Source organism: Mesoplodon bidens (assembly GCF_964165515.1).
Source record: "Mesoplodon bidens genome assembly, chromosome: 11".
NCBI classification, from domain to species: domain Eukaryota; kingdom Metazoa; phylum Chordata; class Mammalia; order Artiodactyla; family Ziphiidae; genus Mesoplodon; species Mesoplodon bidens.
The window spans coordinates 53799728-53943906 of record NC_138167.1 but is presented as its reverse complement, the minus strand read 5'-3'; the positions used below and the strand labels follow the sequence as shown (position 1 = coordinate 53943906).

At 38.1% G+C, this 144179-nt stretch overlaps 2 protein-coding genes across 4 annotated transcripts in view; both read right to left on the bottom strand.

Annotated features, from left to right (window-relative positions):
- Positions 1-46871: 46871 nt before the first annotated feature.
- On the bottom strand, positions 46872-98905 carry GXYLT1 (glucoside xylosyltransferase 1). 2 transcript variants are annotated; one of them, XM_081249037.1, is made up of 8 exons: positions 98560-98905; positions 84582-84674; positions 74791-74962; positions 69381-69506; positions 66184-66435; positions 60188-60311; positions 59801-59973; positions 46872-52504 (listed from the first exon to the last, which is right to left on the bottom strand). In XM_081249037.1, the coding sequence occupies exons 1-8, from the start codon at positions 98778-98780 to the stop codon at positions 52343-52345; spliced, it is 1323 nt and encodes a 440-aa protein (XP_081105163.1). In that variant the 5' UTR covers positions 98781-98905; the 3' UTR covers positions 46872-52342. The 2 variants fall into 2 exon arrangements, with proteins under 2 accessions (XP_081105163.1, XP_081105164.1); XM_081249038.1 differs by lacking the exon at positions 84582-84674 and having other exon boundaries at positions 98560-98904.
- A 10434-nt stretch (positions 98906-109339) lies between these two features.
- YAF2 (YY1 associated factor 2) overlaps positions 109340-144179 on the bottom strand; it is a 66068-nt gene continuing 31228 nt past the window's right edge. For both annotated transcript variants that reach the window (XM_081248364.1, XM_081248365.1), the window contains 2 exons: positions 110911-111063; positions 109340-110120 (listed from right to left, as the gene is read on the bottom strand). In XM_081248364.1, the coding sequence (XP_081104490.1) occupies positions 109883-110120; positions 110911-111063 (391 nt within the window). In that variant the 3' untranslated portion in view covers positions 109340-109882. The remainder of the gene's footprint in view (positions 110121-110910; positions 111064-144179) is intronic.

The following is a 144179-nucleotide window of genomic DNA, read 5'->3' as shown; positions in this document are numbered from 1 at the left end:
AAAAACAAGAAAAATAGTGACTAACAACCTCGATTTAAACTAAGGCAGTGGAAGAGAAGTAGCCAGAGCTCACATAGGGAAGCCTGAGAAACTGTTGCTCGTGGCCATCAACACCGGCAGGGGGAGCTCTAGAGAAACCTGCCAAGTCATCACATGTGGCCCCCTGACTTTCTGTGAATAATGGCTCTTGCTTTCACTTTCAAAATCGCAATGCAAGTTTCTCTCTTGCCCAACTCTCGCTATACAGGGAAAGGGTTTCTGAGAAATGTAGTTCCAGCTTTACATGGTGCCTAGTTGGGAATGGACAATCTACTACAGGGAACTTCACTCTTTCCTCCACCAAAACCTTTAGCATTGGACACAGTTGGCTGCTTCCTTCTTTTCAAACTACTTTCTTCCCTTGGGTTCTGAAATGTCACTTTCTCTTGGATCACATTTTACCTAGTTTCTATTTCTCAGTCTTTTTTGATGCTTCCTCTTCATCTCCCAGAGATCAGTCCCGGGACCTCCTTGCTGATCTCATCTGGTCTTATGACTTTATATAATATCTGTGTACGGATGACTCCCCAATATACATCTCCAGCTCAGATGGCCCAATACTCTTGACTCATGTATCCAAGTGCCCTCTTCTCTGCTCACATGTCTAGTAGCCCAAACCAAACTCTTGATTACTCCCAAGAAAAAGTTCTCCCTCAGCCTCCCGCATCTCAATAAATAACAACACCATTTGCTCATATCAACAGTCATTTTTTTTATTTTTGTCTCATCCCAAAGCCAATGCATCACCAAACCCTATCAGCTCTATGCTCAAGATATGTCAAGAATCTGTCCACATCTCATCACCTCTACCTCTGTAACCCTGTGCAAGTTCCCATCTGGATTTCTGCAATGGTCTCCTAATCTACCCCACCCCAAGTCTATTCCCAGTACAATAGGCAGAGGCATCCACCTAAAACATACAACATACATTAGATCACATCATTTCTCTGCTCAGAATTCTACAATGACTCCATTTTATTTGTTATCACAAAGGTTTGCCCTGACCACCTTATATAAAACAACAACCCCATCAGCACACCCCTTAGTGTCTATCACCATCTAACTACTATGTATTTATGTAGTAGTCTATTTCCCTGCTGTGGACTGTGCTGCATCTCTCTAAGGTTCCTATGTGAAGCCCTAAGCCCCAATGTGATGATGTACGGAGACAGGTCCTTTGAGAGGTAATCAGGGTTAGATGAGGTCATGAGAATGAGGTCCTCATGATAGGATTAATGCTCTTATAAGAGACACCAGAGAGCTTGCTTCCTCTTTCTCTGCCATGTGAGGACAAGCTAGAAGGCAGCCATCTGCAAAGCAGAAAGAAGGCTTCACCAGGAACTGAATCTGCCCACACCTTGATTTTGAACTTCCTAGCCTCCAGAACGATGAGAAAATAAACTTCTGTTGTTGAAACCACCCAGTCTGTGGTATACTATTATGGCATCCTGAGATTAGAACAATCTACTCTCCCCAACTAGATTATAAGATTCATAAGGAACCAGATTTTGTTTGTTCACTGCTGTATCCCCAGCACCTAGTTGCCACTCGACATACGGTGTATTTGTGCAATGAAATGACTGAATGAATGAGTTGCCCAATATCTTAGCTAAAATGTGGCAGAGCTTGAACTAACTCAGATGCTAGCTGATAAAAACACAGTGAAGGGGCTTCCCTGGTGGCACAGTGGTTGAGAGTCCGCCTGCCGATGCAGGGGACACGGGTTCATGCCCCGGTCCGGGAAGATCCCACATGCCGCGGAGCGGCTGGGCCTGTGAGCCATGGCTGCTGAGCCTGCGCGTCCAGAGACTGTGCTCCACAGCAGGAGAGGCCACAAGAGTGAGAGGCCTGCATACTGAAAAAAAAAAAAACCACAATGAAGTATACGTTTTCTATCTTAATTGTGTGAATCTAATTTGAAAATGATAATACAAGCAACACATCATGAATATTCTAGTACATTCAGAAAATAAAAATATTAATTCTTCCTCTCAGCCTTTCTCCTATATGAAAGACGTGGTCATCCACTTGGGAAAACCTCACAGCATATCTATCCCAACACAAACTTCATCCAGTAAACAGCATGTGGGGATTCAGAGAGCATAGCATTAAACTCTACTCCCCATTCAAACCACAGAAATATGTTTATTTCTTGAAAGCTTTTGCAGAGCTGACTCCCAGTACAAGGGCCAGCCAGCATCCATGAGGTCCTGACTTTAAAACGATGGCATAGCTTTGTTAATTCCCCAAGACAGAGTACATTTGTTAAAGAGACATAATTCACAATGTGATTTAGCTTCTGATAGTAATTCATCTGATTCCACTAACACAGAAAGCTCAAAACCATTCAGACTTCTTTCCTTGAGACTACTGAAAATAAGATTCCTTTCAAAGCAGTAAGTAGTAATTGTCCCTGAAAATAAAGGCCAAATGGGCCAGAAATGAGAAGCAGGGTGTAAATTCTGAGTTTGGGCCCACCAGAGCCAATTACTGTAACAGGGACAATCTTGGTGTCTTTATTTGGATGCTTGAGGTAGCCTGTTTACTGCACGGTAAATGAATTGATGTGTTCTCTATGTGTAATTGAGGAGAAACCTGTTGGATCACAAATTCATCCAGTAATTGCCTAGGATTCCTATGAGAGTGCTTACATAATTTCCTTTGTATGTGTTTTCCAAAAGGACATACGTCTCCTATCCAGTGTTCTCTAAACCACAAATATACCCCATTGATTTTCTTGGTCTACAGTGTGTTGATTTTCAGCCCATCGTGTATAAGGTAAAAGGAAACAATAGTTGTATATAGAAAATATTGATCTGCAACCATTGATTCAAGGCCCCATGGTATCAAAAGATTAGTTACTTTTAAGAGAAGTACTAAAGGTGACTTTCAGCTACTTTTTATTGACTAACACAGGCCAGATAAATCCTTCTATTCAAAGCCATAGACTCTTCTCCAGAAGCCATAATGAATAGACTATTTTACTCTCTTGCTTGAGATCTGAATAACACTGTGAATGTATTTTCCAAATACATATAAACATGTGCTGCACTATTACCAAATAGCTCACAATATTTAAACTTAACTATAATAGTAAATAATACATTTAGTATTTACTGTGTCCCAGGAATTGTTCCAAGTGATTTACATATATTTATTTATTTAGTGTTCACAATACCACAATACCACAATACCACAATACCAATATCATTCCCATTTTACAGAGGAGTAAACTGAAACATAGAAAGATTAAGTAACTGGTCCAAAGTCACACAGCTAGTAAGTAGCAGAGCCAGGCTTTGAACTCAAGTAGCCTGGCTCTAGAAGTTATACTTTTAAGCACTACACAATGGTACCACTCAAATTTTAAGGAAAATATGAGAAAATTCATGGGTCAAAGCTGCAAATAAAAATTATCCAAATACCATCCATTATTATGCATCTGAAGAAGGTGAAAAAGAAAAGGTAATTTGCTGTCTTTTTGATGATAGCCATTCTGACAGGTGTGAGGTGATATCTCTGTGGTTCTGATTTGCATTTCCCTGATATTTAGTGATGTTGAGCATTTTTTTGTGTGCCTGTTGGCCATCTGCATGTCTTCTTCGGAAAGATGCCTAGTCACATCCTCTGTCCATATTTTAATTGGGTTGTTTGGTCTTTCAATATTGAGTTGTATGAGTTCTTCGTGTATTTTGGATATTGACCCCTTATCAAGTATATTGTTTGCAAATATTTTCTCCCACACAGTAGGTGGCCTTCTCATTTTGTTAGTGGTTTCTTTCACTGTGCAAAAACTTTTTTATTTTGATGTAGTCCCATTTGTTTATTTTTGTTTTTGTTTCCTTTGCTTGAGGAGACATATCCAAAAAATATTGCTAACACCAGTGTCAAAGAGCTTACTGCCTGTTTTCTTCTAGGGGTTTTATGGTTTCAGATCTTACATTTAAGTCTCTAAGCCATTTTGAGTTTATTTTTGTACATGGTGTGAGAAAGTAGCCACACCATGTTTGATTGTTTTGCATGTAGCTGCCCATTTTTCCCAATACCATTTATTGAAGAGGCTGTCTTTTCCCCACTGTATATTCTTGGCCCCTTTGTTGTAGATTAATTGACCATATAAGCATGGGTTTATTTCTGGGCTCTATTCTGTTCCATTGATTTATGTGTCTGTTTTTGCGCCAGTACCATATTGTTTTGATTACTGTAGTTTTGTAGTTCAGTTTGAAATCAGGGAGTGTGACACTTCCTGTTTCGTACTTCTTTCTAAAGATTATTTTGGCTATTCAGGGTCTTCTGTGCTTCCATACACATTTTAAAATTATTTCTTCTAGTCTGTGAAAAATGTCATTGGTATTTTGATAAGGATTGCATTGACTCTGTGTATTGCCTTGGGAAAAGGGAACCCTCATGCACCGTTGGTGGGAATGTAAATTGGTACAGCCACTATGGAAAACAGTATAGATGTCGCTCAAAAACTTAAAAGTGTAACTACCACATGATCCAACCATTCCACTTCTGGGTATTTCTCTAAGGAAAGAAAAAGCACTAATTTGAAAACATATATGAACCCCATGTTCATTACAAAATTATTTACAATGGCCAGGATATGGGAGCAACCTAAATGTCCACTGATAGATGAATGGGTAAAGAAGATGTGATAAATATAGGTATAGATATAGAATGGAATATTACTTTAAAAGAATGAAATCTTGCCATTTGTGACAACATGGATGGACCTAGAGTGTATTATGCTAAGTGAAATAAGTCAGACAGAGAAAGGCATATAACATATGATTTCACTTATATGTGGAATCCGAAAAACAAAACAAATAAACAAACTAAATGCAGAGTCATACAAACAGAGAACAAACCAGAGGGAAGGAGGGTGGAGGGATAAAAAAAAAAAAGGTAACTATGGGAGGTAATGAATGCTAATTAGCTTGATTGTGATGAGCATTTCACAATGTATATTTATATGAAACCATCATGTTGAACACCTTAAATATATACAATTTTTGTCAATTATACCTCAATAAAGCTGAAAAAAAATTTTTTAAACGAAATATAACTTTTTTAAAATTTAAGTACTTTTTCTGGTTTATCTTCAAAAAAACAATTTAGAGAATACTGAAAATTATGTTATCCCATAGCTTAATAAAATACTCAGGCAAGATTTCTTATCATCATTTATAATTTTTAAATCCTCTAGGCATATAATCTAAAGATACACAAATAAAAACCACAATGAGATACCACTTCTCACCCATTAGGATGGCTATCATCAAAAAACAAACAAACAAACAAAAAAAAAAACAGAAAATAACAAGTGTTGGTGAAGATGTGGAAAAATCAGAACACTTGATAGCGGGAATGTAAATAGTGCAGCTGCTACGGAAAACAAGACAGGGTTTCCTTTAAAAATTAAACGTAGAATTACCATATGATCTAGCAAAGCCACTTCTGCGTATATACAAGAACAAATTAAAAACAGGGATCTGAACAGACATTCATACACCCATATTCAAAGCAACATTATTCACAATAGCCTAAAAGTGGAAGCAACCTAAGTATTCACTAATAGGTGATTAGATAAACAAAATGTCATATATACATATAATGGGAATATTATTCCGCTTTAAAAAAGGAGGATATTCTGACACATGTTCAACATGGATGAACATTGAAGACATTGTACTAAGTGAAATATGCCAATCACAAAAGAACAAATACTGCATAATTCCACATATATGAGGTACCTAGAGTAGTCAAACTCTTAGAGACAGAAAGTGTAATGATGGTTAACAGATGCTGGGGTAAGGGGGAAATGGGAAGTTACTGTCCAAGGGCATACAGTTTCCATTTAAGAAGATGAAAAATGTTCTAAAGATGGATGGTGGTGATAGTCACACAAGAATGTGAATATATTTCATTCTACCAAACCGTACACTTAAAAATGGTTAAATTTTATGTTAAGTATATTTTACCACAATAAAAAAAGACCACATGTGTTCATTTGTGCATGCATGTAAATAGATAATAGAGAGATGATAGAGCCTCTCTTTTTTTTTTTTTTTTTTTTTTTTTTTTTTTTTTGCTGTACGCGGGCCTCTCACTGCTGTGGCCTCTCCCGTTGCGGAGCACAGGCTCCGGACACACAGGCTCCGCGGCCATGGCTCGCGGGCCCAGCCGCTGCGCGGCATGTGGGATCTTCCGGGATAGGGGCACGAACCCGTGTCCCCTGCATCGGCAGGCGGACTCTCAACCACTGCGCCACCAGGGAAGCCCGAGCCTCTCTTTTTTATACTAATTGAAGCTGTGAACACTGTTCTGAACCTTCTTTTCTTCTCATAACAACATATCTTAGAGAGAATTCAATATCAGCACATTCTTTTAAATGGCTGGTTGATATTCTATAGTACAGGATACTATAATTTATCTAAGCTACCTGTTATCAATGGTCATTTAATTATCTACAGTCTTTCGTTACAATATACAGTGCTACAACAGCAACATAAAATCCTCTAGAATAGAAAGTACACAATAGAGCTTGTATTAGTCAGGATAGACTAGGTAAAATGGTGTTAAAAAAACAAACCCTTTACTAAACTCTCCAATTCTCTTAATACAGCAAGAGTTTGTTTCTTACTCATGTGACACAGCCTGCAGGAATCAGCAAGGGCTTCTGCTCCACAGAGTTCCACCATCTTCTTCATCATCCAGAAAACATAGCCTCCCTCCTTGATCACTGGGGTTCCTACAGTCTCAGCCCAGAGGTAAACTCATATCTCATTAGCCAGAACTAGTATTTTCTCCCTCTCAACTGAAAAGAGGCTGAAAAAATGTAGGAGAATAAAATAATCTATTTCAGTAACTCTTTCATACTTCAATCACACAAATAGAAATAATTTCCTCACTAAGGTAAATCCAAAGTTTGCAAATTATTTATGGAAGGCTTTTTAAACTCTCAAGTGATTATATTTCATTCAACAAGTATTTATGTCACTCCTACCATATGCTGAGTGCAGGAACATGGTAGGCACTTAATAAATATTTGCTGAATAAGCAAATAAATGATCCCTAATTGTGTTAGTAATTGCTACCATTTCTCCCAGAACAATCCAACTACTAGAAATGGATAGGAAAAGAATAAGAAGTGACTTCTGTCTTCTCACCTAGTCACTTGACCAGAGCCCAAATTAACTAAACTTCCTATTTGAGGGCAAACCTCCTCATCAGGAGGAGAACCAGGAATCTGACTAAGCGCTAAGCTACAATTCAGCTATGGTTATTGCCCAATTCAAAATTCTCATTGTTTCAAGGTCAATCCATGAGCCATGGTTGACACTTAAAACATTTCAGCTTACACCTCACATTTGCATTCTGCACAAACATTATGCACAGGTAGAAGAAGAGGATTCAGCTTAATCCAATAGCTAATTAGCAACACCTGCACCAAGGAACTATTAGCATCTTGCTATTAGGTTACTGTTTGCATTACAGGATAAGTGATTATGCCTGTCAAATTATGACAGGACTGACTTGTCTCACTTTTTAGTTCATGTATAAATTTAAATGCCATTTTTTTAATGTCCCACAAAATGTTTAGATATGACATTGCTCTTTGTTTTTTTTTTTGGGGGGGGTACGCGGGCCTCTCACTGTTGTGGCCTCTCCCGTTGCAGAGCACAGGCTCCGGACGCGCAGGCTCAGCGGCCATGGCTCACGGGCCCAGCCGCTCCACGGCATGTGGGATCTTCCCGGACCGGGGCACGAACCCGTGTCCCCTGCATTGGCAGGCGGACTCTCAACCCACTGCGCCACCAGGGAAGCCCAATATTGCTCTTTTTGAATTGCAGTTACAGATTTCAGTTGTCAATGACAGATTTACAATTAAATTCCTAGAAAACTTAAAAGTTGTATTTACGGGCTTCCCTGGTGGCACAGTGGTTGAGAGTCTGCCTGCCAAGGCAGTGGATGCGGGTTCGTGCCCTGGTCCGGGAAGATCCCACATGCCGCGGAGCGGCTGGGCCCGTGAGCCATAGCTGCTGAGCCTGCACGTCCAGAGCCTGTGCTCCGCAGCGGGAGAGGCCACGGTAGTGAGAGGCCCGCGTACCGCAAAAAAAAAAAAAAAAAAGTTGTATTTACATGAATAAGCATATTCTTTAAATTATTAGTATCAGAGTATCTCCTCTACTCAGTCTACATGTTCTCCCTAAGGCTCTAGTGCCTAGATATAAACTCTAAAGGTAGTAACATGAGTTAATTCTCAAAATTTTATGCCTATGCCTAAAAGAACACCCAGCATATGTAGGTACTCAATGTATATTTGTTGAATTAGTTAATTCAGCTTCTGCATCTATGTTGATGACTCTCAGATCTCCACTCCTAACCACTCTCTAAGCTTCCGGCTTCAATTCACTTACAAAATATATTTCAGTATTTCACAATTCTACAGACAGTATATGCTCTACTCTGATAACCATTTAATTATTTTCTAGGTTTACAGTCATTCAGCTCAAGATTAAGAATTCACAGTATCCCCTGTCCACATGTGAGCAAAATCTTTTTTCCTCTAGAGAGAGGAGTGGTCAAGATGGTGGAGTAGGACAACCCTGAGTTCACCTCATTCCACAGGCAAACCACAAGTGCAGTTATTTACAGAGCAATTATCCATGAAAGTGACTGAAAACTAGCAGAAAAGACCTACAGCTAAGAACAACAACAAGACAGGCAGACGGGGCAGAGATGCAATACAGTTAAGACCCACACCCAGACAGGCAACCCACAAATGGGAGGATAATTATAATTACAAAGGTTCTCCCCAGGCAGCAAGGGGTCTGAGCCCCACATTGGCTCCCAAGGCCAGGGGTCCTGCATCAGAAAGATAGACCCCCAGAATATTTGTTTTTGAAAGCCAGTGGGACTTACTTTCAAGAGAGCCAGAGTGCTGTGGGAAATAGACTCCACTCTTAAAGGGCACACACAAAATCTCACACACTCTGAGACCCAGGGCAGAAGCAGTAAACTGAGATGGGCCTGGATCAGACCCACCTGATAATCTTGGAGAGCCTCCTAGAGAGGCAAATGCAATTGAAACTCATCCTGGAGACATAGACCCTGGCAGCAGCCATTTTTGGAAGCTCATCCCACCACAAAGACACTGGTACTGGTAATCCTCCCTCTAGCTTATTAGTGCTTGGACCTGGCCCCACCCTATAGCCAGTCAGCATCAGCCCTGGGATGCCCTAGGCCAGGTCCCTACTCACCAGCAGGCTAACTGTCATAAGACCCCCTGAGCACCCAGCCAACCTGGGAACCGGCCCAGCCCACCAGAGGGCCCAGGACCTAGCCCCATCCACCAATGAGCTTGCACTTGCCCCAGGATGCCCAGGGGCCCCCATAGCTAGCTATTAGATTAGCCCCCCCACCAACAGGCCAACACCAGCCCCTGGACCACCACACCTCACAGACAATCAAGTCAAGACCCAGATTACCCACCAGCAGGCTGTCACCACTCATAGTGGATACCCAGGACCCTGGCCATGCCCAAGGAAGTACAGAGAGTCCCAAACAGAATCAACCCAAAGAGGACCATACCAATACACACTGTAATTAAAATGGCAAAAATTAAAGATAAAGAGAGAATACTAAAAGCCACAAGGGAAAATCAACAAGTTATGTGCAAGGGAATTCCCTTGAGGCTATCTGCTGACTTTTCAGCAGAAACTCTGCAGGGAGTGGTATGATACAAAGTGATGAAAGGGAAAAAAAGAAAAAAAAAAAGCCAACAACCAAGCATACTCTACACACAAGGCTTTCAGTGAGATTTGATAGAGAGATAAAAGTTAAAAGAGTTCAGCACCATTAAACCAGCTAAACAAGAAATAAGGTAAAAGTACTCGAAGTGGAAAAGAAAAGGCCAAAACTAGAAATATGAAAAGCACAAAAGGAAAAATCCCATTGGTAAAGGCAAATATACAGTAAAGGTAGTAAATCAACCACTTATAAAGCTAATAGGAAGGTTAAGACAAAAGTAGTGAAATCACCTATATCAACAATAAGGAAAAGGATGTACAGAATAAAAGGATATAAAATATGATATCACAAACAATAAACATGGAGAGGGGGAATAACACTGCAGAATTGTTAAAATGCATTTGAACTTAAGAGATCAGCAACCTAAAATAATCATGTGTATGTACCTATAGATTGCTATATGTAAACTTCATGGAAACCACAAACCAAAAATCCATAATAGATACACACACAAAAAAAAGAGAAAGGAATCCAAACATAACACAAAAGGCAGTCATCAAGTCACAAGGGAAGAGAGCAAAAGAAGAAGAAGAAAGGAACAAAAAAGAACCACAGGGGGCTTCCCTGGTGGCGCAGTGGTTGAGAGTCCACCTGCCAACACGGGGGACACGGGTTCGTGCCCCGGTCCGGGAGGATCCCACATGCCGCAGAGCAACTAAACCCATGTGCCACAACTACTGAGCCTGTGCTCTAGAGCCCATGAGCCACAACTACTGAGCCCACATGCTGCAACTACTGAAGCCTGTGCACCTAGAGTCTGTGCTCCGCAACAAGAGAAGCCACCACAATGAGAATCCTGCACGCTGCAATGAAGAGTAGCCCCTGCTCACTGCAACTAGAGAGAGCCCGCACACAGCAACGAAGACCCAACGCAGCCAAAAATTTAAAAATTAAAAAAAAAAAGACATAGAGTGGCTGAATGGACACAAAGACAAGACCCATATATATGCTGTCTACAAGACACTAATTTCAGATCTAAAACACATATCTGAAAGTGAAGGAATGGAAAAATATATTCCATGCAAATGGAAATGAAAAGAAAGCCAAGGTAGCAATACTTATATCAGACAAAATAAACTTTAAAACAAAGACTTTAGCAAGATACAATGAAGGATATTACATAATGATCAAGGCATCAATCCAAGAAAATATAACAATTCAAAATAAATATGCACCCAACATAGGAAGTACCTAAATACAGAAAGCAAATATTAACAGACATAAAGGGAGAAATTGACAGTAACATGGTAGTAGTAAGGGACTTTAACACCCTACTTACATCAAAGGACAGATCATCCAGACAGATAATCAGTAAGGAAACACTGTTCTTAAACAATACATAAGATCAGATAGATTTAATAGATTATATAGAGAACATTCCAGCCAAAAGCAGCACAATACACATTCTTTTCAAGTGTACATGGAACATTTTCCAGGAGAGATCACATGCGAGGCCACAAAACAGGTTTTAGTAAGTTCAAGAAAATTGAAATCATATCAAGCATCATTGCTGACCATACGCTATGAGAATAGAAATCAAGTACAAGAAAAAAAATGCAAAACCTACAAACACATTGAGGCTAAACAATATGTTACTAATAACAAATGGGTCACTGAAGAAATTAAAGAGGAATTAAAAAAAATACCTGGAGATGAATAAAAATTAAAACCTAATGATCCAAAATCTATGGGATAAGGCAAAAGCAGTTCTAAGATGAAAGCTTATAGCTAGACAAGCCTATCTCAGAAACAGGAAAAATCTCAAATAAACAACCTAACCTTACACCTAAAGAAACTAGAAAAGGAACACACAAAACCCAAAGTAGAAGAAAAGAAACCATAAATATCAGAGAAGAAATAAATAAAATAGAGACTAAAAACAACAACAAAAGAAAAGATCAATGAAACTTAGAGCTAGTTCTTCAAAAAGATAAACAAAATTGTTAAACCTTTAGCCAAACTCATCAAGAAAACAAGGAGAGGGGGCTAAAATAAATAAAATCTGAAATAAAAAATGTTACATCTGACAACACAGAAATACTGAGGATCATTAAGAGATTACTATGAAGAATTATATACCAATAAAATGGACAACCTAGAAAAAATGGACAAATTCCTAGAAATGTACAATCTCCCAAGACTGAACAAGGAAAAAACAGAAAGTATAAACAGACCAATTACCAGTAATAAAATTGAATCAGTAATTTTTTTAAAAAACTCAAAAAACAGAAGTCTGGAACCAAGATGGTCAAACAGGTGAATTCTACCAAACATTTAGAGAAGAGTTAACACCTGTCCTTCTTAAACAATTCTGAACAACTGCAGAGGAAAGAATGCTTCCAAACTCATTTTACAAGGCCAGCATCACCCTGATAACAAATTAGACAAAGATGTCATGACCAAAAAAATTACATGCCAATAACACTGATGAAAATAGATACAAAAATTCTCAACAAAATATTAGCAAATCAAATTCAACAATACATTAAAAGGATCATACATCATGATCAAGTGGGACTTTTCCCAGGGATCCAAGGATGGTTCAATATCCACAAATCAATCAATGTGATGCACCACATTAACGAATTAAAGAATAAAAATCATAAGATCATCTCCATCAATACAGAAAAAGCTCTTGACAAAATTCAACATCTATTTACAATAAAAACTTCAACAAAGTGGGTATAGAAGGAACATACTTCAACATAATAAAAGCCACATATGACAAGCTCACAGCTGACATCATACTCAATGGTGAAAAGCTGAAAGCATTTTCTCTAAGATCAGGAACAAGACAAAGATGCCCACTCTCATCACTTTTATTCAACATAGTATTGGAAGTCCTAGCCACAAAAATCAGACAACAAAAAGAAATAAAAGGAATCCAAATTGGAAAGGAAAAATTAAAACTGTCACTGTTTGCAGATGACATGATATTATGCAAAGAAAATCCTAAAGACGCGACCAAAAAATTACTAGAACTCATCAATGAATTTTGTAAAGTTGCAGAACACAAAATTAATATGCAGAAATCTGTTGAATTCCTATACACTAACAACCAACTACCTGAAAGAGAAATTAACAATCCAATTCACAATCACATCAAAAAGAATAAAATATCTGGGAATAAATCTAAGGAGGTAAAAGACTTTTATATGGAAAACTATAGACACTGATGAAAGAAATTGAAGGTGACACAAACAAATGGAAAGACATACTGTGCACATGGATTGGAAGAATTAACATTGTTAAAGTGCCCATTCTACCCAAGGCAATCCACAGATTCAATGCAATCCCTATCAAGATACCGATAGCATTTTTCACAGATCTAGAACAAATAATTCTTAAATTTGTATGGAAACACAAAAGACTTCGAATAGCAAAAACAATCTTAAAAAAGAAGTATGGAACAGGAGGTATTACACTCCCTGATTTCAAACTATACTGCAAAGCTACAGTAATCAAAATAGTATGCTACTGGCACAAAAACAGACACATAGATCAATTGAACCAAGAAGCAAACCCACATTTATATGAGCAATTAATCTATGACAAAGGAGCAAGAATATACACTGAAGAAAAGATAGCTTCTTCAATAAACAGTATTGGGAAACTGGACACCTACATCCAAAAGAATCTAACTGGACCACTTTCTCACAGCATATACAAAAATAAACTCAAAATGGATTAAAGACTTCCATGTAAGACTGAAACCATAAAACTCCTAGAAGAGTATGCTCTTCTAGGCAACATACTCTTTGATGTCAGTCTTAGCAATATTTTTTTTTTGGATCTCTCCTCAGGCAAGGGACACAAAAGCAAAAACAAGTAAGTGGAACTACATCAAACTAAACAGCTATTGCACAGAGAAGGAAATAATCAACAAAACCAAAAAACTGCCTACTGAATGGGAGAACACATTTGCAAATGATATATCTGACAAGGGGTTAATATCCAAAATATACAACATCAAAAAAGCAAACAACTCAATTAAAAAATGATCAGAGGACCTGAATAGACATTTTTCCAGAGAAGACATACAGCTGGCCAGCAAACACATGAAAATATTCTCACCGTCACTCATTATCAGGGAAATGCAAATCAAAACCATAATGATGTATCACCTCACACCTGTCAGATGGCTATTATCAAAAAGACAACAAATAACAAGTGTTTGCAAGGATGTGAAGAAAAGGGAACCCTCTTGCACTACTGGTGGGAATGTCAATTGGTACAGTTGCTATGGAAAACAGTATAGAGTTTCCTCAAAAAATTAAAAATAGAACTACCATATGAGGGGGAATTAGATGAAGGTAGTCAAAAGGTACAAACTTCCAGTTATAAGATAAATGAGTACTAAGGATGTAAAGTACAACATAATAAAGACAATTAACACTCACAATATTATAATGAAAGTTGTTGAGAGTAAATCCGAAGAGTTCTCATCACAAGGAAAAAGTATATTTTTTTGCTATTTCTTTAATATTATATCTATATGAGATGATAGATGTTCACTAGACTTATTGTGGTAATTATTTCAGGATGTAAGTCAGATCTTTATGCTGTACACCTTAAACTTATATAGTACTGTATGTCAATTATATCTCAATAAAACTGGAAAAAACAATCTTTCTTGCTCTAGTCCTGGAAATGGGCTTTAGAGTTAGAGTCTTAAGCTGGGACCACAAAGGGGGTTTTAGAAATCCAAGAACCTTATAATATTCACACAAAATTTGTGTTTCGTGGGTTTCTCTCTCTCTCTCGGTGTAGGAGTGGGGTTGTTGCAGGACTGTATTTGTGGTGTTGGCATGTTGGTGATCCCAGTTGCAGCAGAACATGTTTGCAGTGGCCATGTAATGGCAGTGGGGGTAGTTCGAGGTCCATGTTCATGGTGTCCATGCTGGGTTGGTGGTGGTTGCTACAGGACCATGTGGGCAGTCAAGACCAGCTACGTAATTCACAGGGCCTAGTGCAAAGCGCAAATGTGGAGACCAGTGTTCAAAAATGATTCAGCAATCCAAGGCGGTGATAATAGAGCCTTAAGCCAAGTGTGAGCCCTTCTGAACATGGCACCCTGTGCAACTGCTCAGCTTGCAGACCTAGGAGGCAGGCCCTATTAGCAGTGTCAACAAGGTGCAGATGATGGTTGCTATGGGTCCACGTTTGTAATGTCAACAAGTACTGATGCTTGTTGCTGTAGGACAAAGTTAGTGGGGTGTTTGTGTTTGACGATGCACAGCCAAGCTCCTCATGACACTGCCCGCCATGTTCAACTATTTCCAGGTGCCAGATCAGCTAGGAATCCTCACTCACCTATATTTGATAAATGCAGGTTTACTGGGTTTTGCTGTTAAAATTGCAGGAGGTGCTCAGCAGGTAGCTCCCCTTTCTTGTTTATATTTTTATAAACAAAACAAGGGTTTTGTTGCCGTTGTTGTCATTTTTTAATTTATTTGGTTGCACCGGGTCTTAGTTGCAGCAGGTGGGCTCCTAAGTTGAGGCTCACAGTCTCCTTAGTTGTGGCTCTCCAGCTCCTTAGTTGCAGCACATGGACTCCTTAGTTGCAGCAGGCGGGCTCCTTAGTTGTGGCATGAGAAGTCTTAGCTGCAGCATGCATGTGGGATCTAGTTCCCTGATCAGGGATCGAACCTGGGCTCCCTGCATTGGGAGCACGGGGTCCTATCCACTGCGCCACCAGGGAAGTACCTCCCCTTTCTTGTTATACCTTCAGGAAGGCCAGGTGGATGCTGGGCAGACACACCATGGCAATATTACCTGGGATTGACCAGGTCTTGTTCCAACGGGAGACTGGCCTTCTCATCCTGTGTGTGGGCTCCTTATGGAAGAGCTGGGAGCTGCTGAAGGAAGACTTCCTTTTGGCACTGACCCAAGGCAGAGATCCTGGCTCAGAACTGCTTCTCTACCTTCACCCTGATGAAGCTGTGGCACTTCTCTTCACTGGGCGGGGCAGCCTAGGGTTCAGACACATGCAGCACCCCCTTCTCATGGACTACAGAGTTAATGCCATCACTTTCTGCTCTACAACTTCTAGTAGGGGTGCTTGGCCCTGGCTCCACCCACCTCCAAGCCCAGTAGACACTGGGTCCTGGAAGGGAGGAGGCTTTTTCTCCTTTTCCTTAAACACATACACACACATACACACAAATAGAAGAAAATAAACACATTTTACCCACTTCCAAAAAAAAAAAATAGGGTGGCAGCAGTGGCTTCAACAACACTAAATTCCAGAAATAGCAGTGCAAACTGCATCTTCTAGTGCTTCACAGAAGTATAGCAACGGACTTCTCACCAGACACTTCTGTAAGGGTGGGTTTGGACATTTCTTCCTGGTTGCCTAGTCTCATTCCCAATTCTACAGCTCTCCCAGAGGTTCTGTGAGCTACCAATGTTGTAAAAACATAAAGTCTCCTTTCTATTTCAAAATCGGATTAATTTCTGTAGCTTATAACAGAGAACACCAACAGATATGTGACTTATGTGCATTTACTGGGAAGCGGGCAATGGCTTTCATCAGATTCTCAGAGAGGTTCTCTGCTTTAGAATCAAACCTAACTGAATTCCAGTGTCAACTCTGTCCCTTTGTTGCTTCATGTCCTACTTCCCTCTTATATAAAAAAGGTTTAATAAAATCTACTTCACAGTATTTTCTGAGGAATAAGCAATAATTCAAGGGGGAAGTATCTGGCATACATGTACTTCATCAAGGTTAATTCCCTTTCTCTAGACTCCTTTAAACTATAAATAAAACTTAAGTTTCATTTTAAGAAATGGGGTTGTAAGGTAGAGTTAAAAAACAAAGATCAGTGATAACACAAACATACTTAATATTTGTTTTAAAAAATCAGGTATTCTAAATCTATTAAAGATGTTTTGAAAATACAAATAAAATCTACAGAAAACTGAGATGAGATTAAAATATTCTATAAACAATACAGGGAAAGATCAACAAAAAACTGGGCATAAGAATTAAATACCATTATAGTTCAAGATCAACACAAATGTTTCATTTCTGGGACTGATAGGTCAGGTGAAGTCCATATGCATAATATCACTGAATTTCAGAATGGCATTTGATAGAGTTTCATTAGATTTGGTGATGACCTTGTTAGACATGAGATAAGACCTGTGCTGGCAGTGACTCCGTGTGGTGGCTTCGTAACTGGTTGAATGACCAGAGTCTAAAACACAGATTATGGATTGAGGGAGCAGGGTTTAATGAGGCACATCATAGGGCAACTTCCTTGGTTGTATACATATGCTTCTTATTACTTTGGTGAGGCCAGTTGAATCAAGAAATACATAGTAAAAGCCTACTATATGCCATGCATTGTACTAGGCACTGAATATACAATGGTGAAAAAATATATATTCCTGCATTCAGGATCTTACAGGTTGGTGAGGAAAAGAAGTCAAGGATGTGACCATTATAATGTAGTTTGATAAGTGCTAGGATTAACATAAATACAGAGTACTATAGGAGCTCAGAAGTGGGCCAGTAATAAACAAAGTCCTAAAAAATGTGATGTCTCAGTCAAGCCTTGAAGAATAAAAGTTAGCAGAGGAAAAAAGAAGTATCACAAAACAGTATGTGCAATCACAAAACAGTGTGTGCAATCACAAAACAGTGTGTGCAACAGTATGTGCAAAGTATCACAAAACAGTATGTGCAACAGAATGTCTCAATTCACTCAAATTGAGATAAAGCATGATCTGTTCCAAGAATTATATTTCTGGTTGTATGTATGGAGCAGGGTATATGATGGTGGGGGTGATGAGAGATGAGACTGGAGGTGACATAAAAGAGTGTTAGGGGATCATTAGATAATATAAGAAGAATCCATGGAGATTCTGGTAAGCCAAAATGATAAGCTAAATACAACAAGAAATTTAAGAGGGATAAATGCAAGTTTCAAAGTCTAACTACTCTAGGATGGGTGGAAATGTTTAAGAGCATGAGAAAAAGGCACAGGGATTTTAGGTGACTACAAGATTAATATGATTTAAATGAGTGAGAAGGTAACCCATAGAAGAAACCTCTTCAAAACCCTAAAAGGAAGAAGTCAGAATCTGAATTTATGGTGTGATACTTGCCTCACCATAATTCAAATTTTGTGTCATTGTATTTGCCTTCAAATGTCTAAAGGGATTTTGACATGGAAGAAGGGTCAGACTTGTTCTCTGAGGCCTCAGAGGACAGACCTGGCATGAGGAAATTATGTTACTGAACTCAGGTTTGGCTGCTCACCACTCAAATGCAAACGGTCGAGGGGCAAGTGTCAGTAGAAAGGAAAGTTGCTTCATTTACTTTATTCATAAAAGCCAGCAATCTGAGGAGAAGGTGGACTCTTGGCCAAAAACCAACTCCAAAGTTTCTGCTCAGCCATGGCAATTTTTTAAAGGAAAAGGGGGAAACAATCTCAGTTAATCATTAAGGTAAGAGATTAGATTGTTTGTCATTTTTCCATTGTGTGCAGACCCACTGACTTCTCCTGATTCCTTTGGATGCTGTCTTGCCCACCTGGTCCACCTGCAACTGGCTGTTCTCTGGCCCCTGTCATCTGCCTGCAAATTTGCTATACTGGGGGTAGAGAGTCAGTCATTCTTTAACTACTTAATTCTTCATTCCTACTCCTTTTAATCCAGGAAAGGAGTCAACAGGTTAGGCAAGGCAGGAGTTAGGTTAAATGTTACCTAGTGATCTCATTTTTATGATTAAGGTCTGAGGAAAACAGAGACGAACAAACAGAAAAGGGGCAAAAAAGCCACTTCCAAATCCCCACTGTCAGACATCATTCCATTTCTATGAGACTAGGGGCAAAGGCACATCTGCTGTAACTGCTTCATGCTGAGAGAGGGCATCAAATTCTTAGAGTGAAAAATGTCGACATGGGTCTGTAGCATCTCTTTGCTGACGGTTTTAATTGCCTGCTTATATACATGGGCAGAGCAAGATACAACTATTCTTACGCAACATAGATGACTATGAGCAATAGTGTTAATCCCATTCTTGCATCAGACACTGAGTCTGTGACTCCATTGTCCTAATCATTAACTGCTTGAGCCTGCTCTTTTGTGATTCTGGGAGGCCTGGGAGACTTCAGCTTTTCTACAAATGAGAGGCAGGGGACATAGAGGGGCCTTTGTTCTTGGGGGTAGGGGGCGCTGCAGGGTTCTGCTCAGTTCCAGTTAGAGGAGAGCACATGTTCACTCAAGAGAAGAAAAAGTTTCCGCCTAAGCCGTCAAAACCAGAATGGGCTGACTGGTGCGGTGGGGATAATTGTGTTGAAACATGTTCAAGCAGAGGCTCATCCAAGATCATTTAGGTGGATGTCTCCAAAGACCTTCATCCAGGACTGACCAGGTGTAGAAGGAGCGGGGACGATAAAAAATGAAGAAGAGATGTCCCTGCCTTCAATCTAATATCGTGCTTGACATAAAGAGTTGCATGGTAATTAGTAAGGCATGTTAAAATCATACTGTCACTCAAAACTGTCCTATTTTGGAAAGATTCTTTCCCCTAAATATTAGCTTTTACAACTCCTTGTGTATTTTTTTAAAAACTATATTGCCAAAATATTTGGTATTTCATTTTTTTGTAATTAAAATAGCATTGATTTATGACCTAACATAAGCAAACACACTCTGACTCTAAAGACTAAAAACCTGTTCTCTATGCATGCCACCATCCAATAATCAAGGCTCCATGCTCCCTGTAAAATGGACTCAGACTTTGCCTCCAGCTATACAATATAGAATCCTGTAGACAACATTTTTAAATGTGCCATTAAAAGTATAAGAACGTTTTCCAGACCCTACAGAAAACTACTCTTTCAGACAATGGGAATCACTTTTTTCATAGCACAAAACTGAAAAAGGCACTATAAGTCAGAAACTTTATACTCAGAGAGCTCATGTATTCATTTATTTCAAATTCCATCTGAGAATGAACCACAGCAGCGGTGACCTACAATTTGCTACAGACTGATTTAGCCTAAAAATACCCAAAATAGCCTTTCTACTCAGCACACAGTATCTACACATCAATTCTGAGAATCTAATCTTTGCTGCATACTTTCTCCAGGTATGGATATTCTTTGTGATATTCACTTGACTTTGATCACCAATTTGATAGTTTAGCCTCTACTGCAGAAAATGTTCTCCAGTTTAAATACCTCGTCTTAAATCTATTACAGAAAACTGTAATAGATAAGTCAAAGCAAGGCACTTTAATCTATTTTAGAATTTTTAGAGAAATTTAAGAATAAGACATTTTCAACTTGCTACTTTTCATGGGTTTTTTAGAAATAATAATAAACGGATTTTTATAATGGACTCAGTAAAAACAATAGTTTGCCAATCTTCTCCTTTATATCAGGGACTAAGAAAAGTAGGAGAGGGAAGAAATAAAGCACAATGGTTTTTAATATTTCTCTTGCATGAGGTAAGAACTCAAAATATCTTCCAAAATAAATGTTACCTACTTTTCAGAAATGGTACAAAAATTGGCACAATGTATGATCAATAGGGCCTGGAAGTTTTACTCTGTTATGCTGATTCTATGAAATTTCTTTAATTCTGTACAATATAAATCATCTAACAGTATTAAAATTAAATGTAATTTGAAATTAATGATGTAAAGAATTTATTTCAGTTATCGTTTAATCAAACCATTTTCATAATTTAGCTAGTCACCTTGGCTTCCCAGAAACTAATGAAAGAAATAGCTTCCCAGTGGCAGGGGGGATGGATTTTGGCATCTGATCTTTTATTACAAATCAATCTCTGACTACCTCTATAAACTTGGACAAGTCACTTCACTTCCCTGGTCACAGGTCCTTATCTGAAAATAGGTACATATTACCTATGTGCCTATCACCATTGCTGTCACTGGCTATGGATTGGAGGTTCCAGTGAATCAAACTGGCTTTGATTAATTTGCTAGAGTGGCTCGCAGAACTCAGAGAAACATTTTACTTGCTATATTAACAACTTATTATAAAAAGGTATAACTCAGGAACAGCCAAATAGGAGATGCATAGGGCAAAGTATGCAGAAAGGGCCCAGAGCTTCCATGCCCTTTCCAGGCACGTCACTCTTTCTGAATCTCCAGGAGTTCACCAACCTGTCCTTTTGGGTTTTTATGGAGGCCTATTACATAGGAATGCTTGACTAAATCATTGGCCATTGGTGATGGATTCAACCTCCAGACTCTCTACTGTCCCAGGAGGTCAGGTTGTAGGACTGAAAGTTCCAACCCTCTAATCACCTGGCTTATTCTCCTGGCAACCAGCTCCTCCAATTAGGTGGGGTCCAAAAGTCACCTAATTAACATAACAAGAGACACCTTAATAGCTCTCATCACTTAGGAAATTCCAAGAGCTTTAGGAGCTCAACTGGGTGAAGACCAAATATGTATTTCTTATTACAAGTCAATATCATAGCACTATGCAGGGTATATGCAAGGGGTGGACACAGAAAGTAACAGATAGGGTCTTATTTATACGATATGTTCATAATTACAGTAAAGATGACAAGAAAATGGGATCACAAATATAAAACACTTGGCACATAAAAGGCATTCAATAAATATTATTACATTGCTTCAGAACAAGATATGGAAAAAATTTTGAAATACAAGTAGGTAGGATTTGAAATTTAAAGGAAGAGCAGGCTACATATTTTCAAATTCTTTCCTATAAGATACTTAGAAAAACTGGATCAAATATAATAGTCATTCTTTCCAATGCATAGCTGAATTCATTAAAAAAAAAAAAAAAAGGTATGGAAAATTCCCAAGGGCCAAGTCTAAAAAGCAAGTTGTAACCCATAGTTGTAGGCTGACACTGAAAGTACAGTTGGCTTTAAAGCAGTTGACAGTTCCCATTTACTAAATGCTTGGGTTTTAAGGGCAACCTCGAGACAGGAAACAAGACCTTGAACTTGCAAAAGATAGGGATTTGGAGCTGAAGTCCCAGTGCTCACCCTCACTGAAAAAGAAGGCTAGAAAAAGCCTGTCTGCCTATCAGCAAAGAGGAAACACAAAGAGATTTGTCTGTCTTGGCACAGACTTAGGGTGTTTAAAAATAAAAATATCCTCTGAGATTCATAACTACAGGTTATAAATCTGCATTGGGGATTAAAATTCAGCCTCCAAGTGGTTTGGGAAACCCCAAACAGTAAATTAACATATAAAGTTCTGGTAAACATGATAATCACAATCCAAAATTACAAAACACACCAGCCATAAGGAAAAATTAGCTGAGATAAGAGATTAGGCCCTCAAGAACTTCAGCTATTGGAAATATCAGATAGAGAATATAAAATTAGAATGCACAAAAGAAGCATATAGTGACCCCAAAGTAAAAATCTGGAAAAGATTACACTGATAATGGGGTAGAATACACACAAAAACTTAATTAGAAATACAAATTAAGCTGAAAAATTATAGGGGGAATGGGTGACTGTAAAATACAATGGAATTGTCTGGAGCGTGTCTGAAATTTAAGCAGAGTCCCAAACTGTCTCTAATAAAATAAAATTCATATATCACAAATTTTTTAAAGTTTCAGGACTGAAAAATAAACTGTTGAAATAGTCTCTTCTTCAGTGAAACAAAGATTCCTGTGAATATAATATAATGTAATATAATAGGATGCCTGAGGACATCTTAGGCTTTCATTAGAACCACCTTATTTAGAAATGAAACAGCTATTCATTTTACAATTTTGATCAAAGATAATTTTGACCAAGAACCGCTGTTAGAAAAGGCGCTTTGCAAAATTGGTATCTTGTTATGTAAGCCCAGGGTTGATCAGGAGTGTGCGAAAGAACAGATGTAAAAAATGTGGGTGTGTTCGGCTTCCCTGGTGGCGCAGTAGTTGAGAGTCCGCCTGCTGATGCAGGGGACACGGGTTCGTGCCCCGGTCCGGGAGGATCCCACGTGCCGCAGAGCGACTGGGCCTGTGAGCCATGGCCGCTGAGCCTGCGCATCCGGAGCCTGTGCTCCACAACGGGAGAGGCCACAACAGTGAGAGACCCGCGTACCGCAAAAAAAAAAAAAAAAAAAAAAAATGTGGATGTGTACAAATCAGGACACTGTTGTTTCGCTCCCCACTTTGTATCTGCTGAGAAAGTAGTCTTGCATATCTGCCCCCAGGCTGGCATGAGCAGAGGAAGGGGAAGAAGCAGGACAGAGGAAGCACAAGTGGAGCCAGCACTTGGGCTCCATCATATGAATAACATGACTTTTCTGTGTGGCTGTGTGAAAGTGCTTGGGCTGGAATCATCCGACCAGAACAGCACCCAAGGGAGCCATTTGCCAGGAAAGTGCTGTGGCAATAAGAGGAGGTCAAGGGAAGAGGCTGATCTGGAGCCAAAGATCCCACAAGAGGGGACTTTGCAGTGGGGACCCCGTCAGAAAGCCGGCACCTGCACTCTGCAAGGAGTTATCATCTGCCATCAGCATTACCGCAAAAGCAACAAGGAGCAGATTGTAATCACCCAAAGAAGACAAGGGGTGCTTTCCTTCCCTGCCATCCCTTCCCCAAGCTCTAGAAAGAAGACAGAGGAAGAGTAACAAGTCTGACCAGCACTGGGGGAGAGTTTGGGATCAGATATGAAATTGAAGTTTTTAACTGGACTAGATTATTTTAATAACAGAAACTGACCAGAAAGGTACAGAAAGGTACCAGAAAGAACAACTGACCAAGGTGTTGTTAGGAGGTGGAAAGTAGTATTTGGCATAGAATTATTAAAGGCGGCTTGTACTCCAATGTTTTCCATGTATTGTAGTTAAAATTGTGTAAAAGCAGAGAACGATACGGTACTCAGTTTCCAATCCCTCCGTAAAATATTAGACCTGCATTAGAAATGCCCATTTTTCTTGTGGATTGAAGTTTACAATCTATATCTAGAGGGATGCGGTTCTCAGACTTAAACGTTAATGCAAAACACTTCACATAGGGACACAGGGTTAAATGCTGAGTGCGTAGCACAGACTATGATTTGAGAGGACAATACTGTGAGCCACCCAGTGAGTTTCATGGACAATATAGGACCTAAGCTGTGCCCGGGGGAGATGGATATAATTTGCATTGATAAAGGGATGTTGGGAGGATTTTGCAGGAGAAAGAGGTAGCCTGAGCCAAGGTGCAGAGGTGGCAATCCCAGGCATCATGCTCTTCCTGGCTGCAATGGGATTTGTGTGAGGGAACAATGGGACAGAAATTTACAGAAAGAGTTCAAGGTCAGATTTCAGCAGCCAGGACATATCAGCCCAAGGAATTTGCATCTGATTGGATAAATAATAAGAAACCATTAGTTTTGCACAAAGGCTTTTGAGATGATTGTCAAAGGAAGACAGAGAGAGAAGCATTTAGGAAAGGAAAGAAAACATTTATTTTCTAAGAGGGCAAGAGAGTCAGACTTCAGAAGAATTGGCTGGCCAAAGTATTTAAATTTAAAAGCTGCAAAATTGCCCAGGTTACCAAGTTTACATTAGTTTGTCCATGAAGGAAAAACAGTAGCTTTCTCACATGATTATCATATTCAAAAACGCACGATGTATCTTCAGACACCAACATGGCAAATATCAAGTATAAAATGGTTTACAGGAAATATTCAAGGTTTTGCTATGCAGGGGCCAAACCCAGTCAAGGGGACCTCATTATTTTTGGTTTATGTCAGAGCATTACATGTTTTCTCTGACTGTCATATATGAAGTGCTTAATCATGTTGGAAGCAGGGTAAAATGTCACTTTTTGCTTCTACAGGATCAAAGTGGAATTTGAAGCTAATAAACTTGACACTGGTGTTCAGTGGCGTTGCTGAGATGAGCAGAAGTCTCTGTAGGTCTGAGCCGCTGTGTTTTCCAGCTCCACCACGAAGAAATTGAGGCAGAGGTGTCAACTGACGGCTCAATGACATATTCCATGCCATTTTACTTCTCTTTCAATAATAACTACCAGCGAATTAATTCAAGTGTGGGTGTTTTGGAGTTGTTATCAACAAGACAAATGATACAAGCCTCACCAGCAGTGCCCATAATTCAGTTATTCTTAATTAGACAGTGATAATCTGAGGAAGAACCATCCTACAAGATCCTTGATGCCTCCCTGGATATCTCAGCATTATTGTCAGAGCATCTGCCTCCTTTATTGCTAGTTCCAAAACATATGATTTACTTCTTATTTTATTATATTGTGGGATTTTCCCCCTTGAACTTGGAATGTGCAGTTGGTGTCCTGTTATTACATTTCATCCGGCCACAGAAGGAGCAATGTGAGGTTACAAATATGCCTCGGTGGTGTCATACCACTTCAGACATTAAGAGATTCCCATTATTTCCGCTACCTGGCTCCATCCGCTTCTGTGTTGATGGAAGGAAGCTCTTTCTAAAGCCTTGACTGTATTGGTTTGGTCTTTGCTACACAATGGACTTTCTGTTGTTCAATAATTATTAGTATAAAAAATACGATACTTCTCTATAATATGCTTTATAAAGTAGAGAATTTTCTCCATACATGTCATTCAAATATGCAAATTCAGACCTTCTCATGTCTTCATTTGTGTCACAAAATGATTTTTTTTAACAGAATGTCGACTTGGATTTTTCTGTTATCCTGATATTGCTGTTAATTTAGTCACTCTTTGTACTGATCTGACATACACAGGAGGACCAAGTGCCAAAATAGATGAACAGCTCCACTCCTCTGAGATTACAACTGTGTCTATGAACACATTTATAAAACTGCATTAGGGCAGTGGGAGTTGGTGATGGGGGTAGGAGGGGAAGAAAGAAGGATAAATTATAGATGTTTTGGACTTGGGAGTAAAAAGGGACTCTCAAAATGCTCTGAATAAAATTACATCTTTGTTGATATTTTTCCTTACATAAAATGTTTTTACTGTTCTTTGAAATTATGATAAACATGGTTACATCACGAGTAATATCTGAACAGGATTGAGAATACTTCAGAGATGTTTTGCTCATCAACTGACATCTTAAGAAATTCATTAAAAAATTAAATTGTACATTAATACAATGTAAATTAAAATATAAATAGAACTTCCCCTTTAAAAGTAATTTTTGAGAGCAAAGCTTGTCCTTGGAATTTTTGTCTTTTCCCCACTGGTGGCAGTTTCCCCCTCTGCTGGTTTGATGGCATTTTATTGAGAAGCATCGTGTTGTCAATAAATAGGGTGGTAACCCTGAGGTAGGAGGGACCGTCTGCCCAAACTGGATTCTGGAATGAGAAGTGCGTCAATCACTACAGCCTTTATGGTGTGTGTGGTATAATACATATGCCATACAATTTAACATCTTAACCATGTTTAAGTGTACAGTTCAGGGCTTCCTTGGTGGCGCAGTGGTCGAGAGTCCGCCTTCCGATGCAGGGGACACGGGTTCGTGCCCCGGTCCGGGAGGATCTCATATGCCGTGGAGCGGCTGGGCCCGTGAACCATGGCCGCTGAGCCTGCACATCCGGAGCCTGTGCTCTGCAACGGGAGAGGCCACAACAGTGAGAGGCCCGCGTACCGCAAAACAAAAATAACAACAACAACAAAAAGTGTACAGTTCAGTAGCGCCAGGTACATTCACATTGCTGTGCAACCCATCACCAGAACTCTTCTCATCTTTCAAATCTGAAACTCTCTACCCTTTAAACAACAACTCTCCACTCCCTCTTCCCCCAGCCCCTGGCATTTATGCACTTTTAAGAAACCCGTTTCATTTCCTTTCAATGCTGTCTGTCTGATTGTCCCCACCGGATTTCTGCTTCTGGGAATGAAAGGCAGCGGCTTTGTCATCTTCGTTCTCTGCCCACGTAGCCCTCTTAGCTTTGTCACACTCATCTCCCTGCTTCTCCTCGCCAACCCTCTCCTCCTCCTCTTCAGATTACTAATCCCACTCAGCGCTCTGTTTCCTCCTTAGCATCCATATTGGCAGGTAGAGCTCTTCCATCTCCCCAAATTTTTATTCTTTTAGATTGACTGTGAGTCAGCATTTTAAACACAAGTTTAAAACTTTCCTGAAGGCTGTGTTAGCTGCAGTAGCAGGGGTAGCAGGGGTGTAGGCAGCTGTGGCAAAGCGAAAAAGAGGCTGAGGGGACAACCTGAAGATGGCGGCTTAGAGCACCCAGGCCAGACTTCATTCATGGAAACTACAACTTTCTCGGCCATCCTCCCGTTAATAGTCTTCAACCTTCCTTTTTCAACCACAGCTCTGTACTTCCACCCTCTTCAAGCCACAGATGCTCCACCTTCCAGCCCAATGTTTACAAACAGCACTGCATAGAAGAAGTATTCTGAGGGTTAGGAGGTGGGGGGGAACAGCTTCTGTGAGTACAAATTTAGGAAATGCTGCATACTCTTCCCCTCTTGGAAATTCCCAATGTTCTTTTGCATAATAAAAGCTCCGACAAGTCTTACAGTGAAGAAATCAATGTAATTTTATAATTTTGTCTAAAATAGCCCTTTCCAAATTACTTGACTATGTACCTTATAACATGATGGTGAAGAACACAGGTTTGTGGATTCATGAAGCTCTAGATTCCAGGACCAACTTTGCACTTACAAACTACATCAAGTTAGTTACCCTCTCTGGGCCTTGGTTTTCACATCAGTGCAATAGGTTAAATAACATCCAGCTTTTCAAGGAAAGAAGGAAGGAAGGAAAGGAGGGAGGGGAATCCTATAAACTCAACTCTATGATGACATGGATTCAAAAGTATAGATTTAACCTAAATGTAACAGTAATAGCAAAAAGAAACTAAGTCAAGATCAAAAAGAACTACAAGAAGCTGACGAAATATTCCAGATTCAAAGAGGCTAAAGAAACAAGACAATTTAACACAATGTATGAGCGTGGATTAGAGCTTGAACCAGGAAAAAAAAGCTATAAAGGACATTTTTGGGACGATTGATAAAATTTGAATATGGGCTGTATTTAAAACAATAGAATAGAATTGTATCATTGTTAAATTTCTTGATTTAGATTATTGTATGATGGTTATGTAAGAGAATGCCCTTATGTCTAGGAAACACACACTGAAGTATTGAGGGTAAAGGAGACATAATGTATCCAACTTACTCTCAAATGGTTGAGGGAAACCTCAGAACCACAAGAGAGAGGGGTAGGGTGGGGGGAAATGATAAGGCAAATGAGGCAAAATGTAAAAGAATTAAGGGTATACAGGAGTTCCTCGTGCTCTTCTTGTAACTTTTGTAGTTTGAAATATATCAAAATGAAAACTTACCTAAAATTCATGATAACAGATATAAACATGTATAATGGCTAGCTCAGGGCTCTTCTTCTCAAAAACACCTGTGTCTAATGATACCTTGTGCTGGGTATCTCCCACTTGCCCCTCCAGTTTGGCCTCCACCACCTTCCTTGCCCCGGTTTGATCTCTGGGAGTCTGTCTTTAAGGACTCTGTCAGTGGGCTCTGTGCTCTCTGGTCTTCAGTTGGATTTGCCCAGTGGGAGATGCTCTTTGGGTTCTGGCAACCTCTACCTCCCTGCTCTGCCCCTTTGGGCTTAGAAGTGATAATAGTTCCCCAGCTCTATGAGCCCTGGATATTCCAACATTCCGTGTTGTTTTCCCTAAACCTTGACCACACATTTGTAACTTCATTTACCACTCCTCAGCTACCCAGTTTGAACATGCTTCAGTATATATACTCTCTAGACACTGGAGACAAAAAGATGGCTGAACATGAACGATGCTTTCTGATTGCTCACAACCCAAAGTAAAAAATGAATGCTGTTAAATAAAATGCATTATGATACCCTCAGTCATAACCTGAATTACTAAGGAACCTTCCCTCAACCCTCTCTCACCTGGCCTTATGGTTCGGAGATTAATCCTTCCTAAGTGTCCTCCAGCTATATCTGAGCAGTCGCCAAAGGGGGCCACCTCATGGGCACCCAGGAGCAGGATCTTCAGTCTCTTCTGCTCTGGCCTCCTCGTGTTCACATGCCACTGTGTTTGATGACAATGACACATGTAGGATCATCATGCCCCTGAGCCCAGTTAATGTGGCCATGACCCCTTCCTCAGAGGAATGAACCTCCCTCTTGATTTCATAACAGTGTATCAGAGAAAATGTAGTCAAAGTTAATGAGAAATTACTAAAAGTCTTAGAATAATGGAATATTATAACTTTACAACCACCACTCTGCTCTGGAATGTCCTGGTGTCCTTCACCTGACCCACTCACTGCATCAGTCCATCACCAGAAGCACCCCAGCCTAAACTTTCAGTGTTAAACAATTGAGAAGATTAACGAACAGATCAAATAAATCCTCAAAATGATGGGAGACTAAGCAGCCATTAAAGTTATGCTAAAGATCTATATAAACAATAGTGTTTACAATGGTTGAAGTGAGAAAAAATAGGTTACAGAACTCCTTGTAGAGTATGAATTCATACATACACACACACATATATACACACATATAGGTACACATACGTATAGAAACATATATACACAAAAACATATATGTATGCACTTATACACACACACACACACACACACACACACACATGTTATTGTCAACTTTGTTAACCTGGGAACTCTTTTTCCCAGAAACCTCTTCCCTGTCTGGCTCTGAGCTGGAGTTGGCAGCCACACGCTGAAGGAATTCCCAGTTAGATACACTGCCAGATAGACCCAGACTTGCCTGGTGGTTTCCAACTTGTCCTAATTCTCATTCCACACCGAACTCTTCTGCTGCTGCCACAGCAGTACCCTATACCAGCCCTCACTCCACAGAGGCAACAGCTTCCCAGAGACCTCACCACAAGCCTCAGCTTTGTAGTGGGATGTGGTAGGGCTTCTCAGATTTCCTGCAAGCTCCGCTTGTCCAACCACACTGGTGCTTCAGGAGAGTAGCTAGTGGCTCTTTCTCAATCCTCCAACTCCCCCTTCTGGACTCTCACTTCTCCAGCTCCCCCCGTAACTTGTTATCGTCTAATTCCTATAACCAACCCCTTCTTCTATAACATCCACAGTGACTCTGCTTCCCTGACTGTACCCTAACTGATGCACTGACTGTACCCTAACTGATGTACCCTAACTGAAACAATACATGAATGTGTGTAGGAAAATGTCTGAAAAGATAAGTGTTAAATGGAAATCCTCATTATGTCTGAGTGGTAGGCTTATAAGGTTTTTTCTTTTTATTTGTTTGTGTTTAACTTTGTTTTAATAATGACCATGGATTAACTAAGTTTAAATGATTAAAGAAAAATATCTTTTACATGGCAACAATCAAGTAACAACCCATTCTTTTTTTTAATACTGGTTTCAAGTGTACAACATAGTGATTTAATATTTTTACAAATTATAATCATTTTAAATTTATTATAAAATATTGGCTATATTTCCCATGCTGTACAATATATCATTGTAGCTTATTTATTTTGTACATGGTAATAATCCCCCTCCCCTATATTATCCCTCCCCACTTCCCTTTCCCTACTCCTAATCACTATTTGTTCTCTATCTGTACCTTTGTTTCTGTTTTGTTATATTCATTCATTTCATTCTTTTAGATTCCACATATGTGATAACATACAGTAAATACTATATGTTATGTCTTTCTCTGTCTGATTTATTTCACTAAGCATAATACCCTCCGGGTCCATGCATGTTGTTGCAAATGGCAAAATTTAGTTCTTTTTTATGGCTGAGTAATATTTCATTATATATATATTATATATATAATATTATATATAATATACATAATAGTATATATAATATATATACTATTATATATAATATATATATCTTATATATGTTGGCTAATGCCGCTATGAACATAGGGGTGCATATATCTTTTCAAATTAGTGTTTTCATTTTTTCCAGATATATACCCAGGAGTGGAACTGCTGGATCATATGACAGTTTTATTTTTAATTTTTTTTGAGGAACCTCCATACCATTTTCCATAATGGCTGCACCAAATTACATTCCCACCAACAGCGCACAAAGGTTCCCTTTTCTCCACATCCTTGCCAACATTTGTTATATGTGGTCTTTTTGATGATAGTCATTCTGACAGGTATGAGGTGATAACTCATTGTAGTTTTGATTTACATTTCTCTGATGATTAGCAATGTTAAGCATTTTTTGATGTGTCTGTTGGCCATCTGGATGTATTCTTTGAAAAAATATCTATTCAGGTCTTCTGCCCATTTCTTAATCAGCTTGTTTGTTTTTTGATATTTAGTTGTATGAGCTGTTTATATATTTTGGATATTAACCACTTATGGGTCATATCATTTACAAATATTTTCTCCCATTTATTAGGTTGTCTTTTAGTTTTGTCAATGGTTTTCTTTCTTTCTTTCTTTCTTTCTTTCTTTCTTTCTTTTTTTTTTTTTTTTGCCACATTGCAAAGCTTGCAGGATCTTAGTTCCCTGACCAGGGAATGAACCTGGTGAATCCAGGGTCATGGCAGTGAAAGTGCGAAGTCCTAACCACTGGACAACCAGGGAATTTCCTGTCAATTGTTTCCCTTGCTATGAAAAAGCTTTTAAGTTTAATTAGATCCCATTTGCTTATTTTTGCTTTTTTTCCTTTGTCTTAGAGACAAATCCATGAAAAATTGCTACCATTTATGTCAAAGAGTTTTCTGCTGATGTTTTCTTCTAGGAGTTTTTTGGTTTCAGCTCTTACATTTAGGTCTTTAAACCATTTTGAGTTTATTTTTGTACATGGTGTGAGAAAATGGTCTAATTTCATTCTTTTACATGTAGCTGTACAGTTTTCCTGTCACCATTTGTTGAAGAGACTATCTTTTCCCCATTGTATATTCTTGCCTCCTTTGTCATAGATTAATCAGCCATAGGTGAGTGGGTTTATTTCTGACCTCTCTATTCTGTTTCATTGATCTATGTGCCTGTTTTTGCACCAGTACCATACTGTTTTGATTATTGTAGCTTTGTCATATAGTCTAAAATCAGCACGTGTGATATCTTCAGCTTTGTTCTTTTTCTCAAAATTGCTTTGGCAATTACAGTTCTTTTGTGATTCCATATAAATTTTAGGATTATTTGTCCTATTTCTGTGAAAATGTCATGGCTATTTTGATAGGGATTGCATTAAATCTTCAGATTGCTTTCAGTAGTATGGACATTTTAACAATATTATTTCTTACAATCTATGAACATGATATATCTTTCTATTTGTTTGTGTCATCTTCAGTTTCTTTCATCAGTGTCTATAATTTTCCATGTAAAGGTTTTTTACCTCCTTAGTTAGATTTTTCCTAAATGTTTTATTCTTTTTGATGTGATGGTAAATGGGATTGTTTATTTAATTTCTCTGATAGTTTGTTGTTAGTGTATAGAAATGCAACACATTTCTGTATATTAATTTTGTATCCTGCAACTTCACCAAATTCATTGATGAGTTCTAGTAGTTTTTTGGTGGCTTCTTTAGGATTTTTATGTACAGTATCATGTTATCTGCAAACAGTGACAGTTTTACTTCTTCCTTTCCAGTTTGGAGTCCTTTTATTTCTTTTTCTTGTCTGACTACTGTGGCTAGGACATCCAATACTATGTTGAATAAAAGTGGCAAGAATGGGCATCCTTGCCTTTTTCCTGATCTTAGAGAAAATCCTTTTAGCTTTTCACTGTTGAGTGTGATGTTAGCTGCAGGTTTGTCATATATTGCCATTATTATGTTGAGGTATGTTCCCTCTATACCCACTTTGTTGATAGTTTTTATCATAAATAGATGTTGAATTTTATCAAAAGCTTTTTCTGCATCTATTGAGATAATCATATGATTTTTATTGTTCAATTTGTTAATGTGGTGTATCATATTGTTTGATTTACAGATTTTGAACATCCTTGCATCCCAGGGATAAATCCCACTTGATCATCATGTACGATCCTTTTATTGTATTGTTGAATTCAGTTTGCTAATATTTGGTTGAGGATTTTTGCATCTATGTTCATCAATGTTCTTGGCCCGTAATATTCTTTTTCTGTGATACCTTTGTCTGGTTTTGGTATCAGGGTGATGCTGGCCTCATAGAATGAATTCAAGAGCATTGCTTCTTCTGCATTTTTTGGAGTAGTTTGAGAAGGATAGATGTTAACTCCTCTCTAAATGTTTGGTAGAATTCACCTGTGAAGCTATCTGGTCCTGAACTTTTCTTTGTTGAGAGTTGTTTTATTACTAATTCAATTTCATTACTGGAAATTTGTTAACTCATATTTTCTATTTCTCCCTGGTCCAGTCTTGGGAGATTATACATTTATAAGAATTTATAATTGTACATTTATTCTAGCTTGTCCATTTTATTGGGTTATAATTGCTGGTAGTAATCTCTTATGATCCTTTGTTTTTGTTTTTGTTTTTGTTTTTCTGTACGTGGGCCTCTCACCATTGTGGCCTCTCCCATTGCGGAGCACAGGCTCCGGGCGCGCAGGCCCGGCGGCCATGGCTCACGGGCCCAGCCGCTCCACTGCATGCGGGATCCTCCCGGACCGGGGCACGAACCTGCGTCCCCTGCATCGGCAGGCAGATTCTCAGCCACTGCGCCACCAGGGAAGCCCTCCTTTGTATTTCTGAGATATTGGTTTAAACATTTCCTTTTTCATTTCTGGCTTTATTGATTTGAGCTCTCTATTTTTTTCTTGATGACTCTGGCTAAAGGTTTATGAATTTTGTTTATCTTTTCAAAGAATCAACTCTTGGTTTCTTTGAGTATTTCTTTCTTTTTTCTTTTTTTTTTTTTTTGTCTCTGTTTGTTTATTTCTGCTCTGATCTTTATTTCTTTCCTTCTACTAATTTTGGGTTTTGTGTGTTCTTCTTTCTCTAGTTACTTTAGGTATAAGGGTAGGTTGTTTATTTGAGATTTTTCTTGTTCCCTGAGGTAAGCTTGTATTGCTAAAACTTCCCTCTTAGAACTGATTTTGCTGCATCCCAGAGGTTTGGGATCATTGTGCTATCGTTTTCATTTGTCTCCAGGTATTTTTTTATTCGTTCTTTGATTTCTTTGGTGATCCATGTTTGTTTAGTAGCATACTGTTTAGCCTCCACATGTTTGTGTTTTTTGCAGTTTTTTCCTTGTACTTGATTTCTAGTCTCATAACATTTTGGTCAGAAAACATGCTTGGGATGGTTTGACTTTTCTCAAATTTACTGAGACTTGTCTTGTTGCCTAGTAACAACCCAGCCTTAATCATTTGCTACACAGGAGCACTAACAAGAATGAATAGGACTCAGACTGGCTGGCATCAATATCAGAACCTCCTCTCCAATATTCAGCCAGAAGTACTCAGTTTATTCCCTGGGACAATTAAGGCATCTCTGAAATATTATGGGTTTTTTTTTTTTTAAGGAGAGATACAGAATAATTATAAATTTTCAGACGTTTTATCACCTTCACATTTCTTCCTTGATTCTTTTCTCACCCTGGAAAAATTAATATATAAATCTTAATTTTACAAAGAGAGAGACTGACACAGAGGGCAAATGAGAGTCAATTAAAAAATTAAATTTTTATATTTAATGTTTTTCTAAAACTATTCCAAATAAAGATCAAAGATATCTGTGAATATATAGAGATTCTGTATGGATTTGATCAGTCTTGGGTAGGAAGGGGTTTTCTGTTTGTTTGCTTTTGCAGGATAGGTTGATTTTTCTGTAGGCCAAGTGGGCACATGTTTGGAATAATTAAGATAAATATTATAAATTAATTTTACAGATGATATTTTAGTATTAAAAGGTTGGCAGGGCTTCCCTGGTGGCGCAGTGGTTGAGAGTCCACCTGCCGATGCAGGGGACGTGGGTTCATGCCCCGGTCCGGGAAGATCCCGCATGCTGCGGAGTGGCTGGGCCCGTGGGCTGTGGCCACTGGGCCTGCGCGTCTGGAGCCCGTGCTCCGCAATGGGAGAGGCCATGGCAGTGAGAGGCCCGCGTACCGCAAAAAAAAAAAAAATGTTGGCAAATCGTCAGCAGATTTGACAATTGTTTAAAAATGAACATTTTGGGACTTCCCTGGTGGTCCAGTTGTTAAGAATTGCCTTCCAGTGCAGGGGAGGTGGGTTTGATCCCTGATCGGGAAAGCTAAGGTCCCACATGACTGTGCAGAGCAATTAAGCTGGTGCACTCTAGAGCCCATGTGCCACAACTAGAGAGTCCACGTGCTGCAATGAAGAGCCTGTGCAGCTCATCTAAAAGATCCCACACATCACAAAGAAGATCCAGCATGCCGCAGCCAAATAAATAAATATTTTAAAAAATGAATATTTTATCAAATGAATCTGTAGGGTGCAGCACATAATTACAGAGCTGTGGATATGATGCTAAGTTATCAAAAGGAAAAGGATGAGGTGAATTGGACTCCTAGAACCTGAGGGTAGTGAAAAACACATTACAGCACTCTAATAAACTGCCCATTTCAAATGACCTAAAGTGGTATTAACATAAAAACAAACAGAAAGTCCCTTTAGAAAAGAAAATTAAATGATTTATTCAGTAGCTAACTACATTTTCCCCAAAAGACAATATAGTAGTAGAAAAAGGAAGAAGCACCACAACAAAGCAAAAGGATACATATTTGTTGCTTTGAGGTTAAGAATAAGAGCACTAAAGTCTGCCTTTGCCGCTTATAAGTTGCTTTGCCTTAGGCCAATAACATACCATGTCTCTCAGTTGCTCCATCTATAAAGTGGGGATAGTACTATCTAGCTCCTGGAACTGTCATAAATATTTCATGAGATAATAAATATAAAGCAAAAAGCATCAAACTTAGTGCTCTACCTTAGAAAAGGCTTAGCTCCTTTAATAAACTCATGTGTGGGGTGAAATAAGATTTCTGAAAGCAGATGGAGCTTAAAACACCCAGAGTTTAGCTAAATGAGTCTTTCACGTGAAATTAGGGCCACTAAAAATGTAAGATACTAAAGTAAGAAGCATAGATAGAAAAGAAAATCAAAACTCTTCATGTTGGGACTTCCTTGGCAGTCCAGTGGTTAGGACTCTGCACTTCCACTGCAGGGGGCTCGGGTTCGATCGCTGGTTGGGGAACTAAGATCCCGTATGCCTCACAGCATGGCCAAAACAACAACAAGAAAAAACTCTTCATGTTAAAAACAACAAACTGCCTAATTAAACATGCGAATTGAACTCACATACTTACCTTTGTTTCTTCACTAAACTCCACCAAAATGAGAGTAAAACAGGAGAAGCATACACCCACATGGACACCTCCATACTGTTTTCATAGTGGCTATACCAATTTGCATTCCTACCAACAGTGCATGAGGGTTCCTTTTTCCCCACAACCTTGCCAACACTTGTTATTTGTTGTCTTTTTGATGCCATTCTGACAGGTGTGAGGCGATATCTCATTGTGGTTTTAATTTGCATTTCCTTGATGATCAGCAGTGCTGAGCATCTTTTCATGTGTCTGTTTGCCATTTGTACGTCTTCTTTGGTAAAATATCTATTCAGGTCCTCTGACCATTTTTTAATCAGGTTGTTTGGGTTTTTTGGTTTTTTTTTTTTACATTGAGCTGTGGGAATTATTTGTATATTTTGGATATTCACCCCTTATTGGATGCATCATTTGCAGATATCTTCTCCTATTCTGTAGGTAGCCTTTTCATTTTGTTCATAGTTTCCTTCACTGTGCAAAGACTTTAGTTTGATGTCATCCCATTTGTTTGTTTTTACTGTTATTTCCCTTGCCTGAGGAGACATATCCAAAAAAATTGCTAAGACTGATGATATCATAGAGCTTACTGCCTATGTTTTCTTCTAAAGGTTTTATGGTTTCATGTATTACATTTCAGTCCCTAAGCCATTTTGAGGTGTTTTTTTGTTTTTTTTTTGTTTTTTTTTTTTCTTTTTTTGTATGTGGTATCAGAAAGTAGTGCAGTTTGATTCTTCTGCATGTAGCTGTCCAGTTTTCCCAAAACAATTTATTGAAGAGGATGTGTTTCCCCGTAGTATATTCTTGCCTCCATTGTCGTAGCTCAATCGACCATACAAGTGTGGGTTCGTGTCTGGGCTCTCTATTCTGTTTCATTGATCTATGTGTCTGTTTTTGTGCCAGTACCATGCCGTACTGATTACTGAAGCTTTGTAGTATAATTTGAGATCAGGGAGTCCCCAGAAGTTTTCTTAAAACCTGAGAGCAGGCCCTTTTCCTACCATTTCTTCGTCCACGCTAGCTAGAAAACAGACACGCTAGATGGAACCAGAGGGCATTTTGTTACCATTGTTAGAAATCATTGATTGGGAATGACAAAGAAGCAGCCAGGAGGGAGGCTGAGTTCCTGATGTTCCGAATTAGCCTTGACAACCCACATTTATGTGAGAGAGAAATAAGCTTCTATCTTCTTTAGGTCATCATTATTTTTGGTTTCTGTCACTTGTAGTCAAATCTCATCTCAGGTAATCCAACCTAATACACAAGCTTAGGAAGGTTTTCTTTGCAGGTTATTAAGTTCTAAAAAAATGTATATAATATGGATATATATAACATGGTTTTTATTTATTGTGTTATTTAAATCCTGTAAATACATCTGATATTTTTGGTCTTCTTGATGTACAAATTCTGAAAGTTTATTAAAGATTGATACTATGATGGTGGCTTTATCAATGTCATATATTTCTGGAAGATTTTGCTATATGTAAACATCTTCTATGATGTTTGATGCATAACACTTAGTGTACATTTTGGTAGACTACTATATGAAATTTTTTAAAAATTTCTTTGTCCCATTTTAAATTTTGGATCTTGATTTTACTCTTTCTGATAATATTACATTTGATTTCTTTAAAAAAAATTTCTTCTATGCCTTTCCCCATTCCTTTATTTTCCTTCTTCCTTTGTCACTTTGCTTAGGTATTGCAAGATTAACCTCAAAGTGTTAGAAGACTAACTCTTCCAAAGGGTGCTAGGCCTGCCAGGAAATGGCCCTTAAATTCACCCATTTTCATGGTAAACACTCAGAAATATTGTGGGATTATTTTGTCTCTGCTGAGTGGGAAGGCACAGAGTTTGAGTTTCTAGAACAGTAAGGATAGGAGGGAATAGGCAGAGGTGGGGAAAAGAAGGAGATGAAAATCCTGTGAGAATGACAAGATAAGATCTGTCAGAATCCTTACGCAATGCAGCTACTCATATCCACAAATGTATGTCCCAGGGAAATTACTGGAGACTAAATAGCCCATATCACCATCAGTCAGATTTCTGTGTCATCTCCTGCCTTGTCTAAACAAATCCATAAACCTCCACATCTTTTTCTATAAAGAAATATTACATCCTCTAATGACATGGGCATTTTTCCAACAATTACATTATCATTTTGTTGCTAAAGTTACCAGATATATTTCTCACAGAGAACATGAAGCTAGTTTTTTTTTAAACCAAACATCAAGATTTTGGTCTGTATTTTAATAATTTTGTTTATATAAAAATGGTACATGCCTATTTTAAGGAATGTCTAGCATGAAGAAGACTAGTAGGAGGAAAGGCAGTTAAAAAAACAAAGTTAACATTTATTGAGACCTCTTTATATGTCAACATTATTTTAAGTACTTTGTGGATATTAACTCATTTAATCCACACAGTGGCTTGATGAAGTAGGACTATTACTGTACACATTTTACAGATGCAGAAACTTAAAATTTATTAACTTGATCAAAATTACAGTCATTGAGAGGCAGAGCTGCTGTCTCAATCCCCCAACCCCCAACCCCTGGCTCCTTAGTTTCTCTTATACTTCTCAGCAAAAAGTTAAAACTATCATCACCTCAAACTCCACCATCCACAAAACTATCACTATTAGGTGAACATCATTTCACGGATCTTTCTCTACATATATACGGGTGGAATGATAAGTAGAAATACTTTTATGAAATAGGGTTATACCATGCATGTTATGAAGGAATGAATGAAAGATTACAAATAGACAAAAACTAAGAGCATATCTTGCACCAAGCATTGTGATTCATCTAATTTTGTGATTAAAACTTTAAAATAAATAAAAATTTTTAAATGAGGTTGATATCCTAATACATTTTTAAACTAGTAAAGGCTTAACACTTTATATACCCTCCTTGCTTTCCACCTCCCAATTTTTGGTGAGGTGGAATTATTACATTATTAGATTAGATTAGATTAGATTCAGATATGTTATCGTAATACCCCCACTATTTCCAATTAGCCCCATAATTGAATGCTTCACTGTTTATTGTAAATTCTTTTATCATGGCGTCTCCACTGCTGAGGTCTCTGTATTGATTCATCAGTTAGTTGTCTGCTTTCATTTATAAGTAGGTTTTTCAAGAACAGCTCAAGGGTTTACCATCTTTTGAGTTCATGCATGTTTGAGAATATATGCATTTTGCCTTTATATTTGAATGAGATGTTCTTTGTTATAAATGTTAGAGTCATTTTCTTTCATTCAAAACCTTGTAGATGTTTCCTCTGTCTGTTGAATGTTGCTCTCCAGAAATCTAAAAATAGCTTGATTTTTATTTTTTCATTCTTTTTTTTGGGGGGTGTGCCTAGGAGCATGATTTGCTTTTTCTAACAAAAAAAGATTTATCTGAAGAAATCTGTCTTTACTTTTGAAATTTTACAACTTACCTAGAATATATCTGTTAGTACTCAGAAACAAAATTTCCTGAAATAAGATGTGCTCTTTTAACTTGCTGATTATTCTTTTAGTTTTCATTCCAAGGAAACTTTCTTGTTCCATGTGTTCATGCCCTATTTCTAGTTTGTGGTCCTTTTGGATTTTTCCTAATTATGATGATCTATCTTTCTTTTTCATTGGCATTTGACTCACTGTATCTTTCCTCTATGTCAGCAATTTAATGTTCAACTGTCTTTTCTGTTCCTTTCTAATTTACTTAACAAACTTTTAATGATCTCCTTTTGATCCTCAACTTGTTTCTTAGACCTATAATCTCTCTTTAAAATCTCATTTATCATTTCATATTTGAGGCTTACCTTAATAAATTCATGAGCTTAATAAGTTGTTGCCTAGTATGAAGCACTTGAGGGAAATTTGTTCTTTAGGATATAGTTTCTTCTAGGTTAGATTTTTTTTTTTTCCTGTAGTATGACCCCATAGTTACCATGCCACTTTTTAAATTTTATCTTGCTCATTCTTGGACAGCTCTGATGAGATCCTCTATATCCTGTGATAAAGTGTAAATTAATTCTCATTCATCCAACAAGATTTTATTGAACACTTCTATGTGCCAGGCATGTATCAATGAATAAAACAGAAAAAAAAATTCCCATTTATATTCTGGTGAATGGGAGAAGGGGTCATTGATTAAGAAGAGAATGATAATAAATAATAAACATAGTAAATATATTACATGTTAAGGTGATAAGTAACTATGGAGAAAAAAATATAGAACAAAGTAAGGAGAATTGAGAGTACCAAGGTAGAGACAGGTACAAATTGCAACTTTAAATAGGCAGTCAGTGTAGGTGTTTTGGTTGTCTATCATTGTGTAACAAACTACCCCAAAACTTTAGTGGTTTCAAGTAACAACCATTTTATATTATATAATTTTGTGGGTCAGGAATTTGGGCAGGGCTTCTGTTCTACCTGATGTCAACTGAAGTCACTCAGTGGTTTTCAGCTGGTGGCAAGTTTGGGCTGGAGGATCCAGTATGACTTCACTTGTCCAAGAGGGTTCAAGATGTCTTCACACACATGCCTGGACTTGGCAGGGATGCTGGAAGCCTAGTTTCAGCTGGGACTCTCTCACTCCCCATGTAGTCTCAGGATGTCTCCAGGTGGTTTCTACAGAAGGGTAGTCAGACTTCTTACAAGAAAACTCAGGATTCTAAGAGTCCAAGGTGAAGGTTGTTAGTCCCAAAGATAAGCCTGCCATACTCTACTGGTCTAAGCCATCACAAACCATTCCTATTAATTCAAGAGGATGGGAAATAAACTCTCCCCTCAACAGGAGTGTCAAAAAATTTGCAGCCATCCCTTATTCTTCTGGTAGGTTTCACTGGGAATTGACATTTAACCAAAGATTTGAAGGAGATGAAAAAGTTGGCCAGGGAAATATTTAAGAGAAGATTTGCGGAGAAAGGAAACAACCGTGCAAAATCTTCTAGTTGGGAGGTTGTCGGGCATGCCAGTGTGGTGGAAAAAGAGTGAGCAAGGCAAGAGTATTAAATAAAATTAGAGAAATAATGCTGGTAGATCCTGTAAGGTCTTGTAGCCACTTAAAGACTTTGGCTTTTACTATGAGTGAATGGTGTGTCACTGAGTGATGAGCAGAGACAAGGCATGATATGACTCATCTTTTGAAAAGGACCAGTCTAGCTGCTATGTTAAGGATAGACTGTGGCTGGAGGCTGCTGGCAACATGGTCACCATTTAGGAGTCTGTTGCATTCATTCAAACAAGAGGTAATGAAGGTCTAGACAAGTGCAGTAGAAGTAGTAGGGAGGAGTGGTTGGATTCTGGATTTAATTTAAAGGTTGATGCAATAGTATTTTTAATAGCTTAGATGTGTCATGTGTATGAACAAGAGGAAAGTAAAGAATGACTCCAATGATTATAGCCTGAGCAGCTAGAAGGAGAGATTTGTCATCATCCAAGTAAAAAAGATTCTAAATAGAGTAGGTTTAAGAAAAAAAATCAAGAATTCTGTTTTGGGTATGTTAAGTTTGGGATGAATACTAGATATCCTAGTAGAGAAAACAAGCAGAAACAAGTAGTAGAGGAGACTGGAATTTGGCAGACATCTTGACTGATGATATAAATTGGGGACACGGTCCATGTTTGTAAAGGATGAGACTGTTGAGAGGCTCTGATACACACTAGCATTAAGAGAGTGGGAAGAAAATGGAGTGCCAGACAGAAACCTGAAAGAAGTATTGAATGAGGAAAGAGGAAGACAAAGAGTACAATGAAATGGAGGCCAGGTGAAGATGTTTCAATGAAGAGAGTGCTTCTTCAAATTCTGTCACATGGTACTAATAGGGCAAATAAGATGAGGATTAGCAATTGGAGATTGGAATTAACAATACACAAGTTGGGAATTCCCTGGCAGTTCAGTGGTTAGGACTTGGGACTTTCACTGCTGAGGCCCCGGGTTGGGGAATGAAGACCCCGCAAGCCATGAAGCGAGAGAGAGGGAGAGGGAGAAGGAAGGAAGGAAGGAAGGGAGGAAGAAAACACAAGTCACTGTGATTCAATGTTTTTATAGAACCCTGAAACTAATACAATATTATAAATCAACTATAATTTTAAAAAAAAGAACACACAAGTCATTGGTGATCTTGACAAGAGAAGAACTGGAGACAGAGAATACAGACAATGCTTTCAAGGAGTTTTCCTGGGAATGATCTAGTAGAGTGGAAACAATTATGAGGTAAAGAGAAAGCGGGAAGAATTGATGGAACATTGTTCGAGTTACACAAGAGAGGACAGAATCTGTTACCGAATGCAAGTGTGTGGGCCCGACACACAGTGAGGCGAAACAATACCAAAATGTCAGTTTGGAACAGAGAAAGGTTTATTGCAGGGCCGTGCAAGGAGAACGGGTGGCTTGTGCCTCAACTCCCCTACCCCCCTACCTCCCCCCACTCCCCAAAAGCTTTCAACAAAGACCTTTGACCTTTTATAGGAAAGGTGAGGGAGGGGCGTGGTTAGTTGCTGCAAACTTCTTGGTGTCCTTCTTGGATCCTTTGTTCTTGAGGTCAGGTCATGGTCAGGTCACGATGTTCCTGTAAACCTCCACCAAAACAAATATTATTCTCAGTTCTGACAAGAAAGGGCAAGGTCCCAAGGCTTAACCTTAGCCCTCTGAGGTCCAGGTCCTGGCTAAGAGGAGGGGGTCCCTGCGCAGGCCGGTTACCCTGAGAGCATTCGTCCCGCACCCAGTCTGGGTCTTCCTGCCGGTGCCCAGGCCCAGCTAAGCAGGCAGATCTCAGCTGGAGGTGCCCTCAGGGCCAGGTCCCCAGACCATGCCCAGCCATCATCACTGAGGGAGCCACGTGCCCAAGAGCCAGCCGGCCCTCAGGCCACCCAAAAGTGGTTCACTGCTGCTTCAAGGCCTAAGCCCAGCCAGTGGGCGGCTGTGGCGAGGGCTCTGGAGCTCTGCAGGACACACCCCCAGCCTGTCCCTGGGGCTCCCAGCTCAGCCACCGGCCCGAGGCCGCAGGGCCTGGGGGGCCCCGGAGAGAAGGCCAGGATCCGCCTCTCACTGCACTCTCTGTTGCGAGGACCACTGCGAGTAACCACCGCGTGCGCTAACAGCTAACCTGCCCCACCTGTTACAAATCTAGTGCAAAATGAAGGGACTGGCTTTAGACGGGAGGTGTAGCAACGTGGCAAAGCCAGAATCTATGGGAGCAGACTCAGGTTTATTACAGATTTGAGATCAATGTTTGTGCATGTGTAATCAATGATCCAAAAAGTGGGCTCTGAGGGTATGTGAATCATATGACCTCACTATCATCTGAAGTTGTGTAGTAGCTTCACCATAACCTTGCTAGCATGGAGCTTCCTCTCATTCTCTCTCACTCACTCACTCTCTCTCTCTTTCTCTCTCTCTGTCTCTCTCTCACACACACACACACACACACGCACACACACATTCATTAAAGGATTTTCACCTCTTCTGGTTTAATTTCTTTCACTATCAATGAGGGTATACGTTTTGGGGGAACAGAATTTTACTTAATGTCTTTATAAATAAAATGGCCAGAGTTCAAACTCTTTTCCAAATTTACAAAAAAACAAAAAACTTCCAGTTTTATAAAACATCCCTCAGTTAAAATTCTCTGAGCAAATCTGTGTGTCTACCATGTACAGTCACAGTGACAGATACCACTGAAAAAACAGAAATGATTTTTGCCTCCAGAGTTTGTACTCTACAGAGCTGTGCTGTCCAAGATGTTAACTATGAGCCACAAGTGGCCACTTGAAATGTAGCAAATTTGAATTGAGATGTGTTGCATGTGAAAAATACAGGCTTAGTACAGTATAGAAAAACTATGATCTTGCTAACATTTTTATATTCACTACATGCCCACATGAAAATATTTTGGATATACTGAATTAAGTAAAATGTATTATTAAAATTAATTGCAGGGCTTCCCTGGTGGCGCAGTGGTTGAGAGTCCGCCTGCCGATGCAGGGGACACTGGTTCGTGCCCCGGTCCGGGAAGATCCCACATGCCGCGGAGCGGCTGAGCCTGTGGGCCATGGCTGCTGGGCCTGTGCGTCTGGAGCCTGTGCTCCGCAATGGGAGAGGCCACAACAGTGAGAGGCCCGCGTACCACAAAAAAAAAAAAAAAAAAAAAAAAAAAATTAATTGCAGGGCTTCCCTGGTGGCGCAGTGGTTGAGTCCGCCTGCCGATGCAAGGGACGCGGGTTCGTGCCCTGGTCCAGGAAGATCCCACATGCCGCGGAGCGGCTGGTCCTGTGAGCCACGGCCGCTGAGCCTGCGTGTCCAGAGCCTGTGCTCCGCAACGAGAGAGGCCCGCGTACCGAAAAAAAAAAAAAAAAAAAAACTTAATTGCTTTTTATGGTGCTTTTTACCACTTTTAACGTGGCTACTAGAAAATTTAAAATTAAATGTTTGCATTATATTACTGTCAGACTGTCAGATAGCCCTGTTCTAATAGATTAATGGCCCACTTAAAATATTTTAAATGCTAAAGAACAGTAGGTAAAGCACAGGTAAAATTGAGGGTCAAATTTTGTTAATTTCTACAAATAAATTTTTTAGAGCTATTCAAATGTATTTTAATACTATTCAAAATGTATTTTTTAAAAAGAATGGAAAGATAAAAGAACCCTGAAGTAACAATATTCAGACATGCCAGTCTCACAGAAATGTAACTATTGTTATTTTATTATTATCTTACATATTATTACTTACAAAAACTTCCCATTTAATTAAAAAAAATTTTTAATAATCTGATGTTTACTTTGATTTTTAAGGTACACTACAGTTTATTCACGATTTAATGCACCTTAAATTACAACTAGAAAAATGGTAAAAGTAGTTAATGACTATTTCCCCTAACAAGTTAAAACTCATTACTTACGCTTTCATACTTCAGAAGTCCATACGCTAATCTCTACTTAAGTACACTACTATGACATAATATGCAGCTAAAGAATGAGGTAGGTCTAATGTATCGACAAGGAAAGATATCATAATATACTGTGTGAAATAAGGCAAGTTGTAGAAGCCATTGTAGGACCAAGCCCATGTGTGGGTACACTGTGTGTACATGTGCATAGCAAGATAGGGAGGATACACACCAAATGCTCTTAGGGGTGGATTGTTAGGAGTCTTTTACTTTTTACTTCATATACTTATAATTCTTCAGTATTGTTTGAATGTTTTTCAATGAGGGCATTTTGTAACTTATAAATGATTAAAAATATGATAAAGGTTGCTAATAACTAACTATTAATACATTTCTCAACATAAATTTAGAAGAACTTTTTTTTTTTTTTGCGGTACACGGGCCTCTCACTGTTGTGGCCTCTCCCGTTGCGGAGCACAGGCTCCGGACACGCAGGCTCAGCGGCCATGGCTCACGGGCCCAGCCGCTCCACGGCATGTGGGATCTTCCCGGACCAGGGCACGAACCCGTGTCCCCTGCATTGGCAGGCGGACTCTCAACCACTGCGCCACCAGGGAAGCCCTAGAAGAACTTTTAAACTCTCCTGAAAGTAGTCATCACCTCAATAATCTTTTAAAATCCTTCATGCTATCACTGTAACCAGAAAACCATTGTATAGATAATAAAATATGTAAAACTGAGAACTGTTGGATCATAACATTACAGAGACCCGTTAAAGCACAATTACACCCTGGCACAGAAAAGGTACTCTTTTCTAGATCTGAAATTTGATCCTCTGGGTAATTTTAAGAAATACTTGGGGACTTCTCTGGTGGCGCAGTGGTTAAGAATCTGCCTGCCAACGCAGGGGACACGGGTTCGATCCCTGGTCCAGGAAGATCCCACATGCTGCAGAGCAACTAAGCCCATGCACCACAACTACTGAGCCTGTGCTCTAGAGCCTGCGAGCCGCAACTCCTGAGCCTGCTCGCCACGACTACTGAAGCCCGCGCGCCCTAGAGCCTGTGCTCCGCAACGAGAAGCCACTGCAGTGAGAAGCCTGCACACCACAACGAAGAGTAGCCCCCGCTCGCCACAACTAGAGAAAGCCCGTGTGCAGCAATGAAGACCTAGCGCAGCCAAAAAAAATAATAATAATAAAAAGAAATACTTGGGCCAGTAAAATCATCTAGGTCTGTTGCCTACCCGATAGCTATCTTCTAAGCCCCTACCCTTCTACCCCACAGACTTCTAAAAGAACCCTGATGTTATTTCCTTTCCTGTGAGTAGACATTCTTCAAGGGAGGCTATATTTAAGTTTGGAGCAAATCATGGTCTGAGCCAACCACTGAAGTTTTATTCTCTTTGCAAAGTAATTGTTTTGGACACAGATATTGCTATGGCTATGAGAGCAAGTGAATGGAGACAGGTGGCACCTTCCTCTTATAAAAAGATATATTTTTGCCTCTGGTTGTCACTTGAGATGCAGAATGTTGGCTGTCACTTGGGGGCCGTCGGGGGAGACACAGCTCACATGCTGAGAACAGTACTGTAAAGACAAAAGGTACCCAGGTTTCTGATGACATTGTCCAGTTGCCAAATTAGTCCAGGAACTGCCCTTTTAGTTATCAAGCTTCCCAAGCCTAAAGATTCCAAAATTGCTTCTGACTGCTAGAATAATTCAGACACATCACTTGAAGAAATTAGATATTTATTGAGTAGATGTTTATTTAGTAAGAACAACACAAAATTTCTCAAGAAAAAGATGATTTGAATCCCCCCAAAACAGAACAGAGCAACTTTCCATTATTCTCAGGTTACATCCCAATCTATAATCTTATATTGACCCTCCCTTTAATAAATGTCAAGATACACAAAATACTTGGAGGAAGATACCCAAATTATCCTAAAACCGTCATATTTTCAGGTAAAAATCAATTTAAGAATAGTAATCTCTGTGTAACACAGTACACCAAAATGCCTTCCTGCAACTTTAGAATCATTACTACTCAAAATATTAACATATTTATGCAAAATGCTTGTGAAAAATGGAAACACCTTCCAGTTTCTGACTTCAGGAACAAGTACAAACCACCATCTCCTTCATAAATCTTCTGTTACAACATGCATCAAAAGCCACTGGCCCAGCTCTCAGATACTGACAACAATGGATGTGATGCAATGGATGACACAGTTTACAGCTATGCTACAAGCCCTGAATTATTTTTGCATAACATTCCAATATTCCCTGAAGAGATTTTATACACGGGTTGAAAACAGCTATTTACCATCATAGTCAAAGTCAACTTACATTTTAAATGAAAGGTACACTGTTGCTTTTCTTCAGTTTTTACAAGGAGTTGCTATGATGATGTGTGTTTGAATATGCTCACAAATTCAGATTGTATATGTAAACTACACATAATCAGAGGCTCCACATCAGGTCTTAAGTTTGGCATTAAAATGTCTGACCACAGACCCTCCAAATAACATTCACAGCATTAGAAGTGACAGAAATTTTCCTTTCTTTTTCTCTCCGTATCTTTTCAAAGGTCCTCTTTTGTTTGAAAACTGGGTGTACAGAAAATTCTTAAGAAACAATCCCATTAGACATTTGGAATTAATTGGTAGAGATGAGGTGACAATACATATTTTCCATTTAGAAGTTTGACATCGACTTGTAATCAGTTTTAAATTGCCTAGTCCAATATGCTATTCCATGTTCTCATAATTCTGTAATTGCTAGATATTTGGATTAATACCATATTCATTTTTAGTTAAAAAAAATTCTTGCATCACCTTTCACACCTGCCTTAAGTTTATATAATTTAGTTATAAAAATCTAGTTTCATGTTCAATGAATTAAGAAATGACGAACACCACGACAGTTTAGCCAGACTTTAACAGGCAAAAAAGGGTTGCTTTGGCAATGTATAAAAGGATAACTGTTACAGTACTAATCATTATTTAATCTACTTTTATTAAATATTAAAATGCAATAAGGCAATTGTTTAAGATGCTTGAAATTACATTTAATAAAATGATAACTGGCCCCACACCTGACATACTGCTTCCCTACTTCTCTATTTTACTCTAAGGAACCAAAAGTTATTTAAAAAAAAAAAATCAGTGGTCTCGCTAAATCACTACTGATTAACACTAAGGTGTTTATTACTTACAATATAAACTTCTGAAAAAGAAGACACTGAATACTTTCTTTTAAGGTTTTTCCATTTAACGTACTCCTGCTGCCTCCTGTTCCTTTAATCCATTCCTAACACTTCAACTGGAAGTATGCCTACTGAAGAATCAAGAGATGTGATGTACTGTTTAAGATGCCATTCATTCAAGGTAGGGCAGTGGTTCCCAAATCTAGCTTCTTATCAGTATCATCTGGGAAAACCACTGTGATAGATTCCTGGGCCCCCTTCAGATCTGATACGGCCATCCCCTCCTCCTGTGTTATCTATGTGGTCAGTCCTGCATAGTTCAGCATCTGGGAAGACTAAAAGGATGTTAAAAAGGAAGATATTTGTCATTGTGTTTCGACAGGTCTTAGCTCACAAACTTGGATCCAATTAATGAAAAAATACAAAAAAAAATACAATGTTGACTCACAGCACTAAATGATCAGTGAGTAGAGTGACTGGGAAAATACTTTAGGATCAACAAATCAAACAAAGGTAGCCTGGTTGCCCCTTCCATGAAATCCAGCACAATTCCTGAGCCCAGAGGGCCCGTGAACTGAAACAGAGGAAGGCAAGCAGACAGTGGTACAGGCTGGGGTGCTGCAACTCAAAAAGTGACTGTTCCCACACCTCCGCTCTCTACCTCTACTTCTCAATTTCCCCACTCTCATCCCCTCTCTTCTTGCACTCTGCCTTTGGCCATTCTCACTCTTATTCCCTTCTCTTTCCTCACTTTTCTCACTTCCTCTCTTTTCCTTCTTCCTTTGATCATTCCTTTACATCATTCTTTCCTTTGCTTTCTCTTCCTTAAAAATTCTTCCTTACATAATCTAAGCAAATTCATACCGGAGATATAAAACATGTCAAAAAACATTCAGCCTAAAACAGAATGATCTGTTCAGGAGACAACAGAGCAACACAGAACTTCAACAGTAATGCTGCTGTGGCATGATACAAGCCATGCAGCAAATCCATTCTCTCTTCTGGGTCTCAACTTCATGACTTCTGAGTCTTATGAGGTGGGAGGGGCATACTGATTGTTCACAAACTTATGGCACAGAGAAGGTTAAATGATACGCCTCGGGTCCCTAACCAAGAAGAGTGTACAGATCTAGTTCACAGTCTGGTTTTCTTTCCATTACACCAATAACATCTGACTGAAGGCAAGATGAGAGAGCAGTGAGTAAGCAGTAGTATTGTTTCAGGCTCTGAAGTGTCCAAAGGTAAGTGGGTTACCGTATACATTATGAACTACTCTTCACAGGGAAAAAAAAAAGTATGTATTTTCTTAAAATGTAAATCACAATATATATTTTCTAAAGGTTTTCCAAGTTCCTCTAAGATGGCTACTTCATATAAATGAGGGTTGGCTACATTATAAAGTCATTCCGCTTTGGTAATACTGCAGCCCAGAGATAGTTCTGAGGTCAGAATTGTTCTAACACATAGACTCAAAGAATATAGAATGTAATTCGTATAAACTGCATAGATACACCATCTTATGGAAAGAAATATAAAACGTTCTCTAAGCTGTTCTAGAATTTAACCTCATTAATGCTGAGAACTGCATTTCTTGAGACTTCTCAAGGAAAAAGTTACCTTATCTAAACTCAGAAAACTCATTTTAATATTGTTAAGGTCTTTTTGTGATACCCTAACTTTCAGGTAAACACAGTCCCTAAGTGGAGAGTTTTCACCATAACCCAATTTATGGTAAAACGCTCAATTAAGTCAGGTCTGAATAAACCACATGAAGAACCTTCCAACTGATCCACAATGTAGAGTGTGTAACAGTGTAAATGGGTACAACAGGCGTGAGACCACAGCATACAGTCTAGTTAAACTATGATCATACTCCACCCAGTCCCAATCATACTAGAGCCTATGGGGCTAAGAGCCTCTGTTCACTAAGGAAATTAAATCTAAGCAACTTCCTAATATAAATTTGTATCTTGTCAATAACCCCAAGTACTTCCGCTAATGTTTCAGAATCACATTTATAATCCACCAACTGTGCCGAGAGTTGTGGTCCTAACTTCAACCTTCAAGTTGGCAAAATGATTTCCAGGGGTTCCCAAACTAACTGACACCAAAATCATCTGAGGTGCTTATTAAAAATAGAATCATAATGTGACTTATTTTTGCACTCTGATTCTAACATTGTAGTCAATAAGGGAAATCTGCCTAAGAACTGGATATTAACTGAAGCCAAAGGAGATATGATGTCACTGTAGTTACCAAAGTGTTCACAGAGGTGAAATAACATGATGCCTGGCATTTTCTTTAAGATACTTCAGCAAAGGAAAAAGGGATAGATGACACAAAGGTGGTAAGATATTGACGTGTTTGATCTGGACAAGGAGTACCACTGTACTATTCTCTCTACTTCTGTGTAATGTGCAGACCCATCTAGACATGGGGTACCAGAGTCACCAAAGGTGAGGCCGAGGAATCCATTCTCAGCAAGGTCCCCACAAGAGTCTAATGTAGCCAGGTCGCCAATGGTCTCACCTGGGGACCATTAAAAATGATCCTATACCCTCCAAACTTCAAAATTCTAGGGACCTCATTTTTTATTTAGCAAATCAACTTCAACAAGTTCACAAGTTCTCACAGTCACCACGGTGCTCTGCCAGGGACGCACAGACTGTGCTCTCTGAACACTTCTGTCCAAGAGTGCTGAGCTGGCCATCAGCTTCTAATCTGCCTTTCTTACACCTTCCTCTCTCAATTTGTCCCTGACTGAACTGCAAAGACAGAGCACCGTCTTCCACGTCTCCACAGAGGGCGCTGTATCTTCATAAAGCCAATCACCACTATTTTCACAAAGGTGATCGTCTTCCTTCATGGTTTTCTCTTCTCTATTTAAGCGTTAAAATGTCAAAAGGAGAAAAAGAAGTTAACCATACAGTACTTGGTAAAATGAGACGTGTGCCCCAGCACAGTACATGCTAAGTACTCAGAATCTACAGCTATAGAAGACAGGTCAAAAACACAGAGAAGTAATATTTTCTTATTGCCAAGATAAAAAAAATAATAACTGTCTTAAGTGAGATTTAAAGAAGGAGGACATGCACATCAAACCAAATCAAAACTAGTTTTTCTATAATCAGATGTGACAATCTTCTGAAGCCAATCATCCATGAAAGTTGTCTAACTTAAAGTAAGGCTCTATACGTATATTTGCTTCTTCAAAAATACCTTGCAAAGCCATTTTGAGGTAGAAGGACAAAGGTTTCAATGGACCAGTTTTTTCCTGCTCCACTGTAACTATAATGACTGCTCACAGGAAGTACATAGCTTATGCATTTTGGTCCATCACATTTTCCACCATCATATAAGTACACTCGTTAGGTTCTCATTTTATTATCAGTATATTTATTGTGTCCAGAATGCCCAGTAAAGCTGAAAATTTTCATTTAAAGTGAGAAAAAATTTCCTAAAATACCTAATTAATAATCTTAGATATGACTTTTGGCAAGACAGTTAAGCACGTACAAATGAAAATTCTACGTTTCACAAATACACACAGAGACTAATAATCAAAACTTTCAGTTTTCCCTCTCAATTTTAAATGTGCAGTTTACTTATAAACTAAAAATAAGTTTAAGCATGATTGTCACAAAAATATTTTAAAACAGAGATGAAATGTATAAAGGCACATACAGATTGTCGATAGTGACATCAGTTACATCCCATTTCTTTAGAAACAGAACATTTTCTGCTCCTGTAAACAACTTTCTTTTCTCACACATTTAAAGTGAGGTTAGTGCTGACATAAAATTATTGCTATACTCACAGTTTGAGTGTTTCCACTGTGTATGAGGTACATTTTTCTCCAACCATACATCCCTACTGCTCTTACCCACTTGAGAGTAAGAGTAAAACAAAGTCTGTAGGCTATAACCATTCAATAATATCTTCATCAATACTAGAATGATAGCAAATAGCATTACAGAACATCAGAAGTCAAAACTATCTTCTTGTTGGCGTCCAAGACTTCAACTTATTCTTCATTACATGAAAATACTGCTCATTTAACTTCTTCGGGAAAAAAATTATTCTGAAGATAAATAATTCCTTCCTGAACACTTCATCTAAGACTATTCCTTCACACATATCCTCTGATATTTTGTTGTTTTAATTCATTTGATTTAGCGGTCACCAAGAATCACCTTTCCTTTGGTGGTCTATCATAACGATCTTGTATGCTTTTTGACAGCTGTTTGATAAATATTTTGTAAATTTTTCCACAGTATGTATGCACTGTCTTTTGTAGTTCCAGTTCTAAAGGCTTTAATAAAGAATGGATGTTGTCATCTTCAAAAGAACACTAGAGAAAGAAAATAAAAAGACAAAGATATATATAAAAATTTAACTCTATTCCCAAAAACTTCTTCTTCAATCAACTTGACATTGACAATCTCCATTTAAAGTCTCACAGAAAGCATGTGCCCAAAAAATAATTTCAATGAGTTAAGCAGACTACGATCTCACAGGAGGAGGGAGAGAGTACGGGTAACTCACTGGGGGTACTGGGGAGAGCCCTTCAGAGAGGAGCGTGGAGGCAGGGCACTCCAGGCCAAGGCAAGAACATGGTCAAGGGCAGAAGACCAGAGATACTGACAGGCGTGAGGTGACAACCAAAAGCTCGAGGTGTCTGAGAGAGACTAATAAGCCAAGAATCACTCTGATAACACTGGTGCGGCTGGACTGGAAAGGAGTGAGATGGAGGCACGGAGTGGGAGGAATGCAAAATGACAGCACAGGTCAGTGCTTCCCACAGAACTCTAACTGCACAAAGGGATCCCAAGGATAAATATGTTTGAGAACTGCTAAATACCATGCACTCTTGGGGGGATTCACAGTGGCACATGAAAAACTATAAAAACAAAAAACACATGTTGGGTACTGTTTGGCCCACTAATTCCAAAATATACTTTTTACCCTTTTCACCATAAAATATATTAATATCCCAAGGAATATATTTTGGAAAACACTGTTGTAATAGTTAAGTGCAAATAACCTGTGAGCTTAGTATTTTCAACCAGGTACATTTTTTCATTTAGTATTTGCAACTACAATCCGAAAGACTGACGGGGCTTGAAAATAGAACATTTTATGGGAAAAGTTTGAAGTCAGTGAAAAATGCAAAATCCTGAAGGAAATTCAGAACCTGAAATCTAGAAGGGCTGCATATGACCTGAGGTTCACTACGCTGCCACTGAGGGAGAGGAAATAAAAGCACCATTTGAATCACAATTAGTGAGTCTGTAGGAAGCCACAGCCCATCTAGGGAGAACAGGCTGAACACAGATGCTAATTTAGAACATGGACGTGTAGAGCTGCAAAGAGATCCTAAACCTGGGTGCCTCTAGTGCAAGAACACTATGAACATTAACTGCATGAAACCTTCACTCTTGGGGTGATTTTTCAAACCTAATCCCATATACTGAAGATAAATATCTTGAAGTAATTTTGAAAACAAAAAAAAAAAAAAAGAGAGAGAGACAGTCTTAACTGGGAAGAACGTAACGAAAATAACAACAGCTAGCACACAGGGATCTAGGAGAGACTGTTGAAAGCCGGACTGGTTAAAAGAGGACCCTTCCTACTCTGCCTGGCATTGTTCTAAGAGCTTTATACATATTAATGCACTTAAGCCTCATACCAACTTCATGAAATAGGACATCACTATTTACCAAGAAGCAACTTAAGGCAGGGGGAGAATCTTCCCAGTTACAAAGCTAGTTAAGTGGCTAAGCCAGGAGTCCACCTCAGCTGCAAAAGAAATCGACAGCTAGTGGGAAGCAGCCGCATAGCACAGGAAGATCAGCTCGGTGCTTTGTGACCACCTAAAGGGGTGGGATAGGGAGGGTGGGAGGGAGGGAGATGCAAGAGGGAAGAGATATGGGGATATATGTATAACTGATTCACTTTGTTATAAAGCAGAAACTAACACACCACTGTAAAGCAATTATACTCCAATAAAGATGTTAAAAAAAGAGAAAAAAACGTCAACAGCTTTACAACCATACAGCACTGCTAGTCAGTTTCAAAAACTCTGTTAAAAGATGCAGCTCTGTTAACAGTGGGAAACTGTGCTGTGCTGTATACAGCACATTTGTCTGGGGTTATGCTGAAGAAGGTCAGGTTTACCTTACCTTCTTCAAGGTTTAACACCTGTATTAAGTGATAATGTCAAGTAACATTTCACTGTGTATAAACAACATACTTGTACAACTGTGGCTGAGAGGCGAGTAATAATGGAAGAGCCAACTGTGGTCTTTTTCTTACTCTACAATGACAAAAAATGAAAACATAACAAAAGTGTTTAAAAGTAAACTCCCAGGAGTACTTGAGATTCAGTTCATCCATTTTCATGTGATTTAAATCCCAGTGTTTGGGGTTAAATTTCTTTTTTCTTCACTGGGAAAGTCTTTTGATGAGTATTTTCCCAAAATAAAAATAGTGCCTCATGAATTAGGGCCCTTTTAGTCCAACATATAACACAAGTAATTTGACCTTTACGGGAGAAGGTGATAAATCACCCAGATGTCTACCTGTAGTACACAGCCGGAAGTCACACCCTCCACCAGCCACAGACTCTGCAGTATCCAGGAGTTGTGCAGCATGGAATGCACATCCAGACGTTCCCTTTCCCAGAGGCCACATGTGCCCTTACCTGACTGTGTGCCTCTTCCCATACTGAGTGCTACACTTGACTGGTCTGCACCATTCCTGCCTGCCTGGTACTCATCCTTCCAGCTCAGTCCAATGTCAGCTCCTCTTAGAACCTCTCCTGACACAGTTAATCACTCCCTCCCTCTTCACTGGCACCGTACCCAGCACACAAACTTTTAGGAAGGTCATGTTTTATATCTAAGACTGTCAGTTGAAGGCAGTGAATAAATAGTGAGGTTATGATGACCACAAGTAGATAATTAAAAGGCATTTTCGAAAAACAGAACATGTTTTAAAAGTATGGCAGAATGGCAGGCAGTTCAATCTGACAAATGCTGAGTGCCAACTATATACAAGGTCGTGCAGGAGGGAAATGGTCGAGAATCCCTTGCATCTCTGCAAACCTACTGCATCTTATGCAAATAGAAGAAGGGTGTGAAGTAAATCAAAGGTAACAGAGAAACACCAAGAAATCTAATAATTCAAACGAAATACAAGAAGCAGAAAATATTTTAGAGCAATAAAATATTTTGTTCCCATAGCAAATCTGCCATTTTTAATCTTAGTATTTTTATTCACTCAGCAACTAATATTTAACAACTATGTGTGGGCTGTAAAAACTGATTTGCTGGCAGACATAGCCGTGCGTTTACATTTTAAAAATGGTTCACGTCCTTATTGTTCACAGCATTCGACGGCTATGACTAAGCTTCTGTCTGAAACTTGCATAAATGCCCTTGTCTAAACTGCAATTCTTTTAAATTACACTTCTCACTGAATTATAGATAAGGAAAGATAAAAATACTAACCAAGAGCACCAAAAAAGACTGATTAACTTCATTAAGTTGAAAAATGGGTAATATGGCTATTAATATGGACCCAAAACAAATATTAATCTTTAATTACTTCAGTATTTGAAATAGTTTTTAAAATAAGATTTATTTTTTAAAAATCAAGTGTAATTCATCAGCTTAAAACCAATACTCAATTTTTTTAAAGTATACATTTATAGAAGATCAGAAAAGATCGAATAAAACTAGTAAGATTTAATTCCTTAATAATGTTTTTTTAAATGATCAAAGGCAACAAAGAAATCACATTTTTATAGGAGTGCATTTCTTTTCTATCCTGCAAAGTCTCAGAACCCCAAATGTACCTTTCGTCATTTTTATCACCTCTTGACAACCCATGATAAAGCATTATTAAAATACGATATTGATTTCTGAAGGCATACAAGGTCGGCTACATGAAAATGAACATCACTAAATTTTATATTTCTTCAGTGAATGTAGCTGTATCGTGATAAACTGATTCTTCAGAAACCTTCTCTCTCAAGCTTATAGGACAAGAAACTTAGCAAAAACACTAAAACTGTAGCCTACAATGCTGTCAGCACTTTGCCTACCACCAGGTTTGAGAAGCTCAGATTTCCAGGAGACAACTTCAGCTCCTTGTCACTGCAGACCGTCACCTTACACAGCACGTCATCACCGCATCTAGCCCAGCCCTGCCGCTGCCTCCCTTCACCCATCACCCCGAACAGCTCAACGCCTGACCTCCTCGTGGACCTTCCACAACCCCTGAGGCTTTTTCTCAGGCAATTTTGGCCCAGCCTGCTCACCTGGCAACCTCTTACTCATTCTTCAGGGCTCACGTCAAATGCCTCCTCATCAACGAAGCCTTCCCTGGCTCTTCGGGGCAAAACTTGCAGTCTTTCACGGTCCTAGTACAATCTGTGTCTCAGTAGGTTACAGTTCAATATCTTTATCCTCATTCCTATTACTGAGGCTGTACTAGCAAACAGTGAGAGCAGTCACGAGCAGATACTGAGCATCTAGCAAACAGGGGCATCAGCTCTTCTCCTGACCCCCAGGCTTACACCAAACCACTCTTGTTATTTTACTTATGTTTTTGTCTTCACGTCCACATAAGATTAGACACAGTCTAGCAGAGCAGTGAACACACCCACGCGAGAGATGAGTGCTCACGTACACTTCTCCCCAGGTATCAATGAATTAGCTGCATGGATAGCACTTGATATAATGCTCCTTAAGCAAAATCATAAATCCAGTCCTTATTTGGGTTTGCCCCAAGTCTTGGTCCCCAACATATTCAGAGACCTGGTTCATGCATCATCTCCCCCCGTCAATCCACCTTAATTAAACAAGAGCACTGTAAGAACAAGGAAAAAAAAAGAGAGAGAACAGATATCTGGGGTGGTGGGGCCAGTATAATTTTTTCCCAAACTCGATATAAAGTAAATGCTTAAAAGAGAAAACCCCATTTACGAAGGCAACAAAGAAGATAAAATACTTAAGGATAAACTTAAGATATGTTCAAAATCCATAGTATGAAGAAAACTATTAAACATTCCTGAAAGACACAAATGAAAGACAGACCTTGTTCTTAAGATGTCTCAACACCATTAAAATGTCAGCAGCCACTAAGTTAATATGTGAAGATGATACACTCCCAACAAAAAAACAAGTTTTTTATGTAATTAAATGAGTTGATATTTGTGGAAAAATAAAAATACAATAGGTAGGAAAACACTGAAAGGACAGGCTATGAAGAGGAAGTAACCTTACCAGATATTAAAATACAGCACAAAGGCTTTATAATTAAAATAGTGTGTAAGAGTATACAAATGGACAGACCATTGGAGCAAAACAGAAAATCCAGAAATTACAAATGGAACTTTAGTATATAATAAAGTCAGTATCTCAAATCTTTGGGTTACAGATAGACTTTTAAATAAATGATGTTGGGAAAAGACAGCTATTTGGAAAAAGATCGAATTAGATCTATTCCTCTCTCAAAAGAGTAAATTCCAAATTGAGCAGAAAGCGAAATGTAATAAATGAAAAAGTATATAGGTGAATTTTTCTATAAGCTGAGTATAGGTAGGGAAAGACTTTCTAATTACTACTTTTTTAAAAAAAGGTTTTAAATTTGATTACACAAAATTTTTAAAAAACAACTTTGAATGGTATAAAATTCCATAAACAGTCAAATTGGGAAAAAAATTTACATCAGATATCACAGAAAAAGAACTAACATCTTTAATACACAAAGAACTTGCAACAAATGGTGGGGAGGTAGGGAGTAGAGACTGAAACTCCCTCATGGTGATAACTGTACAACTCTGTAAACATGCTAAAAACCACTGAATTATTTACACTATGGGTGAACTGTGTGGTATATAATGTTATCAGTAAAGTTATTTTTTAAAAGTGATAGAAGACTAGGTGAGAGATTTGAAAGAAAATTCACCCCCCAAAAAGATGTAAAAACAGCTGTTAAATATATAGAAAGATGTTCATCTCAATCATAAGAGAAAGGCAAATTAAAATTAAACTAAGATTCCATTTCTCACTCGTTAGAATGGCAAAAATTTTTCAAGCTTGATAATACACTCTGTTAGTGAGGCTGTGAGCAATAGGCCTCGTCATGAACTGTTGGCAGGAATGCAAATAATCCCCATGTAGGGAAAACAGGCGGTATCTTCAATTAAAATTATCCCATGTCCAGGAATTAACCCTGAAGAAACATCTCCCAACAATACAAATATACGTATGGCAAAGTTATGCACTGCTGCATTATTTATTATTCAAAATGATGGAAAAGACCAGAATGTTCAAACATAAGAGATTAATTTAATAAACTCTGGTACATGCACAAAATGGAATATCATACAGCTGTTTAAAAAAAAAGCATGAAGAAAATATTTATAAATGCCGAAATTTCCAGAATACTGTAAAAAAGGCAAAGCGCAAATAAAGATGAACAGTATGCTACTTCTCATGTAAGAAAAGGGGAATTACAAAACGTACATGTATCTACTTACCTGTACAGGAAGGACAAACCAGAAAACGAAATTGGTGATGGGGTGGGGGGCCTGGGGTGGAAGGATGGGGAAGGAGTGCTACTTCTGAGTAAACCGTTATATAGTTTCGACTTTTTGAAGTATATTAATATTCCTCATATCAAATTAAAGCTAAATCAACAAAGATGAGGGGAAAAAACTTAAAACTGAAAGCATACAGAAACACATGAACCCAACTGTATTTCAAATGAATGAATAACCACACTGAAAGAAGGAGAAAAGAACTAACGCAAGTAACTTCTGTACATAGTACTATGTACACACCCTCGTCTGGGGCAGGGGAGGGGTGGGGGGAGGACTAGAAACAAATCCTTTATAGTAGGTTGGTTTTTCAAGAACAGAGGAGTGGAGATAGCAGTATGAATGGAGCATTTTTGAAATTAGTTTAAGTGTACTGTAGAACTAAGCAAAAGAGGAAATATTTTATGTTCGGAGCCAGGATTCTAGTTGTGGAAGAAATGAGATAAAACAGAAACAAAGTAGGAGAAGGCAAGGAAGGGGCCTGAGGGAATGGAACTGGAGGCACTGGTGTGAGCACATGACTGTGTGTATTTGTATATTTGTATTTCCCAGCTCTGCTGCTGAAAGGGCTTAGAAGGGAAGACACCCTTGTAGCAATAAGCATCAGAGTTCCTTTGACAGCTGATTTCAGGGTGAGGGCAGGGAATGTATAACAAGATGAGCCTGGGATATTTTGTTTGGACAAAGAACGTGGAGGTACTGAAAATAATGATGGGAATATGTCAAATGAGCATAAGAGATAGCCAAAAGGGCTCCCAATCACCAAATCTGGCACAACTTCAGCATCAATATAAATAAAACTGAATACTGCATTATAAATCATGGAAAAAAATACATATCAATGAGTTCACACTGATAATGTATGGATCAGTAAGTGGGCAAAGGGGAGTGCTCTTCCTTACAGCAGAACGCCAAGTGCCAGAGCTAGATGTGGAAGGAGTGCTGGGTTTATAACTGATGAACTAGGGTAAAGGATATGCAAGTTCTCTGTAAGCTTGCGAGTACGTCCACAGAAACATTTTTTTAAAAAAAGCTTACATTTCTCAGTGCTTCATAAATAGCTCTAAACGCTGGTTGCTTATCATCATGGTAAACACCTCTGTTCCCATGAAGAATAAAGATTCCTTCTTCTTCGGCTTCTTGGCAATTGCTTCCATATATGCAATGATCTGGTCGATAGTTCCATTGACACGGAAAAACAAAAAGGCTTTCTAGGCAGAGACAAAACAAAAAAGCAAACATACCCTAATTCCACAGAATTAACACTTTGCAAAATTTTAGTTTAAATTTAGTTTACTTTGTCTTAAAAAAAAAAGTGATAACCATTAGTATAAGCCAAAATCAAATAAATGCATTTCTCCAGTTTTGACTAAATATTAACTATGATTTTTTTTACAAATGCAAAGAATAAATTTAAATGATTACCTGGATTATGAAAAAATATGATATTCAACAGATCTTGATCACCCCATGTGATATTCAGTTTGTATTTTTTAAGCAATGGCATAAGTATGTCTCCCCATCGTAGTCGCACAGAGGTCATATCATTCTGTTGGTAAATACATTAATGAGATTCTCAGGCTTCCAGGTTTAAAACGGCAGCATAATGACAGTTCCCCATTCTTCCCTTAGCAATTGTTACAGAGCAAGGGGAGAAGTGTAAACTTTTGTTTCAAAATCAAGTGATCCTAATGTAAACGTAAATGTCAGTAAAACTGTCCAGCTGGAGTGCAGGAGATAACAAAAGAAGGTATCTGAAGCTGCACAAAGAAGTGATAAAACTAACAGATGTCTGGGAGGAAAGGGAAAGAGAAAGTAGGTGGTAGTTTAAGTACTATGACTGTGACCTCATCTTAAAAAGCAGATAGCTTTAGTACCTATGTCATATGTCTAGACACAGTACCTATGTCTCTGTCATACAGCTGCTGAGGATCAAACCTGTTAATATATAAATAAAAAGTACTAGGAAAAGTACCTGGCACAGTGTTAGCTATTATTATCACCATGATCACTATTATTCTTAGCCTGATTTGCCAACCCTTTATAATTGGCATTTCAAAGAGGTCATTTGAAATTGATAAATCAGAAATAGATACTGGGGCTTCCCTGGTGGCGCAGTGGTTGAGAGTCTGCCTGCTGATGCAGGGGACATGGGGTCGTGCCCCGGTCTGGGAAGATCCCACATGCCGCAGAGCGGCTGGGCCCATGAGCCATGGCCGCTGAGCCTGCGCTCCGCAACGGGAGAGGCCACAACAGTGAGAGGCCCGCGTACCACAAAAAAAAAAAAAAAAGATACTGAATTTCGTCAGATGCCTTTTCAGCCTCTACAGAACTACTCACAGCTCATACCTAAGGAAACAACAGAGTTGAAAGAGGGCTGGGGATCATGTGAAGCTGGGGTGAAGTTGAATACTAAGTCTTTTATACCAATTTGACTCTTTGAAACTCTCCAGACTTAAACCAGTACTCCTCAAAGTACAGATTGCAGTGTGCTGATCAGTAAATTTTTCATGTCCTCTACAAGATTTAAGTACACAAATTAAGAGTAAGATTTAGAAACTTTTATAGCAATTTTATGTCTATTTAGTCTAATATTTTCCTAGTAATTTATTTACATTATTTTTACAAAAGCATTGCCTCATGACAGATTGTAAATAATGTTTAAAAAAACACCGATTCTTCTCCACAGATAGCTTAAAAAACATTATTACAAGCTATTCTAGGATATATAATAAACACAATGGAGGCAAAAACAATCTATCCTTCGAGAAAGAAAAGTCAGAATTCCTGGGAAAAAAACTACGTATTTAAACTAAATATAATTTGCTATAATTGTATTACCTTTGTGTGAAGTTTCTCAGAATGCAGTAAATACAGTAAACTATACACAATCAGAAATAAATCTGGAAAATGACTGAAACAAGTTTTACTTAAGGAATTATTAAGAAAATATTTTATTGAAAGGATGACTCTGAAATACGTCACTGATCATGTTCACTAAATGTTCTTAGGATCTGAAAAGGAAACTTTTGAATTGCTCAAAAGGACCAAGGCCAGAAACAGATTAAATAGACAGGACTGGTGGACACCTTGTACCATGTCATGTTCAAGTCTTCACTGGATTCTACTTATGCAAAAAAAAAAATGTATAGAGAGACAGAAATACACCTATTCAAAGAAATACATCTATTCAAAGAAAAGAAAGATAAAATAACAAGGTCCAGGGCAGTTTTAGGGAAAAAAGAAAAAATCAAGGGGTGGGAGGTGGGGGGACCTTTATAATACATGTAAAGGAAAAGTCCTACTAGAAAAATACTGGACAAGAAGCAATAACACTAGTATTATTTGCTGAGGATATAACCTAGAATATCCAAGACAACCAATGAAAAACTATGAGAAATGAGTTTAATAAAGAGGCATCATATATAAAAAGAGCTCAAGTCAACAGAAATGGAAAAACAGCAAAGTACAGAAATAGTCAAAGGATATGGCCATACAGCCATTCACAAAGAAGGAAACAAAAATGGCTAAAAATTGTTATGAAAAGATTTTCATCCCACATTGGTGGTACAGTCAGGAAAGTAAAAATTAAAATACATGAGATATTTTTCAGCCATGTAACTACATATTCATACTAGTACACACAAACAATAAAATCAAAACGTTCTTTCTCCACAATATCACACACATTAAATGTGACAGACTGTATGTACTGACATAAAAATCATTTATATATTTACTAAGTGAAAAAAGCAAACTGAAGATACATAAAAGAATTCTACATATAAATGCTAATGTACATGTATATCTGTTTCCAAATACTTTTTTAAAGGGTCTGAAGAATACATAGCAAAGTTTATAATGCCATTTGGGCAAAGGAATGAAACCGAGGAGAGTGGTGTGTAAATGGGGGACTTGTCTTTTTACTCTATATGCGATGAATTGCCTGAATTTTTATAAGCATGATTTAGTTTTGTAAATTTTTTTTTAAAGGAAACACTTTTAATCTTACAGTACAGTACCTTGAAAAGTACAGTAGTACAGTACAACAGCTGGCATACAGGAACTGGCATCAAGTGAATGGGCAAGAAGAGTTACTGACTGGAGGAGGGAGAGGAGGCGGGAGATGATAGAGCTGAAGTAGTTTTGTAATTTTTAAAAAAGATGTAGTTCTAATTTACTAATTTCAGCAAACCTACCAAAATGCACATGCATTATATTAAGATAAATTAGCTTCATTTCTAGAACTATGTATGCTTTTGAAAATAGACAGACTCATTATTATCATCAGTTTATGTTACAAACAAATATAAAACTGACAGGTGGCTATTCATATTATGTTCCAACAATGCTAGAAACTGAGAACTCATGAATTCCCAAAGATTAGTCACTCTCCTAATCTCTGAAAAGTTCCATCCCTTTTGGTAAGATGTTAATTGATATTGTTTTCTTAAGCTCTACATGTAACACAATAAAAGCCCTCCATCACATACATCTTCCAAATAAGTAAAAACGACCCTCACAGCCACCTCATAATAAGTATTCTCTTTTCTAATATTTTTCAATAATTCATTAATGGCCTAGTTTCTAAAACTTCTGTCTGTCCTCTGCCAGTAATTATCTACTGAGTTGCTACTTTATGCCAGACTCCATGCTAAATATTCTGAATACAAAGCTGCATAAAAGACACACCCTGCCCTCAGTAGATGGAGAAAACAGGCAAAAATTACTTTACAAAGTAATAAATGGCACGACATGAACAGGGTACAGTAAATATACAAGAAAAAAATTCTCAAGATGCCTTATTTATATTCTCTGGTTTTTAGCTAATAAATAGAAAAAGGTTAAGAAATACCTTAATAGAGATTCAACACTGCAAATACAATCATAATACAAAATACAAAGCAGTATCTTAGCCAGTGTTATATCAATGTCTATCAAGCATTATAAGAAAAAACCAAAAAAGTTAAAATTTTACTATTTTAATTTTTTAAATATATAATTATAATACATCAGGTTGGAACTGAATAATCATGAATGGTAGGGCTGGGTGACAGCAAAGCAAAGACTTTAAAACATGGCCATGGCCACTGTCCTAAATGGGTAATCTTACAGCTTTTCATGTGATAGGCACTATGGGGTAACATTCATGGATCTGCATGAAACAGTTTGACAAGTTATTACAAGTAATTCAGTTACATCACTAGAGCTCTAAAATTTATGATCTGTGCCAGAAATTATAGAGTTAGTAGGAAAGAACAAGGCAATGTTTGCTAAAGATATGTTTGGAAATCAGGAAAAATAAAGATATATGAAAAATGGAACTAAAAATAAATAAATTTTGTAGAAACATATCAGCAATCATAAATACAATATTTAGAAACAAAATAAATCTGTGTTGTTCCCACTGGGCAAGAATAGAGTTGTTTGAAACAGAGCGATAGTAGGTATGAAGTAAATTGTGCCTACTAAATTAACGTACTATCACACTCCTCATATTTTTCTTCATCAAGTCATTAATACATAGAAAAAAACAAAAGCTTGAAAGTTTAGAAATTATTTCAACTCCTATATCTACATCTCTAGCTGGTTTAGAACATGCCACAGACAAAAAGAAAAGGGAAAGGGGAGAAACTGTTAAACATATTTAAGAATGATATTTAAGTAAGTAAAAGGTAAATAAAAAAATAATCAGAGATTTGAACTATATAGCTGCAATTTGAAATTTTCTTAAAAATCAAGTAATGGTGTTACACTAAATTATCTCTAACGTTATTTGCAACACTACACTTCTCAGATAAGAATTTCAAATGAAGAGTTCCTGAGCAGTCACATTATTCCTTAGCACATAATCTTACAGCACCATCTTCTGGTATAATATTACTGTGCATAGTCTAACCATCAGAAAAGTAAGAAAACTCATGGTATGACACCTGTTTTATTTAGTAAAACTTTATGGTACATGAAATTTTAAAATTCAAAATATATCAAAATATTGGGTAATTGAAGAAAGATGTTCACTTGTAAGCAAAAGCAAAGGTTACACTGGCCTCATTAATGCATTCATTTGTGGAAGACAAAAGTGAAATGAAATCAAGATTTCAGAAAGGTACAGAAAATGGGAAAGCTAAAAAAACCCCTAGGTTTACTAGATCTTTACAGAAGACAAGAGTGATGGGTATTAACTGTCTTAAGAATGAAATGGCGAGATGTGGGTGGTGAAGGTTACAAGCAGTACTGCTGCCTAGAGCAAGGATAAGAAGGGACAAGAGATTTAAATCAGACATGCAGAAAGGAGTAATAAGTAATGGTGTAAATTCTGGTCCACCAGAAGCCATAAGAAAAATACCAGACAAATATATATACACATACAAATATACATGTATATTACATATATATTCATACCATAAAAGACATAATATCCCTTGATGTTTGATTTAGTACTAACTAGATGTAAAGGGATAAACAGTGAGTCTCTATCAGTGTTTCAGAAGCCACTGCTTTTAGCTAACACTGAAGTGCTTACTATGTGTCATGCTCTGTACTAAGCATTTTGAATGGGTCTCTTTTAAAAAAGACAACCTACATAAGTCCATTTATTATCTCTATTTTTCAGCTGAGAGCACTGACATTTGAAAGTTAACTAGTTGGTTAGTGGTTGTGGTGAACAGGTGGCAAAGCTAAACGTAAGGCTAAACCACTTGACTCCAATGCCCCCAGACTACAACGACTTAAGGACTCATCAGCATGAAACTGGTAAACAGTACAACACACTCATGTGTTCAGAATATGCAGAATCAGAGAATTTAAATAGCCTCACTCTTCCACTGACCCCACAATTTGAGAGATGAGAAACACACAGGAACTTTTTTTTTGAAGTTAACTTCCAAAAGCACCAAAATAGCCAACATTTCCTATGTGTTAGCCTCCCTTCTAACTAATTTAACCCTCACAAAAGCCCTATGACATAGGTACTGTTATCTATCATCCCATTTCACAGATGAGGAAATCAAAGCCCAGAGATGTTCAAAACTTACCCAAGATCTCAGCGTCTGAACCAAGCCAACAGGACAGTCTTTAGCTCTTAACCACAATCTGTGTTCCCCCAGGATGTACCACACTTTAGATTCAAGTATTATGAGGCTGCACAACTACAAAATGACAACTCCTGCCTGGAATACCAATCTAGGAAGGTGATGTTCACACTTGTTGCACTGTTACTTCATTGTAACGCCATCTGCTCTGACCTACTGTAATGCTCTAATAAACAGAATACTAAGAACACACTTTTCTTCAATTATTCTAGTTAAGTGGAAAAATTCTGAATAGCTCGATCTAGTTTTTAATAAAGCAAAATTAAATTGGAAACCAAACAATATGGAGGGAAAAGAGAGATAAGTTAACCTGGATCGGTGACTTACCTTGAAATACTTCCTTCTCATTCTGGTCATGTTCATCAACATAACTCCAGAGTTCACTCCAGTTTTTCCATAGTATGGATGTCTGGCAAAGCGATTATACCAGCCTATTCGAGGCTCTTCATGTTCTGGTGCCATTGCAGCAATTTGTGTGGAATTAAATTTCTTTAGTAAAGACCAAATATCATCAACGGGCCGTAAAAAAAGGATATCAGTGTCGACATACAATAGTGAGTCAACTTCTTTCAGGATTAACTGTGGGGAAAGATATTTGAATCATTAACTATAACTCTATTTAATATAAAACATGAAAGAGGCTTTCATTATTTAAAAAATACCTGAGAGAAATTGACATTAATTTTTAAAAGTAGTTTTTCCCAAGTCTGTCATTTTTTACAAGAGCATATATAGATAGTCTGCTAATCTTTTTAATTAACTTTTAGAGAAGAAAAGCTATAAAAACAAATCAGAACAAAAACTCAATACTAAAAATTGGAAGAAAAAATAAAAGCAGTATCCTCAAAGACTAGGGTGGAAATGTTTTTCATAATGGAAAATAACATTAGCTTCGGTGAACTGACATATCGAATCTTAATTTCCTGAGGTAAATACAGAAATTAATCAGTACAAATGAAGATCTTCTCAACTCGTCCCCTCAGCCTGTAACACTAATGGCCAGCACCTTTACCTCACTCTGGGCTCAGCTAGCAAATGGTAGAGACAAAATTGAAATCCAGACCACCTAACTCCAGAGTCTATGCTCTTATTTCTGAGCTTACTATCTCCCAACAAATCGAAGAAAGTGTGCACTTACATAGCAAGGGCAAAGACAAGACTTGTCTTGGAAGACTCACTATGTCACTTTCCGAGAGACGTTAAACCACCAACATGCATCTCTTATAGGAATTTTCAAGGGTAAGTTTTTATTTCTGCCTTACCCATACACTTTAGAATGTGACTCCTGTGAATTTAAATGTATTGCCTATCCCAGTGTATTAGTAAGACTCAATGATTAGGTTAACCTAAAGGTTTTTGGTTAAGAATACAATGAGGGTAAGAGCTTGATCTTCATTCTGCTCCTTTTCAAAGCTGCTACCTCCTCCTGCAGTTACGAAGGTGAGCAGTTACGAAGCTGAAATCACTCCATGCCCCCACTGATTTAGTATCAGGCTGGGGAAAAATATCTGACAGTTGACTATAGAGCCTGAGTAGGGAAGTCTCACTTGTTCAAAGACTACAATTAAAAGGGTATTTATGTATGAGGATGTCTGTTCCTCTCTCTCTTTTTGGGGGGCAAAGAGTAAGAGAAATTGTTTTTGTATCAACATTTTGCTTCTGTACCATTAGACAAATGTGTGTTTACAGACTTTTGTATTGTTAGCAGTCTAGGAAGACACTACAGGAAGCTCCAGGGTTACTGTTGGGAGCCACTGCCAACTGGAGTTCATACATAAGGTTAAATAATAACCACATCAGTATTTTTCTATGGCTCCTTTTGGGGGAACAAGGGGTCGGCAGAGCTTACATTGGTTCTTTTAATCCATCTATTTTAGAGGAGAAACTTAGTTAAAAAAAAAAGGATTTTACTTAGAAAAATGAATTTACTTAGATCTGGTTAAAAAGATGCAGAAGTAAGAGTGAAGGACGAGGACAACTTGACCGGCTTCAAGTATTTAATATTCAAATTCCATTTAGGGATTTAACCAGATTACATCATTAAATGATCTGGCAAATTTCCTATCACGACATCAACAATTAAACTTGTTAATAATGCAGAATAAAACAGAAGAGCAATGACTGTAACCTCATGCTTCTTTCATCATTGTTTTTCAGTGACATATCTGTGCTTATTTAATGTTATAATGTGCTTGTTTAATGTCAGCCTCCCACATCAGACAACAGGCTCTATGAAAACAAGAAATCTCTGTTTCAATCATTCCTATATACCCAGCACTTCATTACAGATACTTGGTAGAACAGAGGCACTCAAACTATTAAGTAAATGATGTAACATTGCAATGATTCAACATAAGATTTTTTTTAATTTTTAAAATTTAAGACCTACATGAAGTACCTAAAACTTCTTAGGCTTTTCCCCTTTAATCCCTTATTTGTGTGCTTCTTACAATGGAAGCAAGTAATGAGAAAGATATCCTAGGACCCAGATTTTTTATGCTCAGCAATAAAGCTACTGGTTAGGCAGACTCAGCTATCAAAATGTAACTTAATTTTAAATTTTAACTGACATCCTGGATTTGATAAACTCTATTCTTAATATGCTAAGAATTGCCTTAATCCACTTAATAATAACAAGTAACTTAAGTTTCTTCATATACCTTCCAGAAACTTGTGAGCTTCTTAAACTTAATATTTCTAACTACCATAACTATTTTAAACATTACAGTGGTTCTAACAACTACTGAGAATTTTAAAACTATCAGTGAATTCAATTCAAAATGGAAGAGGTAAGCTGGCTTCTGAATATTTTTATTTATTTTTAATTTTTTTTTTCTTTTTTGGCCATACCACGCGGCTTGCAGGATCTTAGTTCCTGACCACAGACCAAACCCGTGCCCCCTGCAGCGGAAGCTCGGAGTCCCAACCACTGGACCGCCAGGGAAGTCCCTGAATATTTTTAGATTAAAAAAAATAATCAGGGTTTATCACCAGAGACCACCACCAAAGAACAGCCCCATTGAATAAATGGTTCCCATTTCCCTTCGAGTTCACGTGCCTCAAATTTTGTGTCTGTGTTAAAATATCAGCTAGAAAAGGTGAACTGGCTTGCTGTTAAGACAGAAATGATTATCTAATGATCTACTTCATTTCCCAAATTATAAATGCAGTCTACAACTGGCAGGTGATCCTGCCACTGCATTCCTCCTGGCAAAGACTTGGCTCCACTGAGATCTGACAACCTCTAACTCCTTAGAGATGAAACAGTTTATAGCAACTGAATAAATTAAAATGTAAGAAATAGTATTTCAACAAATAATTATTTACATTTTTCGTTTTTAACAGAGGTTTTTTTATTGTAGCTTTTATTTGTTCTATGGGAAGTTTTTCTTTCTTCTAATGTTCAAAGGGAAAATCATACACGTATTTTTATTTAACTGATTTATATGGAACTCTTCATTAACTTGTGTGTGTAAAAGCAACATTCAAATAAACAAAAAAAAAACACCGGAGAAAAAACTTACTGGCAAGAACAATCTCTGGGAAGCACACGGTTTAAAGAGCTTTTTCCATTCTGCTGCATTCTCACTTGGAAAAGTTATCGGGTATAATGAATAATTAAATGTTTGTAGAAATGACCAGCTGTTAAGCTAAAATAAAAAAATAAAAAATAAAAGAACTCGGTTTAGATTTGTTTCACTTTCTCTGCAAAATCATAAACCAACAGATTATTTTTCAAAAGCTAAAATTTAAGATGTTATACATTGTAAGTCATACACACTTAAGAGAAAGTTAGATTCTTCTTTCCCACCATTTTGTTTTCATTCAAAATCTTAGTCATTCCAATATGCTAGAAAGACTCCACCATAAAGATCTGAGGGACAGTTGAAATTATAAGGATATCAACCACAAAACCAAAATGGAAAGAGCCTTACAAACTGTTCGCCTCCATCAGCTTGACCTGATGTATAAATCCTCTCAATCCCTAAACAAGATAAACTCAGAAAAATTAAGCACTAATTTTATTACCACAGTATGTATAACAGAAAATATTCACAATCCAAGTCAGACCAATGTGAAAAACTGATTAAAAAATATTTATCTATATAGTTTCAATGTCCACAGATATTCCTGGCAATAAAATATTTTGATAAATACATATCCAGTGCTGATTTTTAAAAAAATCATTACAAAAAGCAAAATCTGATTTTCTGATCTGAAAATCTATAATGAACACGTTTACTCTTTAGTATCCCAAATGCATTTCAAGACACTGAATTGCTTCAAATTCAGTTTAAGTATTACCTATCACTGCTGCTTAAACAGAATTGTTGATTTAAATTTCCTACAGAGCATTCACAATTTTTGCGGGAAGAAAAAACTAAGCATTTTATATAACAGGCTGAAGATGATCTCTTTTTGAATTATGTCTCTGTTAAGTAATTTTTATTTTTTTTAAACTTTTTAAAATGCTCAACACATATCTATTTTTTATTGTTTTATTTTTATTTATTTATTTATTTATTTTCAGTTGCATCCAGTCTTAGTTGCAGCACACAGGATCCTTCATTCTGGCACTCGGGCTCTCTACTTGTGGCGTGTGGGCTTAAGTGCATGGGCTCAGTAGTTGTGGCGCATGAGCTATTTGTGGCACGCAGGCTCCAGACAGTGTGGGCTCTCTAGTTGTGGCGCACAGGCTCCAGAGTGCATGGGCTCTGTAGTTGCGGCACGCAGGCTCTCTAACTGTGGTGCGCGGGCTCAGTAGTTGCGGTGCAAGGGCTTAGTTGCCCCGCGGCATGTGGGATCTTAGTTCCCTGACCAGGAATCGAACCCACATCCCCTTCATTGGAAGGCAGATTCTTAACCACTAGACCACTAGGGAAGTCCCTGTTCAAGGGATTTTTAAAAACATTAATTCCTCCCTCTTTCTTTCCTTCTCTCTCTCTCTCTCTCTCTCACACACACACACACAAACACACACAAAATCAATGCCTTCCAACATAGTTTAAGGGAATAGCTTTACCTCCAACACACTGTTTTGATGTCTCTGTTAATTAGTTTCAAACACTATTATTTTATTTTCCTTGTGTGACTTATAAATCACTTAAAGATCCTTTCAAGGGACTTCGCTTCACAACTACAGAGCCCACACGCTCTCGAGCCTGCGTGCTGTAACTGGAGAGAAGCCCACACACTGCAACGAAAAGCCCAGGCACCATAACAAAAGATCCCATGTGCCGCAACTAAGACCCAACACAGCTAAAAATAATAAGTAAATAAATAATTTTAAAAGAAGATCCTTTCAATACCAACTTCAAAATGAAATCTTAGTCATTTTTAAAATTCTAATATCTAATCATCTTTTCTGCAGTAAAAGCACATTCCACAAAATATTTGATTCTCCTTCGTCAAAAGCAAAACCAAACAGTCTCAGAGTTAACCATGATAGTTAAAGAAAAACTAAGTTTAAAAATATAGTATATAGGGCTTCCCTGGTGGCGCAGTGGTTGAGAGTCCACCTGCCGATGCAGGGGACACGGGTTCGTGCCCCAGTCCGGGAAGATCCCACATGCCGCGGAGCGGCTGGGCCCGTGAGCCATGGCTGCTGGGCCTGCGCATCCGGAGCCTGTGCTCCGCAATGGGAGAGGCCACAACAGTGAGAGGCCCGCGTACCGCAAAAAAAAAAAAAAAAAAAAAAATATATATATATATATATAGAGAGAGAGAGAGAGAGAGAGAGAGAGTATATATTATACAAGCAATAACTCAGCCAGATTTGAAGACAACACAGAAGCCGCATATAAGATGAAGCAATAAATTTATTTTGCTTTTATATTACATTTTCAAAGGTTTCCTAGTTGGTAGCAATCTCTTACTATTCTCTGAACTGTTAGGATGAGATTAATTCCTCAGTTAATATTTTAGAAAACAATCCAGATAATAAGATTAAGATCACAAAAGCACATATCACAAGTATAGAGACTGGAAATATTTTAAAACAGTAAGTAAAGCTTTTTTTCTGTGTGTTTTTTTTTTTTTTTTTAGATGTTGGGGGTAGGAGTTTATTAATTAATTTATTTATTTTTGCTGTGTTCGGTCTTCATTTCTGTGCGAGGGCTTTCTGTAGTTGTGGCAAGCGGGGGGCCACTCTTCATCGCAGTGCACGGGCCTCTCAATATTGCGGCCTCTCTTGTTGCGGAGCACAGGCTCCAGACGCGCAGGCTCAGTAGTTGTGGCTCACGGGCCCAGTTGCTCCATGGCATGTGGGATCTTCCCAGACCAGGGCTCGAACCCGTGTCCCCTGCATTAGCAGGCAGATTCTCAACCACTGCACCACCAGGGAAGCCCTTTTCTGGGTTTTTTAATTGAAGTACAGCTGATGTAGAATATTATATAAGTTACAGGTGTACGGTACACGTACACAATTTTTAAAGGTTACTCCATTTATAGTTATAAAATATTGGCTACATTCCCACACTATATACAGGATATACTGTGATATAAAATATATCCTGTAGCTTATTTTATACATAATAATTTGTACTTCTTAATCTCCTACCCCTATATTGCCCCTCCTCCTTTCCCTCTCCCCACTGGTAACCACTAGTTTGTTCTCTGTTAACTCTGAGTCTGTTCCTTTTTTGTTATACTCACTAGTTTGTTGTAATTTGTAAATTCCACATATAAGTGATATTATACAGTATTTTTTTCCTCCGTCTGACTTATTTCACTTAGCACAATGCCCTCCAAGCCCATCCACGTTGCTGCAAATGGCAAAATTTTCATTCTTTTTTATGGCTGAGTAGTATTGCATTGTATGTGTGTGTGTGTGTGTGTGTGTGTGTGTGTATATATATATATATATATATATATATATATACACACACACACACACACACCACCTCTTGTTTATCCATTCATCTGTTGATGGACACTTAGGTTGCTTCCATATCTTAGCAACTGTAAACAGTGCTGCTATGAACATTGGGGTGCATGTATCTTTTCTGAGTGTTTTTATTTTTTTCAAATATATACCCAGGAGTGGATTGCTGAGTCATATGGTAGTTCTACTTTTAATTTTTTGAGAACCCTCCATACTGTTTTCGACAGTGTCTGCACCAATTTACATGCCCACCAACAGCATATGAGGATTCCCTTTTCTCCACATCCTAATATTTCTTATTTGTGGTCTTTGTGATGATAGATAGCCATTATGACAGGTGGGAGGTGAGATCTCATTGTGGTTTTGATTTGCATTTCCCTGACGATTAATGAGCAACATTGAGCAACTCTTCATGTGCTTGTTTGTCCATCTGCACGTCCTCTTTGGAGAACCGTCTATTCAGTTCTTCTGCCTATTTTTTAATCAGGTTGTTTGTTTTATTTGATCGTGAGCTGTATGAGCTGTTTATGTATTTTGGATATTAACCCCTTATTAGTCATATCATTTGCAAATATTTCTCTCATTCAGTAGGTTGTCTTTTCGTTTTGTCAATGGTTTCCTTTGCTGTGCAAAAGCTTTTAAGTTTAATTAGGTTTATTTTTGCTTTTATTTCCTTTGCACTTTAGGAGACAGATCCAAAAAAATAGTGCTATGATTTATGTCAAAGAGTGTTTTGCCTATGATTTCTTCTACGAATTTTATGGTTTCTGGTCTTACATTTAGGTCTTTAATCCATTTTGAGTTTATTTTTGTGTATGGTGTTAGAGAATGTTCTAATTTCATTCCTTGTAAAATAGTAAGTAAAGCTTTATGCCTCTTGGAATCAAAGATTTTAGCAGAAAACTAAAAGACTTGAGGTCACAAGTAGTGTTTTTCACTTAATATGCAAAATGAACTAATTTAACCTGAAAAAAATCGAATACGCTTTTCCTACATAGATCAAGCAAAAAAATCCAAATCAGTTTGAAAGCTTAACTGAGTGTAGATAGAGAGATAAGAGATGGTGCGGGGATAATCATTATCATCTTCACCACCATCTCAGAACACAAGGTAATGAGATTTCAGGTGAATTTTCTTCTTCGTATATGTTCTCCCTCCTATATTTATCTGTTCTCCTCTTCTTGCATAGGAATAATTTTTTTTGTTAAGGTTATGTGGCAGTCCTGATTAAAAGGGTATATTGTCAACCCACATAAACAACTAGATATGGTCACATGACTAAGTTGAAACCAATGAGATACCGGCAGGAATGTCATGTGCAACTTCTAGACAGTTTCCTTAGAAAGGAGGAGGAGAACCCCCTTCTTCACTCATTCCTCCCTCATGGCTAGAACATGAGTGTGATGGCTGGAGCTTGAGTAGCCATCTTGGATCATGAGGTAGAAGCTTTATGTTAAAGATGGCTCAGCCACAAGAGAGAAAAAAACAGAATCCCTGAAGACACGGCACTGCCATATACCACAGACTGCCTACTTTTATATAAGAGAGAAATAAACTTCTATCTTGTTTACGCCACTGTTATTTTGGGTTTTCTGCCGTTGCAGCCAAACTGACTGTAACTAATACAAAACCAAAATAAGAAACTTTCTTACCAAAGCAAGAAGCTACTTCCCTCCATATTGTCAGTTAAGATTTCCCTCCACTCAAAACAGAATTAAAACCTTCATGCACACTCTGATTGAGGCACTCTCAAGCCGAGGATGGGAACACAATTAAGAAGTAGGACTTCTCAGTCAAAACATCCTGGAACTATAGCCAGTAAAATAAAACCTCCATGCTTGGCAAAGGACTCTAAGTAGCCTAACTCCTTTTAAAAAACAAGTCTTCCTCTTACACCCTAGATCTGGAAGCGCAGATGGAAGTGGCAGCAGGGAACAGTCCCCACTCTTATAGGGCAGAGCTGCAGAATACATATTTTTGTTCAACAACATTTTACTATATATACCATTAAATATTCAACTATACAGGCTTGACTAAGTCCAAATACTTACTATGCCTTTAAAACTATCATGCAGTTGATCTTCAGCAAAAATATGGAACTGAAGAGGTTTGATGCTGAAGATAAGTGCTGACTTCAACATGGTTAGAGTTTCTTCCAGTCTTTCCCCACAGGCAACTACGGCTAGATGCACTCTCTCAGCGGGCTCCATTTTCAGACTATACCTGATAGAAAAGAAAACCACATTTTCCAACAGTGTTAGTACAGGGTAACATGTTAACGACATGGTGTTCTGACCGTGTTCAAAGACTGAAGTTTGAACAAGGTCCTACTGTACAGCAGAGGGAACTATATTCAATATCCTGTAATAAAACAAAATGAAAAAGAATATGAAAGAGAATATATATATATAACTGAATCACTTTGCTGTACACCAGAAACCAGCACAACATTGTAAATCAACTATAGTTCAATTGAAAAAAAAAACCCTGAAGTTTGAACCTTCTATTTAAAAAGCAAAGACACATCAAATTACAAAACAGTATACTGTTGAATCAATCATATATATAGCTATACCCTCAACCAGCCTTTCTCAGCTAATGTTCCTCACCAGGAACCACAAAACACAAAAAATTACCACTTTCGCATTCCCCCAAGAATGGTACATAACTAGCATCATTCTGGATGCATGGGAGAGAAGTTAATTCACTACTCACTCTGGATGCTGTAGGACATTAGAGCTTAATTCTCTCAAGGAAACCCCCACTTGAGAAAGGGAGCAGCACTGATCTGAAGGTCTTCCATTTAATTTTTAACTATTTTACTTAAAAAAAAAAATCTCAAACACACCAAAGTAGAGAGAATACAACAGTAAATCTCCAAGTACCCATCTCTCAGCTGCAACAATTATCCATTCAAAGGTATTCTTATTTCCTCTAAAACCCCTCCCCACAGCCCCTTCCACTAACCAAAAGATCATTTTGAAGCAAACCCAGATATAAATTCACCCACAAATATTTCAGTATTATATCCAATCTTCAACCATGCTGATTACAAGAAGCTTCCTTCACATACTTCTTTTTTTTTTTTTTTTAACTGTGCAGTCCCATTTATCAAGTAATCAGTGAGAAGTAAAAATTTCTGAGGTGGTCTAAAAATACTAGCCAAACGCTAGTAGCACATCATTTTGGAAGGAAGGAAAGATTCCTAAACCCCAGTTATCAGCCTAGGCTATGTTAGACCCTACCTCTAACACAGAGCGGCAGCGCAAGCACCTTACCACTGAACCAGTAATACTCCACCATCATACAAGGAACAGAACTAATTATGTGTGACTGCATTGTTATTAAACAATTAACATTTACAATATGAAATAAAGACCTCATCTGTAATTAGGACATAAAATAATCTTTTTGACAGCTAAAGGTATGTAGGAGTGGAAGACAACATAAAACAAACTAGTAGCACATTAAAGTATTATGAAGTACAAACATTCCAAAACTAAAAACATACAAATTTGACTTTAACTCAATTTTTAGTTACAGAGATCCTTTCTGTAAAATGTATAAGGGGATTAGAAATAAAACTATTTAATGTTAACAGTTGTATGTACCCATTACTGAAATTTTGTAGTAGCAGGGATGGGTGAATAATCATTTTTCTTAAATTTATAAGCTAAAATTGTCGTAGTTATGTTCCTTAGCACAGGACTTTGGAATCTTGAGTGTTCATGTGTCCATGTGTCCGAGTGGACCCAGAACTGTTTCCTGAGGAAAATCTTGGTCTTGCTCATGGGTAGTCCCTCAACTGACCAGGATATGAGAAAACAGAAAATAATACTAAATAACATTAAATACAAACAATTGACTATATAAAACACACCTGAATATCAAATTCATATAACTTAATGTTTTAACATTAAACATTTGGAATTATTAATTTTTTATCCTATTAATGATAAAGTCTGAATATATATAACGTGCTCCTGCTTTTACTATGGATCTATTCAGTCATATTAACAAGCTTGCTTGCCAAGGGCCCAGAGACATTTAAGACAGCAGTTGAAACTGATGCTTTTCTGGTCTGAGTTCCTGAGGCCTGAAAATGGGTGCACTTCTCTTACATGGGACATCTCTTACCTACACAATTACTGTAACTGTCAGCCTTAAGCAGAGGAGCAGAAAGGCTTTTCAGCATGAATACGAATCTCCTAGAAAACACAAGAGTCATTTCCTTCCCTGATCCCTCAACTGGGAGGCTGAAACACAATACCTTGATAACCTACCCTTTATTCAGACTAATGGGCCAATTATTCTAAAGATGAGGTGCTTTAAAAACAAACAACAACAACTGCTTTTAAGAAAAAGAAACCTTCCCTGGATAATTCATGAAGTTAAACATTATTACACCACTTTGTTAATGGTATTAAATGGAGAAGTCACATAAAAAGTGGTATTCTTGGAAGGGGAATTTACTATTCGAGAAGCGGTGGTGATAGCTCATTCTTCATCAAGTTATTAAGATATAACATCAGGTACATACTTTGCCTTTAAAATTTAGATCAATCTACCAGGAACTGGTTTTTATGAGTGGTTTGAGGAGGGGACAACTGCATAATCTTGCACATGGCTATCCAGCTACCCAACCATCTTCTGTTACAGGGTTACCAGAGTTTAGCCTTTCACCACTCACCTGCTGTGCTACCTCTTTCACTCATAAGGTACAGCATAAGCTTGGGTCTTTTGAAAGCTCTATTCTTTTCCACTGACAGGAATTAGAAAGAAGCAGTGCCTGCTTCCTCGTCTGCACCCTCTCTACCCATTCCCCTCGTTTCTGTTGAGCCCCTCAGTCTATAACTTTGGAGCCCTATCAGAGGGGAGACCATCTACACTTTCTATACCTAAACAAGGGGACATGAACCCAGTTCACCTGAAAGCAGTGGAAGCCACAATGACACAAGTAAAAGAGAAGGCAATCGAGACACATAACAATCTCACAGAGCTCTCCATTGTCTCAGCTTTCTGATAAATGCCTCCAGGTCCTGTTCCTCATGAGGGTATAAAGACCCTCATTAAAGCACCAAGATTTGAGAATCTATAATGGGCTCGGATTGCTTACCTGGCCATAACTAGATCCTGTCCCAAAGCTAAAAGCCTAGAGATTTAAAGAGTAAGCCATAATAGTCATGTGCTGTTTGGCACAGAACTCTCTACATACAGAAGTATAATAAACCTTCTCAAGAGAAATAAGTTAAATGCTCTTCAAGGAAAAAAAGTCCTTCTAAGGTCAGTCCCAGGGACTCCTGCTCTCAGGCACTGCAGAAAGGCTTGTTCTAATCACACAGCTAGCACTCCTTCCACCAATTTCTATAAAAGTAGTAGTATTGTCAACAATATTGCACTTGTTTTTCTGTTATGTGTCCCTTTTTAGCAAAAGCATTATATACAGTACAGACTCCAACAGCTAAACTGACAAGACAAAACATATTTTAAAGATGTCTCTGCTCACCACCCTGTCCCTAGACCCAGGAACTGGAAGTAACTGCAACTGGAAGAAATCTAAAGTAAGCTTTTACACTAGAGGAAGGGATAACTAAAACCTTCGAAGAAGTTGTAGGGAAGTAGCCATTCAAGTAATTTTGGTCCCAAGTGAATGGTGTTAATATTGTCAGGATCTACAAAAATATGCTATGTATTAATCACAGTGTGGATAAGAGAAAGTCCCTGTGGATTTAAAGAAATGTTATCCAAAAAGGACATTTTAAAGTCATACCTACTTTTCTACAGATACATGATTAGAAGAAATGCTTCAGATAATTCAAAGGTAACACCTGAGGGTCCCCATTACTAAATGTGGCATAGCCTGAGTACAGACTAGAATTGTGAAAGCAATGAATGGTAACACATTCTATTAAAAAACTGAATCAGTGAGTCCAAAATGATACTAAATAAAGAGTAAGGCGGAGGGGGAAACCCTCCTTTAAAGATGAATACCAACCAATAAATGTAGAAGGAATGACAGAATTACAAAAAACACTATTTTGCATTCACTACTGCAATAGATTGTTTGAACAAGAATAATTAATGGATGCTAAAACCACAGAGTATCAAGGTATTATCCCCACACATTACAAAGGGGATAAAGATACTGTTACGGTGTAGAAATGTGACACCGCCACCTTAACCAGGGGATCAAACAACCAATCATGTTAAATGTCTGCCACCACATGCCTCCCCATAGAACGCCCAAAGAGCACAAGATCTCCTGCGCAGTATTCCTGCCAAAGATCCTGAATCTAATCCTAAGGAGACAGGCAAATCCAAATAAAGGAACATTCTGCAAAACAAAACAAAAATATCATGTCATGAAAGAAAGACACCAACCACCACGCCTCCCTGCCCTGTCCCCCACCTCAAAAAAATGTCTGGGAATTGTTCTAGAAAAAAGAACACTAAATAGATATAATAACTGAATGCAATTGTTCCTTGACTGGGTTCTGAATGGGGAAGAAAAGATACAAAGTTCATTAAAAGGAAAATAAGGAAATATGAATATATATAAATATAACATTCTGTCAGTGTTAAATAACTTGAAATTGCTGATTTTGTTATGTTGGTACTGGAGAATATCCCTGTTCTTAGGCGATACATGCTGAATATTTAGGCTGTCGCTCAAACAGTTCAGCCAAAAAGTGGCAAAAGGTTACTAATAGGTAAATATCTAGCGACAGGTATGTAGTGGCTCACTATGCTATTCTTATAACCTCTGTAGATTTGAAAACTTATCAAAGTAAAAAGTTGAGAGGAGGAATCCAGAAAAAAAAGTTAACACAATGTTTTAGATGAAAATTCTAATACAAATACTGTAAACAGACTTATAAGCCTTGAGAATAGACTTACTTTAAGTAACATTTCTGCTATAAAGGAATAATAATTTTTCTTTTTTTTTAGACAGCATCAAAATTTAAACATTAAAAATTTTTAATCAAAATTTAGCATCAAGAGCTTCCAGTGTGTTCTTCTAGCCTATAATTAGATTAGTGTTTTCTCTATAAAAGAAAACAACATATAACAATATTTAGACTAGGAATTAGCATTATAATTAAGTACACAGACTCAAAGTAAACAGATTAAATTTCTGATAACAATCTCCCCAAACTAAAAAATAACTGCCACGAACTTATCTTTAAAAACTTGCAAGTGAACAAAATTGGAAAACTATATTCAGAAACACTAATGATAATTTCCTTAATGTGTAGCTCTTCAAAAAAAGTTTTTCCTCTTACTATAAAAAAAAGAGTAGTGGTGAATTAACATACTAAGGTAAAACTACTTTAAAGGTCGTATATAAATCACTTTGGGGACAAAATACAATACTTAAAAAAACTCTGCAAGGTTTTATGCAAAGCATTAAAAAAACTAAAAATTCAACATTTTGTAAGTATTAATTGTTAAAATATAATTTTAAATAGTCTGTAAAAATATACCTCTTAAAACTAGCATGGGACCACGCAAGATAACAGTTCAGGTAGCAAATACACAGACTATGAACTGAGAATCAATTCCCATCATAGAGAGAAAGATTAAATATTTTAAAAGTTCAAGTCACATAATAATATTAAAATTAGATTACATAATGAAAAGAAAACTACAATTAAAAAATGAAACAAATAAGGAAAATATTTGTAATCAATGGCAAAGGTAGAACGTATTATTCTAAGAGTTCATAAAATAAGCATAAAAAGCTCAATAGGTAAATATCAGTACAGAAAATACAAACAAAATTTTAAAAAGCCAAATATATGCAGAAATCTATTCAAGGAATAATCAATGAATATAAATCAATAATAAGCTATCATTTTACTCTAATAAGTGGTAAAATTATAACTCCCAATAATGAATGTTAAGGTTATGGTGACACCAGTACACTCACACAATGCTGGTACAGGCTTAAATCTGTATAATTTTTAGAACGTAAGTGATATCCATTCTTTTTAATGAATATTTGAACTCCTTTCACATGCTAGACACTGGGGATAAACAAGAAAGCCACAATCCTAACCTCACACAATTTATAGCTGTTGTGAAAAAGACAGATTTTTAAAAGATTTAATCAGAAAGCACGGTAATTGCTTAAATAGAAAACAATCAAGGTTGCTAACTGGGCTCACTACACAAACATCTAACCTAGTCTGAAACTGCTGGGGAAAATTACTAGTCATTTACTGGTTGCCAAGCACCTTGCCAAATAATGGGGCTTAAATAAGGAACACCACGTGGTGCCCATCTGCGAAGTCAACACTCCAGAAGTGGGTAATGATTCGCAACCACAACAGATGCAGCAGGTACAGTAACTAGGACGATACAGAGAAGGGAGAAGCGGTGGGCACGGAAGGGAGGTCACAGTGGCGGGATAAGAAGTGATTCCACGGTAGTTAAGGGACAGAAAGGAAGAGGCCGGCAGGAGCAACAGCATGAAAGGAGACGGGCGGGAAGAGTCACTGCAGACTGACTGACGTGTGGGAAGCCCACCATGAACCAAGACACAAAACCCAGATGAGGGGAGGTGTGAGGGGCTAGCCCAAGTCAGCAAGGTGAAAATCACCACCGTGCAGCTGGAGACACAGCTCCGGAGCTCAGAGAACAGCTCTGGAATGAAGGTATCAGTTAAACAGGTGATCCTGTGACCATCCAGGGAGCAGCAGAAGAAAGAGCAGAGTTCTAAGGAGTTAGGACTAGAGAGAGGAGTCCAGAGGTGGCGGGAACAAAACCTGAGACGACAAGAGCCAGAGACGGACAGAGTCGAAAGGAAGAAAGAGGAAGTGGTAACAAGAAAGCACATTAGGGCTCAAAGAACAATTCCGAGGTCAGAGGTGACTTCAGTGAGAGCGGGTTTTTCGTCAGGTGGCAGGCGGGTGCTGCTCCTAGCGGGCTGAGGTGTGAAGGTGTTCTTTTTTGCTTTTTGTTTTTTATGGAAGTAAAGCCAGTAGATACTCATAATGTTTGCTGGTGACGAGAAAGATCAAACAAAGGATGCTTGAAGGAAAGGAGCTGGAAGCAAGCTGCGGTAGGGACTTTGGGTTGTTTCAAGGACAGAAGTGGCAGAAGGGGTGTGAGCGCTGTGACGCCACCGGGGAGCAGTCAGGGGCAGACAACTCATGCAGATACAAGTTACTAGACGCACACGCACAGGAACGGCAAAAACACTTGCGGTGGGTGTTGAGGCGATTTGGGCTTTTTTATGTTATTTTATGATCACCGTATAATAAATTAATTGGGAGGAAATAACCCCCCAGAGAGGTCTAATCAAACTACATAAAGAATTCAAATTGGAAACGCTGGGACAAGTCTGGGGAGAAGAAAATGGTGCCAGTTAAGGGCCCACTGGTGCCAGGCAAAATGGGAGAGCTAATGGTAGCCGAGGGGATTTCAGAGAAGCTTCCCCAGGTGGGCAGAGTCAGGCAAAAATGAGGTGCTATTTAAATACTGAAATGGAGGGGGAGAATGACATGGCAATGGGACGGCACTTTAGCTTGTCGGCACATTGGAATAGACTGAATAAATCAGGGATTCCCAAGAGCAAAGTAAGAAACTAAGTGTTGGGCTGCAGCATGCAGGCCTGCAAGCCCTGTACTTGCCCAGCTTCAAGACCGAAAGAGGAGGCCAGGCCAGAGTCAGGCCGGCAGAGACATCAATGGCTTAATGGACGTGGGGAGCTTACATTTCGAAAGCAAGGTCCTGGAGCAGCACGCTACTGTGTGCAGATGACATGGCAGCAGTGTTTGCTGGGGGGTGGGGGGAAGGGGTAATCAGTTATAGGGAGAACTGACCTCAGGTTGGCTCACTGGTTACCAGGGAAACTAGCAAAGGGGCATGCGCCTCACCATCCCTTTGATAAGCTATCATGGAGGAGATGTTCTGATTTAAAGATCAGAACCATCACTAGTTGGTGCAGGGGCAAATATGTAGGAAGGTCAGTCATGTGAGTAGGGTGTAGGTGAGGCAGGGACAGGTCGAGCAGGGGATGTACAGAGAGCAAGAGAAGAGCCATCTTGGGTGGCCTGATCATACACTAAGTTTAAGAGATTTTACATAATGATATGATACATGTAACAAAATGGTTACAGATTTATACTATGGATGTAATATTACAGGCAGAGAGTATAACTTTTAAAATCTCAAATTTAGGAGAGTAAAAAAAGCACAAGGGTTTACAATATCATGTATCTATCCACATGTAATTTCTTCCAGGGAATACTTGGGAGCTTTGGGAAAATAGTGAGTTGGAGAGACTCAAAGAAAAGGAATACTAAGCAGAGGCTCCAGGATTCAGACTAGGTCAACTTCCCTGGGCTACTTCCACAGCAGAGGAGGTAGGAAGATCATTACTCATGCCGTAACTTACGAAAGGGCCTGGGTTGTATAAATCGGAGTATACAGGGGCTTTCAACCTTACCCAGCTCCCAGAGTGAGCAGATTTATGTCAGGTCGGAGATAGCTAAGTGGTGCTTGTCATTACTCTATTCACTAGCAAACTCTTTAAAGGATGAAAAATATGGAGTTCCTAGTCTCCAAAATTATGAACAAGCTGAATGGTAGATTATCTTGAAAAAGTTCGCTTTTAAAAGTTTACATAATCTGACTCAACTGACCCATATTAGAATTTCAATCATCCAATCTTTTCCATAGCAATGAGATACAATTAAAATATGTGATTTCAATGATTCCTTCCCAGTTGTTCATGGGATGTATAATGTATTGAGAATACAAGAATTTAAAAATACACACTACTAATATTTATTAAGAATGCAGTTCATCCCACCTGGAATATGTCACCTCTTGTCCTTAAGCCTGGCTAATTTCCTGTTCATCATGCAGTCACTCCCTTGAAAATGCCTTCCCTGATGCCTCCCACCTGCTTCTCCCATCTTCATGGCTATAACCTGTCACCCTCTATTAAGAGTCTCAGGTTGACTAGTGTGAAGCTCCCATCAGAATGTAAGCTCCAGAAGGATGGGGCCATGTTAACCAGACGCGGTCTGATTCTTAGCACCTAGCACTGTGCCTGGCAAATGGAATGAGTAGAATTAAAATTCAAATGAATCATAAAGAAATTTTATTCTTGGGAAGGGCACTTCAGGCTACCGCCTCACTCTCCCCTGCTACTATCTCAGAGTCTGATATCCCATTCCTACCAATACTTGTTTCCTTCGTTGAAGGTGAGAGCAGGAAGGGACCTGAGAGTCAGCCAATCCAATGCCTTCATTGTCCAGAGACGTGAACAAAGCTGCACTAGTCAAAAACTTTAAAAAAAGGGCCAATAAACAATGTCATATCATTTGCTCCTTCATTAAACACTTATCTTTATCCTCCCATTCCCCAATATTCAACCCTCTGCTCATAACCAATGTAATCCTTCCCCAGTTGTCTCCATCTGCCTACAAAATGTTTTTTCAGTATACCAGCTTTAAGTTAGATAAATGCTATATGTCTGTAAATGTCAGTGGAAATCTACCTTTATTATCTGGTAACCACTTCATCACCTGTTACCTAAAATTTGATCATAAGTTGTCCTAAGAACAATGGTTTACCTTAGTCACATCTTTAAATTTTTTAGAGCATTTTATACACAGTATGTATTAAAAAATTAGTCATAACTACTTCAAAGTGGGAAAAAAGAATAGAAAACCCAATCAGAAAACAAATTATTTACTTGTATAATAATATTACAGGAAAAGAAACATTTTTATGACCATACGACCATATTTTTATTACACTCAAAAATTTATTAGCTACTATCTAATCTTACCTACACTGATCTACCAATTAAATATTAAGTGCCTACCTAAAAGCCGTTTCCCAAAAGCAGTTCATTCCACAAACATCAGAGGGCAGCATCCAATAGGGATTCCAGTAACACAGAGAGAAATCTTTACACCTAACAGAGTAAGACAGAAATAGTCCTATGTGAGTATTTTGGCTTAAAACTAACAAGGAATTTACTCAATAACATAAAAACTTACTGTTCTATTTTACAGCAACAAAACTGCAAACCCATCTTGCTATGGTAACTTGAGGATTTCTGGAAATTGATTTCTCCCTTACTTAGGGTACCACCACTTTAAGTAGAACTTTAAAACCTTTAGGCAAAAAATATCACAGACTGGAAACGTTTTTTAGTCATGAATGCTCTTAATATATTAAGATCTCCTCCTAAGATGACATAGAAAATATTGGAATACTTCTAAAATTTTCCTTCCTTCATGAACTGCACATATTCCCCCTAGAATAAAATCCATTCCGCCAAACAAAACATTTGCTTATCCTGAAACAAAATTTAAGCCACAAATGCTGGTAGAAAGGAAAGAGAGAATCTTTAAATGCTTTTAAATTAATCCTCAATCCAAGCTTAAAACACCAAGTATGGTGTTTTAAGTTGGAAATAAGAGACCAAGCTGATATTCACGGCTCAGTTTCATTACCTACACATCTCAGTTTCACTATATTTCACAAGCTAAAATGGGGGATCAAATGTTGTCTTTCTTCTTAGATTGCAGGTTGGAGCTAAAAAAAAAACCCCACAAATACACAACAACAACAACTGCTTACATTACAAAAAGTATGTTTTTCATTGTTATTCCTTTTCAAAACAATAGTCTAGTTGGAAATTCAGTACAGTGGAGGCTTGGGTTTACTAAAGCAAGTATGAAGTCAGAGTGAGTCACTAAACCAGGTCACCTCATGTCCCATCACCATGAATTCAATTATAAGTTACTGTTCTTACAGTGAAAGGTCTATGAAATTTCATATTTGCAACATCTCTGATCACACCTCTCACAAATGTCAACAGGCTAAGACAGGGGGTCTCAATCCAGGATGTACAATGAAATCACCAGAGAGCCCTACACCAGATCTGTTAAATCAGAAACGCTGAGGACAGGGTCAGGCACTGGTTGCTTTTAAAATCCTGCCTAAGTTATTCTGTATACTACTGCATGAAGAACTACATCAGAATTTTTAAATCAATGGAAAAAAGTGACATTATAATTTGTTTTTTCTTGAAATGGACACCGTTTTCAAGCACAGCATAAAAAGTTAACATATCTGGGCTTCCCTGGTGGCACAGTGGCTGAGAGTCCGCCTGCCGATGCAGGGGACATGGGTTCATGCCCCGGTCCGGGAGGATCCCACATGCCGCGGAGCGGCTGGGCCCATGAGCCATGGCCGCTGGGCCTGCGCGTCTGGAGCCTGTGCTCCGCAACGGGAGAGGCCACAGCAGTGAGACGCCTGCGTACCGCAAAAAAAACAAAAAAAACAAACAAAAAAGTTAACATATCTTAGTTGATAAGTCAGAAAAAGAAGATGTGTGCAGACCAGTAAAATGTACAACCTGATGAGGAAATGTGTTTGTCCCCTTCCAGGCGTGGTCATGTAGTTTTTAAGTCTTGTAGAGACAGGCTGAGTGGAAGTGGCAACAACTAACACAGAGTTTTTTTCAGACTCAAGAGTTCTCACATCCATTTAAGCCTCACAACAAACTTGTTCAAATAGGTATCTCCATCTTTCAGATACAGACATCATCAAAGCTTTCTTTCAAGAAATCCAGTTTATTTATAATCAACACCTAAAGTGCCCCTTTGTTCCAGGAAGGAAATAAGTTGGTTATTCCATCTCCGTCTGTCAAATCTTCCAACAGTAGAAAATGAAAATTAAAAATGAAGTCTCAAAGAAAATGACTAATTAAATCTTTTTGTAAAAATGACTGCTTGAAATTGTGTATTAATACCATTTTCTGCCTCAACTTGTATTGCTCCCAGCCCTAGGCAATCACGCATCTATTTTCTGTCTCCATAGATAAATGGAATCATAAAATATGTGACCTTCTGAGTCAGACTTTTTTCACTTAGTGTATTTTCAAGGTTCACCCACTGTAGCATTTATCAGCACATTTCATTCCTTTTTATGGCCAAATAATATTCCCTTTTATGAATGGATGGATATACCACATTTTCTTTATCCACTCATAAGTTAATGAACATTTGGGTTGTTGATACTTTTTGGCTATTATAAATAATGCTTTTATGAACATCCATGTAAAATTTTAATGTGAACGTATGTTTTCTATTCTCTTGAGTATACATACACACACACACACACACACACACATATACACACACACGTGTGCATGCACACACACATGCCTACGAGAGAAATGGCTGGATCATGTAATCAATGTAAACTGACTAATGCAGATGAAATTACAGGGAAAAAAATGTCAAGTTTTAGGTAAGTTTCTTGACCATAACTCAATGCCAGAAAGCGGTTTACAGAAAGAATGTTTTCTTTCTGTCTTTCTTTAATGGAAATATAAAACATATGCACTAGTTAGTATACATCCTCACCATTAAAAAAACAAAACAAAACAAAACATAAAACACTGAGCTGCTGCTAACAAGAGGGGGCATAATTTATTCACAGTTTCTTAGCTCCCAAATTTACATTCTTTAACTTCTGAAAACTTGGTTTTAAAGATTAAGATAGAGAGTAGAAACTCATACTGAGAACTCATTATGTACCAATAACGATCACTACAAGCAATAAATGAGGAAAAGCAACTAATCTGAGACAGACAGAACTTGTATTTTCAGGCCAGAAAAAAAAATTAAAAATATTGGAAAAGTAAAGGTACTTATCCAAGTTCTAATTATTAGTTGCTTTTGCTTTTACTCCTTAAGACTATTGAAAATGGAACATTAGACATACAAAATTCAAAGAGGTAACTCTATTAAATAATTTTAATGGGGCAAAACTGTAGCTGACCTAAGTGGGTATGTCTTCAGTAAACAATGACATCCAGAATCAGTGAAGTCCATAAATGCGAAGTTTTGCCATTGTGGATCAAACTGAAATAAAACTTTACCATGGCTCATCCCCCTGTTTCATATGGCTTAATGTTTCTAGCTCTAGGTGGCTTGTCTACAAGCAAACTGATCAAGGGATAGCACAGGGATCTCTGTGGTAATAAAACAGTCTGTATCCTGACTGTGGGGATGATGACACGAATTTTACTTATGTGATCCAACAGCATAAAACCGCACATACACATGAGTGCAGGTAAAACTGGTGATGTCTGAAGATGGTCTATGGGTTGTACAATGTCAGTTTCTGGGGTTCTAATACTCCACTATGTTGATACACATATATTCCAGATACAGTGGTATTACACTAAGCTCATGTAAAAAAGTTACTACTGGGGAAAAACTGAGTGAAGGATAAATGGGGTGTCTATGAAGCTTCCTGTGAACTTATATTTATTTCAAAAGTGTAAAAAAACAAATGAATCGCAAATTAAATTCCCCCAAATTTCAGTACTTGAAAAATGTTTTAAAAATTGAGACATCAGAAGCAAGAAGAACTATAATCCTACAGCCTGTGGAATAAAAACCACATTCACAGAAAGACAGACAAGATGAAAAGGCAGAGGGCTATGTCCCAGATGAAGGAACAAGATAAAACCCCAGAAAAACAACTAAATGAAGTGGAGATAGGCAACCTTCCAGAAAAAGAATTCAGAATAATGATAGTGAAGATGATCCAGGACCTCGGGAAAAGAAGGAGGCAAAGATCGAAAAGATGCAAGAAGTGTTTAACAAAGACCTAGAAGAATTAAAGAACAAACACACAGAGATGAACAATACAATAACTGAAATGAAAACTACACTAGAAGGAATCAGTAGAATAACTGAGGCAGAAGAACGGATAAGTGACCTGGAAGACACAACGGTGGAATTCACTGCTGCGGAACAGACTAAAGAAAAAAGAATGAAAAGAAATAAAGACAGCCTAGGAGACCTCTGGGACAACAACGCAACAACATTCGCATTATATGGGTCCCAAAAGGAGAAGAGAGAGAGAAAGGACCCAAGAAAATATTTGAAGAGATTATAGTCGAAAACTTCCCTAACATGGGAAAGGAAACAGCCACCCAAGTCCAGGAAACGCAGTGAGTCCCATACAGGATAAACCCAAGGAGTAACATGCCGAGACACACAGTAATCAAATTGGCAAAAATTAAAGACAAAGAAAAATTATTGAAAGCAGCAAGGAAAAAATGACGAATAACATACAAGAGAACTCCCATAAGGTTAACAGCTGATTTCTCGGCAGAAACCCTACAAGCCAGAAGGGAGTGGCATGATATACTTAAGGTGATGAAAGGGAAGGACCTACAACCACGATTACTCTACCTGGCAAGGATCTCATTCAGATTCGATGGAGAAATCAAAAGCTTTACAGACAAGCAAAAGCTAAGAGAATTCAGCACCACCAAACCAGCTCTACAACAAATGCTAAAGGAACTTCTCTAAGTGGGAAACACAAGAGAAGAAAAGAACCTACAAAAACAAACCCAAAACAATTAAGAAAATGGTCATAGGAATATACATATCGATAATTACCTTAAATGTGAATGGATTAAATGCTCCAACCAAAAGACACAGCTTGCTGAATGGATACAAAAACAAGAACCATATATATGTTGTCTACAAGAGACCCACTTCAGAGCTAGGGACACATACAGACTGAAAGTGAGGGGATGGAAAAAGATATTCCATGCAAATGGAATCAAAAGAAAGCTGGAGTACCTATACTCATATCAGATAAAATAGACTTTAAAATAAAGAATGTTACAAGTGACAAGGAAGGACACTACATAATGATCAAGGGATCAATCCAAGAAGAAGATATAACAATTATAAATATATATGCACCCAACATAGGAGCACCTCAATACATAAGGCAACTGCTAACAGCTATAAAAGAGGAAATCAACAGTAACATGATAATAGTGGGGGACTTAACACCTCACTTACACCAATGGACAGACCATCCAAAATGAAAATAAATAAGGAAACAGAAGCTTTAAATGACACAATAGACCAGAGAGATTTAATTGATATTTATAGGACATTCCATCCAAAAACAGCAGATTACACGTTCTTCTCAAGTGTGCACAGAACATTCTCCAGGACAGATCACATCTTGGGTCACAAATCAAGCCTCAGCAAATTTAAGGAAATTGGAATCATATCAAGCATCTTTTCTGACCACAACGCTATGAGATTAGAAATGAATTACAGGGAAAAAAAACGTAAAAAACACGAACACATGGAGGTTAAACAATACATTATTAAATAACCAAGAGATCACTGAAGAAACCAAAGAGGAAATAAAAAAAATACTAGAGACAAATGACAATGAAAACACGACGATCCAAAACCTATGGGATGCAGCAAAAGCAGTTCTAGGAGGGAAGTTTATAGCTATACAAGCCTACCTCAAGAAACAAGAAAAATCTCAAATAAACAATCTAAATTTACACCTAAAGGAACGAGAGGAAGAAGCACAAACAAAACCCAAAGTTAGTAGAAGGAAAGAAATCATAAAGATCAGAGCAGAAATAAACGAAATAGAAACCAAGAAAACAATAGCAAAGCTCAATAAAACTAAAAGCTGGTTCTTTGAGAAGATAAACAAAATTGATAAACCATTAGCCAGACTCATTAAGAGGGAGAGGACTCAAATCAATAAAATTAGAAATGAAAAAGGAGAAGTTACAACAGACACCATAGAAATACAAAGCATCCTAAGAGACTATTACAAGCAAATCTATGCCAATAAAATGGACAACCTGGAAGAAATGGACAAATTCTTAGAAAGGTATAACCTTCCAAGACTGAACCAGGAAGAAATAGACAATATGAATAGACCAATCACAAGTAATGAGATTGAAACTGTGATTAAAAATCTTCCAACAAACAAAAGTCCAGGACCAGATGGCTTCACAGGTGAATTCCATCAAACGTTTAGAGAAGAGCTAACACCCATCCTTCTCAAACTCTTCCAAAAAATTGCAGAGGAAGGAACACTCCCAAACTCATTCTATGAAGCCACCATCACACTGATACCAAAACCAGACAAAGATACTACAAAAAAAGAAAATTACAGACCAATATCACTGATGAATATAGATGCAAAAATCCTCAACAAAATACTAGCAAACAGAATCCAACAACACATTAAAAGGATCATACACCATGATCAAGTGGGATTTATCCCAGGGATGCAAGGATTCTTCAATACATGCAAATCAATCAATGTGATACACCATATTAACAAACTGAAGAATAAAAACCATATGATCATCTCAATAGATGCAGAAAAAACTTTTGACAAAATTCAACACCCATTTATAATAAAAACTCTCCAGAAAGTGGGCATAGAGGGAACCTACCTCAACATAATAAAGGCCATATACGACAAACCCACAGAAAACATCATTCTCAATGTTGAAAAACTGAAAGCATTTCCTCTAAGATCAGGAACCAAACAAGGATGTCCACTCTCACCACTATTATTCAGCATAGTTTTGGAAGTCCTAGCCACGGCAATCAGAGAAGAAAAAGAAATAAAAGGAATACAAATTGGAAAAGAAGTAAAACTGTCACTCTTGGCAGATGACATGATACTATACATACAGAATCCTAAAAGTGCCACCAGAAAACTACTAGAGCTAATCAATGAATTTGGTAAAGTTGCAGAATACAAAATCAATGCACAGAAATCTCTTGCATTCCTATACACTAATGATGAAAAATCTGGAAGAGAAATTAAGGAAATACTCCCATTGACCACTGCAACAAAAAGAATAAAATACCTAGGAATAAACCTACCTAGGGAGACAAAAAACCTGTATGCAGAAAACTATAAGACACTGATGAAAGAAATTAAAGATGATACAAACAGATGGAGATATACCATGTTCTTGGATTGGAAGAATCGATATTGTGAAAATGACCAAACTACCCAAAGCAATCTATAGATTCAATGCAATCCCTATCAAATTACCAATGGCATTTTTTACAGAACTAGAACAAAAAATCTTAAAATTTGTATGGGGACACAAAAGACCCCGAATAGCCAAAGCTGTCTTTAGGGAAAAAAATGGAGCTGGAAGGAGCAGACTCCCTGACTTCAGACTATACTACAAAGCTACAGTAATCAAGACAATATGGTACTGGCACAAAAACAGAAACATAGATCAATGGAACAAGATAGAAAGCCCAGAGATAAACCCACGCACCTATGGTCAACTAATCTATGACAAAGGAGGCAAGGATATACAATGGAGAAAAAACAGTCTCATGGAGAAAAAACAGTCTCTTCAGTAAGTGGTGCTGGGAAAACTGGACAGCTACATGTAAAAGAATGAAATTAGAACACTCCCTAACACCAAACACAAAAATAAACTCAAAATGGAATAGAGACCTAAATATAAGACCGGACACTATAAAACTCTTAGAGGAAAACATAGGAAGAACACTCTTCGACATAAATCACACCAAGATCTTTTTTGATCCACCTCCTAATGGAAATAAAAACAAAAATAAACAAATGGGAACTAATGAAATTTCAAAGCTTTTGCACAGCAAAGGAAATCATAAACAAGATGAAAAGACAACCCTCAGAATGGGAGAAAATATTTGCCAACAAATCAATGGACAAAGGATTCATCTCCAAAATATATAAACAGCTCATGCAGCTCAATATTAAAGAAACAAACAACCCAATCAAGAAATGGCCAGAAGACCTAAATAGACATTTCTCCAAAGAAGACATACAGATGGCCAAGAAGCACATGAAAAGCTGCTCAACATCACTAATCATTAGAGAAATGCAAATCAAAACTACAATTAGGTATCACCTCACACTGGTCAGAATGGCCATCATCAAAAAAATCTACAAACAATAAATGCTGGTGTGAAGAAAAGGGAACCCTCTTGCTCTGTTGGTGGGAATTTAAATTGATACAGCCACTATGGAGAACAGTATGGAGGTTCCTTAAAAAACTAAAAATAGAATTACCATATGATCCAGCAATCCCACTACTGGGCATATACCCAGAGACAACCATAATTCAAAAAGACACATGCACCCCAATGTTCAATGCAGCAGTATTTACAATAGCCAGGTCATGGAAGCAACCTAAATGCCCATCAACAGATGAATGGATAAAGAAGATGTGGTACATATATACAATGGAGTATTACTCAGCCATAAAAAGGAATGAAATTGGGTCATTTGTTGAGACATGGATGGATCTAGAGACTGTCATACAGAGTGAAGTAAGTCAGAAAGAGAAAAACAAATATCATATATTAACGCCTGTATGTGGAACCTAGAAAAATGGTACAGATGAACTGGTTTGCAGGGCAGAAGTTGAGACACAGTTGTAGAGAACAAACATATGGACACCAAGGGGGGAAAGCCGTGGGGGAGTGGGGATGGTGGTGTGATGAATTGGGCAATTGGGATTCACATGTATACACTGATGTATATAAAACTGATGACTAATAAGAACCTACTATATAAAAAAGTAAATAAAATAAAATTTAAAAATTAAAAAAAAAAGGGCTTCCCTGGTGGCGCAGTGGTTGAGAGTCCGCCTGCCGATGCAGGGGACACGGGTTCGTGCCCCGATCCCGGAAGATCCCACGTGCCGCGGAGCGGCTGGGCCCGCGAGCCATGGCCGCGGAGCCTGTGTGTCCGGAGCCTGTGCTCCGCAACGGGAGAGGCCACAGCAGTGAGAGGCCCGCGTACAGCAAAAAAAAAAAAAAAAAAAATTGAGACATCATGCTCTGGATTAAACAGCATTTAACAGTAACACTCTCCACAATAACAGCCCTCAAACTTAAAGTTTACTTAAATGAAATAGCAGAAGGTTTTTCATACTTTTAAGTAAAACTGGAAAAGGTTTTTTTCATTTCTAAATGTCCATGATAGCCATGAGGCTTTAGTGAAAACCATGTGCATCGTGGAGAGTAGGCAATAAGTCTAGGCATATCCAGCATAAGAATGTGGAAGTCTGAATGAGGTGCCTCACCAAAGATGCACCTTAAAGGCACGGATACCTGCACTGTGACTGCAACAGAAATAAAGATGCTCACAGCCATGTTAAAGGAGCATTCCCATGGTTCTAACCACCATTATTTAAAGATAAGTTCCTGCACAACTCATTTTCAACTAAAAATTGTCTTCAGACATCTAAGTCAGGTGTTCTTTTTCATAAGTATCTAGTGTCATGAATATTCAAGAAGTGGGAAAAGAACTGCTTATATACAAATGGCAATGAACAATTATCTAACCATTTCAAAAATAAGTTAGCATCACACTCTACAACCTAAACTCTCTCGAAAAAAAAAAATTGAATTAAAGATTTAAATGAAAAAAAAAAACGGAAAAAAACCCACCGGTAGAAAGTTTTTCTATGTATGACAAAAGTAAAAATGATAAGGAAAAAACTGCCAATCTGAACGCATAAAAATTTTAAACTTCACGTGGCATACACTCTGAAAAAAATTTAAGTTAGGGCTTCCCTGGTGGCGCAGTGGTTGAGAATCTGCCTGCTAATGCAGGGGACACGGGTTCGAGCCCCGGTCTGGGAGGATCCCACATGCCGTGGAGCGGCTGGGCCCGTGAGCCACAACTACTGAGCCTGCACGTCTGGAACCTGTGCTCCGCAACAAGAGAGGCCGCAATAGTGAGAGGCCCGTGCATTGTGATGAAGAGTGGCCCCCGCTTGCCACAATTAGAGAAAGCTCTCGCACAGAAACGAAGACCCAACACAGCAAAAATAAATAAATAAATTTATAAACTCCTACCCCCAACATCTTCTTAAAAAAAAAAAATTTAAGTTAACATGTTGGGGGGAAGTATTTCCAACAGGTATGACACACAGATAATAATCTTAATGTTTTAAAATAGGATTTCTATGTCGAAAGTACACATTATTTTCTCATTAACCTAATCACTTTCCCGTTCAAAAGCACAGAATATTAATTAATTAATTTACTAGTCAGGTTTGTGCTAAGCACTTTACAGCTATGTGAAGTATGATCTTCAGTGAACTGAAATACAAGGTGCAAAGTACTGGTTTTTATCTAAGATGTCTCTGCATCAACAAAGCAGAGATTAAGGTGGGTTTAGTAAATAATTCAGCCTTCTTCACTGTTCACTGCCTAACTCCTCTCTTCTTCAAAAATAACTGCAGGGAAGAGGGAAAAAATATCCCCCTCAAAAAACAATAGCGCAAAAAACAGTGGTCAAATCATTCTCAGTTAAATCAATGGTTCTCAATCTTTGGCTTCATAACAACAACCTGGAGCACATATCTAAAATATAGATTCCCAAGCCCCACTCCCAGGGACTCTGGTTTAGCAGGTCTGGACTGGGGCCTGAGGACATTTTTCCCAGAGGTCAGAAACTGAAAATAATAATAATAATAATAATAATTTAAAATTTAAATGATCAAAACCATCACTGAATTAGCTATAATTTTATTGTGCCAGGCACCATACCAAGTAACCTACACAAGCTATTTTTTTCAATTCCCACAAACAACCCAATTATCACAGATACTCTTACCTCTTTGTAACTGATGAGGAAATGTGTTCAAGGTTAACGCAGCCAGTGAGTGGCAAAGCTGAAGTCTGTTTCCAAAGCCCTGACTCTTCCCACTCTACATTTTCAGTATATCCTACTAGTTAGTGTTCCTGGGACCCAGCAGAAACCATAACTTGATGGCCTGACCAGATCTGAAACGGAAAGTAAGGTGACTACCTCCCAGTTAACAGTCATTCACACTAAGGGTATGACGGGTCCAGAAATGGTAGCACTGAAATGCCTAGTAGTTTTTTGATTCCCTACTACCGATATGCTGTACAGCCTCAATGGGATGAAATCTTGATAATCGCTGCCATCAGTGAAATGTGAGAATTTAATCACCCAGAGTATCTAGAGCCAGAGAATGGTTTAGCTCCTTCTGAAGTACTGACGTCTGGTCAGTGCTTTAGATAAGTGCTTTAGATTGAATACCTTAAATACAGCCTGTCCACACTGAGCACCTTCAGAGAGTCCCTCTGTGTGGAAGAGCCACTACCTCCCGAGCATTCCTCTCCACTGACGCAGCACTCCTCTCCAGCGCCGGTCATGGGATTCTGTCTGCAGTATGGATGTGCAAGGGACACAGCCCAGAGAACCAGAGGCCCCCATCCCAGGCAACGTTGGCTGGTCCAAGGATGGGGGTGTGATGCAAGTCCAATGAGAGCCTTTTTCTAGAATTTTCTACGTGAGATTAGAGATGAAACACTACAAGAAGTTGAAAGACCCCAGGAACAAAGCCTGTCTACAGCAGAAGAGAAAGAGTCCCCAGTCCTTGAGGTCCCTGGAACTGCCCGGGGACTTCTTTCAATCCTGTTCCTTCCAGCAACCGATATAAGCCTATAAATACCTGTTTTGCTGAAGTCAGTTTTAATGGAATTTGGTGACTGACAACTAAGAATTCTGATTACTATAAATTAATTAAGGTAAATACAAACTACATCTTACAGGTAAGAAAAGTGAAGCAGAGAGGTGGTCAAGGTTTCACAGGAAACAGGGCCAGAATGAGACCACAGGTTTGTCTGACACTAAGATCTACCCATTTTCTAAATACCAAAATAATGGATTCAAACAAAATGAACTCACTAATAATAAATTTCACTGAAAAATTGTTTCCATCATTTTCTGGTTTTTACTTTGAGAACGTGCAAGGACATTTCCAAGCATTTTGTTGTCGTGGAATTCTGTGCAATGAATATTTTCTATAAGGTTTGACCACTGGAACCTATTGGGTCTAACCATAATCCCATGTTTCAAATAAGAGAGAGAAATAATAGTTTTAATCTTTGAGGTAAGACTGCTTTAAAAAAAAAAGTAAGAATGCAATGATAATCAAGTCCTACCAAAAAAAGGAAGATGTTGCTTGCCTCACAGTCCCATTTTCCACTGATGTAACACTATGTAGACTAGCTTCTTATCACAGCAGCTTTATAGAAAGAGCACTTGCAGAGCAATCAAAGGAAACATAGTTTCTAATGCTGGTACTGATGACCTCCGCACCTCCGCCAAACTATTTATACATAGGAAAAGAGGTTAAGAATATCTACTCCATATCCCATGGTAGCCAAAAAAGTGGACTGAACTCTCTGAGAAATCTAAAAAGATGTTATAAATGATAATATTTAAAATGAAGAGTCCTGATGTCTTAGGAATTCTTCTGACCTTAATCAAATCATAGGCTACAAACACTGCAGCTTTTCCAGGTTGCTCCTCTGCCCACACTTCTTTACAAAGAATGATACACCTTCGGTTTTAACTCAAATGTGTGCCTCATTTAAAATGAGGAGTTACGTTGCCCAGAGGACCTGTAAGATACAGCTTTTTAGCTGACTCGACTCTGACACATCAAACTTCAGATTTCAGTAATGGCTCTATAAAATATTCATTCAAACGGAAGCACTTATTTTCTGAATTTCAAATAATGTAATTTTGTTAAAATTAGCTAGCCAAGCAGATACAATTTATAAAAATTTGTCACAAAATATTAAGTATCTCAGACAAGGCACTAAAAATGAATGTTACTCTATCAGATTGAAATGCTAATATCATAGTCCACTTTCATTCAATGTTTTGATAAAAGTGTTGCTTCCTGACAATTCTACCCAATGCAAAAATAGCTTCTTCCCCATAACTTTAAATAAATGCTTCACTGGAACATAACAGACCACCATTAGCTTTTCATGAGCTCATCCAGGTCTTCAGTCACGGCCTCTCCCAGAACAGATAATAGCGTTGACAAACCTGGCTCTGGAAAGTAGTTCTGCTGTTATGAACAGAGTCCTGACTGTAATCAAATCACAGGGTGAAAACAGGACAATCCAGCTTTTCCATGCTGCTCCTCTGCCCAAACGTCCCCTTTCATTTTGGGAATGGCCATCAACTCTCAGAAGAACGTTAACAGCCTAGAGCTGACCTGCGCTCCCTCCTCCTATCAGCCCGTAGGAAGTTTTTCATATCAAAGCAGCCTTCGCCTCCTGCTAAGGGAGCACACGGAGTAAGAGAGGTGCCCACAAACAGAGGAGCCTCGTTTTCAAGGAAGTGGAAACGCTCAGATTTTGTTAAGCATTCGTAATGCGTTGCTTTTTCCATTTAAATCTCATGTTGATTCCAACTCTGACAGTGATCTGTGTAAATCCACTTAAGTCATTACGCTTTTTAAATTCCGATTTTTAAGGAGAAACACCTCTATCCCAACTCACAAAAGACGTGAGCATGTTAAGTATCGCTTATTTTTCTTAACTTGCTCTAAGTTTCACGACAGCCCGATCGTTTCCTAAAGAAAAATTCACAATCCGTAGAAATGCTCTATTCAAATTTAACTAACCGGCAAATAATGAAAATTTTAAGCGTTAACAGGAAATTTAAATGTCCCATTCAGGAGGGGGGGAAAAACTGAACTAGGGCGCCAGCCCGTGTTTAAATATCTCAACTTGAACTCCACGGAAACAAGAGGGAATTCCCACTAGCCAAACAGCAAGAAGGCTTTGGTAGGACCCTCTTATTTTCAACGAATTCTAAGAAAAAAGGGGAAAAAATGCAACTGTCAACTAGGAGTTGAAAATTAATTTCTAACTGCTGTGAATAGTGCCTAAGGAATGGGTCAGAAGACAAACACAAAAAGCGTGGGGTGCTCTCGGGCTGGAGCAGCGCTGGGCTCACCCCCAGGGTGAGGAGGAGGGAAACGAGCAAAGGGGATCAGAGTCTGCGGCAAAGAAGCGGGAGATGCGGGCCTGGTGGCGGGAGGCGCGGGGCTGACCCGCAGGCAGCCCGGTCCGGGCGTAGCCCCGCGCCCCCCGCCCCGGCCCCCGACAGGGAACGGCCCGTACCTGTCCGACCGGCCGGGATGCGCCGCGGGGCCCGCGCTGCCCGCCCCTCTCCCGGCGCCGCGTCCGCCGCCCGCGAGCCAGGAAGCCGCTGCGGCCTGCGGCTTCCCGCCACCGCCGCCCGCTCCTTCCTCCAAGGACACGGCGAGCTGGCTGAAGGCGTAGAGGAGCGAGCAGAAGCCACAGGCCAGGCACAGCACCACGACGCGCAGGTAGCGCCGCATCGCGCCGTCTCCGCGCCACCGCTGCCGTCGCCGTCGCCGTCGCCGCCGCCGCCGCCGCCGCCGCCGCCGCGCCCGCCCGGGCGAACTGGCGCGGAGGGAGCGACACCACGCAGCCGCCGGCGCAACAAGTTCCTCCTCCGCCACGGCCTCGCGCCCGCCCCCCTTCCTCCCTGACTCCCTTCGCTCTCCGCCCACCACCTTCGAGAGCGCGCGGACACCCCGCCCCGAAGCCCCGGCCCCGCCTCCGCCGCGGGCCTCTCCCCAGAGGGTGGGCGGCCGGACGCGCCGGCGCATTGAGCCCGAGGGGGGCAGGGCGCGCCGGGTGGGCTCGCGGGTCGCGGCTCGCGCAGGGTCTTGGGCCACCGGCGACCCCGGGAGGGCGACTCTCGAGCCCTGTGGCTCCCCACTGCGGGAGAGAGGCGTGGCGAAATGAGCGGGGCATTGGAGGCAGCCGAGCCAAATTCAAATGATGGTTCTTCCACGTGGTAGTTTGGGACGCTGAAAGCCCTAAATTCTCTGAGCGTGTTTCTTCGTCTCTAAAATGGAGATGACATCCTCATCATAGGGTGCTTGTAAAGATTAAATTGCTTAACGCACGAAAAACCCCTTGCACTTAGACGGCCCTTGATTAAGCCATTTTTCACTTACATCCTTCTCAGCAGGGACTTCCCCAGCCTCTAAGATTCTATAATACAGTCGGTACGAGCCATTTTCACCCAGATGTCTAATTACCTCCTAATGCCCTTTAGGATGCATATCCTGCCTCCCGTCGAGGTTGTAAGTTCCTATAAGGCTGAGGTTCAACCTTTTACGCCTTTTTGATCCTCCTCACAACTCACCATTCGCATGTCCAAAACAATTAATATTCTCCCTAAAGAGCTTTGCCTTTAGCTTTCCATTTCTTTTCCCTCTTTCTCAGCCATATTTTCACTCCATTCATTTATTGAACATTTCCAAAGCATGTGCCAAGCACTGCGTGAGTACCTTGGGGTGCAAAGACGCCTAGTTGGGGCACGGGGGTGGGACAGTGGATACTTGTAAGTGCAATACGACCATACAGACATTAGGATATAAGCCTGTAAAGGTGTGGGCACACATACAAAATGGAGCAATCAGTTCTGCCTGCGGGCATGGTTAAGAGACACTTCATAATGTTAAAATGAAACACAGACGCCAGATTTGAAAATTCCCTGAGCGAACAAAACCAGTTAGTCATACAAGCAAAGCTTAATTTAGCTTATTTTGCGGGATAAGAGGTTAGCTTGACCTGGGTCACTTTTTGCTTATGCATGTGAAAATCATAAGCAGACCTTAAATAGTTCCCGAAAATTGGTATGAGGTAACCACTAACCAATTCCCTTTCATTTAAGAAAAGTCTAGTAGGGGTGGGCAAAATGGGTGAAGCGGGGGTGACTTACCTGATGGTCCAGTGGCTAAGACTCTGCACTCCCAATGCAGGGGGCCCGGGTTGGATCCCTGGTCAGAGAACTAGGCCCCGCATGACTCCACTAAAGATCCCGCACACGACTAGGAAGATCACGTGTGCCACAACTAAGACCCGGAGCAGCCAAATAATTTTTTTTTTTTTTAATGGGTGAAGAGGGTCAACTGTATGGTGATGGATGATAATTAGACTTGTGGTGGTGATGACTTTGCAGAGTATATAGGTGTTGAATTATAATGCTGTACACTTGAAACTTATATAGTAAAAAATAATTTAAAAAAAGAAAGAAAAGCAGTTGAGTACTCAACGTTTGAAGTTGACACTGCAAAAAAAATGAAAAGAAAGGAAAAGAGAAAATTATAATATTTTAACCAGTCACTGTAAAGAATACACACTCACAGTCTTCACAGAATATACCCGTGAGCCTCATTCCATATTTTGATTTGAGTGCTCCCAGTTTGCTGTCTTTTTGGTGTACACACAATAAGCATTTACTAAAAACTATGTAAGTGACTCATAGGTTTTACTTCTGTTTTTTGTGAACTTTTGACTGTAGCAATAGTAGCCCTAGAGTCTAGGGTGTGGTAAGAGAAGTAATTCCAGGCTGAGGAATCAGGCTCTTGGGTCAGGGAGCTGTGAGAAGTTTGATATCACCAGTTAAGTGATTGCAAAAGAGGAGAGGATGAGCTATAAGACTAGAGGTTGAAGGGGCCAGATATTGGAACGCCTTATTTAGTACACCAAGGAGTTTGAACATAATCTGGCAAGGGGTTTGAACGTAAAATGGTGAACCATTGAAGGGTTTTTAAATTAGGAAATAACATGATCACATTTGTCTTTTGGAGAGCAGATTCTGGCTGCAGTGTAGAGGCTGGGACAGATTGAGATTGGAGCCAGAAAGCAGCTACAGTGCCAAAAAGTGAGGGAAAGGAGGCTTTAAACACACACACACACACACACACACACTCTCTCTCTCTCTCTCTCTCTCTCTCTCTCTCTCTCTCTCTCTTCATGGAGTAAAATCATGCTGTTAAACTGTACAAATCGCAGTTGGAGCTTTGAAGAGTTTGGCCATGAGAAACAAGATAGGGAAATGCTGTATAATTAGTGGTAGTTCTTCATTTGGAATCCCTACACCAAATAAGTGCTGGCTCTGTGACCATGGGAAAGTCACTGAACAAATTTAAGCCTCAGTTTCTTACCCTATAAGGATTAAATTTCTTGCCTTACTTGACAAAAAATGAAAACTAGCATGCTATCAAGCTGTGAATAGAATGAAAACATAACACTTATTCATTCAATAAACATTTATTGAATATATTCTACATGCCAGACAAGGGGCTATTCTGTACTGCCCCCAAAACTGGAGATAGGCAAGTAAAAACCACGACAATATGAAGTTAATCCTTTCACTACACCTTACAATTCTTAGAGAAATAAAGATAAACTTAATGAGGTACAAAGATGGATAACAAAAGCATTTATAGGAACAGAAAATAGATTTTCAAAGAGAAAACTAAAGGATATGGTACCAAGAAACTAGAGTAAGAGCTAGCACTCAAAGTACGTTTAATTTAAAGAGATGCTAACTACAATTGCTTCTATTTCAACAAACTAAATTTAATGAAAATAAAGAATAATTTAATGACCCAGAGATTATTAAAGTACTAGAATGGCAGTATTCATTTCTGTGACAATATATGAGAAGAGCATATCCGGAAGAACAATCATCCATTTACTTGACATCAGGGTTCTGGACCATATCATCCCTTTACGTTCCTTTTAATCCTGTAATTAAAAAGGAAATTCTGTTGAAGAAATATGTAAGGCATTCCAAAAATAGAAATGATTTTTGTATTACCCACACACTGTCCCAACTGGTTATCCTGGAGTATAAGGAGCTGTGTGAATACTTCTGATCATTTCCAGGATTCACACATTTTGATATTCCTAAAATTAATTGTAAATTATTGAAAATATTTTTTTGCCATAATGGTTAGGCATTTCTTTCACTTACTGTGTGTATGTATGTGTTCTTAAGTCTATTTTTTCATCTCTAGACCACCCTCTTAATTCTCTAGTGACAGGCTGGCTACATCCAAATTTTTAATCAATATTGATCTTCCCTTCATTCTGTCAAAAAAGGTAAATTTAGGTGGACAAAAAGAAATTTAAAAGTAGCAACATTAGTTGTTTAAATTATGGAGATAGAGACCTTCTCCATGACCTGGAAAACTCTCGGATTCAGGATAATCCAAATCTCAACAATCGTATATTCAAAAGATTAATCTTGATTTTTCATATGGCTCCTAGTACATGCTGAATATATGGTAGACATTCAATTAATGAGTTTTGGGGTTTTTTTTAATGTCTTTTCCAAGACACTCTAGAGCAAATTTAGGTCCTGCTCAGCATTTCCTTCCCAATTCTACCTTTTAGTACTTCTTAAAAAAAAAAAAAAAAAAAAAGACATCCTGTGGGGGAAAAGGTAAATTCTATACCTTTTCATAGTAAAGTTCAAAGACTTTTTAAGATAATTTCCACTTTATAAAGGTCTATGCATAATCTAACTTAATCCTGATAACAATTATACTTTATTCTTTTAACAAACAAGGAACCTGAAATTCAGAGAAGTTTGTTAACCACATGGCTAATAATGAAGATCCATAATTCAAACGGAAATCTTTGAGGATCCAAAGTGCATGTTTGTTTTTTCCCTTATACCATGCTATCTCACTGTGAAAAAATAAATGCTAAACTGAGTGATGCAAATTAAAAGTAAAAGCAAAAAAGAAAAAAAGATGTTATATGAAAATCTCTTAGATTGGTCTTGGGGATTAAAACAAGTTAAACTTGAAATCACAGAAATACAAATCACGGGGTTTCCCTGGTGGCGCAGTGGTTAAGAATCTGCCGAGGGGGATGGGGGTTCGAGCCCTGGTGCGGGAAGATCCCACATGCTGTGGAGCAACTAAGCCCCTGCGCCACAACTACTGAAGCCCGGGTGCCTAGAGCCTGTGCTCTGCAACAAGAGAAGCCACCGCAATAAGAAGCCTGTGCACCGCAACGAAGAGTAGCCCCCGCTCTCCGGCAACTAGAGAAAGCCTGCATGCAGCAACAAAGACCCAATGCAGCCATAAGTAAATACATTTATATTTTAAAAAAAAATACAAATCAGATTAGTTGCAGAGCACAAAGAATCAGAAATTCACACTAAAAGTGAAAATCATTCTCTCCTCTTGTTGGCCTCTAGTGAAATTTCTTCATTTTTCACAGTCCATTTCCTAGAGACCTTGTTGGGCTGGAGGAAAAAGTTGGAAAAGTATGTTGTCAGTTGAAGCAAAGAGTATTTCATTTTAAGTGTTCATTCAGACTAGTAAATGTGGGAAAAGGGTAGGGTAAGGGGGAAGACGAAAGAGTAAACTGATCCTCTTCATGCTCAAAAAACTCAGCTATAGATCGTAAGATTAGAAAAAAAGTGGCAGTGGAAAACTAAGTGGGGACACCTTAACTCCTAATCATCCTAGAATTCAGCTAGTATTTCCATCCACAAAGAAGAGAGATTATGAAGCGGGCAGAGTGGGGAGGGAAAGAATGAATATCCTATGGACCATCCTTACATTTCTCCCTGGTTCAATCTTCAGGAACCCTCCATTCCCATTAATAGATTGTAACCTATTATTGTTCTTTTTAAAAAATACTGTCAGTGAAATTAAAAGCTAGATTTACAGGGAAATTTAGTCATGGGGAAAATTAGAATTAAAACATATATGCACAAGTTCACCAAAACCTGCCATCAATCAAGGTCATGATTATAATAATATTAAGTAACAGATAAGTCTCTGGACCCAGATTCCCCAAAATTGAAAAATGAAAATAATTAAGAATTCTGATACTATTACACTTCAGAAATACAGTACTTAGTTGAAAAATAAAATCAGAATTCTTGTTATCTATATTCCTTTCTGTATAGAAGTTACATCCTAAATAGTCCTATGTTATGTTTGGTTTTTCTTTTTTTAAAAATATTAATAGGTTTTATTATTAATAGGTTTCATATGTTGAAATGGTTTTTCTTTTCACGTCTATATTTTATTTTTAATAAAGTAAAAAAAATTCTTTTTCTTTCTAATTAAGTTAAAGTGTCCCTTAAATTATTTATCTTATCCTATACTGGAAACATCATAGGCTTTTACATTTTCTCTTATTAAAGACCAAAAGCTACCTCTTGGACCTAAGGCCAGATCACTCTGTTTTTTAATTCTGAAAACAGCCTACTTTTCTTTTTCTTTTTAATGCTTTCACTACATTTTTGTCCTTTAGGAGTCTTCTTCTCCCAAACTGGTTTTATACAGTATCCCAACTCTTCTCAATCTTGCTGACTCCAAGTGAACACAGGCTAATTTCATTGTTGCTATTAGTCTGAATTAAAAGAGGTTAGTGAAAATAATACATATACAAAGTCTAAATTAGTAAATCTTGGTACCCAGTTTAGTTTCTGAATTCTCTCGATAAAAGAGTTAATGAATATATGAAGATGAGATGGTAGCTTTCATCCACATTCCCTACTTCCAGGTAAGTCAGAAGATCCAGGTTTACCTGCATGTAATTCAAGACCTGCCAAACTTGTGTATTATTTCCACTCCTCAGGAATTCCAGTTGGATCCATTTTACTGGATCCTTGCACTGAAAATTTCACATTGGGGCTTATCCTCACAACTAAAATAAAGCAGTTTTTTGAGATTTTTTTAAAAAGTATTACTATTTAGCCTTATGTACAAAAGAGATTTGAGGAACTTTATAAGAACACAAGGAAAAACGTAAGTAGATAAAAATTGTAGTTAGATGAAGTTAAAAATGTACTTAGATGAAGAATAACAAGTTCGAATATGGATATGCAGATGACTGAGTTCTACATAATTATTAAAAGTATGCCTAATTTTAATCTGAGATTTCCCACAACTAAAGCAAAAACTGAGGACAATCGATGATTTGCACTGTTCACAAGAAAAAGGTAAACTGATTTCTCAGGTTGAAGTAAAGCTTTTCCTGAAACAGGTCTGAGTAAATTTCCTCATTTGGATTCTGAGTGATGTAATGTTTCCTCAATATCCTCACAAAAAGGCAACAGGAGACCTCATTCAGCTGTTCACTAATTTTTAAAAATTAGTATAGGAAAGTGATAATCTCACATTACATGCCTTAAAGTCTTTAACTTTTGAAAATTCAAACTGGAGTAATGAAATGGTAGCTGGCTAAAATTACTAGTGACACCCAACATTATCAGCTGCAACTATCAAGATGAGATCCTAACATCTCCACTGTGGACTTACAGTGGATACTCAGGCCAAGCTGAATTTTCTAGGGGGAAAAAAAAAAAGGAAAAAGAAAAAAAAAAAAAAAAAACGGTGGCAAGCACTCCCTCTTCTGTTACTTCTGTATCTTGTATGTATTTTTATTGTTGAAATGATGGCATTTGTATTTACAGATCTCTCCTCTAAGATGTGAGTTCCACATCTTTGTCCTGTTTGCAACCAACCCCCAGACCAGTGCCTAGCACACAAAACATACTCAATAAAGGTTCACTGAATTGAAAACTGACATAAAGAAAATCTAGATCAGGAAAATACTGAAAGTATTACAGCAGTCAAATAGCTACTACAGTCTACAATTCCTACTGATGGGGAGGAATGAAATCACCACTGAAAAACAATTCAGAACATGAAACATGTCCCAGAGAACTAAAAGCTTTCAGAGCTCTACTTGATTTTTCTATGTAAGTACCTAGTCTTATCGTGGCATTTCATATGCTCCAGAATTGGCCCATTCCACAAAGGCTGGAATATCTGCACTGGCTAAACACAAAGCCACATTAAAAACATAACATTTAAATTATCTGGGCTAGCAGGGCTGTGCATTCAGGAAGGTAAAGTGTTCATATAATTCAAGGTAGATCTCTATGACAACTTCTAAAAATGAACTGGTTTTGAAGAAAATCATTTTGTAGTGATTACACATATTGCTGCTCTAGTAAACAGTCTACTAAACACAACTGAAAACTTAATGACTGAGTCATTACAAAGATGATTTATCATAGCATGTTTTTAAAATTTTCTCAAGAGACCGAGATGCTATACATTCTATTTGTTCTCTCTCTCCCTTCTGAGCGATTCTTCTCTATCATCGACTACATCACAATGCCCCATTTTCTAATTTCTGCTACTATCTTTGCTTTTTCTCCTTCCTCCTCCCTCATTTTTTTCCCATTTCTATCCTTCCTTGCCTTTGTTATTAGGGCATCTTCTTTTTCATCACTCTCAATAGCCAGGGAGGGTGTTCTTTTCCTTCTGCTTTCACAAATGATCAGTCACATCCTGTATTCTGCAATCTTCACTGTCTCTTGAGTCTACTCAGCTATTTTTGTCACTGATGACTTTTCTACACTTCAGTTTTTCTACATTTCAGTTGTTCCAGACACCTGAAGGTGCCTGTGGTTGAAGAGGGGAGCCAGTGCTAGTAAGTCGATTATGATTATGATTTATGATTACCCTTCTTACACACACATTCACTCTTCTGTTTGCACTTAATTTTCAAAGTACAGTACAGAAATTTCTATCAATGGCCCAGTTCCTACTTCAGGTCTTCAAAAGATTCCAGAAAAGAGATGTGGCAGACCAAGAAAATAAGTAAAGTAAGGGTTTCAGTGGAAACTAAAACGTCTAGACCACTCAGCATGGATGTATATAATATGAATAAACTATATTCTTTTCAGGCAATAAGAACTTCTTTCTAAAAGAAGGGTAATAAATGTTATCAACTTAGAAAAGCAAAGGTTTTTCTTCCTTTTTTAATGTTTTCACTTCGTCTACAGTCACCACTATAATTTTAGGAAAGCATTTAATAAAAATAAAACCTTTAAGTTACTAAGTCAACTATTTCTACTGTGTAATATAAAAGGTTTAAGAATATGTATTCTTGTATGCCTCAAATTATATCTTCACTCTTACTTATATCAAAATAAGCTAATAAACTCTGAAAAACATCCAAATGCTCTTTTTGTATAGAATTTGGCTAAAAGAACCCACTATTAAAACCATAGGGTAAGTTGATGAACCAGAGCTAAAAATATACCCTAAGCCCAGGCTCTGAATCTTTTTGCATATTTTAACATTAGGTGTATTTATGGAATTTGAGTCTGTTTCCTGGTTTGGAAGTGTATTTGAGGTAGGGTGAAATGAAGACAGGTAAAGATAACTGTGATTAATGAAAGGAAAACAAAATATCAAAGTAGCCAACTCAGCTCATTTCTCCTGTCTCATACTGCATACCATCAGGTTCTTTAATTATAGAAAGACAGCTGGTCTGGATCAGAGCAAACATCTGATGTAAAAAATTCAGTTTAACCTACAGAACACAATTCCTTTCGGGCATCCAAGAAGGCATGGAAACAATTTTTGTTACGAAAAAAAATATGTTTCTGTAATGGGATTTTACCTGTAAAGATAGTAAAGGCTCACATTTACTGAGCATAGAGTATGTGTCAGGTAGTTGTTAAGAATTTTATATGGATTGACATTTAATCCTCCCAACAACCCTATGAGTTAGATATGATTACCATTATCCCTGTTTAATAGACGGGAAATGACCTTGAATGACTTACTCAAGCTCACTTAGGTTCTACAACAGAGATTCAAATGCCAGCCATCAGTTAGCATTCTCAAATTCCATGCTGTCTCCCTACTATTTAGAAAGATGACTACGCCCCATTCAGGTAAAATCCCATCTTCTGTCAGATTTTTCTCTCTTGCAGTCCATTTAAAATATATCCAGAAAGTATTTGATCATCATCCTAAGACCCAGTACCTCCAAAGAGTAATTTTGACTTAAAAATTAGAATATTTTCCCTATTACAGTTAGTACTTGTAGTTTTTACTATGTCTAAAAATGAATATATATGTATATATATATAAAACATTTGGAACATGTGAAAAAGAATAAAATAAGAGAAAAAATTTTTCATGTTTTAAAAGAACATACCAGTCATTTGGGGTTCCACTGAAAGTATCTTAAAAACAAATAAAATTCTTTCATTTAACAACACTAAAGAATGAGGTATATAAATGTTTTAATCACAGACTTTTACTGTATGCAATTAACTGTATTTCACAACTTGCATCTTACAAAAAAGACAGTACCATTGTGCCTGTAAAAAGTACTGCAATTAAACAGAAAATTACATTACCACATGAAACCACCAAATATCACAACTGTCAGGGTCTACAGTTTTATTTCTTCCTTCAAATGCTATCATGATGTTTTTATGTGATATTCTGTAACCAAGTTATGATTTAAAGTTCATTTATAGTTCAAAAGTCTCCTATAGGTGAATACATATTAAACAAATGGCTAAGAGAAAGCAGGAGACCCTAGAATTTAAGTACTGTGTGGTTTCTAAGTTGGATTTTTAGAAACAACAAAAAACACTTTTATTAGTTGTAAACAAAAATGCAAAATCTGTAGTCATAAAAATATTTTATTGGTAAATTTACATAATAGTAAGTGGGGCTGTAAATACTTCTTAAATTTTAGGATATTGATAAATGCATAAACTGGCAATTGTTTCTGAAAATAGGGTACTATAATTTTTATAAGAATTGTTATATTTAATAAGAGGCCAATTAAACTGATTAAAGATTAGTTATTTCTCAGTTCTGTGCAACAGTTCCCATTTATGTATTAATTAGATTCACACTTCTATGACCCTGGATAAGTTTGGGGCAAGGAAACAGTGATAAAACTATTAAGTTAAAGCTTTTCCAAAACTGCAGCTTTCAAAATATGACAGGTTTCTTCTCTTCTGTTTTTGCCAAATGCTTATAATTACTTGAATTTTAATGTTCTATATAATACAGAAAATACCAGTGTTCAATGACAATAGCACTAAATCTGAATTATAAAGCCAAGTAATCAATGTTTTATTGTTTACTAGTCTGCTAGTAAACATTACAATAAATGAATGTTTTGAAAGATAAGCAAAAAACCCCCCCAAAAACAGATAAAACCTAAAACATAATTCAGGAACAATAATTTAGTAAAATGTGTCAAAAACATTGGCAATGGTTCATACAAATTCTTTATTTAATAACCATCTTCCTATTTAACCACACCAAGTACCAGCAGGTGTATTTAAGAGGATAACCATTAAGAAAATTCTGTTGTATCAACAGCTGATTAAGTTGATTTTTGACTTGTATACATATAACTATTTGTTTCACAATTCTCAAATAATACATATTTAGGCAGCTTGCACTATGTTATAAAAATTTAAATTCGTTACATGCCAATAGTAGAGAATTCAAGAATTATGTGTTAGAATTCACTAAACTAAAAGTGAAAATAGACTTACCAATAACACTGCATAATGAGTAATTCAACCACATTTTCATGGCACCTTTAACTGTGGAGACCAAAATGTTAAGTCTGGAAATGTTTGGTAGGCATAGATTGCAATAAAATCTAACAAATTTCTATTTTATGTAAAATGCAAATTATGGATTGTGCATGAATATGTTTGTCATGAAAATGTGGTACTTCTTGGCATAATCTGTGTATTTGCATGGTATGACAGAAGTGACTAGGAAATTGGAGAAAATAAACTTTAATGAGATTCTCCGTTCAATGATGAGGCTTCTCCTCTGGGTGAAGATGACCTGGACATTCCCCTCTCTGTGTTATCAGAACTGGAGCCACTCTGACTGTGTTGATCTGCAGAAGCAGCACTAGATGCGGGCGGTGACTTCGTTTTCTCCTTAAAGTCTGTAATAATGACTGTCAGATCTCCAACGGTAACTTCCAAATGTTGAGCACTACTCCGATCCACATTTTTCAATCTTGGCCTAAACACAAAAGATGATAAAATTTTAAACTAGCTTTTCTCTCTACCAACTTTCTGAGCATGTAATGCATATTAAATTAGGTAAAAATAACAAAACAAATACATCTATCTTTAAAGCTCTATATTCATGTGTAACTAGCCACAAAAATATAATTAAATGTTTGAAATCATTAACATTGATCAAGCCAATCATTCCTGAATCTTCCTCAACATGACAAAAAACTCTGGGAGTAATGTTCTCTTAAATGTGCTTTTATAGCTTTATCGTAATTTTGCAGACAGCTTATCAATTTTACTAAAATAAATGTTTTAGAACAGCAGTGATATAGCTGAATCACAGAGGAAGCTGACAACAGCTAAGGTTGAGTTATATGCAGGGCTGTTACTCCACTGATGTGCACTTATGTAAGAGCGTCATGACTGTCTGTTCTGCCTGGACCCATGACCATTTTGATTGGTTAAAGCTCATGCAAATATCTGTTCAGTATTGTGAACATCACTCCTGGCTTTATGAGTGAAAAACAAACATTTCAAACACAAATGTCTTGTAATCTAGTAAAACAAAAACAAAAACAAAAAACAGCAAGTGTCCTCACACTTAAGCTTGTATTTGTGGCCTCTGTGTTTAATTTCTAATATACCTTCAACTAAGAAAAACACTTTCATGATATAGTAAAAGAGATGAAATCTTTTATTTCTACTTTATATACTTTATATATTGATGTTAAAAGACAATATTAAATGGTTAATTTTATTACGTCAAAAGTGCCATTAAAACACTCTAAATTTACCTGGTTTTCTTATGACTGTTCTTTTTGCTAGTTGTTTCCTTTTCACTTTTTTCTTTTTCTACTTTATCTTTTTTCTCTTTCTTTGACTGTGTAGGGGGCACAAACTGCTGAGTAACCTGCTGTGCAACCAACTGGGAGACAGGCCGAGGTTTCCTGTGTGCATGTTAAAAAGAAAGTTTTTTTTATTACTATAATTTAAGAAAGTATTTTTTATGCGAGAATAGCTCAAATTATGAGAATAGATATATGATTTCACATATAAAAATTTCTCATATGTAAGGTAATTCAGATGTGCAATTTAACAGATATATATATATACACACACATACATTACTGTCTTTCCTATCCAACAAAAATAGAACTATAATAACAGTTAAAAGTTATAGCCCAAGATATATAGTCAAACCATTAAAATATAACTGTTACATAAATTGACACAAAAATTATTAAAAATGTATATCAAACTGTGCTTATGGGGAAGCACACATATAAATAAACACGAATTTTTAAAATTAAACTTGAAAGTTCACACTGAAATAAAAGTTAAATTTATCCCTCTTCTCTGAGAAGGAAATACCTCACCATCTGTTACAATGGCTATTCTTTTCTTTAAAATCTTTCATTTATTCACTGAATAAATATTTGAGTGTCAAAATTTCTCACTTCTTACTGCTCAAATCTTTGAGGTTCCTTATGTATCCAGCCACAATTTCACTGTGGTTTTTTTGACCTTGGAGATCTGTCCAGTCCTTTGAGACTTGCCTAACTTACTCACTTACTCAGTAGAAAAACATTTATTGAGAACCTACTGCAGAAACTGTACCGAGATAGATGAAATGTTGCCTGACTACAATCTTTGGTACCAGTTGTCACTTCTGGTACCAGTTGTCACTTTGGGTACAAGTTGTCACTCTATTAGCCCAGGGTCAAGGATGCCTCCAGCTTTATGGTAGAACGTGGACAGCTGAGGTCAAGATTCAAAGTAAATGGTCTCTAAGTTCTTAAAATGAGAGAGAGAGAAAGACAATTGAGGAGGGAAAAAAGGTAGGAAGGAAAAAGCAAAGAAGAGTAAGATAAAAATACATTTAAAAAAATACATTTTAACAGATGGTCTGTAAACAACTGTAATCTATTGCCTGGAAAATCCTGACCCTACTTTGGTCAGTAGAGTTATTAAAAAATCTTTTCCTTTGTTTCTCTAAAGCAAGACAAAATAGAAAGCAAAGAGAAAATACTGCATAATCTAGGATTCAAAGCTGCAAGGAGGAATCCTTTGAAGGAGGAAATAGGAAACGCAGTAAATAAAACATCTTAATAGACGGGTACTGAATTTTGTTTAGAACCTACAGAGTCTGAAATACAGGAAGGATATCCAGGAAAGATGTCCAATACACAGTTTAAAAAGCAGGACTGACACAGATACCAGGGTCAATGATGTAAATTAAGAGTTACACAAATGAAAATGATATTGAAAGCATGGTAATTAATGGCTGAGCTTGTTAAGGAAATGAACTTAAAAAAAAAAAAGGACTAAAGTAGTGATTCTCAAATTTAAGGTACATCAGGATTACTGGGAAGTCTCGTCTAGCTTGCTTAGCTCTGCTCCCAGGGTTCTTATTCAGGCCTATTTAAAATTTGCATTTCTAAATAGCTTCCAAGTTAAGGGGAAGCCTGTGGTCCAGCCACCACACTTAGCAGAGAAGCTTGAAGAAGTGCAATATATTGATACTATTGCAGCATAAAGTTTGAGATGGAGAGCAGGGAGTGGCAGAGAAAAAAAAAAAAAAAGGCTGGACAGGTAGGAAGGAACCCGACAATGAAAAGCAAAGGAGTCTGATTTACCTTTAAAAGACAGCAGATCACTGAAGAAATTCAGACTTGAATTTTACAAAGATTACTGGTAGCAATCTGGAGGGGAAAGGTAGCACAGAGGCAGGGAAAGCTGCTTTAATAGATCAGGTAAAAATAAAAAGGGCTTGAACTAAAAGGAAGCAGCAGTGGGGTTATTTAAAGACAGGCTGAAGAAGCAGAATCAAGGGGACGTGGTGACGAATTAAACGACGAATTAAACGTGCCTTTCTCACTTCTCAACCAAAAAATATTCCTTTAGCAAAACATACAGAAATTCTTGTTTGTCCTCATGTAACCAACATTCTGTGGATGAAATCAAACAAAAAATAAAGTCTTAGATGTTGATAAATGTTATGGAAAAAAATAATAAAGTAAGGAATAGAGGGAGTGTTAAGGAAGGAGTTACTGTTTCCTCATCTAGGATATACACTCCACAAGGAAAGGGATGGCTTCAGGTTTATACACCACTGGATAACTAGTACCTAGCACAGTACTGAAAAAATACTAGATATTTAATATTCGTTGAAAAATGAATGAATGATAAAATCAGGTTTAATGAGGAACGAAGATGTTTTAAAAGACAAGGAATACTGTCTCGATGCTTACTCACGGGCCAGGATCAACCACTCACTACACAGATGTAAACAAGCAGTGAAAAGTAAGAGCATCAAGAATTAATTCCTCTTTTAATTATGCTGGAATATGGAAAGAGAAAGAAAGTTCAAAGGTGTGACAGGTTGTGAAAAGGTTTGGTTAGACTAGTGCCTGGTGAACAGTGAGTCACCTAAAATTAAGAGTCACTCCAAGCTATACAATGGAATTGAGGGGTAGTCATCATTTGTCTCCTAAGGTATTATGGGTCTCTGAATGTCTTCCTGCCATAACAAATGAAGGTTTGACAACATCCTTTATTGTAGTTTGTACTGTCGTTCCCTTCGTCCCAAAATTTAATGCAAAATGAATTTATAAAAATGTTAAACTAAATTACAAGAAAATTGCGAACATTAAAAAAATTTACATTCTAGAGTAGAAATCCTGAAATTCCTAGCAATAAATTGACATTAATTATTTAGAGGTCATTATCACTAACTTAAGATATATAATAATTTATATTCTCTTTATTTAGTGCTGCCTTTTTTAAGTAAAATTGAGTATTTTTCTAGGTTTTTCTAGATTCATTAATAACCTCAGTACTCAGTGCTGTTTTTCCCATAAGATGTAAATGTCTTAATCATGGATTCTCTGATCATGAAGCTTTTTAGGAATACAACGATTGTGTTGTGGTTAGGTACAGAATATTTTTATAACATTATCAATCACTCCCTCACCCCTCCAGCAATTGCCCATCAATTATGTGACACAGTTCCTCAATCACTCCCACTTTTATGTGAAAGAAGGGATAATCCTAATTCCCCAGCTTCATGGATCTTACAACTGCTGCCAAGTCTTTTTCATATTTAACAGGTTTTCTCTCTCCAGAATCTTCCTAGAATCATTTTCCCTTTTTATATGGCCCATAAATCTGAAAATGAGGGAACGCCCTGGTGGTGCAGTGGTTAAGAATCCACCTGCCAATGCAGGGGACATGGGTTCAATCCCTGGCCCGGGGAAGATCCTACATGCTGCAGAGCAATTAAGCCCGTGCACCACAACTACTGAGCCTGTGCTCTAGAGGCCACGAGCCACAACTACTGAGCCCGTGTGCCACAACTACTGAAGCCCACGCAGCTAGAGCCCGTGCCCTGCAACAAGAGAAGCCACCACAATGAGAAGCCCGTGCACCACAGCAGAGAGCAGATCCTGCTCGCTGCAACTAGAGGAAGCCTGTGTGTAGCAACGAAGACCTGATGCAGCCAAAAATTAAAAAAAAAAAAAATCTGAAAAAGAAAGCATATCAGTACAGCATGATTTGCTCCATGAAACCACGAGGAGAGTTAAATAAATTAACATTTTTTTAAGATTTATTTACTTATTTATTTTTGGCTGTGTTGGGTCTTTGTTGCTACATGGGGGCTTTCTCTAGGTGCAGCGAGTGGGGGCTACTCTTCGTTGCAGTGCGCAGCACAGGCTTCTCATTGTAGAGCATCAGCTCTAGGTGTGCGGGCTTCAGCAGTTGCAGCACGTAGGCTCAGTAGTTGCGGCACATAGGCCCTAGAGCACAGGCTCAGTAGTTGCGGCACACGGGCTTAGTTGCTCCACAGCATGTGGGTTCTTCCCGGACCAGGGCTCGAATCCATGTCCCCTGCATTGGCAGGTGGATTCTTAACCACTGCCCCACCTGGGAAGTCCCTAAATTAACATTTTGAAACAAGTTATGAATCTAGAATTCTTCTCAGTGGTAAGAACAAAATACTCAGTAAATGTACACTCTCTTACAAGGTAAAAACAAATACAGAAAGAACAATTAGCTGACCTGGTCAGGTGAGAGACTGCAGTCTGGAGACAAACTAGAAGACTACCACTTCATACTATAAACGATGGTGCTGGTCATGTTGGGTTTGTGGATTTTATAAAATTTAAGCAAAGGTGTCCCTGGGGCAAGTGGAAATGTGAGACTAGTGTTCTGATAAGCAACCAGTAATTTCTGTATGTGGCATTGTTTGTGGTTGATTTTGTTAGTTTTTAATCACCAACAAATTTTCTATAGTGGTTCTCTTCTGCCTCAAGAAAAATATTATTTTTGTTTTTCAGTAGTTGTTATGTCTTTCTCTCTCTTTTTATCCTAAATTTTCCTAAATGTGTAGTAATTCATTCTTTTTTTCACTTAAAGATAATGACTTTGCTCTTCTCTTCTAGGATTATTTGATCTGGTTCAACTTTGGGAGAAAAGAAGCACAAAATATGTGTTTCCATGTAGCTTAACTACTGAAATAAAGTTCTCTGCTGCTCTCTAACGGCCTGAATGAGTTTTAAAGATTCTTCAACGAAGGCAGGAGGAACACAGCTTATGACGATCTTTGTACCCTATCATAAAGTGACTCACCTTCACTATGCTCTATTAAAAAGAAAGCCCTCCTAGCTCTAGGGATCTTAAAAAAGTTTAACCGTGATCCTTTTTCTACTTAGTGAGAAAAATCTAGAGGATAGTAGGGAATTTTAGAGGTGGGAGATAGTTAACTTAGGATATAAGGGGCAGGGTATTATTTACAAGGTGTGCCTTTTTTATGTTCAGCGATTTATCATTCATGATTTTGACAATACACCTACAATGCTAAAGGTTCTGCGATAAGGAGGACAAAAAGGTCATCCAGTGCTATCCAGACATATCCCAACTGCACTCTATTGTCATCTACTTGTTCACATACGTCATTATTAGCTGTAACTTGTAAAATATGGTGTTCCAAAATTTTGAGATCCCTATGTGTCCCTACGTATCCTTCATAAATAGCTCAAACAGACTGTCTGTGTAAAGTGTGGCAGGTCTGTTGACTTACTGTGACATGAAAAAAGGGGGGGAACATTTCAACAACCATTTCCGGTTAACTATTATTCATCAGATATAGTTTCTAACTGTGTGTCTGCCCTCCACCCCACAACAAAAATCCTGTATGCTAAATACTATAAGAAAAATGTTTTAAGCTTGATTAACCTCATCACAACAATTTAGCTTTGTCAAGTTGGACAGGCAAAACAAATACGATATAAAACCATTGCTGAGGGCTTCCCTGGTGGCGCAGTGGTTGAGAGTCCGCCTGCCAATGCAGGGGACACGGGTTCGTGCCCCTATCCCGGAAGATCCCACATGCAGCGCAGCGGCTGGGCCCGCGAGCCATGGCCGCGGAGCCTGTGTGTCCGGAGCCTGTGCTCCGCAACGGGAGAGGCCACAGCAGTGAGAGGCCCGCGTACAGCAAAAAAAAAAAAAAAAAAAAAAAAAAAACCATTGCTGATTCTTTTCTAAAGGAGGCAGCATTATTCATAGCTCAGAAAGAGGCAATCTGCTTCCCAACACTAAAATATACATAGTAAATTGAAGCAGTATAAATCTCAATGAGTTAAAAGGCTGAACTAAACCCAAATCTGTTGTGAGTCTGCTAATACACTAACAAAAGTCCAAAAATCTAACCAAGGAAGATTTTTATAAGCAAGCCCCCGGTTTGACAAATGTATTACACACTTAACACGTGTCAGGCACTAGATAAGGTGCCGGAGACTCACCATGAACAAAACAGACACAGTGCTCGCCCTCACAGAGTTTGCTTAGTGCATGGGATAGAAGCCACACAAAAGGAAACTAACTAAATAAAAGTAACTTTTGTCAGAAGCCCTAAGAAGGAAAAAACGGTGTGCTGTGATTTTTAAAATTAGACAGAGGACTTACTACAGGGTGGAAAGCACTTTAGTTCATGTTTAAACTGTCAGCACACCAAGAAAAACAGCCATCACCATGGGCTGCCACCCCCCTTTTAAGTCATTTTATGAATAATTTACAGAAATAAGAAACAAAGGAACAATATTAAAAATTTTAATAAGACTTTACAGTGTAGTTAAACCCAATTTTTTATTCCATTTGAAGGTATATAGACCTGATATAGATTAATGTAACTAATTCCTCATCAGCTGTTAGGCCTAATCCTAGGAACATATCTAATCTTGTAAACAGTGATTCCTGATTTCAAATATATCTCTAATAGACTGTGGCTTATCTTTACTTCCACTTCTTGCACTTGCATCATCAAAACACTTTACTTTGAAAACCCTGATGGCTCACAATTTTTTGAAAAGGGGACAGCCATTCCTTGTTCCAAAATTATCAAACATTGCCATTTCGAGACTAGGTATACATCCCTACCCTTCAGCATCTGTCCACTTATGAATCGTTATCAAATAAATTTTGATGCCAAATATCAGTGAAGGTGAAAGAAATCCATCACTTGTCCTAATCCTAGGATAAAACAAAGATGGTTCACGTTCACGGTCACAAAATACTGCATGATAAAGTCCTTTCTGTTGAATGACTATTCACCTCGTGAGAAACCATATTCCCTTCTTAAGTTCTTTAAGATACATTGTTCACGTAACGATTCTTGACTTTGCGGAAAAACTCGTTCAGGATATTCTCATTTGAAGGTTCAGAGAGCTCTAGCACCATGCAGCCTACAAAGCGTTAACAAGCATGAAGGGCTGTAAGTTACTCAGCGTGAACTCCCTGGATTTCTCCTCCCCAGGCCCTGGGAAGTGCTTTCTATGGCCTGGCCTGCTCAATGTATCTTCCCTTCCCAGGATTTCTGAGGTAGATCTTATCTGATAGATCCATTTTTGAGATTTTGTGATGAAGAATCAGAAGGAAAGGAAGTTAGGAAGAACCGCTGAAACAGGGTTTGCTTTGCTGTGGGGCCTGGAGAGGTGTGAGGAGTGTGACTTGGGGGCCAAACTCCTCCGGGAGGGCAGAGGTGGAAGAGGGAAAATGATGGCCAAAATGTGTTGCTGGCGCTACGTGACTTTTTTCAACGGCTTCGAGAAATACAAATAAAGGATCTGCTACTTTATTTTGAAATGGTAAAAAAAAAAAAAAAAAAAGAGTGAATTAATCTACAAAATAAATTAATGAGCTTTAGTGGTCGTCTTCTTTCTGTGCACGTTGATATTTGGTGCATAGGACACTTTTATTTAATGGGTTATTTAATATTTTAAAAAGAAATGTGCATCACATATCTGTGGAACCCCTGCAGCAGCTCTGCAAAGTCGTGGTCTTCTACGCTCTTCTGCAATGCTGTTGATCTTTTTATGGCTGTGTTCTATTTCCCCATCTGGACTCTAACCCCTACGTGGGAAAAGATCACATCTTGCCTGTTTCTGTATCCCCAACACCTAGTACAGTAGATCTTATGTGTATTAGATGCTCAATAAATGTCTCTTAATATTAACAATTATAAATACCAGTTAAATATGATGCATAAATACAACTATAAATCAATTGTGTCACCCCCTGATTTAACTAGGTACCAACTTTCAAGGATTCACTGTCTTGAAAAATTTGCTGATGTCATTTTGCTTTTGAGCCATTTACTTCCTTTTTCATGAAAATAAATGAAGGGCTTAAGGTACGACTGCTTTCCATAAAAACTGATTACTGAATCAAAGGATAAAAGAGGCCTTTCTAAGTGGTTTTCCCCACCTCCAAACAATGAAATAATCTACTCTGATAAAACCAGCACTATCTGACTTACCAGCAAAACTCAAATGTTACCTACACTAGTGATACTCAATGCTTTCTGTTATTGTTTCTGCGGCAGAATCACCATGCAAATAAAATCTTACGAGGAATCTCAGTGTATAAAACTGAAAACTAACTTCTATTGAAGCTGATGTGGAGACTCCACAGCCCCCATCCGCTCAGTGCTCATCCGTGCATCTCCCAGTTAGCCCTGAGGTGTGGCTCTGAGAAAAACAATTCAAAATCTGCTGATCCAAGGTATTCACACTAAACTAATTAAATTTACACCTCAGGTTCAATGCACTCTTTCTCATCACTTGCCTTAGTTTGCTTATAGAATGCAGTGAATAGTATCCTTCAACATTTCAAGAGTCTATGTTGAGTATTTTGAAGAGTTCTTACTCCAAGGTCTACATACATTTAATTTTCAACATCAAACACTTCCGCAGACGCCCAGAACACAATTTTCCCTAAACTCCTGGGAGGTGGTGGCAGGAGAGACTTGATTCCTTGGCAGCTACAGAGATACTTTCTGGTAAGTACAGACAAAATAGATGACTACATCAGCTTTATACAAACTAGGTTAGAGAGCTCAGCAATTAAGTCTCTGAAAAATCCCTCACATCATTGAACAACATCACAGTCCACTTCATTTGAAAGACTAAGGACATGCTCCAGAGCTACAAACAGGTCATACTCAACCTTTCCTTCCCCTTAGCCAAATAAAAATCAAGTCCTTTCACTTCTTCTTCCATATGACTGGAACAGTTCCCCTCATCATTCCCAGGAGCACTGCTCTCGCCTAACCCGACAGCCACCTCTGCGCTACCTCACTTGCCTCCTTGTCTCCTCCCCTCCAATCCAGGGTTACTCTTCCTTACATTCATTTATTTAACAAACATTTACTAAGCACTTACTACGTTCAAACCACTGTTCTAAGCACTGAGGAAAGAGTACTGAACAAAACTTTTATTGTGCTCTGTTTATTTATTATGGGGTGACCTTGATTCTTATTTCAGAGAAAACAGAAGCTATTTAATTAACATTTCTACAAGCTGCCATCCATGCCCATACACTCTAACTTCCCCCTCCGTATTCCTGTTTAAGGCCATGACTCTATATGCCAACTGGATCCCTTCTCCAGGACACCACTACCTGCTACTGGCCTCTTGCTCTCCTGCTCCAACCATATTTCCTTCTCTAAGTTATTCCTGTCAGCATACAGACACATTATGATAGTTCTTACCTTAAAAGAAAAAAAAAAGAAAACCCATCCCTACTTCCACATCCCCTTCTAGCACTGTCCCATTTCTTTGTTCTCTTTTCCACAATAAGCATCAAATGATTTGTCTATACTTACTTTCCTCCCTTCTTTCATGGGCTCACCTCAATCAGGTTTTTGCCCTGACTGGACATTCTACCAAAAGTATTTCTTTCAAGGTCATCAACAATCACTTTACCATATCCATTAGTCAACTGTAACTCACATCTCGCTTGGTCTTTTCAAGCCATATTTTACAGAGTTTATCATGCTTTCCCTCCTGCAAAACTATCTTCACGAGCCTCTAGAACACCACACTCTTTCGTTTTTCTCCTGCCTCACCTGCTATTCTTTTTTTTAATTTATTTTTGGCTGTGTTGGGTCTGCATTGCTGTGCGCGGGCTTTCTCTAATTGCGGCGAGCGGGGGTTACTCTTTGGTGCAGTACGCGGGCTTCTCATTGTGGTGGCTTCTCTTGTTGCGGAGCACCAGCTCTAGGCACATGGGCTTCAGTAGTTACAGCACACGGGCTCAGTAGTTATGGCGCACAGGCTTCAGTAGTTGTGGTGCGCAGGCTCAGTAGTTGTGGCTAGCAGGTTCTAGGGCACAGGCTCAGTAGTTGTGGCGCATGGGCTTAGTTGCTCCGTGGCATGTGGGATCTTCCCGGGTCAAGGATCAAACCCATGTCCCCTGCATTGGCAGGTGGATTCTTAACCACTGCGCCACCAGTGAAGTCCCACCTGCTATTCTTTTACAGTCTTATTTACTGGTTCCTTCCTCTCCTTCCCAATTTCTAAACTTTGGAGGGGCCAGGGCTTAGTCTTCAGGTATCTCTTTTATCTACACTAACCCTCTAGGACAGGCTACTCAAAGTATGGTCCATCAGTCCAACTGAGGGTATCAGTACCTGGGAGCCTCATAGAAATACAAGTTCGCAGAACTTGCCCCAACTACGGGTATTTTTACGCAAGCAAAAGCTTGAGAAATGGCTGCACTAGGTGCTCTCATTCAATCCTTGGCTTTAAATACCATCTGTACAATGGTTCTCAGCCTTGGCTCCACGTTAGAATTAACCTGTGTTGCTTTTTAAAAATAATTACACCTAGGGGGCTTCCCTGGCTTCCCTGGTGGTGCAGTGGTTGAGAGTCCGCCTGCCGATGCAGGGGACATGGGTTCGTGCCCCGGTCCGGGAAGATCCCACATGCCGCGGAGCGGCTGGGCCCGTGAGCCATGGCTGCTGAGCCTGCACGTCCGGAGCCTGTGCTCTGCAACGGGAGAGGCCACAACAGTGAGAGGCCCGCGTACTGCAAAAAAAAAAATAATAATAATAATAATAATAATTACACCTAGGAAAAAAGAACTTAAATTTTGCTAAATCTTATAAACTAGATATTTAAACTGAAATTAATAAATTGAACATTAATTTTAATAATGAAAATAGTGTCTGAATAATCTTTTCTGGGCATAAAAGTTTTCCTCAAGGACATACATACACGCACACACACACATACAAAACCCCTCATGTTGAAACATATGAAAAAATGTGATCCATACGATCTAGCTATTCCACTCTAAGGTATTTATCCAGAGAAGGAAATACATGACTACACAAAGACTTGTACACAAATGTTCACAGCAGCTTTATTTGTAGTGGCCCAAAACTGAAAACAACCCAAATGTTCATCAACAGCTGAATAAAGAAAGAAGTTCATACAATGGAATACTACTCAGCAACAGAAAGGAATGAAGTACTGATACATGCAACAACATAGGTGAGTATCAAAACAATTATGCTTAAAGAAGCCACATAGAAGAGTACACACTGTAAGATTTCATTTACAGAATTCTAGAAAATGCAAACTAATCTACACAGAAAGCAGATCAGTAGTTGCCTAGTGACTGAAGATGGGAGGGAGGGAGGGATAGTAAGGAAGAACTGAAAAGGGGTACAAAGAAACTTCTGGCGATGATGGGTATGTTCACTACCTTAACTGTGGTGATGGTTTCACGGATGTATTCATCTGTCAAAACTTATCAAATTGTACACTTCGTGCGTAGTATATCATATGTCAATAATACCTCAATAAAAGCTGTTTAAAAAAATGTTTAACCTAACCACTAATCAAATTAAAACAGGAATACCTGAGCCCCACCCCCACGTTAAACAAGAATATACAGGGGTGGGACCAGGCTCAGAAATTTTTTGAAAATTCCCAAGCTGATTATAAAGTGTAACCAAGGTTGAAAACTACTGATCTATACGCTACTCCAAAATTTGCATCACCAGCCCCAGTGTCTCCCCTGAAAAACTCTAGACTTATATAACCAACTGCCTACTTACATCTTCATCTGGATATTCAGTAGCAACTCAAAATAACTTATAATTTTGATTGCTCCCTCCTCCCATTCTTCCATTCTTTGACAGTCTTCCTATCTTAATAAATAGAACTCCATTTTTTCAGTTGCTTTGACCAAACACTTAAGACACAGTATTTCATTCCCCACTTTCTCTCATACCCACATCTAATTCACCAGCAATTTCCCTCCATTCTACCTTCAAAATATGTCTAGAATTGGATGATTTCACACTACTCCCACTGATAACCACTCTTGCAATAGTTATAAAGATAACTATCGTCCCTGACTCCTCAACTGTTTTTGCTACAGACTATTCTCCCACAAAGCAGCCAGTTGATCCTTCTAGGTATAAATCAAATTATACCACTCCTCTCCTAAAACAGTTCAATGGGTTCCTCCTCCCCACCCAAACCCCTTCCCTAGTTATACTCTGGCAACCAGGGTATATGGCAACTCAGAAGAAAATCCAAAGTTCTTGCTCTAGACTGCAGCCCTACATGATTGAGTCCCTCTTCCTACCTCATCTCCTATACTCCCCGCTCTGGAACCCTCTGTTCCTGCAGTCTTAGTTGGCCAGGGCTGCCATAACAAGATACTGTAGAGTGGGTGGCTGAAAGAACAGAAATTTATTTGCTCGCAGTTCTGAAGACTAGAAAGTCCAACATCAAGGTAGGTCGGTGTTCAGCTTCTGGTGCCGAGTGCTCTCCTCCTGGCTTGCAGAAGGCCTCCTCACTGCTCCTCACATGGCAGACAGGGAGAGAGATCTTTTTCCTCTTCTTAAAAGGTCACCAATCCTATCCCATCAGGACCTCATCCTTATGACCTCATTTAACTTGCATTGCCTCCTAAAAGCCCTATCTCTAAATACAGTCACACTGGGGATTAGGGCTTCAATATACAACGGGAGGTGGGGGGGCAGTATGTGTGTGTGTGCACAGTGTAGTCCACAGCACCCAACCTAATTGGCCTGTGCCTGCCTGGGCGTTTCCCCTGTCATCTCCTCTGCCTACTCACTCCCTCACTTCTTCCATGTCTCTGTACACATGCCAACGGTTAGGGAAGTCCCTCCTAACCTGACATAAAGTAGCACTCTCCTCTCCAACTCTACTCCCCTTCTCTGCCTATTCCTGTCTCCCTCATTATGCTTTCTTTTCTTTTTCTTTTCTTTTTTTTTTTTTGCGGTACACGGGCCTCTCACCATTGTGGCCTCTCCCATTGAGGAGCACAGGCTCCGGACGCTCACGGGCCCAGCCGCTCTGTGGCATGTGGGATCTTCCCAGACTGGGGCACGAACCCGTGTCCCCTGCATCAGCAGGCGGACTCTCAACCACTGCGCCACCAGGGAGGCCCCTTATTATGCTTTATTTTCTTCAAAGCATTTGTTTTTACTTACCAAATTACGCTTTATTAGTTTATTGCCTGTCTTCTCCTACCAGAAAATAATACAAGCTGACTTTCACCCCCATAATGTAAACAGACACCTTTTTCTTGTTTTAATTTTGTTCAACGCTGCTTGCCCTCTTCCTGTGGCATAAAAACAAAACACATCCTAATGTGTTTTTAATGGATGGGTGAATATGAATCCCTCCTACTCAAAAATTTCCAGGGACCTTAGGTGATCCTACAGCAGTTTCCCAACCCTGGCTGCACATCAGCATCACAGGAAGTCTTTTAAAAATTACAATACTTGGGCCCCAACCAGACCAACTGAATAAAATTCTCCAGGGGTATTTATCTGGAGATAAAAATACCTGAAAAATCTCCAGGTATTTTTCAAAGCTCCTCAATTGCTCTTGTGCAGCTATTGGCCTACAGAATAAGATCCAAGTGCTAGCTAAACTGTCAGATTTCTCCAAGTCAGACCCTAGGATCTGTCAAGTGAAGCAAATTACTGCATTTCACCTTGTAATACTTTCCTAACGTACCCAGATCCCATCTATTCCAAATCGCATTATCTACTCTAGCCTACATTCACCTCTCCCCTCTCTGAAACCCTACAGCACATGTGGACTGTTTCCGATAACCATAGTAAATACATATATACCATGAAGTATAGCGTAGTCCCGTTTTAAACTACTTATATGTATATTTTTAATCCCCCACATGTGCTACGCTCATACTGGACACAATAAATACATGTTGAATAAAGAAAGTTTGTTCATAAAATTATTTCCCTTTTCAATTTGTACTAAACCTGAGAAAGGGTGCATGCTTGAATCTTTCCATTAAGAGCCACTTAAATCAGTGGTCCCAAACCTGACAACAGATTGGAAACACCTGAGGAGCTTTTAAGACACTGTATCCTTGTCTGGACCCCACCTTTAGGAGTTGTGATTTATTTAGCCTGGGATAGAGCCCAGTTATCCTTTTGTATTGATAGTTTGGTTTTTCAGTTTCTAAGGCGTTTCCAATGTGCAGGACAGCTGAGAACCAATGACTGAAATGCATCAAATTCGGAAGCTCTACCTTTTCTAAATATAGAGATTTGGCAGCATTAAAAAGATGTTAAGTTACAGTCTGCAGAAAACAGCACTCATATTTTCCAAGCCTTTCTTTTATGATATTGATGAACTCCTAGTGTACTTACTGATCAAAATGTCTATTTTAAGCTAAAACAAGTCTTATCCAGAGATTAATTTTCTGTTTTATGGTCCAGCTTCCCTTCTAGTAATCTGTATTTAGGGAGGACTTACTAGTACAAGCAATTTTTCTTAAGTTTCTCTTCTTCCCTTCATTCATTTACTCATTCATGAAAATGTCTATTGTGGCAGGCAGTCTTCTTCTAAGATGTCCCCAATAATCTCACCCCCTGGTATTCCTGTTCTTGTCTCATGTCCCTGGGAGTGACTGGACCTCGTTAAGTCCTTCTAAGGAATAGAATATGGCAAAATTGATTGATGCCGCTTCCAAAATCAGGTTACCAGAGGACTCTAGCTTCCATCTGTCTCACTTTTTCTTGCCTTGTTGTGAGAGCCTCTGTAAAGTGGCCCACATGACAAAGAAGCCTCTGTTCAACACCCAGTGAGGAAGTGAGGCCTGCCAACAGCCACCTGAGTAAGCATGGAAGAAATTCCTCTCCCACCAATGCCTTTAGATGACCACAGCCCGTGAGAGACCCTGAGTCAGAAGCCCCAGCTAAGCTATACCCAGATTCTTGGCCCACAGAAACGGTGAGGCAGGTTATGTTTGTTGTTTTAAGCAGCTGAATTCTGAGGTAATTTGTTATGCAGCAACAGATAACTAATATACTTATTGACACCTATTATATTCCAAGTATTGAGATGTCATTCTTCGTTACAGAAAATCTGATACCCATACTGGAGGATGGGCTCTCTGAATCTTTATATATTACATAGAGGTTATGGTACTGACTTAGCTCACCAGGGGACTACAACAAATCACCCATCAGATTAGAGTACCTTCAGCGTGGGACAAGTTGTCCTGTGCTTGAGGTTACTCAAGTAAACACTTGATTTGTTCTTCACTTAACGTTCTCATACAGCTGTTCCAACTGGTATTTCTTTTCACTCCTTTGTAATGTTCACCTTTATTCTGTGCTGTCAGTTATTCTTGTTACGCAGTTTACTTTGTGTTGTCTATCCTTACTCCTTGCTCTAGTGCTTTTCCTCTGCTTCTTGGCCTGGTGTGGGTAAGACAGTGGTTTTCAGAGTCATCACCAGGCAGCAGTACTGCTCCTTTCGTTTTTCTCTCTCCTTTACCTTTTACCAGCCAGACCTGTTACTTATGTAATAATCAGATCTGTGGCTGTTTTAATAACTGCTCCTGGAACAGCTCAGCGCCATGTTTTCAAAGCCTGGTTTATGTACCACCAGTGGTCCCTGTCATCTGCCTGCTCCACAGGCAGCCTGGTTTAATCATAAATTTAAAAGGTAAGATCAATTATGATTTTTCACTGAAAACTTGTTATTTTGTAATGTATAATCCAAACTCATAAAAGTCGTTTTAGCTCATAAAAGTAGAGATGAAAATAATTCCAGAAATGCCAGAATTCACTGAACAGGGCTTCATTAGAATACAGAATGTCAATCAGTATGACAGGTAAGTGAATCTGCAAGTATTGATGTGTATGCACAAGCACTTGGAAAAGAAAAGTATGAATGGAAAGCATACTGATAAATATCTAAAAACTGTTTTTTTTTTTTTTAACAAACCAGCATCCTGTCACCTTTCGTGATCACAGTATAATCCTCTTTCAAATAGTGGCATGAGCATTAAAGCTTTTAAATTATTTTCAAAAATATAGTACTTTTCTGGCAAACCAAGTAAGTTTTTATAAAACAAGGGCAAAATATGCTCTTTGATGTAAAATCAATGCACTCTGTCACCAAAAACAGGTAAGTCAAAAACTACAAAGGCAGGGCTTCCCTGGTGGCGCAGTGGTTGAGAGTCCGCCTGCCGATGCAGGGGACACGGGTTCGTGCCCCGGTCTGGGAAGATCCCACATGCCGCAGAGCGGCTAGGCCCGTGAGCCATGGCTGCGGAGCCTGCGCATCCGGAGCCTGTGCTCTGCAAGGGGAGAGGCCACAACAGTGAGAGGCCCGCCTACCGCAAAAAAAAAAAAAAAAAAAAAAAAAAAAAAAAAAAACTACAAAGGCAGCGTTCACAGTTGTACTCAATATCAAAAATATTATAAAGAGAAGCTTTTTAAAAAAAATTCACAAAGTCAATGACATGTTTAAAGGGAAAGGAGAAGGCATAAATTCTTGTAATATATGATATAGTTGGGCATTATATAATATTAATAGCATACAATATAGCAGAGTTAATACTATTACATGTGCATGCTAGCAGGTATTTTTGTTTCACAGTTGGAAAAAAACATAAATGTGAAAAAAATCAAGCAGTTCTTACATCATTATAGACAACCTATTTCAGAGAGAAATGATCAATGATTTTGTTTGATTTATCACTGACATCCCAAGCTACAGAAAAGTTACTTCCAGTAGAGTGAAACTATATTAAAAACTGTGAACCACAATGTCAGCTGCAAAAGGTGGGTTGGGGTCAGTACTGATAAAACACCAGCTATTTGTGTAGATATCAAGCTATAAAAGAGATTGCAGTTGACTGACTAACCTACACGTTGCTTTAGTGTTCAGTGTATAGCTGGCAATCAAAAATACACCTCCCAATTTTGATTCAATGTGATCAGAATGGTCATAAGGTTTTTTGCTATACAAAGAAAACATTACTGAATATACTGAATTTTCCACCTTAATATAAACTGTTGCAGTAAAAAGTATTTACATTTCTTTAAGAAACTGGTAACATCTGAAATGACCATTTCTATGATTTCTAGAGACTTGCTCAAGTAGTATATGTATCTGAGCAATATGTTTAAAGTCTTGAATAGCATGAATATGTTGATTTAGGGTACAATACAATAAATTTAATTTTTAGTTTAAGAAAAAGCCAAATATGGTATATGGGGTTGATCACCGAGAGATTGACTTTCCCACTAAAAATAACCAGGAAGTTAATTAATATTACATTTACCACTGACTCTATTTGAAATATGCAAACTTTCAGCATTTTAGTGAGACAAAGTTGATCAAGAGTCTGAGAGTTCAAGAAACAGCTTAAGAAACTATCTGTAATTTTGGGGTCATGTTCAATTTTAACATCCAGAATTATCTGAGCAAGCCAGTGCTTGTTACCATTTCAGCAACCTATAATTGTTAAGTTAGCAGAAATTAAGCAGGAAAAGAAATATACAATAGGGGGAACCTGATCTAGAGTTCAAGCTCACAAGCCCTATAGAACATCCAGTAAACAACATCTCTTTCACAGATGTGACTTATTATAAATAACTATTAGTCTTACTTAAAATCTCATTTCTCATTTATAAAACCATAACTGTGAGAAGTAAATATTGTGGGGAGTAAAAGTTGTGAGCATGAAAATACATTAACACATTGTCTTATACATAATAAGTATTAACAAAGAATAAGAATAAACTTATTTTTTCGTATTCTTTGAGGTTATTCAAACAATTGAGTATATAAAAAATCTGAAAGCTAATATGTGAAGGTACTACTAAAATATGATTTAGGAACACATCCTTATAAGAGTTTAAGTTTTTCATACTTTGTCATCTTCAAACAAAATGGTAATGCTACACTATAAAATACCAATTTGGAAAAAACTAAAAGCTATTTGGTTTATTCACTTCACCTCTGTGTTTCCCAGTTCCAGAGCTGGGTTAGACGACTGCTGCTAGCCTCCAAGATGGTCTCACATCTCTTGCCATTCATGCCCTTGAACAGGCTCCTCCTACAATGAACAGTGCTAATTTGTACCAACAGAAGGATACTGCAGAAATGGCTATAAGTGGGACTTTTGAGGCTAGGTCATAAACAACACTGTGCCTTCTATCTTGCTCACTCTTGATCACTTACTCTGGGGAAGCCAGCTGCTATGTCATCAGAACATTCATGCAAGCCTAGGGGGAAGTACACGTGGCAAGACACTGAGGCCTCCTGCCAACAACAGCCAGTGTGAGCGCACCATCTTGGAAGCAGATATTGCAGCTGAGTCAAGCCTTCAGATGACTGAAGCCTCAGTTAACATCTTAATTGCAACCTCATGATAAACCCAAGGCCAGAACTACCAAGCCAAGCTGCTCCCAAATTCCTGACTCGCAGAAATTGTAAGAAAATAAATGTTTTGGAATGCCATTACACAGAAATATATAATAAATCTGTTTGCCAAAAATCCAGGTGAAAAGACAGTGGTTTCTGGTGTGGGAAAGGGGAACATGAAAGGGAGAGGAATGGGAATAGACCTAATCAAAGTGAACAGAATAAAACAATGCAAAGTGTTAAAAATGTTTTAGGCTGTTATCTCTAGGTTTCAAAGATCATTTTAATTTTCTTCTTTGTCCTTTTCTATATTATCCACACTTTAAACAATCTATCTTACTTTTTAAAATAAAAACAGAAATATGCTTTTTAATTCTAAAAACTTTCTAAATTTCATGTGTATAATCTTATTAGGTAATAATCTACTTGAAAATAACTGAAGGTCAACTGTTGAGATCACTACTGACTTTAAAGCTTCACCTATTATTTGTAGTGAGGTGGATGGACCTAGAGTCTGTCATACAGAGTGAAGTAAGTCAGAATGAGAAAAACAAATACCGTATGCTAACACATATATATGGAATCTAAAAAAAAAAAAAAAAAAAGAAAAAAAAAGGTCATGAAGAACCTAGGGGCAAGACGGGAATAAGGACACAGACTTACTAGAGCATGGACTTGAGCATATAGGGAGGGGGAAAGGTAAGCTGGGACGAAGTGAGAGAGTGGCATGGACATATATATACTACCAAATGTAAAATAGCTAGCTAGTGGGAAGCAGCCGCATAGCACAGGGAGATCAGCTCGGTGCTTTCTGACCACCTAGAGGGGAGGGATAGGGAGGGGGGGAGGGAGGGAGACGCAAGAGGGAAGAGAGATGGGAACATATGTATATGTATAACTGATTCACTTTGTTATAAAGCAGAAACTAACACACCATTGTAAAGCAATTATACTCCAGTAAAGATGTTAAAAAAAAAATCTTCACCTATATGCAAGGCACTGTGCTAAATGTAAGAAGAGACTAAAAGATGAAGATGACATGGCTCCTAACATCATGGAGCCTCAATTTAGTAGGAGAAACTGTCAGGAAGAATTCAATTATGGCCTAGAACATGGTATATTCTCAATAAATATTTGTTGAATAAATATGAGGGGTAGGAAATACTAAAAGAGCACACCTACAGTTGGGAGAGTCAGAGTGGAAAAGAAACGTGTCAGGAAAGCCTTCCTGAGGAGCTGGTAAGTAAAGTGAGCCTTACGTGTAGAGACAAAGGTGGAACGGCAAGTTGGAACCAGGCTATGGAGAGTTCTGACAGAGTCAGTGGTCTGGAGTCTGGATTTCATTCTGAAGGAATAAGGAGCGATCACAAGTTCAATCTATATGCTATTCTCTCTAGCATGTTTGAAATTTTACATAATGTTATAGAAATAGAAGTTTAAAAGTTGAATCTTTTCTTGAATCCTCACTGCTGACAATGCAAGGGCATCAGGGTCAGTCTGGAAGCAAGGAAAATCATTAAGAAATCATTACTATAGTTGAGAGAGAGGCGGTAAGTGTCTAAAGTAGGGCTTTAGGGACTATGTGAGAGAGCATACGTAAGGAAAATACTCAGAAGTCTATTTGGATTTGGGGGTGTCGAGACAGAGGAGAGGAGTAAACAATGACATCAAGGTTTACAACTGATGCCTAAGGGCATGATGATGCCACAATATCAGAGACATACTTAACATTTCCTATTTGGCGTTACATATGTATATATGTACTAACACATACATATATCCAAGTTATCTATATATTATCTGATGTTTAAATGTTACATACATTATATATTACAAAAAGTATATACAATATATAACATTTGCAGCAGATATAAGATCCTTAGAAATTTTATTCTTATTATGTTTCTTAGGTTAATATTAATATTAGATGAGATTTCATAAGTACCAACTGATGGTATATGCTACAGATAGACAGGGAAGGTAAACAAACCCACTCTAAGTATCAGAAGAAAATTATCCTAGTATAAGCACATTTTGTTGATAATTCATATACAAATAAGCAGTTCAAGACAAAAAATAGGTTATATAATATATATATCACTGTAGCATATACTTTCTAAATAATAAAAACAGCTACATTTAATTTTGAAAATGTTAATCACAAATTGTGATCAAAATTGTCTGTTTTAATATATTATACAATGCCATACAATTTGCTTTTGTCATTTTCTTTAGATTGTTTGTTGTATTTAATTCAAGATGCCTACAATCACAGAGATCTCATTCTAATTTAAAGAATGTTCTTTTAAAGATACCTATCCTGTAATTAGAAAGATTTTAAAAATATTGAGCCCAGTAATATAAATCACTGCTAGTCTGTTTCCTTTTCATTATACTACATATTAATTTTTCAGAGGCATAAGTAATCAACAAATGGTTATTATCTTCCGTCTGCTAACAGAAGATTTAATTCATCCTTTGTAAAGTTCTCCAAAATTTGGATTAATGACTATATATGAAGTTTAGGGCAGAATATCACATTTCTTAGAATAAAAACAGTATTCTGAATGTAAATAAATATTCACATGTTTGCCAAGACAGATTTAGCTCTAATCAGTTAAAGTATATCACTTTAGTGATAGTAAGTGACCAACTTAAGTTGTACAGAAATGAAATAAATTAACTTAGAATGAATGGATTATAATGATATATGCCAAAATAACTGAAAAGGGGAATTTAAGGTTTAATGATAACATCAAATATAAAGAAACATGCAACAAAAAAAGAGGCTTACCTAAAGTAAAAGAGGGTAGGAAAAGACTACAGAAGGAATTTCTAGTGATGAACAGAGTCCTGATTTAGGAAAGACAAATGTCCTCTACTCTTAGCATGTCTCAGCCAAACACAAGTGAACTCCCAGCTTCTCTTTCCAAAGACAGTAAGGAAATCAGTTCAGGATCCTCTATCTCTAATGATCCTAAGAGATTTAAGTTAAATTTACTTTCCAAATCAGCTGAGGAAATAGTTGTAATTTTCCGTTCCATCCCATAGTTCCCCATCTGATTCATACTAGCCAAAACTTACTTTAGCACACAGAGCTAAAACACAAACGTATGGTTGAAATGACAAATTTATAAACACAAGTAATCAACCAGCAGGCATAAATGACTACTTCAGATCTTTGCTTTTTGATAAAAGGAAAGTATAAGGAAGAATAGAAGTATATTAGGCCAAATGAGATAAATAAAAAAGAAATTTGAGAAGACAAACTTAAAATCTCACACAGGATTACAGCAGTTAACACGTACTATGTACTAATAAATGGAAGCTATGTGCAGAAATTTTTGGTGGACAAGGCCACAAATAAATTTTACTAAAAAACACTGCCACTAAGTTAATATAGACCAACAATGACTACAAATCAACTCGGTTTTTAAAAATAACATTAACTTTCTATAAAAGCACTTTCTTAACATAGAATTTAATAAGTTATCATAGTTATCAACTATATTTAGCAATTCACTAGTAATAGTTCAGTACAAATAAAAGATATTATCACATTAATATTCAAAGTTAAATGTAGTCAAAATGAACATTTAGGACCTGTGCATCTTATTGTATGTTAATTACTCTTCAATTAAAGAATTAAATGTAGCAAGACTTTAGTTATGAGTAACTGAAGGTGAAATATTTAGATAAAATTGATTTTTCCAGCTAACTAAAATATACATTTCAAAATAACAAATCTTTTTTATTTTGTTCCTAAAATTTATTACATGCTTCACTGCCTCAGTAAATAGTATAACATATAAAAGCTATTAATTTTTAAAAGATGTCTTATGTGTGCCAAGGATCATACTAAGCTCTTTACATTCACTAACTTATTTAATTTCAAATTCCTTTTTATATGACAAGGAAACCAGGCTCAAAGTGTTTAAGACATCTGCAATGATCATATTCCAAGTCATACTCAACTCCAGGTCTGCCTGACTCTAAAGTCTGTACTTTTATTTTTTTTCCTAGCTTTATTAAGGTGCAACTGACAAAACTGTATATGATTAAGGTGGACATGATATTTTGATATACGTATACATTGTGAAATGGTTACCACAGACTAACATATCCATCACCCCATGTCACCTGTTTTTGTGGTGGTGAGAACATTAAAGATTTACTCTTTTAGCAAATTTCCAGTATACAATATTACTAACTACAGTAACCATGCTGTACATTAGATTCCCCAGAACTTACTCATCCTGCATAACTGAAACTTTGTACTGTTTGACCAACATTTCCCCATTTCTCCCACCCCCAGCCCCTGGAAGCAACCATTCTACTCTGCTTCTATGAGTTCAATTTTTTTAGATTCCACATATATGTGACACCATGCAGGATTTGTCTTTCCACAGCCCGTACTTTCAACATGTCACAAGGCTGTGTTGTCTTGCTTACTCAGAATCACCTTTTAGAACCTCATGCAGCATGTTATTCTGGAGCCATTAAGATGTTTTGGGACATCTGCCCTTATCTGAAATGGCAGTTCCAGAATGCTGTCTCATTCTAGCTGGTGATTCTTTTCTCTCCTGTCTTGGCATCAGCTACCACTTCTCCGTATATCTGATTTGGGCAACCTTAGTCTTCTCAGTCACAACTCCAAGCCCCAAGCTGCTTCTTTTTTTTTTTTTTTTTGCAGTACACGGGCCTCTCACTGCTGTGGCCTCTCCCATTGCGGAGCACAGGCTCCGGATGCACAGGCTCAGCGGCCATGGCTCACGGGCCCAGCCGCTCCACGGCATGTGGGATCCTCCCGGACCGGGGCACGAACCCGTGTCCCCTGCATCGGCAGGCGGACTCTCAACCACTGTGCCACGAGGGAAGCCCCCCAAGCTGCTTCTAATTTAATATCTACCATAATCAAAGAAGAACGGAAAATTGCCAAGAATAAGATCTTATCAAATTGGTGATCATATTCTATACAATTGTTTTACATCACTGTTAACAACTGTGACACATAAAAATTGCATGAAGCAGAATACGGTTTAATTCTTAAAGCTGCATACAGCACTCCAGAAGCTAATGGGGGAGATGTGGATGATGAGGAAGAGGTGACTACAGAGCTCCCTAACCCCTCTGCAATTAAAGCAGCTCTGCTTTCACTTTATTAATTGGGGCTCCAAACAAAATTCTATGAGATTTTTAAAAATAAATTTATTTATTTATTTTTGGCTGCATTGGGTCTTCGTTGTCGTGCGCGGGCCTTCTCTAGTTGCAGCAAGCGGGGGCTTCTCATCACAGTGGCTTCTCTTGTTGCAGAGCATGGGCTTTAGGTAAGCGGGCTTCAGTAGTTATGGCACGTGGGCTCAGTAGTTGTAGTGCATGGGCTCAGTAGTTGTGGCTCGTGGGCTCTAGAGCGCAGGCTCAGTAGTTGTGGCACACAGGCTTAGTTGCTCTACAGCATGTGGGATCTTCCCGGACCAGGACTTGAACCCGTGTCCCCTGCACTGGCAGGCAGATTCTTAACCACTGCGCCACCAGGGGAGCCCTATGAGTTTTTTTTTTAATGGGAAACTATTAAAATAAACTAACCAAAAATACTGTAGGACTGTGTTTGTGGAAATTACTGAAAAATGGCTGAAAATTCAACAAGGTGGATAGTTCTTGAATCTAGTAACTGAATGCCCAGAACAAAGCACTGAATGTTATCCCAAGGGTTTGGGGATTACTTCAATATCATGCTTCTCTAATTTCTGTAACTTTTAGCACATCTAGAACAAAGTTAAATAATACTGATGAGAATTTCCTTGCCTTGTTTCTAATATTAATATCACTTAATTTCTAATATATCTCCATGAAGCACTTTCCTGATTATGGTTTTGAGGTGCATATTTTAATTATGTTATGGTTTTATTAAAGACTGTTTCCAGATTTTTTAGGAGAATGTTTTTACATTTTTAAACTCAATTAATTGAGGTTTTTTGTTTTCAGGTTTGAGAAAGTTTCATGGTTTGGTTTCTAGTTCTTGCTTTTTTATTAACTTAAAATTTCATTGTAGAGTGTATGGTTGATAATACTTTTTTCCTCCCAGTTTTCTTTCTAGTACTTACTTTTGAAAATGTCACACGGGGAATTAAAAAGGTGTCGTTCTTTTTACAATAACAAAGTATGATATATCAGATTTATTGACTACATAATTCAGAGTCTCCATATCTCATATTTAATCTCTCTGATGTGGCAAGGACTGAAAGATGTTTTAAAGTCTCCCATTACTGTTACATTTCTTTCTCTTCCTCCTTGAATTTACAGTTTTCACTTTAAACACTTCAATGCTTCATCTTTGGAAAGTAAAGATTTGTGGTTCTCTTCATATTGGTAACTGTATCCTTGATTATTACAAAGGGCCTCTCTTTTTTTTCACCTGATGTTTACTGCTTTTAATTCAACATTGTCTAGCAATACCATCCAATGATTTTTTGTTTTTATTTGCCTAGTATCTTGTTTTGACTATCCATTTACCTCCAACCCCCTTAGTAATTTTGTTCTAGATGTTTCTAACATCAAGTGTGTAGCTGGGTTTTGTGTTTTATCTAATCTGAGTCTTGCTGAACAGCTGAGCTTATGTCATAGGCTTCTATTGTTTTAATAAGCACATATGATCTTGTTTCTATGTTTTCTGGGTCTGTTTTTCCTTTCATGCTCATTCTTTTTATCTTCCATCTTTTGCTACACAGTTATTCACCTATTAAACAAATGTTTACTGAGCACCTACTATGTACCAAGTACCATACTTAGTGTTAAGAACACAATGGTAAACAAAAAAGTTAGCTACATACATACAATTACAAACTGGTTTTGTTCTTCCCCATCCCACTCAAATACCATTAGCAATTCTAACAGAAGTGGGCATAGATAAGGCTCCCAAGGAAGACTGCTCACATGACCTGACATGCTCAGACTTAAATAACACAAAGGAGGTGCTCCAATGAAATAGTGGGAGAAAGAATTATATTGGACAGAAAGTAAGCAATGAGTGTACAAAGGTGGCAAAGAACTCGGGGGGCTATAGAAACTGAAGGAAAGGCTGAAGGATATTGAGCAAGGGGGAAGAACTACATGAGATTAAGAGGTAGAAAGGTCTTCAAATGGGCCAAGTTAAAGAAAGAATCTTGGCTTTATTTTAGGTACAATAGGTACCCTGAAATACTTTTAAATTTTAAACGTAGGGAATGAAGCGTGACATGTATGGAACTGAAGAGACCAGGTAGTACAGTATCAGAGTAGCCCTGACAGGAAACGGTGGTGACCTGGAGTAGTTGGCAAATGGTGAAGATGGATCCAAATATTTTAATCAAGGTAGTACTATCACTCTTCCTCTTACCCTTCTCCCAGTTCTGGAGTTATGTGGTCTACTTTTAGACCTATTCAAGATTACTTTTACATATAGTATAATTTGGTTGTTTATTAAAAACACATGCTACATAAACTCATTCATTCAGTAAATATTTATCAAATGTTTATTACTGCCAGGAAACATTCTAGGCATGGGAATATAGCAAGGAAAAAAAATCCCTAGCCTCGCAGAGCTTACATGTTGTGAAATAAAATAAAACTAAGTCTTCTTTATGTATCTCATTATGTCCTACCATAATATTCTAAATCGGTAACATTAAAGCATTTTTTGATGTAGTATAGTCATTCATTCACTCAACAGACATTTACTAAACACCATCTATGTACCAGGTCCTACTGTACAGGTATACAGAAATATCCCCTCATGAGCACACATATTAACTGCTAGAGATAGGCACACACACACACACACACACACACACACAAAATATATATATATATAAAATTTATCTGTATTATTATAAACAAGCATACACATATATATTATTACATGTGTGTATGAGTAGAAGGTAGGAGTAGAAGAAAAATAAAGCAGGGTATGGGAAGAAGCACAGAAGTGTTATTTTTCTGCAGGGAAATCAGGTAAGCACCTCTCATGAGGCTACTCTTAATCAGAGTCCTCAGTGAAGTGCAGGAGGAAGCCATGCAGGTATCTAGATGTGAAACAGTCCAGGAAAGGCAAAACCGACTGTAAAGGCCCTGAGGCAGAAGGCTGGTAAGTTCAAAGAACACTAAGGTGACCAAAATGTCTGAACTGCAATGAGTGAGAGAGAAAATGGTAAAATCAGTCTGAAGAGGTGGCCAAGGACCAGACCATGCAAAGCCTTCCTTTTCTACAATGGAGATAACTTGGAATTTTATTCTAAGTAGGATGGGAAATGAAGTAGGATGTGAAGGATCTGAATAGGAGAATAACATGATCTGACTAAAGTTAAAACCAAAACTACTTGGCTGCCCTACTTAGAATGGTCAAAATCTAGAACACTGACAACACCAAATGCTGTAGAGGATATGAAGCAAAAGGAACTCTCAGGGGCTTCCCTGGTGGCTCAGTGGTTGAGAGTCCGCCTGCCGATGCAGGGAACACGGGTTCATGCCCCAGTCCGGGAAGATCCCACATGCCGCGGAGCGGCTGGGCCCGTGAGCCATGGCCGCTGAGCCTGTGCGTCCAGAGCCTGTGCTCCGCAACGGGAGAGGCCACAACAGTGAGAGGCCCGCGTACCGCAAAAAAAAAAAAAAAAGGAACTCTCAGGTACAGTCACTTAAGAAGACAGTTTGGCAGCATTTTATAAAACTAAATATACTCTTACCATACAATCTAGCAAGCGTGCTCTTTGGTATTTACCCAAAGGAGTTGAAAACTTATGTCCACACAAAAACCTACATATGGATGTTTACAGCAGCTTTATTCATAATTACCAAAACTTGGAAGAAACCAAAATGTCCTTCAATAGGTGAATGGATAAACTGTGGTACATGCAGACAATGAAATATTATTCAGTGCTAAAAAGAAATGAGTTATCAAGCCACCAAAACACATGGAGGAATCTTAAATGCATATTACTAAGTGAAAGAAGCCAATCTGAAAAGGCAAATACTCTATGATTCCAACTATATGACATTCTGGAAAAGGTGAAAGTATAGAGACAATAAAAAGATCAGTGGTTGCCAGGGGTTGGAGGAGGGAAGGATGGAATAGGCAGAGAACCGAAGACTTTTAGGGCCGTGAAGCTATTCTGCATGATGTTATAATAGTAAATACATGCCATAATATATTTGTCCAAACCCATAGAATGTGTAACACCAAGAGTGAATCCTAATGTAAACAATGAATTTTGGGGATAATTATGTTTCAATATAGGTTCATCAATTATAACAAATGTAGCACTCTGGCGGGGATGTTGATAATGGGGAAGCTATGCAAGTGTGGAGGCAGGGGATATATGGGAAATCTCTACCTTCCACTCAGTTTTGCTCTGAACCTAAAACAGCTCTAAAGAATAGTCTATTTTAAAAACAAAAACTGATTGCTTTAAAAGAGTGAATATAAATGGTATGAATGACATATCCCCTTGCAAAACAGTCTGGGGGACATATTAAGGTAATGTCCTTCTTATAGTTTCCCAAGTCAATCACATTTAGAGTTTGTGGTCCACAAGGCAACGCTTTGAGACATGAAGATCTATAATTAAATTCTGGCTCTGCTACTGAATGACTTCTGCTCTTATGTAAGTCACTTAACCTTTCTGGACACTGCTTTCTTGAGAAAATAATTACAATAATAATAGTCATTCTACAAAGGGGTTTGTGAGGATCAAATAAAATGAGCACTGGAAACTTTAAAAAAAGATTACCTGGCTGCTATTTAGAGACCAGATGGTAGGGGAGCAGAGAGTAATCACAGAAACCAGTTAGGAACTTACTACAATAGGCAGGTAGGAGATGATGGTGACTTATATTAGGAAGGCAACAACAGAGTGTGGAAGAAGTGGCAGAATTTGTAGGTGAATAGGAAGTAAAGGATAAGAGAGTGAGGGGAGAGAGAATGTGTCATCAGAAAGGAGAAGGAATTTGGGGAGAGAAATCTAAGTTCAATTTTGCACATTAAGATTGAGACACCTAGGACTTCCCTGGTGGCACAGTGGTTAAGAATCCGCCTGCCAATGCAGGAGACTAGATTTCGCGCCCTCGTCCGGGAAGATCCCACGTACCGTAGAGCAACTAAGGCCATGCACCACAACTACTGAGCCTGCGCTCTAGAGCTCGTGAGCCACAACTACTGAGTCAGTGTGCCACAACTACTGAAGCCCATGCACCTAGAGCCCGTGCTCCGCAACAAGAGGAGCCACCGCAATGAGAAGCCCGCACACTGCAACGAAGAGTAGACCCTGCTCACCCCAACTAGAGAAAGCCTGCATGCAGCAACAAAGACCTAACGCAGCCAAATATAAATAAATTTAAAAAAAAAAGATTGAGATACCTAGAAGACACGAAGTGGAGTTGCCTAAATAACTGTCTAATGTTTCACACTCAAAAAAGTGGGAGATGTTGACATCTAACTTACTGAAAACACTCACTGTTTTACAACCACATCTTAAACATGCATATGGTAAATAGCAAGACCTTCCAAATGCCAGTATCAGTGAAACTATTATACCAACAGGTGATTAAAACCAGACAGACATGGTTTTAACCCTTAGTTAGTTTACAGTTTAGTGTGAGAAACAGAAAAATACACAATTAAAATATATGCACTATGGGAGAAGTCCAAAATGGAGGAAGAAATTTAGGCAGAGATAAAAACTACCTTAATATTACCTATAAATAACACTCATGCTGCACTCACTACGCTGGGTGACGTGCACTGACCATAATGGGTATTATGAACATAGTAGGGTTAGGAAGAAGATAGAATGGGATTGAGATTCTACTAGAAGGGAGATGGAGTAACAAAGAGGTAGGTTAAGAAAGACTGGAAACTCCAAACAGGTACGAAAATTAAACAAAAATTAAGACAAGAAAACAGGTAGCCCAGGAAACCCCAGAATCTGAGCATTTATATATTCAGAGACCAAGTAATCTCATGTTATAAGAATAAAGTTTGGCACTCTTTGATATAACTTACAGAAGATTGTTCTGCTGGTACTGGGACACATGGATAACCATTAGAGGTTACAAATTCATTTACTGAGAATAATCTTCTTAAATGTCCCTCATCTAGGAAAGATGAAACCAAAAAGCTATTAAAATGTCAAGTCACATGTCTTGCACCTTAGTTATGGCTTTATTTTGCAGTATGTTCATTCTCAAACAGTATCAACTAGGGGAAAAAATGGGTTGATTTGAAAATCTCCAAGCCCTTAGTATCTTAGAGAATGGATACTCAATCCCCATAAAGTAAGATGTTAGATCTCACCTCATAAAAAAGAAGTCTGCATGTAAGGAAACCTTCTGCTTCAGAGCAGTGACTCTGAACCAAGAAAGGAGAGGTCTGTTACCCTGCTGGGGTGAGGGAGCTAACAATGACAGTAATGTGCAGTCGACCCTTGAACAACAGAGAGTTGAGGGGTGACCACCCCCATGCAGTCAAAAATCTGAATATAACTTATAGTTGGCCCTTTGTATCCAGGGTTTCTGCACATCCATGGATTCAATCAGTGGCAGACTATGTAGTACTGCAGAATTTACTATTGAAAAAAATCCACGTATAAGCAGACCCATGCAGTTCAAAGGTCAACTGTATAATGCTACCTACTATAGCCCATGTAGAAGATCTGAGTCTGATATTCTGATGAAAGGAGGAGCTGATACTCTGATTAAAAGCTTATGGGGGGCTTCCCTGGTGGCGCAGTGGTTGAGAGTCCGCCTGCCAATGCAGGGGACACGGGTTCATGCCCCGGTCTGGGAAGATCCCACATGCCGTGGAGCGGCTAGGCCCGTGAGCCATGGCCACTGAGCCTGCGTGTCCGGAGCCTGTGCTCCACAATGGGAGAGGCCACAACAGTGAGAGGCCCGTGTACTGCAAAAAAAAAAAAAAAAAAAAGCTTATAGGAAGGAAACTTTACAATTTATCTAAAGAAATTACGTAGGCCTGGATATGAGAAAACATTACAGAAAGACCTAAATGGTCTGTCAAATTTAGGAATGCATAGTAGGGTTTCAGGTTACCAATGATCAATAGTAAAGCTAAGCACCTATGAACAGGTGAAGCAATAAAAGAAAAAAAAATACTCAAAGCATCTTTAATGAGAAGTAACAGATGGAGAACTATATAAAACCATGTTTTTCAGATGCTCCAAGTCTGCACTGTATAATACAGAAGCCATATGTGGGTCCTGAGCACGTGATATGTGCTAATCTGAATTGAGATGTGCTCTAAGTATAAAATACACCCCAGATTTTTAAGACTTAATATGAAAAAGATTGTGAAATATCCTGCGAAAAATGGAAAGGGTAATATTTTAGATATATTGAGTTACATTTTAATTTTTTAATTTGGCCACAAGAAATTTTAAAATTATATATATAACTCCTTTTTGTGGCTTGCATTATATTTCTATTGGACAGTGCTGTTATAAATTAGTCATGTTTAATGTGAAGACTTAAGTTAATATGACTATTTTTTAACATTTTCATTGAATTTAATAGTTTGTTCCTTTAGTACTAAATTCCTCTTGGGTACATCCTGAATAAGATGATTTTAATGTGAAGAACAATGACAGCTTACCAGACTGTCCAGAAAACAGACTTAATCAAATATCTGGGGAGGGGCTTGAGCCAGCAGGATTGTTCCACCCAATGTTAACCAGGCTCTCTTCATGTTATCTCTGGCAAAAGGGTTACACAGTAAGAAAGAAGCACTATGTACACATAGAACAGGATTTGACCAATAGTTTAGCCAAATCCATCCAGGATAACAATAAACTTTGTTTTAGGATTTTTCTCAATTACAATCCTAGTGTTAAACTTACAGTGTAAGATAAATATCTTTCACTATGATTTATTCAAGCTTACCCATTCTCAGCAATTTTCAGATATTCAAATTCACCCTTTGGGGAAAGAGCTCACCTAATTTCAATTTGCTATAAAGGAAAACACACCTCTCTCATTAGGGTGAAAGGAAATAACTGTATTACTTTTTATGAGATACCATGACAGATTTTAAAAGATAGTGGAATTCTCATAAACACTAATACCATCTGGAAACATTCCATGGTCCATCTGGAAACTTAAAAAGAATGTTGTTTTAGAAAATTAAGAATTTCACAAACAAGATACAGAACATAAAACTTTTACAAGATAGCACTGACTCAAAGACAGAGAATGCAATATCTGAGAAAAACAACTGAACTATCCCAATATTAGAAGACTACTAATTTTAAAAAAATGTATTGGACTCAGCACAAAGAAAATTATATTGGATTTTAGAGATCCAATATTTCCTACAGATTAAAATATTTCTCAAGTCAGAATTCTTTGGCACAAAACAATTCAAGACTTCATATATAATTCTCAGTCAAACTGCCTTAGACTTTGGTCATCAGTTGAAGAAATGGAACCAGTGGAAGATAACCTAGACGGCTTAAGGAGAACTTTGGGCTCAGGTGTTAGTTAATTTGAGAGTGAAGTGTCAAAGTGCATTCATTTCAACATCCAGGGGTCTACTAAGCACAAGGTATTAAACTAAGTTTTGGAGATATAATGGTGAACAAGCTACAATCTCTGACCATTATAGAATTTACTCTCTCATAGTTTTGTAAAAGAATAAGAAGTAGGATTGCTATCAATATTTCATTGCCCGTTTCTCTTGCCCCAACTCAAGACATTTCCCCCTTCTCCTATTTGTATATGGAGGGGAAAGGGTGGGGATGGAGACGCAGGGAAGAAGAGATAGGGACATAACATACTGAGTTAAAAGTATTTTTCTCATCTCTTTCCCTGTTCAACTCTTAAAGACAGAGGTTGAAAGCACCCTATCCCCAGCACCTAACCCAGGGTCTGGCACTTACCTGCTGCTCACTGTCTCAGAACTAGACTAAATTACAGCCATTTTGCTAGGGCCACTGCTTTTTTCTTTTTCTATATAACCAATACCAAGAATAAATAAAGATTAAAACAATAAAGGTCTATCTTTCCAGTGTTTCCTTTTACAAAAATAAGCATATACATACATTAAGTACAGATGTTTAAAAGCTATAATGTACATATTACTTTACTTATATTACTTTTATATTAAGGAAAAACATGCAGTTCCATAAGCTAGTTTCTTTTACCACTATCATTAAGATCTCTCTCACCTCCCAACCCCATCCAGGGGTAACAACTACCATGAGTTTGGTGTAAATGAGATCATATTGTATGCATCATTCTGCAATACCTTTTCCTTGAATTTATGAGGTCTCTCCATATTTATAAACATCAAAAAGTGGCATGGCGTACTGGACTCTGGAGCCAGGCCACTGAGGTTCAATCCTAGCTTTGAATCCCAGCTCTGCTATCTACTACCTATGAGAGTAGCTAGGGTTATTTACCTCTCTATGCTTCAGTATTCCCATCTATAAAATGGAAATAATGACAGTACCTATTTCTAAGTTCTCATGAGGACTAAAATATTTAATGTTTATAAAATTCCTGGGCATAGACAGTAGAATCTGTTTCTTAAATTTAAAAAAATCACTGACAATAACCTAATCATAGATCTAGGTAATTCTTCATTAAATAACTTTTATATCTTATTTTATTTATCCATGCCTCTTATTGTAGACATTTAGATATTTTTTCCAAATGAATATCCCTGCATAAATCTCCCTGGGCAAATGTGCGAGTTTCTCTAGACTAATACCTTGAATAGTAATTGCTAGATACTAGGTATGCACATTTTAAATTGTGTAACACTTATCTGATCCAGAGCTTTGCAATCTAATGAGGCTAAGCATATTCTCAGTCCAATTTCCAGTTTCCCTACAAATGAGGCTAAGCATATTCTCAGTCCAATTTCCAGTTTCATCTGCTGTGAAATGCCTTACTATCCATTGTTCATTTTATTTGTATCACCTATAGTACCTCTTTTGATCTTTACATATTCTGGACACAAATCCACTGGACATTACAGACATTACACATATCTCCCAGATGTG

Coding starts and splice junctions, on each gene's coding strand:
- GXYLT1 (XM_081249037.1), bottom strand. CDS start 98,780: ATGCGGCGCTACCTGCGCGTCGTGGTGCTGTGCCTGGCCTGTGGCTTC. Junction 69,507..74,790: donor ATGATAGTTTTAAAGGCATA/GTAAGTATTTGG, acceptor TTTTTATTTTAG/CTTAACAGCTGGTCATTTCT. Junction 60,312..66,183: donor TGAGAAGGAAGTATTTCAAG/GTAAGTCACCGA, acceptor ATTTACCAACAG/AATGATATGACCTCTGTGCG.